Here is a 144,179-nt window from a genome sequence, read left to right on the forward strand (position 1 = left end):
CATAAAAATGGTTATTAAAATAATCAAGGAAAAAAACTAAATTAAAACAAACTTATAATTTTATTGCAAAGACAAATAATTAATAAACTGGTGGCTTGACTCTCTTTTAAAAAATCACAAGTAGAGTCGCCAAGCTGTCGAGACGTTTCTCTGCCCGGCGACGGAGAGTGCAAATAGTACACCCAAGTGTAACTAGTCTTGAAAAAGTGAGTGTTTATCTTCCTTGAATCAGATAAAACACTAAGTTGAGAGTCGCCACCAATCTTTTAATGTGGTGAGTTATCAAATATTATGTTATTTTAATAAAATTCGTATGAATGATATTAAAATAACACAACAGGGGTCTGCTTACCAAAAAAATGAGTTTGGGAGTCTGTTATGTATGGGGAAAGATTAACAGCCCCACAACACCCAAAATTGGTACCGGTATATATTAATTAGTGTCTTTGCAATAAATTAACAAATTTGTATTTAACTTTATTATACAAATAACTAAAAATAAATAACTATTTAATAATATTTAATATAAATATTAATAATCCTATAATAAATTATAAAATTATCCTAATATAAATGTAAATACTAATATTGTAATTAATCCTATAATAATAGTTAATAATTAAAATATTAAAAAAATAAAATTAATTAACAAGATTCGAAAATATTATTATAATTGTGTACTAATGATGTAATTTACCCTAAATTATTATATAGGTCAAAATATAAATTATTAAAAATACTAAAGACTAATTATGATATTTATCCTAAAATATATACATATATACGTCAGTGACCAAAATATAAATAATCAAAATTAAAAGACAAAATTAAAATGAATAAAACCTTATTTCGGTGACTAACTTGCAAGGCTTACAAAACCAAGGGAATCGCGGACGTAATTTGCCTCTGCTAAATTACACAGAAGACCCTCCCCCAAAACGGCATCGTTTGGGAGAGGGTATTTATACCAAAATTTGGCTCGAAGAGGACCAAGCTTCCCCATTTTCCTTTGTTCCCTCTCTCTAAACGAGAGAATTCTCTCGCTTCTCTCTTCAACATTGCACAAGAACGTCATCCGCCACCACCGCCGGCCACCATTCACGGTGGCTGAAAAATATAAAATTACACCAAAATCCTCCTCGACTTTCTCTCAACTCGAATTTGGTCTCCCCTTTTGCTAAAACCCAACAAAACTTCCTAGATCTAAAAGAGTACCTTCAAACAAAGTGTTTTCCAACGATCACGACGCAACTAGGTATATTCCTTCTCCTTCTCTTCTGTTTCATGCTTCGTTGCTGGGTTGTTTGGTTTGTATATGGCTCTCGGTTTGTTTTTCCCATTTGCTTGTTCTCTGTCTCTCTGTCTTTGTTGCTTGCAGGAACGATCCTATTTATAGGACCCGTCGAACCACCCTTCGGACTGGTTAAAGAGGAGTACCCTCGTGAGTCACCAAGTCTATGGCGGTGACTTACCTAGGGGTGGTGAGTTGTACGAATCTCATGCTACTTCTGAAACCTTCCGTCAGAGGCGGCAGCGGCGTGGCAACATACGATTGGAGCACCTGGAGGCGGCGACCAAACATAGTCCTAGGGTTATGATACCCTAGGGTTTTTTACTGGATCGATCTGGGCCATCAGATTTTCTTCATTCGGACGATTGAGGATGCTGGCGGCTGGTGTTGATGAGCATAAAACCCTAATTTGGTTTGGGTCGTATGGCCTTGGATCGATTCTGGGCCTTCGAGTCTTCATTTGCTTGTTTGTTGGGCCTCCGATTTGTAAATCAATTGGGCCTCTAGGTCTTGTATACGATGTAATAATAATAATACTTAATAATATAATATATTATATATAATAATAATAATAGTAATAATAATATAATAATATCAATTCGGACGAGAATGATTGTCGACTCTTATTATTTCAGGCTCGATGAACAAAATATGAGACCATCATTGAATTCCATATTTTCATCACTTCAAGGCAAGTAAGCATCATGCATGCATCTCTCTCGAATTCTCTATCCTTTTTTTAAGTTTATTTTCCTCTATGATTTACTATAACCAATTTATTTTTTTATTCCGAATTCCAATGAAGCATGCAAAACTCTATCAAGGGCTGTTCCCCCCCCCCATTATTTATTGTTAAATCTATTCATGGATTCAAATAGTCCATTTTAATCTTAAATTGAGTTAAATTTGAATAAATTATTATATTTATAAGACCTGTTCAAATTAATATTTTAAATTAAAAATAAATTATAAAAATAGATAAATATTAATATAAAAATATTAATATTCCAACAATCATGTTGTTATAGTTCTTATCATGTTCACTTAGATTTTAGATTCCAATTCATAAATAAATTAAAATGTTAAAAAATTAAATCGTTAAATATGTAATATCAACTGAAATTTATATTCTTGATATGATAACTACATAATATTCATTCATAGCTTTATTTTATACGTTACCTAAAACTGTATCATGATAATTGTAAAAAGATTCAAAGAATTAATATGAAAAGTTGTAAATTAGACATCATTGGATTTAAATACACAAAGACTTTGGATTTGAGTTTTGGACGTCAAAATTCAATCAAAATCCATGCCTGTACCAAAAATAGGCCAAGGAAGGACCACTCAAAGAATTGTAGGTAGCTAACAAAACCAGCAATGTATTACTTGAATCTTCAAAGATTTGAAAGTTGTGGTTGGGTTTATGTATATTGGAAGCAATTTTATTTAGTCCATCCACACCGAATTCCATGGTATTTGCTTGAAATTAGGTACATACACCAACTCTTGCAAAGAATTAGTTGAACCGACGTGAATCGAGTTACCTAAGTGATTAAAGGAATGATTATTATTTTTAGAGGTCCCAAGTTCAAGCATTAGAGACTACAGTATATTTAAGCGTTCATCATCAAATGTGTTGAACCTATTTTGATATAACAAATTTAAGGGCAAGTTGTTCTTAGACTAACTTTAATTTATTCAAAGTTTTCAAAAATAATTCTAAGTCTATAGAACTTGAATTTGAACACAAAAATATTTTTCACGACAAGAAGTATCGATACTATTCTTACAGTATCGATACCAAATAAATAGTATTGATATTGTTCTTGTAGTATCGATACTCTAGTAAGGGAAGTATCAATACTTTCATGGCAGTACCGATACTGCCTATTGGTTTTAAATGTGTTCAGATTCCAGAATGCAATTTTGGTACTGATATTATGCAAGTATCGATACCAGTATCGATACTCAATACCCTAGTATCGATGTTCCCTGTCCAACGGTCATATAATGGCTAGTTTTTATTATAGCAGTACTGATACTACCAGCCTGACTACCGATACTCCTATGTCTAAACAGTTTTATTTTATAGATATTTTATCCCCAATAGCTAGAAAAAGCTCTTTCAAAAGAGTGTTTCCGTGAGCGTAATTTGTAAACACCTACCTTAGAGAGGTTTTCTTGTTTACAATCTTTTATCTTTTTGTAAAGGTGTTTTGGTTATATCTTAGCCATTGAAAAGATAGAAAAATTGTAAAGGTTATTTTTGAATCTAGAAAAAGAAAGAACAAATTAGTGAATTTGTTAAAAATCCTTAGTGTGGAGCTAAGGTAGTAGATATAAACTTGGTTTAGAAGTCGAACAATTATAAATCATTGTGCAAATATTTCTTATCATTTCTCCTTATTTCCCTAAAAATCCAAAAAATCAATTTACCTCTTGGCTCATTTTCGGTTGATCTTTTGAGCTTCATAAATCCCAACAAAATGGTTAAGAGTCTCTAGTACAAATACTATCACTTGTAAATATCCTAGACTAATAAAAAAAATAGTTGAACCGATTGATTTGTTAGGTATATTATTCACGGCCGAAGTACGTTCGAGTGACCTAAAACTTTTATATATATACGAGGCTTCATTAAAAATGAAAAAGTTTGATAACTTAAAAATGTAGTAAATAAATTGGGACCACATGTTTAAAAAGAAAAGAGAGACCCAATATGTCAAAAAATCGCGTATTATATTCAATCCATACATGAAATAAAATTCTCATAATATGACTCGTTTAGTGGCTAATCAAAGTAAAAGATATAAAATTCATTGCACGTCATTTGTCTAAATACAATTAATTGAAGCTCATAAAAGCCCACACACTTTCCCAACTTGTGCAGCCATCACCCCTATCATTTCCCCACCCTTTTTCTTTTTAAATTTGCCATCTTTTTCTTATTTGATTTCCAGGAAAGATACATTGCATGTAGCATACGTGCAGCAGAAGCATTTAAAATATGAAAAATAATACTGATACGAAATTCCTTGAAAAAGGTTTTTTCTTTCTATTTTTTTCCTTTTATCCAACCCAATAAATAGGATTCTCATGGTCTGTTTCAGCGAAGAGCTAACACAGAAGACTCAGTTCTCTACTATTATTCACTCATTTTGTTTTTGCGTGGGGTTCTGGAATTTTTTTCTTCTAAACGACTTCTGATGCATTCTAGCTTTGAAGGGTTATTATAGATCTGTATTTTTCTAGCGTTTTGCGTTTTGGGATTTGAAGCTTTTCAGAAAGGTTTCTTCTTTGAGATTCAACCATGCCTGCTCTGGTTAATCACGGTGGTAAGCTGTTTTCTTTTCATTTTCTTCTTCTCTTTACTGGGTAAAGACTGTCTTTGAATAGTAGATTTGTTTTTAATTCTTAGATTGATGACGTTGTTTGAATATTAACCTTTTACATGGTGATCGCTCGTAAGAATATTTTATGTTGACTCGGATACCGTTTCTGAGTTTCTTAAGTCATGGTTCTATTGGCTTTAGCTAGAAAATTAAAGGATAAATTTTTTTAGTTAGGTGGTGTTTGGGGTTGGGAATGTGAGATTCTCATTGGAATGGAATTCACATTCCACATTCTCTCGTTTGGTTAGTCCGAGAATCTCATTTTCGGTAATGTAAGATTATCAATAGTGAATTTTTGGAGTATATTACCGGGAATGTCATTACCTCCCTTTCCTTAGGTATTGTTGGATTATTGGTGTTTTGAACTAAAATGCCCTTAAATTTTTATTTTTTTTCAAAAATATCATTATTCTGTCATTGAATAATAAAAATTTTACGAATGTTAAATTACAAATTTATCCTAAAATTATTTTATATTTACAAAAAAATTATATAATTAAAATTTTATTTAAAGTTCAGGAGTTAAAATAAAATTTTACCCTTTCATTAAACATTTTTTTATATTTTTAATTTTGTAAAAAAATTATAGAAATATTATGAATTTAAATTTTTAAAGAAAAAATATATATATTTTCCAATTTGTAATATTATAAAAATATATAATAAGGACAATTTGGTCAAATATACATTCCAATAATCTTTTATTCCTTTAATCAAACACGGTAATCTCACAATCCTGTTAAGCTAACCAAACACAAAATACAACATTCCCAGTAATCATATTCTCTGTTAATCTTATATTTACATTGGTAATCTTACATTCCGTAAACCAAACACCCTTAGATTAATATGTATTCTGAAGATTGAATCCTTGAAGATTTGTGTCAAAGTTGAAAGCTTTTACCATGTGATTCGTGTAGTTTTAGCTTATTGTAGTTCTTATTTTTCTGAATTCAGGTGATGATTTCTGTTCTGGCACATCCTTATATACAAATTCCACGGATTTGGGTAGATTGTGTTCAATCAGTTCCCGGGTGGATGCCTATTGCCCTCCGCGTAAGAGATCTCGTATTAGTGCTTCGTTTTCCTTTGGCGAATCCGAGATTGAGAAGAACAAGAAGCCATCGATCGATGTCCTTCCGGATGAATACATTTTGGAGATCTTCAAACGCCTTCCTGGGGGCCGGGAAAGGAGCTCCTGTGCTTGTGTCTCGAAGTACTGGCTCACCCTTCTGACCGGTATTCGTAAGGGTGAATATGTGTCATCAAAGGAGGTCAAGGAGAATGTCGGTTCGGTTTCAGATGATGGGTTTACACGGTGCTTGAAAGGGAAGAAAGCAAGTGACTTGAGACTTGCTGCACTTGCTGTTGGAACAAGTTGTCGTGGTGGGCTGGGAAGCTTTTTATTAAGGGAAGCAGCTCTTCATGTGGAGTAACCGATTTTGGGCTGTCTGCTGTAGCCCGTGGCTGCCCTTCTCTCAAGTCAGTTTCTCTGTGGAACGTCCATCGAGTTGGCGATGAAGGTCTGTCTCAGATTGCTAAAGAATGCCATTTGTTAGAGAAGCTTGACCTTTGTCTGTGCCCTTCAGTTTCAGACAAGGGTTTGATTGCAATCGCCGAGAGCTGTCCTAATTTTACGACTTTGAGCATTGAATGCTGCCCGAAGATTGGTAACGAGGGTCTGCAAGCTATCGCATAGTTTTTCTCCAAGCTGCGGTCTGTCTCTATCAAGGACTGCCCTCTTGTTGGGGATCATGGAGTTTCAAGCCTGTTGTCATCAGCATCTTCTTTCATTTCAAAGGTTAAGCTTCAGGGCTTGAATATCACAGATTTTTCTCTTGCTGTGATCGGGCACTACGGCAAGCCTGTGACAAATCTAATGCTCAGTGGTCTAAATAATGTGAGCGAGAAGGGGTAATGGGTAATGCTCTAGGTTTGCAAAAGTTGGTCTCTTTGATGATCTCTTCATGCCGAGGGCTAACAGATGTAAGTCTTGATGCCATGGGAAAAGGATGCATAAACCTCAAGCAGATGTGCCTTCGCAAATGTTGCTTTGTTTCTGATAATGGATTGTTGGCTTTTGCCAAGTCTGTAGGTTCTCTTGAGTACCTGCAGTTGGAGGAGTGCAACAGGATTACACAATCCGGGATTTTCGGTGTTCTCTCTAATGGTGGATTAAAATCACTTACCCTAGTGAAGTGCATGGGAATTAAGGATATATCCTTGGAAGTTCCTTTGCCGACTCCTTGCAATTTGCTCAAATCATTGTCTGTTAGGAACTGCCCAGGATTCGGGACTCGGAGCCTGGCTATGGTGGGGAAATTGTGCCCTCGGCTTCAGCATCTAGATCTGAGCGGGCTTTATGGCATCACAACTGCAGGTCTCCTGCCTCTTCTCGAGAGTTGTGAGGCAGGGCTTGTGAAGGTGAATCTAAGCAGCTGCTTAAATATGACCGATGAGGTTGTTTTGGCCTTGACCAGGCTGCATGGCGAAACCCTCGAGTTTCTCAATCTCGATGGTTGCAGGAAGATTACTGATGCAAGTTTGGTGTCTATTGCAGATAACTGCATTTTCCTCAGTGATCTGGACATCTCAAGGTGTGCAATCACCGATTCTGGAGTTGCTGCCTTGTCTCGCGTGGAGCAACTCAATATGCAAGTCCTTTCACTTTCGGGTTGTTCCGGAGTGTCGAATAAAATATTGCCTTTGCTGAAAAAATTGGGCAAGACCCTGGTGGGGTTGAATCTCCAGCACTGCAATTCAATCAGCAGTCGAACCATCGAGCTGCTTGTAGAGACCCTGTGGAGATGTGACATTCTTTTCTAATCTAGAAAAGATGGTAGCAATATCGAACTCGTATAGTCACTAACACGGGCAGCAACAATCAGCACGGTTTTTTTGTTCCGACAAATTGGTCATGATGGTTTCTGTCATAACGTCTCCAAGGGATCCATTATACTTAAAAAATTGGTTTTCAGGGAATGTGATGAAATATGATTTGAAAAATAGTTTGATTTTGGAGTCATCACCAATCATTAAGTTTAAGTTAGGTAGGTTGAAAGCCTTAAATGTTAAAAAATGATTTGTGTTTTACCAAAGATTTGTTTTTAAGAGTTCGGGAGTCGGTTACGTGTGGGGAAGGGTGAGCACCCTCACAACGCTTAAACTTTGATACCTAGACGATTATACGGTGTTTAAATATTAGGAATTGCAAATTCGAAAATATATTTAAATTACGATTGAAAACTGTCGTTTCGGTATCAAAATAAATTCCTTATTCTTAATCAATAAATAAAGGAAATACGTAGTAAAGAGAAGTAAAGGTCGATTCCACAGGGACTTAGAAAATTATAAATTTCTGTCTGATTTATTGATATCAAGCGTAAAATAGTAAAAATTGGGGGAATTTTGGTAAAAATATATTAAAATAATAAAAGCGATTAAATAAATAAAAGTAATTAAAGTAAAAATAAGAAGATGAAGATTGTGAATAAATTCGATAAAAGTAGCCTCAAGCTTCACTTTGATTCAATTTCCTTATGATCATCGAATAAGATTTTCTCTTCGGGATTCACGTCGGTTACTTTGTCTACAAGGGCTATCCCCGTGACTCTATCTTGTATACCGAACACCCAAGGCAATCTTTGATTCCGGCTTCGATAATTGATTCTAACGACATCAATTGTCGTTGATCAATTACCGTTTACGTTCGTAGCGTCCGACTCGGATTGCTGCTTCTATAACCGTCAATTCCGATCTCAATTCCCTCTTGGCGAAACTATCTCGCCAAGTGTGTTCCCAGGAAGTCGAATTGCTTTCTATAAGCTGAATCTTCCTCCCACACATCTAATCGCAACAACCTCTTGACCAAAGTCAATCTTTGATTTTGGAAACTGTTTTGATTTTGAAAAATAAGCGCAGAGATTGAGAGAGATATTCCGAAGATATTAAGGGACCGTTTCAATTATCCCGTTGGAATTGAATTATCGCGACAGCTCTCGGCTTTTGAAAAGTTTAGCTAAGCATGACAAAAGTCATCCTTAGCATTTTGAAAACAAAACTTGAAATTAAAAGAAAAAAAGGGGAAAAAACTTGAAAAGTAAAAAGAGAAAACTTTAATAAAACTAGAGAAAAAAGAAGAATGTAATTTGAGTGATGAGTTTAGGCTTACCCCAAGTGGGTATTTATAGTCTCTCAAAGCCTAAAGGATAAGCAAAGAAAATAATAAAATAATACAAAAGATAATTGTTTTTAAATTTAAATTCAAACTTAAACTAGTCTCCTAATGCAACTCTACTCGTCAATCTTCCAGAAGGCGTGCGAATGAAGTCTTCTAGAAACCGCCGCTTACTGAACCTTCTAGAAACTGCCACGTCAGACCGCGTCGTGCCCAGAGTCATGCCCATGTCTCCAGCCGTGACCAAATAATAAAAAAATGCAGAATTCGCCCGTTTTGTCACAAATTCTGGAAAGCAAGAACCTGTATAAAAATAAGTATAACACGACCAATTCAGCAACAATAACTCCACAAAATTGAAGAAATAACGAGCAAAGATTAACGATTTTGAACACTCATCAAATTCCCCCTCACTTATCTCATGCTTGTCCTCAAGTATGATTAATCAAACTAGTGAAAAATTTCATTTACCGTTCTTTGTCAAGTCTCACATTCAAGGAAGCAAGGTAGAGACCACAATAACTATTCAAGTCAAGAAATCAATCAATTGAACATCACAAATTGGAGCAAGTCAAGTGCAATTGTAGTATCCATTCATTCATTAATCTCAATGCTCATAACTAAACACCTTACCGAGATTCACTCAAATCACTCAATGTGTTTGGGGTAAAGAAACTCTCAATGTCAGAATTGACACGGTATTACCATAAGCCTGCAAGTAAATCAAATCTCCACTACTAATAAGAACAAAATGCATAAATCAAAGGATCTTTTATTGGTTGTAACGGGGCTTAGGTAAAGGTGGAGAAAAGGCTAAAAATATGGCTAAAAATTCAAGGCAATGAACTAACAAATAATAATCTCAACTCCATCAAAACATTAAGAACAACAAGATAAAAAGACGACATATCAAACAACAAATTTCTTGTCGAAATGCATTTTTTTTCTTTTTCACACTTTTGTTGTTTTGTTTTCCATTTTTTTCTTTCATGTCTTTTTTTTTCTCTCTTTTTCTTTCGAACAACTTTTTTTTTCTTTTTTTCGAACTGCTTTTTTTTCTTCTTTCTTTCATTCAACATTTGTTTTCGATGGAGAGTACAACGGTAAAATTATTCACTTGCCCTGAAAAAGGTAGAAAAGAGGGATAAAATAAAAAGGCTCGGGTTTATGAATATGGTGAAAACAAAGAAACGGGAATAGACTCAAAAGTGGTTAACTAAGGGGAAAATGTATGGGTAGGAAATTTAGTGGGGAAACGGAATGATTAATCCTAAGGTGCCCAAATCATCTTTAAGCATCATGTTCATGTGTAATCTCGACAGTATTTAACATGCAGGTTCTAGAATACCAATGTCAAATTTGATACACTCAATCCAACAAAATGAGAGCGAAAAATGATATGCTCGTAAAGGCTCAAATATCACCAAATTATTTCATGCATTGAGCTAATCACATTTCAACCAATAAAATCATAGAATATCACTAAAACACCAACTTATCACAATTCATACTATTCACTATCAAGAACATCCTAACCTAAATAATTATGTGTTCCCAAACAAGCATAACATTCCAAAAAATATTCAACAAGACAAAAAAATTCAATGAAATTTCCGACAAATCCAATCAACACATACTAGCATCGAAACATAAAGATAAGCAAGGTGAAATTCAATCCTACACTCTACTCCCCCTCACTTAAAGCGTTTTGCCTCAAAACGAAAACTAAAGTGCAAGAGAAGGAATAGAGTACTCCCCGGATTTCATGTCGATTTTGCTAACGTGCGCCGTTTAATTAAACGGTGCGCACGGCTGGGGTATTATTTTTTTCTGCTTTGTTCGACTGTTCACTGCTCAGTAGTCTCCAAAATTAGCACTGTTCGAATCATAATTTCGTAAATCTTCTTCGTTCAAGTTTGAATAAAAAAAATTTGATTCCTGCAAAATAAAAATAAAATAAAATAAAACATGCTCGATCGAAAAGAAAAAAAATGTAATGGAATTAAAAGCAATGGGTTGCCTCCCATGAAGTGCTTTTGTTTAACGTCGTTAGCTCGACGACCTGATTCAGACTACAGGTTCTTCTATGTTGAGATCTTCAACCAAGCAAACTTCACTATTCACATAATACGGTTTAATCCTGTGTCCATTTGCTTTAAACCGAGTGCCCGAATTGTCTTCAATTTTGACTGCGCTGTGAGGAAATATTCCAATTACCATATAAGGTCCGTTCCATTTTGATCGAAGTTTACCTGCAAAAAGTTTCAATTTTGAGTTAAAAAGAAGAACTTTTTGTCCGATAGAGAAAGATTTAAAAACAATATTTCGATCATGATATTCTTTAGTTTTGTCTTTATATATCTTGGCGTTGTCGTAAGCATCTCTCCGGATTTCCTCAAGCTCTTGTATATTTAGCTTTCGTGTTTCGCCAACCGCTTCTAACTCTATATTGCATTGTTTTACGGCCCAATATGCCTTGTGTTCTAGCTCGACAGGTAAATGGCACGGCTTATCGAACACAAGGCGATATGGTGATATGCCGATAGGTCCTTTATATACGGTCCGATAAGCCCATAAAGCGTCAATTAATTTCAAGCTCCAATCCTTGCGATTTGGCTTAACTATTTTCTCAAGAATCATCTTTATTTCTCAGTTTGAAACATCTTCTTGTCCGTTCGTTTGCGGATGATAGGCCGTGGCAATTCTATGATTCACTCCATGCTTTTTCATAAGCACATCAATCACTCGGTTGATGAAGTGTGTGCCGCGGTCGCTTATTATCGCTCTTGGTGTGCCAAACCTGGAAAAAATACAATTCTTTAGAAATTGAACAATAGTTTTAGCATCGTTGTTTCGAGTTGCTTTATCTTCTACCCACTTTGAAACATAATCAACCGCAAGGATTATATAACAGTTGCCAAAAGAAGAAACAAATGGACCCATATAATCATGTCCCCAAACATCAAATATTTCGCATATATATATAGGATTAAGGGGCATTTCATTTCTTCGACTCAAATTACCTGCACGTTGACAATTATCACAAGATTTGCAAAATAAGTAAGCATCACGGAAAATATGAGGCCAAAAGAATCCGCATTCCAAAATTTTATGAGCGGTTCGCTTCAGTCCAAAGTGACCACCACACGAATATGAATGACAAAAATTCAAAATTGATCTTACCTCGCTTTCGGGAACACACCGTCGAATTACCTGATCTGAACAATGCTTCCAGAGATACGGGTCATCCCAAATGAAGAAGCGAGATTCTATCTTGATGCGGTTTACTTCGGCTCTCGATAAATCAGATGGCAATTTACCTGTAGCTAAGTAATTAACTATATCTGCAAACCAAGGTATTAACTTCTGGGCCATCATCAAGCTTTCCTCCGGGAATTCTTCACGAATGGGAAGATCAACTGTAGTGATTGGAAGCCGGCTTAAGTGATCAGCCACTAAGTTCTCACATCCTTTCTTGTCCTTGATTTCCAAATCAAATTCTTGGAGGAGTAAGATCCAATGGATTAGTCGTGGTTTCGCCTCTTTTTTGCTGAGCAAGTACTTCAAGGCTGCATGATCAGAGAAAACAACAACTTTAGTGCCAATAAGATATGATCTAAATTTATCTAATGCAAAAATAATAACGAATAATTCTTTTTCGGTAGTCAAATAATTTCGTTGTGCGGAATCTAAGGTATGGGACGCATAAGTGATAACGTGAGGTTCTTTCCCGATCTTTTGCCCGAGCACAGCTCCAATACTTCCATCCGAAGCATCACACATAACTTCGAAGGGATAGTCCCAATTTAGCGGTTGGACTATGGGTGCCGAAACCAACTTTTCCTTTAATATGTCGAATGATTCTTGACATTGTTGGTCGAAATTGAAGATTTTATCCTTCTGTAAGAGCTCGCACAATGGTTACGCCACCTTAGAGAAGTCCTTAATGAATCTACGGTAAAAACCTGCATGACCAAGGAAAGAACAAATTTCCCTCACCGTAGTGGGGTAAGGAAGTGAACGTATTATATCGATTTTTGCCTTGTCTACCGCAATTCCTTTAGATGAAACAATATGTCCTAGAATTAAAACTTTATCAACCATAAAGTGACACTTTTCATAATTCAAAACAAAGTTAAATTCTAGGCATCGACGCAACACATTTTTCAAGTTTAATAGACACTCATCAAATGAATTACCGTAAACAGTGAAGTCGTCCATGAAGACTTCAATACCTTTCTCAATAAAATCAGAAAAAATACTAATCATACACCTTTGGAATGTGGCAGGTGCATTGCAGAGTCTGAAAGGCATGCGCCGGTAAGAGAAGGTGTCGAAGAGACATGTAAACGTCGTCTTTTCTTGATCTTCTGGTGCTACTGGAATCTAGAAGAAACCTGAAAATCCATCAAGATAACAATAGTGATATTTACCGGCTAATCGTTCTATCATCTGATCTATGAATGGAAGAGGAAAATGATCTTTTCGAGTTAAAGAATTCAACTTCCTGTAATCGATACAGACTATCCATCCATTCTGAACTCGTGTTGGTACAAGTTCTCAGTCAGAATTTTTTACCACAGTAACTCCTGTTTTTTTAGGAACTACGTGTATCGGACTTACCCATTTGCTATCTGAAATTGGATAAATAATATATGCATCTATGAGTTTTTGTATCTTCTTTTTTACCACTTCCATCATTGGTGGATTTAGCCGGCGTTGACCTTCACGTGTTGGTTTTGTGCCTTCTTCGGTTTTAATTTTATGCATGCAAGTGGATGGACTCACCCCTTTTATATCAGCAATGGTCCATCCTATGGCCCCCTGTATTGGCGCAAAACAGTGATTAAGTCCTTTTCTTCCTCATCGGATAACGTTTTTGATATGATTATTGGTAGAGTGTTATTTTCTTCGAGGAATGAGTATTTCAAATGATCAGGAAATGGTTTTAGTTCAACTTCGGGTGCCTGCAAAATAGAAGGTAAGACTTTGGGCTTAGATGAAATCAAATTCAACTCGTTATGATCGGAACTCATGTTTTCATCATGATCCTCCAGCTCTCTGCATATATCAAAGGAAAAATTAGTCCTTACAAATTCATCAGCCAAAGGATCAATTAAATCGACAGAATTTAAACTTTCCACTTTATCAGGATATCGCATTTCCTTATATACGTCAAATTTAACAACCTCACCGTCGAATTCCATAGTTAAAATTCCGCATCTCACCTCAATTTTTGTATTTGCAGTGCTTAGGAAAAGGCACCCCAAAAGGATATCGGATAATGTGCTCGTGCGATCATTCTCTATGTCGATTATATAAAAATCGGCGAGAAATATCAAGTCGCTTACCTCCACCAATACATTCTCTAAAAGTCCTTCTGGATAGATCACCGACCTGTCAGCAAGTTGTATCGAAATCTTTGTATCCTTCAAAGGATCGTTAGTAACCATTTTATAAACAGATAGAGGCATTACATTAATTGATGCACCAATATCACACATTGCTCGTTTTATCTCAACCTTACCAATTTTACAAGGGATTGCGAACATACCTTGGTCCTTTAATTTAGGTGGTAACTTTCGTTGGAAAACGGCTGAGACGTTTGCTCCTAAGTTCACTTTCTCGACTCCAGTAAGCTTTCTTTTGGTCATGCAGAGATCCTTTAAAAACCGGGCATACCTTGGAACCTTCCGAATAACCTCAAGGAGAGGTATGTTAACTTCTACCTTCCGAAGTACGTCTAATATTTCCTTTTCCTCAGCTTTTTTGTCCTTTTTAACTAACCTTGATGGAAAAGGTGATGGCACGTCGTAGGGGGATGGCGTCGGGTTGTCTATTTGTTCTTCGTTATTCTCTTTATGGGACCCTGAATCATCAGTCTTTTTCTCCTTTTGGGTTGCTTCGTTTGATGGAACAGGTGGTTCCACTATTGTATCACTTCAAAGAGTGATGGCGCTGACGTTCCCCCTCTGGTTTACTTCAGTTTGAGATGGAAGTTTACCTCGTGATTCCAAGCGACCTACGGTTTGAGCCAGTTGGCTCATCTGCTTGTCTATCTCTTGTAAGTGGGCTTCAGTATGATTCTAAAATTTTTCCTGGGATAATACTAACCTCTCGACAATTGACTCTAGTGATTTCTTTTATGGTTGTTGTTATGGTGGAGGTGGTCTTGCTTAACAGCCTTGATTTGGTCTTGAGTTCTGAACATAGCTGAAATTCGGATGATCCATCCATCCTGGGTTGTATGTATTGTCGTAGGGATTATAAGATCTTTGGGGAGGTCCCGAAAAATCCCCGATTGCATTGACTTGAGATGCTGCGTCATCTTGAATCAGTGGACAACCGTCTTTCGGATGATCAGGTAATGCACATATTCCACATAATTGGTTTTTTCCTATCTTTCCTGCAACAAGAGAGTTTACGAATTCAGTTAACTTGTCTATTTTATTTTCTAAGGAAGATGAACTTATCTCATGAACCCTTCGAGAAGGTTCATTATTTGCGCGAAACTGTTGGGAGCATCGTCGATATTAAGTGCCTTGCCTCGGTGGAAGTCATATTCACTAAGGCTCCGCCGCTGGTAGCGTCGATCATCTTCATTTCTAGGGGAGATAATCCTTCATAAAAGTGTTGAAGGAGTGTTTGTTCAGTTAACCCGTGTTGTGGGCAACTAGAACATAACTTTTTAAACCGCTCCCAGTAGTCGTAAAGTGACCCTCCATCAAGCTGCTTGATTCCAAGTATTCTTCTTCATAGTTCACTTACTTTTGTCGCAGGGAAAAACCTGCAAGAAAAAGATGAGTCATATTAGCCCATGTAGTGATAGAATTAGGAGGAAGATAAAATAACCACTCTTTAGCTGAATCGGCTAAAGAAAAAGGAAAAGCTCTAAGTTTTATTTGGTCCTTAGTTACTCCCTGTGGCGTCATGCTGAAGCAGACCATGTGGAATTCCTTGAGATGTTTGTGTGGATCCTCGTTTGGCAATCTGCAGAATATAGGGATGAGATGAATAAGACCAGTTTTTAACTGGTATGGAGTTTCGCCTTGGGGAAAATCAATGCTCAAAGGAACTTGTTCAATAGGTGCCGCGGCTAACTCCCGAATAGTAAGTTTGGCCATCGGATTTGTATTACCTGAATTTGATTCTTCTTCTGGGTTTGTTTGTTGTATCTTTCTTTCCCGAAGTGTCTGTGCGAGGAGTCTCCTAGCTTTAGATTCGATCTCCGGGTCGTACTCCACTAATGTGCCCGGATTAGTCCTGGTCATAAATCAAAAGCAAACAAAAAATAGTAACTTTGGCGAAGTCCCCGGCAACGGCGCCAATTCGACAACTATCGTTTCGGTGTCAAAATAAATTCCTTATTCTCAATCAATAAGTAAAAGAAAAACGTAGTAAAGAGAAGTAAGGGTCGATTCCACAGGGACTTAGAAAATTATAAATTTATGTCTGATTTATTTATGCCAGGCGTGAAACAGTAAAAATGGGGGGGAATTTTGGTAAAAATATATTAAAATAATAAAAGCGATTAAATAAATAAAAGTAATTAAAGTAAAAATAAGAAGATGAAGATTGTGAATAAATTCGATAAAAGTAGCCTCAAGCTTCGCTTTGATTCAATTTCCTTATGATCATCGAATAACATTTTCTCTTCGATATTCACGTCGGTTACTTTGTCTACAAGGGCTATCCCCGTGACTATCTTATATATCGAACACCCAAGGCAATTTTTGATTCCGACTTCGATAATTGATCAGATTGCTGCTTCTATAACCGTCAATTCTGATCTCAATTCCCTCTTTGCGAAACTATCTCGCCAAGTGTGTTCCCAGGAAGTCGAATTGCTTTCTATAAGATGAATCTTCCTCCCACACATTTAATCGCAACAACCTCTTGACCAAAGTCAATCTTTGATTTTGAAAACTGTTTTGATTTTGAAAAATAAGCACAAAGATTGAGAGAGATATTCTAAAGATATTAAGGGACCGTTTCAATTCTCCCGTTGGAATTGAATCATCGCGACAGCTCTAGGCTTTTGAAAATTTTAGCTAAGCATGACAAAAGTCATACTTAGTATTTTGAAAACAAAACTTGAAAATAAAAGAAAAAAAGGGAAAAAAATTTGAAAAGTAAAAATAGAAAACTTTAATAAAACTAGAGAGAAAAGAAGAATGTAATTTGAGTGATGAGTTAAGGCTTACCCCAAGTGGGTATTTATAGCCTCTCAAAGCCTAAAGGATAAGCAAAGAAAATAATAAAATAATACAAAAGATAATTGTTTTTAAATTTAAATTCAAACTTAAACTAGTCTTCTAATGCAACTCTACTCGTCAATCTTCCAGAAGGTGTGCGGATGAAGTCTTCTAGAAACCGCCGCTTACTGAACCTTCTAGAAACTGTCACGTCAGACCGCGTCGTGCCCAGAATCATGCCCATGTCTCCAGCCGTAACCAAATAATAAAAAAATGCAGAATTCGCCCGTTTTGTCACAAATTCTGGAAAGCAAGAACCTGTACAAAAATAAGTATAACACGACCAATTCAGCAGCAATAACTCCACAAAATCGAAGAAATAACGAGCAAAAATTAACAATTTTGAACTCTCATCAACGATTATGTTATTCATTCGAATTTATTCAAAAAGTGTTAATTTTCGGATTACGAATGCCTTTTTTGCGTGAACAATCTTCGAGAAAATACTTCCTTTACAATTAGGAGAATTTCCCATAGATTCCCCTCACACAAGACATTACTCGCAATTTTTGCAAAGTTAAAATAAAACAAATAAAAATGAAAAGCAATGAAAAATACTCAAAATAAATAAGAGAAAATAACTTCAGTGACCGAAAATGCCTTATAATATACGATTTTAACCAACTTCTTTTGGATTTGCGAAAATGACCAACAAATTCGCAACGCGATCTCAAATTTGTAACGCGAAGCCCAATTTTGCAACACAGGTTCCAAAATCGCAACGCGATTTTCCAAATTCGCAATGTGAATAGTTAAATCGCAACGATAATATGTAAATCGCAACGCGAATATGTAAATCGCAACGCGAATTTGTAAATCGCAACACAGAAGTCAAATTCGCAATACGAAATTTCAAATTCGCAACGCGAATTTATTTTTCATAATACAAGTTTCCTTTTCGCAACAAGATTTTCTAAATCGCAACACGAATTTTGATTTTGCAACTCAATTTTTGAATTCGCAACACGAATTTTAATTTCGCAACAGCTTTTATTTTTACAACACAAATGTTTTGAGTATATAAACTACGCAGCAGCAGCAACTCATAACCTAAATCCCTAAATCGCAACTCATTCCATCTCCATCTATCACTCTCTCCGGCGACATCCGTTCCAATATCCAACTACATCCTTCCCCATCTCTATTTTTTTTTACATAATTTTATTTCTATATAATTTTTCAATGATTTCTCTCCCAAATTATCAACTATCAACTTAATAAAGGTATGTTTTTCTCGAAGTTAGTGATGATATCTAGTTTATAGCACGTTTGTTTAGTAAATTAATTTATAATTTGTAGAATGAAATCACCTAATATTGATCATGTTTGGATAGATTTGTGTTTTGGAGGGTCATGAGAGAATGTTCATGGTGTTTTACAATATATGCCTTTACCCATGAATCTTCAACTAAAATATCATTAAAAAAGTTAACTTATGAAACTCTTATGTTACGTGTTGCAAAGAAATTGAATTTAGAGCCTCTAAGTGGATTTAGGCTATCTTATCAGAGAAAAGGTAAAGTTTATTTGTTAACCGACAATGAATATGTTGAATGATTCATTGCTTACATTAGTGTTTCGCAAGATGATGTTACATTGTATGTTGTTGAACCTAGAAGTAGTGAAGTTGGGTCACTAGCGGGTAGTAATCAACTAAGTGCTTCAACCCCAATTTATGGACCTCACAATGTACAATATTGTTATCAACCTCAAAATTTAATAGTTCCACCACAATTTCATCACCAAGAAAATTTTATTTCACCACATTTCCAATACCAAACACAATATCCAACAAAATCTCAAAACCCACAACCTTTCCCTAATCCAAATCCCAATCAACTTTCAGCACCAAATTCCGGTTTTCGTATTGACCAGTTAGACGATGATGAGCCAATAGAAAAAATTGTGAGTACTAGTCAATATTCGAAATTTGATCTTGGTCAATACCCAGACTTTGATCTTGGTCAATACCTGGACTTTGATCTTGGTCAATACTCAGATTTTGATGATGTTTCAGAAGAAGAAACAGACCCTGCGTGTAATGATTTTGATATTGGTCAATACCCGAATTTTGATGATGAAACAGTCACTGCCTCCGAAGATGTTGTTTATGATAATGAGGAGGAAGTTACGACTGTTAATGAACATATTGAACATCCATTCTGTAATTCATAAAACCCTGAAGAAGAAAAAAAAGAAGAAGAAGTCCCAAGAGAAAAGAAAAAGAAGAAAATGCCACGGGAGTATAACTGGAATATGCCAGAATTACTTCAGATACTGGAAGAAGAGTTGGTAAAGATAGCAGTTGATTGTTACACAAAAGTTATTCTATCAAGAAAGATGATTGTTTTGATACAAAGGAAGACTTGAAGATAACTTTGTATACGAAATGTGTGGAAGATGGCTATCAACTAAAAGTTAACAAATCAAGCAAAGATCGTTTCGAAACAAAGTGTATGATTGACAAAAAACTGTACGTGGCGTATGATTGCAGAGAGGATAAAAGATTGTGAAATGTTTCAAGTTAGGACTTTTATTGATAAACATACATGTTCAAGAACCCAAGTTTTTCCTCACCATAGACAGGCAAACAAAAAGGTGTTGGGTAGTTTTCTGGCTGAGTTAATGTTTTTGAATGACAGGGCATATCGGGGACATGAAATTATGACTGACATGAATGCTCGGTTCAAGATTAGTATCTCATATTCTCAAGCTTGGAGAGCCAAATATTATGCCTTGGAATTGTTGAGGGTGTCTCCAGAAGCATCGTTTGCCCAACTGCCGGCTTATTGTCACAATTTAAAGCTGAAAATCCTGGGTCGGTAACTCATATCAAAACACATAGAGATGGATACTTTGAGTTGCTGTTTATCGCCATTGGTGTTGCGGTTAGTAAATCAATATAATTTTATTGACTCATTTTTGTTAGTTACATGCATTTCACATTTAAATGATTATATTTCTTGTGTATATTATTTTATAGATTTGTTCGTTTATTACTTGCATGCGTCTAGTTATTATAGTTGACGGAGTACATTTGAAAGGTCGATACCTTGGAGTAAACTTATTAGCAGTAGCCATGGATGCTAACAATGGGATACTGCCAATAGCTTATGGGGTTGGCAAATCTAAAACCTCTTATTCATGGACATGGTTTATAGTGCATCTTAGGGATTGTATAGGTTCTATTAGCAATCTGAAAATCATATCCGATAGGGAAAACTCAATTGACAACGCTGTTAGAAGGTGTTTCCCAGATTCTTTTCATGGACTTTGTGGTGTTCATTTGTACAGAAATCTAAAATCAAGGTCTGTTGGTATAAAAAAATCATAAATGGACATATTGGAAGGCTGTAAAAGCTTATCGGGAAGTAGATTTTACTAAGCATATAAATTGTTTAAGACGTGTTTTGCCTCAATGTGCTCAAACACTAGAAAATGTTGGGTTTGAAAGATGATCAAGAGTACATTAACTTGGAGCAAGGTATGGTTTCATGACGTCTAATAGTGCAGAATCAATCAACGCTCTAAGTCGTCATTCCCGAAAATTACCCATTACTATGTTAATGGAGTTTTTTCGAGCCTTTATTCAACAGTGGTACTACAAGAAAAGAAACCATGCAGGTATTATTTCTTTAAATTCGTAACTTATCATATTTAATTTAAATATTTTACTAAGTATTATTTATTTAAATTTTCAGGAACATTGGAACGTCGTGTTACACCATGGACTGAAAAAAAGATAACGAAATGTGTTGTGAAGTCAACGTCATGGAGAGTTAAACCATGTTCAAATACTTTGTTTGAAGTATTGGATAATAACTTAAATGGTCTTGTCGATCTAAATGCAAAGACGTGTAGTTGTATGAAATGACAAACATCTGGTTATCCGTGTAGCCATGTTATAAAAGTTGCTCTTCATCTAAACCAAGATGATTCAAGCGCATACGCTATGGATTGCTACACTACAGAAGTATATCGATAGACTTATGTCGAGATTGTCTATCCTATTCCACATCCTTCTGAGTGGGACATACCAGATGACTTACAAACAGTTTTGCCACCAGTCATGGACAGCAGGCTACCTGGCCGACCAAAAAATCACGATCGTATACCGTCTAAGGATGAAGAGAAGAGGATATCAACATATAGTCGGTGCAAGGAAAGTGGTCATACAAGGCCGACCTGTGGATCACCAGTGCCATCACAATCATCTTTTCTTCTAGCAAAATATGGATCCTCATCAAAATCCAAAGCTCATATGGTGCCAAGTAAAAGAAAATCAAAATCGCAATCAAAATCAAAATCAAAATCTCAATCACAACCGACTTCACCTTTTGGGACTTATTAAATTAGGTGATTTTTAAATGCAAATGTTGTATTATGTGTATTTTATGTGTGAATGCATAAATGTTCAGTTAGACGTGCATTAGTAACTTGAGTTTGAACATTGCTATGATCTGTTCAGTTGTTATCACTTATTAGATTATTGTATGTTATCTTTTTGAAGGTGTTTTCCTTGAATTCGCAATGCGAAAGTCAAATTCGCTAAGGTGTTTAATTGATTTGTTGTTTAATTTCACTCTACATTATGTTGAAGGCAAAAAAAGACCAGAAGGTACACTTTCGCAACGAGAAAGACAAAATCGCAACGCGAAAGACAAAATCGCAACGCGAAAGTCAAAATCGCAACACGAAAATCAAAATCGCAACGTGAAAGTCAAAATCGCAACGCGAAAGTCAAAATTGCAACGCGAAAATCACAACGCGAATTTAACTTTCGCGTTGCAATTTTGACTTTCGCGTTGCAAAAGTGTACCTTCTGCTCTTTTTTGCCTTCAACATAATGCAGAGTGAAATTAAACAACAACTCAATTAAACAAAAAAAACAATTCTTATTTACACTTATCAGATTGTTGTCTGTTATCTTTTTGAAGGTGTTTTCCTTGAATTCGCAACGCGAAAGTCAAAATCGCAACGTGAAAGTCAAAATCACAACGCGAAAGTCAAAATCGCAACACGAAAATTGCATCGCGAATATGACTTTCGCGTTGCGATTTTGATTTTCACGTTGCGAAAGTGTACCTTCAACAGGTCTTTTTTGCCTTCAACATAATGCAGATTGAAATTTTCTTAAACAACAAATCAATTAAACAATCAAAAAAAATTCTTATTTACACATCTAAAAAAACAAATCAACAACACATTTAACCCCAGACAACTGGTTTTTTATGCACAAATATATCAATTTTACGCAGCTCACTTCAGGATCAAGATTAACTTGCAGAAACCAAACATTTTCTCAAATAACATTTTCTCAAATAACACTTTCTACACATCTAAAACCAGCAAACAACAAATTATTAAATTCTAGGTACTTAACCAAGCATTTTCAAACCAACAAAGAGTATACATGTTAACAACACTTGCTCAAACTTACCAATTTGTGTTGTTTATGCACACTTTCAGCACGCGGATGCAGGTAGGCAGCGTATCGCATATATCACTCTAGCCATAAAATTTCGAAACTACAAGCCTACTGCATCTCTATCTCTATCTGTGGGAGATAGAAAATGTTTACTTCCTGTCGTCAAACGTTCCAAGCAAATGCATACGAGATGACCACAATCCCCTCTGGCTCCCTGCGTTTGTTGTGGCGCGGTCTCGTCTCTGATCATTGTAACTTTGAACTTCTTTGGCTTCTTGTTTCCAGAATTAGTCCAATAATCAATTGCATCCAAGTATTTTAGCCAAATGAGCACTCCATCCCTTACAAGTAATATTTCTCAAATCAGACAATGGTATGTAATTCAATATGTTGTCATATATCATTGTCTTCAGGGATGGGAGCTGAAGCTCGACGAAAAGCCAATGACGATGTTCCAAAACAGGGATAAACACATGCAATCATAAATAATAATTCAATTGCGCACATCAAATTTTTATTTATGAACACCTTTAAAATATTAAAAAATAAATACTAACCTTATCGACCTCCCACCACGCAAGATAAAGTTTAGCTTTTCCATTACCCAACACATATGAAGTGTCTCTCTGATCCTTCAAGTGAGCTACGTGAAAAGACGTCGGCATAATAGTCCATCGCGTATTTTTTATTTTCTTCAATTTCCTTATTATCAGAAGACGTGACACCCATGCATCAATATGTTGTTTTATAAAAAAAATACATATATTAGTGAATTTCATAAATTTAAATAAAAATTAATCCAAATTCAATATAAGAGCCTTGTGAGGGGGTTTATCAATATGTTGACATATTATGCCATGTGAATCGGGCTCTCGAACGGTGGGAGGGACCTCTTGAACGGTGGGAGGGGCCTCTTGAAGGATGATAGGGGCCTCTTAAATGATAGAAGAGGCCTCTTGAACGATGATAGGTGCTTCGGGCTTCTTCTTATGGATTCTTGGCACTATTAGGGTGAACAGAGACGTAATGGCACGTGCACGACGTCTGATGCATGAACCCCATCGTGCAAGAAAAACCCAACGTAAAGCATCAACCTTATCGGGCCGCTAAAAATAAATTAATACATAAATCAGTAAATAAACAAATAAATAATGCCAAAAAAAGGTTATTTGCATTTTTTAGTATAGTATTAAAAAAACTTACCTCATTGCGTAAAGTATGCACCTCATTCTGTAATGATGCAACAATCTCACGTAGAGCGGTTACCTTATCACATAAAGTAGATACCTCACCACGTAAAGCACCATTGTCATCGCGTAAAACCTCTACCTCACCACGTAAAGATCGTAACTCATCACGCCATGCACCATTATCGTCACGTAAAGTACCGACCTCCTTACGCTAAACATTGACCTCATCACGTAACTCCCCTAACCCATCCCGTGGAGGTGGAGAACATGGAGATAAATGTCGTGGCATCTTTTCCGGTCGCCTATCATGAGGTGATGGTGGAGAAGAGGCTCGATGATGTGATTAAATAGGTGATGGCTCTCGTTGTGGAGGTGATGGCTCTGGGTGTCGAGCTGTAGAATCAGCTCGATCAGGTGATGGCTCTCGAAGTGGGGGGTGCTCATCATCCGTACCATAAAAAATGCTTACTAGCTTGCCACCAATCAGTGGCAAGCTCAGCCTCTGTGGGTGTCAGCCTCTGTAATGGATATTTGGTCTCCTAACAATATAAAAGCTCAAACAAAGTTAAACGTCTACTAGTAATAAGTTGTTTATATATGGTAGTATTTGTGTTAACTTACGTCATTCATTGTCGTATAGGGTAGTAACTCTTCCTAATCCAACCGTCGCATCCTCATCCAAGAAATAGCCCTAGGAATATCATTTTACTTTTTGATTGCATATGTCTGCATGCTGGGAAAAGCCTCAAATATCCAAATCTACAAACAATATAATACACAGACATTAGTAATTGTTAAATAATTAATTATAATTTTGGAAACATTATATAGAAATTCTTACCTTAAAGGCCCAAATAAAGCCTACCAAAGTGTACTTGGAACCATGGCCACGCAAACTTTTTCGATCCTCAAAGGCAGACGACAACTTTTTCCAGGTAGCTTTCAATAGATATGAACCCAACGGAAACACGTTCCATGCATTTAGGTCCTCTACCAATAATATTAGGTCCTCATAAATAGGTTGTCTGGCCTCTTTGCCTAAAAAGCTAACATGCAAAAGTAATAAAAGACATACTCGGACAACATCAAGGTCATCCATTCGAGTGAAACCATCTTTAAGAAGTAATCTTTTCAAGTCGCCGACATGTAAACTGGGCTTCGCCTTTGCCAACTCATGAAAAACCCGATATAACCATGATGGGCGGGCGATATGACTAGTGTACCGACCTACTTCATCGTGTCCGAAGCGTAGACCAGTGATTAAGCAAAACTCCTCCCGCCCAAAACAAATATACGCCGGTGGAAAATGAAACCATATCTCTTCATCACCACATTGTATCCTCTCGGGTAGATCGTTAGTCATGGTCTGAAGAAATAAATGGGTCAACATAGCATCTCCACCTGGATGTTGTCATTTCAGCTATGGCCTGAAGCAAGTATCCTCAAACAATTTTCTTTGTAGAGGTGTAAGTGTCTTAGCAGTTGTAGTGGCTAGGCTTAATTTATTCCTTAGAGTCAATGAAGCTGAAAAAAATTCCTAACAAAAACAATAATAACATACCAAGTTAGATATACCAAAAACATACACTATAAATATACATGATATTAAATAGTGAAACAAAGCCAAATATGTTTCAAACTAGCACGGTATTCACCCAAGTCATTATTCTATCATAGTTCACAAAATGCATCAGATAACATTCCAGAAGTAAGCACTTATATAAACATTTAAAAGGACAAGATATAGGTTTAGTACAGGTTCAAGGACAACATAAAGAGTAGTAGTTTATTATTGAAACTTAAATTCGCAACACTGTGAAGTTAGTATTTGTCTTTGCTTTTGGTTGAAGTAATGCAATTCATTCAAGTTTCAATTTACAGAAGAAGAGTAGTTTCTGAAACTTAAAATTGCAACGCGAAATGAAAATCGCAACGCAAATTTCATTTTCACAACGTTGCGATTTTCATTTTCGCGTTGCGATTTTCATTTTTGTGTTGCGAATTTAAGTTTCAAAAACTATTCTTCTACAAATTGAAACTTGAATGAATTGCATTACTTTAACCAAAAGACAAAACAAAGGCAAATACTAACTTCATAGGGTTAAAGACAAAACAAAGATAAAAACTGAATGAATTTACTAAGCAATCTAAGTGAAATGATTAATCTATTATTGAAATTACCAGTAAATTTATCATCAATTTAAATATGAAAAATCTAATAATAATACAAAAATTTCAAATTAAAAAATAATTAAAAAAACTAATCCTCGGTGGTTGATTTTCCATTTGTGACCATGAATGGTTGTGAGGGTGGCTCTGAGAGATGGAGATAGAGGGGGTCGTCGGATATGTGGATGGATTTCATCGAAGATGGGGACGGATGTCGCCGTAGAGAGTGAGAGATGGAGATGGGACTGAGTTGTGATTTAGGGTTTTAGGTTATGATTTACGATTATACTGTTTACATTTGTATTGCGAAATTAATATTGTGTTTCGAATTCGAAAATAAAATTCGCGTTGCGAAAATAAATGTGCTTTGCGAATTTGAATTATGTGTTGCGATTTACAAATTTGCATTTCGATTTACATATTCGCGTAGCGATTTAAATATTATCGTTGCGATTTAACTATTCGCTTTACGAATTTGGAAAATTGTGTTGCGATTTACCTATTCGCGTTGCGATTTTGGAACCTATGTTGCGAAATTGGACTTCGCGTTGCGAATTTGATATCGCGTTGTGAATTTGTTGGTCTTTTTCGCAAATCCAAAAAAAGTTGGTTAAAATCGTATATTATAAGGCATTTTCGGTCACTGAAGTTATTTTCTTAATAAATAATCGTGGAACAAAGAGAAATATCGAATACATATTAAAGGAGGCTGGTTCTGGGATAACATTCGGGAAATGAAGAACAAGTTGACTGGCATCGACTCATTTGGTTTCCTGCTCATGTTTCAAAGTTCTCTCTAATTATGTGGATGACAATTCTTGACAGGCTGCCTACAAAGGACATACTTGCTCGGTTTGGTATGGTGATTGATAATATCTGTGGGCTTTGTGGTGTTGAGCTGGAATCAAGGAATCACCTTTTCTTGGAATGCTCTTATTCGAGGGCAGTTTGGGGTGTTGTTATGTACTCATGCGGGCTGTAGCAACAAGGGTTGAGTTGCTGGGAAGACTCGCTTTGTTGGATGGATATGAATTTGAAAGGTAAGTCTTTATTAGTTCATGTTCTTAAATTAGCATGGACTGGATTTGTTTACTTCATATAGGAAGAACGTAATCATAGATCTGTTAGAGGACTGATACGTTCGAATGATACAATTGTAAATACTATAAAGGGGGTTGTTAGGATCGAATTGTATAGATATAGCATGAATAGGCTGGATGATGTTAATTGGCAGTTGTGCATAGATTGGGGACAAATCTAGCTGGTTATAATGTCTCTTGTAGCAGCTTGCTGCTTTCTTTTGGATGAATACAAATTTGATTATCCAAAAAAAATATCAAATACATAACAACATTTATGCGAAAAATCTTCGTAAAGACACCTTCCCTTATAGTTGGGAGATGTCTTTGGAGATTCCCTTGTACTATGAAATTTTCCAATTTTTATACATACATACATACATACATGAAATTATAACGATTGATAAAAACAAAGTTACAAATTTGGACCAATATACACATTTACAAACATGACAAATTAAAATATAAATATAAATAAACATGCTTAGTAAAATAAAGGACTAAATAGCAAAAACAAAAAATTTACAGGTGTAACACCCCAACCCGTACCCGACCGGATATGAGTCCGAGATGTCACATTGACTTTTTAAAACAATATTCTTAACAAAATACAGATCATTTGGACTTATATTAAGAAAATATGATAATATATTGTTGAATTGTGTTCGTTATAACCAATTTAAGAAAATATATGTTTTACGAACAGTACTATATGGTATGAATAGTACTATACTGTATGAACAATATTGTTAACATTAATGAACAGTATCGTGAACAATACCGAATGTTAAAATTTTCCAAAATTGAACAATGGTACTTATACCTTGCTACAGTGTACCGATACCTTGCTACAGTGTACCGATATCCTTGCTACAGTAACTTTCGGCAAAACATATAAAACTCACAAAATACTTAAACTTTCAATACTATAAGTTACCATTTACATATATACGTTTAAAACATTACAAAATTTGTTGGAGCATATACCATTTAAAACATTAATTACATACCAACTACTTTCACTATCCAAAATACATATGATTCAAAATTCTTTTCTGATATGATCTTTGGTAAGAAGAAACTGACCTGTCTTGCTCCATATTGCTCTTTATTCTTCTCAAAACCTCCGTGTGAAACAATCACACGCTAAGTCTACGACTTAGTGAGGCATATAAAACATATAATGGAAATCATAAAACATTTCATATAACAAAATGTATACATGCACATATACCATCATTATCATGATCTCTATCATAATCATTAACCCACTTATCATATGATCTTGCACTTATCATTTTTGTATATCATGTATCCTTTCAAATAATCAATTCACACATATACATATATCATTAACATGCTTATCGGAACTTATATTACTCTCATTAATTTCTTTTTATCATATAAGCATATACATCATTTCTCAACATAGTACACATAGTATCACATCAACTAATTTATTTACTCTCTTAAAATCTCATGTATTAACCCATGTATACTTTTGAGAACTTAAGGTATGTGAGTACATTGAGGTTGTGCACTATTATGCTGTCATCAAAGCTCGTATAACTATCCCGAATGACCTATCCAGAGGTCATAAAGAACCTCAGCAACTGTCCATAGGTCTCGAAGAACCTAGGTAAACTGTCCATATGTTCCTTAGAACATAGGTATATTGTCCATATATCCTGAAAGACATAGGTAATTCTATCCATATGTTTTGTAGAACATAGGCAAACCCTCGACTCTTGGCATGCCAACTATACCCCTAGCTCTCATATCACATAACATGGGCATGATCATTTATGACAGTTCACATCACTTGTATCATATAAACATGTAATCTTATATCTCTTTCTCATATAACTTGTATATCATTCTTGTCATATAACCTATATCACATAGGTTCATATCATGTGACTTATATCACATGTGCATGTAATCATGTAGTTTACATTCATGTCACTTTTCATATTATTTCATATTCATATGTTGCATGGCTCGTATCACTTTGCATGGTTTCACATAAACATATATATCATATCTCATTCAAATATTTTTCCCATATAACTTATCTAACATATTCATATAATCACTTATGTCTATGTCTCCTAACTTAAATATTGTTCTCATAGAATTTCACAACCTTTCTCGTGTACTCACTTATACTATATAGTATAAATTATATTGAGTCAACTTATATTCACATGTTCATTTTAATATTCCTTATGCCTTTATTACATAACTTATTTCATATTTTTTTACCATCATATAAATCATTTGTATTGTTTCATATAACTTATCACACTAACATATATTTATACAAATCATATAACATACATAATAATATATTAACACATATACTCAATTATATATATAAATCATGTATCATCTATCGAATCATGTAAACACATATAACTTATGCATGTATTGTAAATCAAATATCATTTTAGGAGTCACTTCTTACCATAGTAACTCTGTCACTGGCTCATAGCAAGCCAATGTTTATTCGATAATATAAGTACAAATTAAATTTGCACTCACTTTAGCCTTGCTTTGATTTGATCCTAATTCTTTGATTGTTTCAAAACTTGTTTAGGCTCAATATCTACATAAACATAATTTCTGAGATGATTATTAGAATTCTAAACCTTATAACTTGATGTTAATAACTTAAACTAGTTTAATGAACCAAAATTCCATTTTTCCTTTGAGGGGTATCGATACCTCCCCCTAGGGTATCGATACCCCTATTGAAATCTATAAATTTTTGCCCAAAAATCACTGTTCAAATACAAAAATTCACTATTTTCAGCTTTCATACTTCATGTTTCATTCCCTTTCATATTATTAACTCAAATACACATACTTAAACCAATTTATATTCATCTATCTTATCTTAAACCTTAAAATCTTCTCATCTTTATGAACTTCAAGAATCATACCCAATTTTCAACATGTTTTAAATCCAATTCTAACATTTCATATCTCTTAATTAGGCTGATGACAAGTCAAATTTAACTTCAAATTCAACTTATCAACTCTATTTCAAGATTTCATTCAAAAACTCCAAATCTTTAATCTTCCCTAACTCCTTTATCTTTGTTTTTAAGATAACTTAAGCTTTCCTTAAGCTTAGTTATTATCTAATGATCAAAACTCATACTTAAAATCAACAAATAATAAAGAAATTAGAAAACTCGCTTTTCTTGGGTGTTTCACGTTGGAGAAGAAGAAAGTTTTCATCTCACTCTCCCCCTACGTGTTTATCTCCTATTAAAGGGGAGAAAAATATATTTCATGTCAAATGACCATTTTACCCTTTAATTCCTTTGATAACTACTAACAACTTTCAGGAAATATTTCCAAATAAATCATTAAACTATTAAACTATTCTACTTTAATCACCAAATTCTGAAATTTTACAATTTGGTCACTAACTCGGTATTGAGGATGTTATAATAGGACTAAAACAACAAAACAGAAACTTAAAAGATTAAAATAGCAAAATACAAAAACTAAATGGACTAAAAACATAAATATCATAAACCATAGCCCAAAACGAAAATACTAAATAGTATAGGTATTAGAAATGTAAATACCCCATAAATCAAGTTTAGGACTAAAATGAACTAACCAGAAACATGCTGGTCTAAACAATAATTAAACCAAAATGCCAAACAATGATTAAAATAAAATATTATGGTGGCCACATTCAAACATAAACAAAATATGGTATAATACATGAGATCAGTGACTAAAATGAACTAACAAGGAAAGTTTTACATAATTATAAATAAACTAAAGTACAATAATCTAGGCTCAAATAAAAACATAAGAGTATTTAAAGGCAAGCTCAATAATAAAAAGAAAAAATCCATTGATAACTGATAATACAACGTTACAACTGTGGAGGGATCTAAACACAGTTATCCCAAAATGTCAGAACATACATACTGAAATTACAAAGCCACAGGGACTAAAACTAATATTATCCCCTAAAGAATTGAAAAAAATGGGTTATATTACAAGGCTACAGGGACCAAATAGGCTATTAACCCAAACTCAAAAACACACTGATCCCTCCTCTTTGAAACGGGGTCGTTTCACCCAAACTATATATATCCAACCCAAGGCCAAAATTTGGCCAACTTCTCTCATTTGCCCAGTTTCTTCAACCAAAGGAAGAGAGAATTTAAAAACTCTCTCAAAGATCCTATCGAGAAAGCTTAAGGTTCGCCGTCATCGGTGGCCTTTAACGGTAGCCCACAGTGGTCGGATGGACCCAAAAGTTTCCCCTCACCCTGAAAATCAAGCCCAAATCCTCTAAAGCACAACCCTTCTAACAAACCAAAACAAAACAACCGACCCCCTTAAAACAAAAAATGGAATTCACCCAAGGTAAGAGATTTACCTTCGAAAATGGGGAAATATAGCACTAGTGAGGCGACGGTGGTGGTGGATGTACCAAAGGTAAGGGTTTTTCTTTGTTTTTTTTTCCAGTTTTTTCTTTTATTTTCCCTCTGTTTTTCTTTTCTTTTTTTCCCCCGAATCCTTCCATCTTCTTTCTCTTTTTTTCTCTCGAAATCCCCCTCTGTAAAATTGCTCTTTCCCCCAATCACTCTCTTTTTTATCTCTATTTTCTTATGTGATTTTCTTATGTTTGATGGATTTGAAAGCCTCTCATAGCCCAATTTTCATCGAGATTTTGTTATCTGCCTTGGGATATCTAAAGTTGTTTTTGAAAATTATTTATCTCTGCTTTTTCTGGCTTGGATTGGATTTCTCTGACTGATTTTTTGATATGTTGTCATTGTGGATGATGTGCTCTGATCGGCTCCGATGACGGCTCGGGAAGCTAGAACATTGGCGTGCGGTGACTACTGAAGTTGGCGGTGGCTGAGATTGATATTTTAGGGTTTTAATACCCTACGTTCTGAGTGGTCTGGACCGTTGATTTGGGTCTAGATCCAACGGCTGGTGAAAGACGGCTGTCAGCTAATGTGGAAACCCTAACGGGTCTTGGTGCTGAGCCGATTCGGGTCAGTTGAACGGGTCGGATCGGGTCTGATATTGGGTTCTGTGTTGTTAAATGTAGTGGGCCTTAGGTATTGTTTGGGTCTTGGGTAGGCTTGAGCTGTAGCTGGGCTGCATCTGCTTTGGACCTCGGTTGGCCTGTAAAACTTGTAATAAGTAATATTAATAAAAGTAAAAATAATAATAATAATAATAAAATATAATTTAATAATATTTTTGTATACCCAGACAAAAACGGGTGCCTACAATTGCCCCTCTTTGCACATTCTTACGTTAACAAGAATAGGTCAAAGATGAAAAAGACAACCAATTTTTGTCCGGTTCTCTTTTTCTTGGTTTTGAGATTTGATGTGTTTGTTGGTGGGGGATGACATAAATCATACGTGATGAAGAGGTCTGGTCGTCTAAGGGTGACACGACTCCTACGTGATGAGGAGATCTGGTCAGTGGATGACAAGGCTCATACGTGATAAAGAGTTATGGCCATCTTTAGGAAAGGTGATAACACGGTTTCTACACGATGAGGACGACTGGTTATCTAGGGGTGACACGGCTCCTACGTGATGAGGAGGTCTAGTCGAGGATGACATGGTTCCAACGCGATAAGGATGACATACCATCTTTAAGGATGATAATACGGATCCTACGTGATGAGGACGACATGCAATCTTTGGGGATTTTGGTTTCAAGGGAAACCGACTCAAAGATGATTTTTCCAAAGAAACTATCTCAAGGGAGACAAAACTTTGTTTCAAGGAAAACAACTCAAAGATAAGAGAAACAAACTCAAAGATGTTTTTGTTTCAAGAAACAGACTTAAAGATTTTGTTTGTTTTGTTTCAAGGGAAATACACGCAATGCTTTTTTTGCAAGAAACTGTCTCAAGAGACAAAATTTTGTTTCCAAAGAAACAAACTCAAAGATAATTGTTTCAAAAATATGTCTCAAGATTTACAAAATTCGTTTCAAGGGAAATGACTCAAATATAATTTTGTTTTAAGAGAAACTGTCTTAAGAGAAAAAATTCGTTTCAATGGAAACAACTCAAAGATGATTTGTTGTTTCATGAGAAAAGGTCTCAAGGAAAATAAGATTTATTTCAAGAGAAACGATCTCAAAGATAGTAAATTTTATTTCAGTGAAACAATTTTAGAATTTGTGTTTAAAGGGGAAACTGTCTCAACTAGACGAATTAGCTTTGAAAATCTCAAGTGAGATTAACTTTGTTTCAAGTAAAACAACTTTGAAATTTGTGTTTCGAGATAAAATATCTCAAGCAAGACAAAATTTATTTTAAGAGAAATTGTCTCAAGCGAGACAATTTTTTTTAATAAAACTGTCTCAAGCGAGACAAAATTTATTTTCAAAAGAAATTGTCTCAAAGGAGATCGATAGTCTGTTTGTTCCTGCATGTGTAGGAAAAGTCTTCAAAGATCTGATTGTTGACTTCAGGAAGTCAAATCATTGTTTCTTCAGGTTAGAGACATCTGGTCATTTCCAATCATTGATTTCCTGAAAGATCGAAATGATGTATTTATGAATTCCTATCTTGTATGTTTACGATGGATGCCTAAGATGAAATTTATTTGAGGTGTTTTATTTGATGAATTATTGAGTTTGTCCTCAAGAGAGGAGAAAAATGTCTTTTTTCCACATGATGATGAATGTAAAGATGCAAATTGTATGTGTCATGTATGTATGTGTATGCATGAATATATGTATGTGTTGATGTATGTTTTGTCGATCTGGAAATAGAATGGTTGCGAGAGCAGTCTTCACTCTATCATTAATTCAATTTTTCTTCATTTCCACCAGGGTGTACTCTTACAAACCTCAACTTGAGAGAATTTACTTTTATTTCCTTACCCCAAAACTTTGTCTTCTCTTGCCCCAACTTTGATCTTGAGCTTCAGAAAGTTATTCGTTGAATTCCAAGATATGCCTCCAGAGAGATTATCTTGCTTGAAAATGTTTTTCTTCTTTTGAAAACAACTTGATGAATAAAGAATATATGAATTTTCATTGTCAAGATAACTAAAATAATGCCCCTTCTTCGGCCTCACAATTGGAGCAAATCAAAAAAATATGAATTCATTGAATATCAAAAATCAACTACTCTTTTAATCTTTGATAGCTGCAAATCTTTGACAAATATCGAGATTGAAAGGTTGGTTTAGAGGTTGGCTACCTAAATTATAACGTTTTTTTCATCAATTCGATCATCGTGAAGATCATAACATGCCCCTCTTTCTTGGTTTGGCATTTTAATTGGAGGCGGACAAAATGATGCAACTAGCATGGTTAATTGTTAGACTCTTTAGAACACTTCTATTTCAGTTACCTGAAATCTTCCATTTGTTCAAGCTTCGTAGACTCATCTAGTCAAGGTAGTGCAGAAATATTGGTCTAAAAATGAGATTTCTGAGTACTCGTGTAAAGTCGACTATAACATGTGTTCCTCAACTCCCTTAGTTCATATTCACCAAAACTCTTTATTTTAGTAAATTTGATTTTAATTTGCCATTGTTGACTAGCTGAATTCAACTTTATTGTACATATTATTATAATTTCTTTTGTTCGGCTAGCTGAAGGATTCATGTCATCACAAAGTCTTCGACTTAACAACCACAGTAGAGCAAACACTGAATTGCAAAGTATCCGATCAATATCAAGGTTTGAATGTAATTTATTCATAAAGTCAGGGCTTTCGAGTTTCCTCTATAACCAATTGTTTAGCTGAATAGCTCAGCTTAATTGTATACATATATATATATATTGGGTTTATGAATTCAATTTCTTAAGCTCACTGAGGAAAACCTGTTATAGTCTCGGTGCTTGTTGAAGGTAAGAAAATCTCGTCGTTCTAGTTTAATTTCCATGCAACTAACATAAACTAGATTCACCTACTTGACTATTCCATATAAGAAGATCATGATCATCATTTAACGTCATCAACGGAAGTAGAAACTAATTAGCTTTTGCAAACTCATGTGCTAGTTGTCTCATTTTGTCTGCTTCTGACACTTACTTGAATGCTAAAACTTTCGATGGACTCTTCATGAGAAGAGAAAATTAGCTAGGTCCCTGCAAGAGAAGGGTATATAGTCTGGTGTAACTTTGGATTAGGATCAAGGGGTCATTGTTTTGTTGGGTTCAATCTTGTTATTTGTAAAAGATTTACAATCTCAATTATTAAAAAACTTTGAATTATAATGAAATTCAAAGAATTTCATGATTGATATTTGCTCATTGTTCATTTCCTAAGAAGGAAGCATTTTATTGAAAATTTTTGAACGTCAAGTGACTTACAAATATTTAAACATAAGAAGAACAAGTTCAAACAAGATGTCATGCATAAGAATGCAATAAAACTTCTGATGGATGCCCCCAACAGACTCTGGATCAGAATGCCCCATCATACATTGAACGTCAATGCCCCTGATCGATCAGATCTTGGACCTTGCGCTTCAATGCCCCACATTTCTCAGTGGTGTGCCCTGAGCTCCCAATGTGATAGTTGCATATGGTGCTAATATCATGGTCTTCAGTATATAGGTCCTCTCTTGGTTTGGATTGAACTGTAGTCACAAGGTTCTTCTCAACTAGCGTTGGGAGCAATTCCTCATTTGTCATTGGTATTGGGTTGATGCGACGAAACACCTTATGAGGTTTGGTTCCTATATTAGCTAGGTAAGATCCCGCTATATTAATCTTAGCTCTTTCCTCAATGTCAGTACTGCTAGTGCTTCTTATCTGGCCATTCTTTACAGCTCTTTCGATCATTTCTCCACACATGACAATGTCAGAGAAACTCTTAGTGGCAGCCCCTATCATGTGATTGATATATAGAAACTTTAATGTATCGATGAATAGAGTGATGAACTCTCTTTTAGTCATTGGTGGATGTACTTGAGATGCAATATCCCTCCATCATTGAGCATATTGTCAGAAGCTCTCACCACTCTTCATCTCCATATTTTGAAGCATTGTTCGATCGGGGGGCATATCAGTCATGTGTTTGTATTGGCTTAGAAGGGCACTAGCCAAATCCTTCCAAGAGCGAATTTGGGCACGCCTCAATTGGTTATACCACCTAGAAGTGGGTCCAGTCAAACTGTCTTGGAAACAGTGGATTAATATCTTATCGTTGTCGGTGTATCCAGTCATTCTTCGAAAAAAACATCGTGAGATGGGCAATAGGGCAACTGGTTCTATTGTATTTTTCAAACTCGGGAATCTTGAATTTGGACGGAAGCACCAAGTCAAGAACTAAGACTAGTTCTTTTGCATCTATTTCATTGTGATAGCTTTATCCTTTTATTCTCTGGAATGTCTCTTTGCACCATTGTTTCAAATTCTCCGAGATCTCATTTTGGGTCCTTTTATCTTATCGGGATTTGACATGTTGTGATCAGTAAAATGATACCAAGGATAAACACAGTTGCTTTATTTTTAGTGGCAGAGAAGCTTGTTGGGTGGCTTGGAAGCTTGTGGGGTGAAATAAGTATCGATGGATTAGCTTGGACCATCACACATTCATATGTTTCACAAGTCGAGGAAATCTTCTCCTTGCATCTTTCTTGGTTGAGCACATTCAATTTTTCTACCATTTGGTCAAGTAGGTCTTTTTGGTTTTGCAAGATACGATCCATGATGGTTTTTTGTATTTGTTCCATTTTATCATCCCACTTTGCTTGCATCTTCTACAAACTCTCTTCCAACTCTTTCTTCAGCTTCTCAAATTTGGCTTCCATTCTCATTACTATGTGAACGAAGTTGAACAGTTAGAAGCACTTCCTCAGAGTCTTCAATGAGATAAACCCATGACTCCATGATTAATACATGTAAAAAATGATTCGATGAATGCCATGCAGAATGTGAATATGCAAATGCAGATGCAAAAAATGTGAAAGTGTTTAAATAAATGCAGTGTAGAATGCAAACCCTCAATCCTGACCCATTACAGGCTCGTTTGGATCGAGTTCAATTCGAGAGGATATATTCCCTTATGTCCATGCAGAGAAATAATTTATCTCACGTAAACATAAGGTATATGAACCCTAAAGGTTACTTGCTAAAACCCATGCAGAGAAACAAATTATCTCACATAGGCTAAACTTTCACCTCAACTTAAAAGGGACAAAGCTCGTAAGTGAGCTTATAATATGTGAATGTACGTGTTGTGTGTGAGGAGAAACTCACAAACCTTTAAAAACACAACAAAAAAACTACTCTCACACTTTCCGAAAATCTGTTCGAATCTGAAAATCACTAAAATCAGAAATCAATTAGTTAAAAATAAACTATGTTGAAACTCACAATAAATAAAAGGATCGTAAATTAAATACAATTTAAATTTGTAATTCCCAAAAATAAAAACAATGTATAGTCGTTTATGGCCTGACTCTCGAGGTCCCCAGAGGAGTCGCCAAGCTGTCATAACGTCTCCCCGGGGGACCCGTTAGACTTAAAAATTGGTTTTCGGGGAATGTGATGAAATATGATTTGGAAAATAGTTTGATTTTGGAGTCGCCAACAACCATTAAGTTACGTAGGTTGGAAACTTTAAATGTTAAAAAATGGTATGTGTTTTACCAAAGATTCGTTTTTAAGAGTTTGAGAGTCGGTTACGTGTGGGGAAGGGCACAACGCCCAAACTTTAGTACCTAGACAATTATATGATGTTTAAATATTGGGAATTGCAAACTCGAAAATATTTTAAATTATGATCTTGTTATTCATTCGAATTTATTCAAAAACTGTTAATTTTCGAATTACGAATGCCTTTTTGTGTGAACAATCTTCGAGAAAATATTACAGTTAGGATAATTTCCCATAGATTACTCTCATAAAAGACATTACTCGCAATTTTCGCAGAGATAAAATAAAATAAAATAAAACAAATAAAAATGAAAAGCAGTGAAAAATACTCGAAATAAATAATCGTGGAACAAAGAGAAATATCGAATACATAACAACATTTATGCTAAAAATCTTCGTAAAGACACCTTTCCTAATAGTTGGGAGATGTCTTCATAGATTCCCCTACACCATGAAATTTTCCAATTTTTATAAATACATACATACATGAAATTATAAAGATTGATAAAAAAAAGTTACAAATTTGGACCAATATACACATTTACAAACATGACAAATAAAAATAAAAATAAACATGCTTAGTAAAATAAAGGACTAAATAGCAAAAACAAAAATTTACAGGACTAAAACAACAAAACAGAAACTTAAAAGATTAAAATAGAAAAATAACTAAAGGGAATAAAAACATAAATATCATAAACCAGAGCCAAAAAACGAAAATACTAAAAAAATATAGGTATTAGAGATGAAAATACACCATAAATCAAGTTTAGGACTAAAATGAACTAACCAGAAACATGTAGGTTTAAACAATGTAGGTCTAAACCATAAATCAAGTTTATGGCCTGACTCTCGAGGTCCCCAACGGAGTCGCCAAACTATCATAACGTCTCCCCGGGGGACCCGTTAGACTTAAAAATTGGTTTTCGGGGAATGTGATGAAATATGATTTGGAAAATAGTTTGATTTTGGAGTCGCCACCAACCATTAAGTTAGGTAGGTTGGAAATTTTAAATGTTAAAAAATGGTATGCTTTTTACCAAAGATTCATTTTTAAGAGTTTGAGAGTCGGTTACGTGTGGGGAAGGGTGAGCACCCCCACAACACCCAAACTTTGGTACCTAGACAATTATACGTTGTTTAAGTATTGGGAATTGCAAACTCAAAAATATATTTAAATTATGATCTTCTTATTCATTCGAATTTATTCAAAAACTGTTATTTTTCAAATTACGAATGCCTTTTTATGTGAACAATCTTCGGGAAAATACTTCTTTACAGTTAGAAGAATTTCCCTTAGATTCCCCTCACAAAAGACATTACTCGCAATTTTCGCAAAGAAAAAATAAAATAAAACAAATAAAAATGAAAAGCAGTGAAAAATACTCAAAATAAATAATCGTGGAACAAAGAGAAATATCAAATACATAACAACATTTATACACATTACAAACATGACAAATTAAAATAAAAATAAAAATAAACATGCTTAGTAAAATAAAGGACTAAATAGCAAAAACAAAAATTTACAGGACTAAAGCAACAAAATAGAAACTTAAAAGATTAAAATAGCAAAATCCATAAACTAAAGGGACTAAAAACATAAATATCATAAACCAAAGGCAAAAAATGAAAATACTAAACAGTATAGGTATTAGAAATGAAAATACACCATAAATCAAGTTTAGGACTAAAATGAACTAACCAGAAACATGTAGGTCTAAACAATAAATAAACAAAAATGCCAAACAGTGATTAAAATAAAATATTATGGTGGCCACATTCAAACATAAACAAAAAACGGTATAATACATGAGATCAGTGACTAAAATGAACTAACAAGGAAAGTTTTACATAATTATAAATAAACTAAAGTACAATAATCTAGGCTCAAATATAAACATAAGAGTATTTAAAGTTAATAAAGGACTAATTTATAACAAATATAAAATATAATCTCAATAATAAAAATAAAATCCATTGATAACTGATAATACAACGTTACAACTATGGAGGGATCTAAACACAATTATCCCCAAAAGATCAGAACACACATGTTGAAATTACAAAGCCACAGGGACTAAAATTGATATTATCCCTAAAGAATTGAACAACATAGATTATATTACAAGGTTACAGGGACCAAACAAACTATTAACCCAAACCCAAAAATATGTTGATCCCTCCTCTTTGAAACGATATCGTTTCACCCAAGGTATATATATCTAACCCAAGGCCAAAATTTGGCCAACTTCTCTCATTTTCCCAGTTCCTTCAACTGAAGGAAGAGGGAGAATTTAAAAACTCTCTCAAAGATCCTATCAGGGAAGCTTAGGGGCCGCCGCCGTTGGTGGCCTTTCACGATGGCTCACGACGACCCACGGTGGTCGGAGGGACCCAAACTTCCCCAAAAGTTTCCCCTCCTTACCCTCACCCCGAAAATCAAGTCCAAATCCCCTAAAGCACAAACCTTCGAACAAACTAAAACAAAACAACCGACCCCCTCAAAATAAAAAACGGAAGTCACCCTAAGGTAAGAGATTTACCTTCGAAAACGGGGAAATATAACACTAGTGAGGTGACGGTGGTGGTGGATGTACCAAAGTTAAGGGTTTTTCTTTGTTTTCTTTCATTTTTTTCCTTTTATTTTCTCTCTAGTTTTTCAGTTCCTTTTTCCCCTTAATCCTTCCCTCTTCTCTCTCTGTTTTTTCACTCGAAATCCCCCTCTGTAAAATTGTTCTTTCCCACAATCACTCTCTTTTTTATCTCCCTTTTCTTATGTGATTTTCTTCTATTTGATGGATTTGAAAGCCTCTCATAGCCCGATTTTCATCGGGATTTTGTGATCTGCCTTGGGATATCTAAAGTTGCTTTTGAAAATTTTTTATCTCTGCTTTTTTCTGGCTTGAATTGGATTTCTTTGACTGATTTGTTGCTATGTTGTCACTATGGATGATGTGTTCTGATCGGCTCGGGAAGCTTGAACGTTGGCGTGCGGCGGCTGCTGAAGTTGGCGGTGGTTGAGGTTGATATTTTAGGGTTTCAACACCCTAGGTTCTAAGTGATATGGACCGTTGATTTGGGTCCAGATCCAACGGCTGGCGAGAAGAGGCTGGCAGCTAATGTGGAAACCCTAATGGGTCTAGGTGTTGGGCTAGTTCGGGTCATTTGAACGGGTCGGATCGGGTCTGATCATGGGTTCTGGGTTACTGAATGTAGTGGGCCTCTAGGTGTTGTTTGGGTCTTGGGTAGGCTTGAGCTGTATTTGGGTTGTATCTGTTTTGGGCCTCGATTGGCCTGCAAAAATTGTAATATGTAATATTAATAAAAGTAAAAATAATAATAATAATAATTATTATAATTTAATAATTTAATAACAGTTTCTCTATGGCACTTTGGGCTGTTTGCCGATGGCTGTCTACTCCTTTTTGTAAGTTTTCTCAACACGAGAAAGTCTGTTGTAGCTATTGAGCTCCCGTGTTTACAGAGGTGGTTTCATAGCCATGGTTTACCTGGAGAACTTCGTCTTCAAGCGCTGGTTTGGAGTTTCAGTCATGATCGGCACTGGTTTCATAGCCATGGTTTACCTGGAGAACTTCGTCTTCAAGCGCTGGTTTGGAGTTTCAGTCATGATCGGCACTGGTTTCATAGCCATGGTTTACCTGGAGAACTTCGTCTTCAAGCGCTGGTTTGGAGTTTCAGTCATGATCGGCACTGGATTCGGTTCCAGTTTGCTGGTTGTGCCCCTATTCGAAATTGTTAACTTTTTTCATTACACATTTCCTCATCGGAACTGCAGGCGCAAGGCCTTATGTAAGTGTTGAAAAAGTTTATGTTTTTCAAGTCGAATATTCAAATATTTTAAGGAAAATGAGATTCAAATGCTTTGGCATGAGATGTAAAGTGAATCCAAACGAATAGCTTAATTGTAATAACATGTTAAAATAGTAAAATTGATTGTCTGAGGTTGTTGTTTTGGAGCAAAACCATCGGTCGTAAAATATCATGAAACAGGGGAAGATAAGGACAGAAGCGTCACAATGTATCACTTAATTATTGCATTGGAAACAAGCACAGGATATGAAAGGAGCAATGTGACCTGCCCAAGATGGGGACTTCGATTGGGAAGCGTGGGTGGGGATAACAACGGGTCAGATTTTGATCTATCCTTAATGACAACGGGCTGAGTTTTTTATTCACTCAATTTAATCTAAAAATATGTATCCTTCATTTAATCCGATAAAATCATGTTTTTTTTTCATCCAATCTGAAAAATATATATTTTCACCTAACTCTGACATAACTCGAATTTAAGAACATAAATTTGACTTGACTTGATTCGATAGTAAAAATTAAGTACTTAATTAAAAAATAATATATTTTTAAAATGAAATTATATTATTATTCTTATGTCGGGTTGGGTTGAATTTTTTTACCCTCTACCTTTACCCGACTCTACTCGACCCAACTTCACCCTTTAAAATTATGATCTGACTCGACCCGAATATTTTTCTTTTAAAAAATCCAACATTATCAAATTAGACTAAAAAACCATCAAATACAGATTAAATTGTCACCCCTAAACATGGGTAGAGCTGCATTAAATGTTGGGTGACACCCTATTTTTTTAGATTTTTTTAATAAATTCCGTATTAAAAATAATTTTAATATTTATTTATTTAATGACATTATATATATGTGCCATGATGAACAAACCCTCTCTATCTTCAATTAAATAATTCATGCAATCTAATTGTTTTTATGGTAGGTATATATAGCTAAGTAGAACTTATATAACTATATTTTAGGGTAAATTACATATTTAGTATCTAAATTATCAGTTTTGATTTATATTAATACCTAAACTTTTAAATTTTCAAAAAGTCATACATAATGTTTAGTTTTTGTTTCATTTTAGTATCATATTGTTAAAAACTTAATGCATTTAGTACTTAAACTATCATTTTGATCCATTTTAGTACCTAAACTTTCAAAACAAAATCCAAAACCTAACGTTAAATTTTTAACGACAGATACTAAAATGAAACAAAAAGTGAACGTTGGTATGATTTTGAAAAAAAAATTAAAAGTTCAGATACTAAAACGAATTAAAACTAATAACTTGGGTATTAAAAACGTAGTTTACCTATATTTTATTATCTTTACTTAAATTATATCATTTGAGGAAAAAGAATAAAAATATATCAAAGAGATAAAATCAATAATTGCGAAGTGAAAAGACAAATTAGCCTAACGAGATCAAGAACCATAAAAAATCTGAGAGGATAGAAAGGGGATCCCATCTTTTAACCCAGGGACGACAGTCCACCTCAAGTAGCCCAGAGACCCATCAGGTCATCACCGATCTTCACCAACCATTGGGTTCCACCACGACCCCACTTTTTAATACTAAAAAAATCAAAATATTCAAATTTAATACATATTATATACGATGTTTTCAAAAAATTTGATTTGGGGACGATCAAAGTAAATTTTATATTAGAGAAAATCGATGTCGCAGCAAAATTATATTTAAAATGGATTTTTTTATTGAATTCAATTTAAATAATCGTTATAATATTTTTAAATATTTAAAAGTAATTATTATAATATATCTGTTCAGTAAATTCCCACGAGTTTTTATCATCACCATGCAAGATTCAATCATTAAAGTCAACGGTCTAGATCGTTTCCGTACATCCACTTATTCTCCCTATAAAAATCCAGCACCGCCTCAACTCTTCTTTCTTTACCTCTCTTAAAACGCTGCAACTGCAGCAGGGAAGTATTAGAGCTAAGATCTTTGGCTTATTTCTGAAATTCACCCTTTAATTTTCTTAAGCATTTCATTTTAGTACAAAATGCTTTTAAGGAGCGCATCGACGCCGTTATTTAATTCACGGATCCTACACGCGAAGGATCCGTCGCCGGAGCCCGAGTCGTCGCCCCTGATTTCACAAACCCGATCTGTTTCGTTCAGATTTTCGTGCTCGAGCGACGACTTGAGCCGGGGGGTGACAAGGGCGTTGTCGGAGACGGATCTGAGGATGACCAGCTCTCCAGTGGTACCTAAGATGGGGAAATTTAAGCAAAATGTCGGGATCCTTAATGGGATCTTTGTTGAGGACGAAGAGGAGGTGGAGAAAAACGAAGCTGGATTTCAGTTGCGGAGAACGGCGTCGCTCGCTGTGGAGAAAGAGTGTGGAATAGGCGGCGGAAACGGCGGTGGATCTAATACTGGTGACAACGAACGGGGCTGGTGGGATTCGAACAGCGGAAATGATGGTACCGAGTTGTATTATCAGAAAATGATCGAAGCTAATCCTAGAAATCCACTTCTCCTCAGCAATTACGCTAAATTCTTAAAAGAGGTAACTTTATATCATCTTTTTCATTCACTTTTTTCTTAAATAAATGAAAGGTAAGATGACTTTTTAGTTTAATCTAACGTCGGAAAACCGGTCAGGTTCGTCGGGATTTGGTGAAAACCGAAGAATACTGTGAGAGGGCGATATTGGCAAATCCAGATGACGGGAATGTTCTATCTATGTATGCCGATTTAATCTGGGAAACTCGCAAAGATAGTTCCCGAGCTGAAACTTACTACGGTCAAGCTGTTAAAGCTGCTCCTGATGACTGGTAAATACCGAAAAAAAAAGAACTATATTCTATACAATTGGTTTCATCGTTTATGTTCAATTACACATTGATTGATGAAAAAGCTTAATCTTTTTTTTCTTGCTGAAATTTGCAGTTATGTGCTAGCATCATATGCACGGTTTCTTTGGGATGCTGAGGAAGAAGATGAAGACGAAGAAGAACAAGTAGTGGAAAATTTGAGTAAAGGATCAGAGCAAAGCTTTATCCATGGAGTTCCTTCAATGCCTCCACCTTTGACTGCTGCTTCTTAAGACTCTTCTGACATAGCTTTCTCTGACTTCTGTTAATATTTACTTTTTCTTTGTTTTGTGTTGAGTAGAAATGATGTGAGTGAGCTTTGTAGTTATTGAGAACTCTGTTTTGGTCTTCTCATCCTTGGGAGTACCATGTAAAAGGAAAAAAAATAAGACATGCAAATGAAATTTTCCATTGAAGTGCTCTTGTTTCTCTCTTGATTTCTCTTTGACAATTCATGATAGTGATGATGTTGCAAGTTAAATTATCCATCTTTTCCCATCAATTAGTGTTAAAAGGATATTAAAGTTTATTCTATTTGGACTTGAAGGTTACTGAAGGTACTGATCCCCAGTTGCTGATCTTATCAGAAAGATTAAAAGACAAAAGATCCACTGTTTTTTTATTTTTACTTTTTCTTTTTGGAGTTTTGTTATTGTCCATTGCTTTTGGAAGATAATAAAGTGTGAGCATGAGAGAATATTCAAATTCTTTTCACATAATCTTTTAGACTTTGGTTGTAAAGAAAGATAAACACCCAGATTTTGATAGATTTTGGCCTTCGTTTTCCTCTGCACAGATTTCATCAAAGTGTTAGCTAGTGGGGAGACAAGGGGAGCTGAGGAAGGGATCAGATGATCCAGAACCAACCTAGAACTGAACCACTGACCAAACCGATTCCCAGGAACACGACCAACACAATCGCAGATAATTCTGCTTCCGACACTGGTACGGTCTTGGGTGCTAGGATCATCAACACGCTTGTTAGGTATCCATTAGTCAGTCCGAGCATAAAGGTTAGCAACACCACCGGTATTTCACCCTTGAGCCATTTTGGTCCGTGAAGGCAAGCGGTGAACAGTGGATAGAATAAAAGCCGGGCTATGCAACCCCATGTAGCTTTCTTAATACTCCGTAGAACATATATTGCAGTCAGAGACTTTCCCATGAAATCTGCCACATTATACGCTGTGATCAGCAAAACAGGATACCAGTCATGGAGAAGCTTCGAGTCTAAATCCTCGGCTATAAATCCAGGGAAAATAGACAGGGTCACTACGTATATCATGAGGATCCCAAGCGCTGGCCGCCAGATCTTCCTCGCCGTGGTCCAAAACTGTGGCCTTGAGCAAAATGGATCATCTCCAAGAATTCTGTAGTACTGTTGCATGACTGGTAACTTGTATAGCAAATTGCAACAAAGAATGCAGCACAACTGGACGGTTGTGCTGACTATAAAGTAAAAGTGAGCGCTAGCACGCAGGCCCTCCGGTGTTTGTGGAAGTGAAGCCTTAGTTACTATGCGTAAGATTGAAACCAGCACACCTGTATATCAGATTTAGTTAGACATTCGAGTCGTACGCAGCAACTGTTCTAGTCTTTCCTACTGGAAATTATGATGATAAATAAAGTTTGCACTTGCATAGAATAAACTCCATATTCTGAGGGATCTTTCTCAAACACACATCGAATGTAAGATATATCTAATAGCATGTTTTATCATATATGGTTTGTGTAAATATAGTTGAAACAATGGAAGTGTTACCTGAAGAGGCAGTTCCAGCAAAAATGGCCTGCATGTACTGTTTCGGAAGCTTTCCAGCAGATCCTATCAAGCATCCTGCTATCAATCCATCTGCCAAACCACATACTAAAACCGCTGCAACCGTCACAAGATAGGCTGCATTCCATTTATCTTCAGACCAACTACGATGCGACACCCAGTCTATAGTCGGAACCACCATCAGGGAGAGAAGAAACATGGAAAACCCCATGTTAAGCCTAAATCTCCGAGTCAACTTAATGCTGCAGCTACCCGAACTCATCATAACGACCAAAACCAGAACCGAGGAGCTCATGTAGGCCACAGAGAAAACCTTTTCAACATGCTTGGCAGGGTAGAGATAAACGAAGTAATCAACGGCTGTGATGAAAGCATTCCACGGAAGCAAATTGCCTGCACCTAGCATGAAATGGATTATATAAGCGACTCTGTAAGTGTCCCTCACCTCAGGCTGATGATCGGTCGTAGCCTTTGGGTTTTCCATCTCTTGCATTGCTTGTAGCTATAAGTTGTGAACACAGTATTTTGGTCGGAATTTAAGCTTGACAACAAGGTGTTCTAGAGGACCATGAATTGACTGGTTGATTAGAAAGGCATAAACAAAGGTAACTGAGGCTGACAGAGAGAAGCTTAGCCAGTTGAGCATGGGATTTGATTGATGGGGTTGGGGATTTGGAACCAATGGGGCTCATAAGGTTGGAGAAAATATGAGCTGTTTGTGGGGACGGCAAGGGGGCAATGAACGGCAGGAGTTTGAAATACCTTTTTCTTTTGTCATTGCTGTACTGCTGCTACCACCCATGGATTAACATGCCATTGGTCTTTTCAAGTTCATAATCAGAATCTTTACCAGAGCGACCCACCGATCATTCGTCGACAGCAAATGACGGCATCCGCAACAAGCACGACGGATAGATGTCAGCTGAGTATGATGATATCAGTCAAGTAAGAGTTATTGATGTTATAATAAGCCACCCATATGCAGAACTTGATTCCATTATCCAATGTGCTGTTTTGAACTATTATTCCTTCATATCTTCTACCCCTTTCCACTCGTATCTTTTTTACCTTTAATTTGTTTAGGGGAGCTGAGAAATGACACTCCATGAACAAATTCACCCCATGATTTGTGTTTTGCGGAAGTCAGACACGTCTATTAGATTGGGGTCGATTAAATGGTTGATCAACAACATATAATCAAAAGCTAAATATGAATGGCTTTCATGAAATAGGGCAATCATATTTAATACTAGCTCTTCCTTTTTGACTTGGGAAGTAATAATGTTGAACTAAATCCATAGCATATTATGTCACATTCGATTATTTGGCTTTGGTATTTTAGTTTTGTTGCAGTGATGAGTGCCGGGCTATATGAAATTATGAACTACCTGTCAACCTACAATAATGGACGTCTAAAATTGTGTTATTAAGAATTTATCGAGGGGTCTCAGAAATAAAATATTACTTATATTTTTTTTAAAAAAAATTGAATTTAAATAATTGTATTTGCGATGTATTGTCAACAAATTAAAAATAATTCAGAGTATATACTATTATATAATCACTTTAGATATTACTAACAATTTATTTGTAATCCATCTGTTTTTCTCCATTGTTGATATAAGTATACTTAACTTTAAATTTTTAAAGAGATACAAAAAATATTTTATAATAAAATTATCAATCATATTATGTTTTAATTGGGATTCAATAGTCTAATTCTACTAACAGATAAATTATTATTAAATTAATTCAAAAAATAAAATATTGCTATTAAATATCATTCAAAGAAGATATAAATAGAAGCTAGGCTCTGAGTTTACTATAGCTATTGGGCTGGTTTGAAAGAGAAGTCCATTTATCCTCTAATAACAACAGCATTCCATAAATAATTCTTTGAATAATTAATTTTTTATGTCTATTTACTAGGTTAGGATTCACGTACATTTAGTGTAAAACTTTTAATTTTATAAATTTTTATAATCGTTGGACGAGGAAAATTAAAAGTTGAAACTAATTTCTTCTTTGTTTTAGTGAATGTCTTTACATTTTCTATTGTTAATTTCAATTTTTTATTTCCTTCACCCAGTGATCATAGTTTAAAATGAAAAACTTTACAATCATACATCTTATTTATTAAATTAGATAAATTATTATGAACAAATTTTTTTATATTCCGCATATAAATAAGATACACTTATTTCTTTTAATGCTTTTTTTTTAAATATAGTATATTTTGAAAATACTTAATACAAAAGTAAATATCCAAATTTTACCAAAAATTATTTTTTTATGTTAAACTTTTTTTCGTTAAAAATAGTGATTTTTATTGTTTTCTCCGCTACAATTTTAGGTATTTACCGTTAAAAAATCGTTAAGTGACACGTGTAGGGATGGACATGATTCGGGTTAGATTTTTAGAAACCAGACCCGACCCGAAAATTATATACCCTCCACCTGAATCCCATCCGATCCTAATTTAGGGGTAACTTTTATTCAATAAAAATAATATCTAATTGAAAAAATATCTGGGTTATTATTATAATTATCCCTAAATATATAAAGTATATTTTATTATTTTTTGGTAGGATTAGGTATTTTCACTCTAAATCCGAACCCTACACGACCCGAACATATTTTCTAGAACACTCGACCCAACCCAACTCGAATCATTTTTTTAAAAAGATCTTGTTGAACTTGTTTTGATATAACAAATTAAGGGCGAAATGTTTTTTGACTTGATTGAATTTATTCAAAGGTTTCAAAAATAATTTCAAAGTCCATTAAAAAAGAATTTGAACACAAAAACAATTTTCTGGGAAAGTAGTATTGATATTGTTCATACAATATTGATATTGCATGAACAATACTGATATTGTTCTTGCAGTTAGAGATGGCAAACAGTTCATTCAGATCGGCTTTGGATTAAGTCATTTCGGGTCGGGTAATTTTGGGTCTAGATTAAATTCGGTTTAATTTTTTCGGATCGGATCGGATATGGTTCGGATCTAGTTCGGGTGTACGATGAATTGGATCGGGTCGGGTCAATTTTTGGGTCGGTGATTATTGGATCAGTTGTTTTTCGGTTCGAATCAATATCAGATCGGTTGATTTTTGGATTGAGTCAATATCGGGTTGGGTCAATACCAGATCGATTGATTTTTGGGCCAGGTTAATACCAGATCGGTTAGATTTCGGGTAGGGTCAATATTGGATAGATTGATTTTCGGTTTAGGTCAACCTTTAGATCAGGTCAATTCGGGTTGAATTAGTTATAAGTCTAATCAAAATCAAGTATATATAGAATAATTGATATATACTTGTAAAAATATGTCTTTTTATTTGTTAATTTTATCATTTAGGTTTAATTTCAATTCTCAATCGTTCAATATTTTGAATTAAACTATCATTTAGAGATGATAGATCAATAATTTGACACTAATACAATCCTATAATACGTGTTATAATTTGTTATCAAAATTTTATATTGATCTAGTATGAAATTTTATAATGAGAACTATTTGATAAAGAGATAATTTTTTTATTAAAAATTGTATTTACAATTATAAATTTAATATTTTTATTAAATTTTAAAAATAATACATAACTTTAAAAAATAATACATAACTTTATTTGTTAAGTTTTAGTCGTAACATAATTAAACTTTATATTATTTTTATTATAAATACAATATTATTTCCTTTGTTTTAGTTGTTTTCTATTATTTTTATTATAAATCTAATATTTTTATAACAAGTAAGATAAGTAAATTTTATTTATTACTATTTTAAATCTTACAATTAGATTCTTACTTTTATATTACTCTTAAACTTTCTATTATTTTATTATAAATATAATATTTTTAATAAATTATTAATTTTATTTAAATTAAATCATTATTGAAAATAACTTTTATCGTTTAATAACTTTTATCAATTTCAATATGTTCATGCTACTTTCGGGTTTAAATTCGATTCGGGTTGCTTTTGGTTTAAGTTAATTTCAATTTCGGTTCGGGTTAATTTCAGTTCTGGTTGATTTCGGTTTCGTTAAATTTTGGATCAGGTATGGTTCGGGTCGAGTATTGGTTGGGTATCGAATCAAATTTGATTATCATGTTTGGGTTAATATTGGGTATTGGGTCGGGTAAATCATTTCAGATAATCGAGTTCGGGTCAAGTTTGCTAAGTCTACTTACAGTATCGATATCAAAGATAGGAGAGGTATCGATTCTCATCTAGTAGTACCAAGACTACTTTTGTTTTCAAAGGTTTTCAGATTCTAGTACGCAAAATTAGTACCAATACTATTGGGGTACCAATACTCTTTACACTACAATATAGATACAATGCACACGAGTATCGATATTTTTCGAGTCCAATGATCTTTAACGACTAGTTTATTTAAATATTACAAAGGTAATACTGATATTCTTAGCCCGAATATTGATACTCTTAGCCCGACTAGTTTAATAATTGTTTATTATATAAGGTAAATTTTTTATTATTTTTCGGGTCGATTCGAGTATTTTTACCCTGAATCTGAACCCGACCTGACCTAAACATATTTTTTACAAAACTCGACCCAACCCAACTTAAATCTTTTTTTTTAAAATAATTTGACCCAATCAGGTTCAGGTCGATTAGGAAATTGTCGACTTCATGTCCCATGTCCATCCTTTAACACGTGTCACATTCATAACTTTTTTTTATTTTTTAAAAAATCTGAAATATGGCATGTGCCCTTAATAATTCTTTTTAACCGTTAATACCTAAAAGTATAATATAAAAACATTATACACCTAATTTTAATTAAAAATTATTTAAGCTTAATTTTATATTAAGCCTTTTAAAAATGATTTATTATATAAGTATTGTATTTTGCATAAAATAATAAGTTTGCTATAAGATATGTTAGGTCACGGGACAGCTGTAAGAAAGAATAGAATTTAGGGAATAAATAAGGGTTAATTACCCCATTCATACATGATCTATACTTGATTATCAGTTTCATACATAAAGTTTAAAAATTTTCGATTAACTACATAATGTTTTCTGTCGTTAAAGATTCACCCACTTCCGTCACGAAAAATGATGTGGAACCCTCTGACCTATAACAAATTGACACGTGGAACTAAATAAACATGTTTTTATATATTTTAGTTAAATTACACCATTCATCATTTAACTATCTTCTCACTCTTATTTTAGTCACTAAAGTTTAAAAGTTTTTAATTTAATTATTAAACTATTTATCCATCAGGGTCGCTCACTTATTTTAGTTCTAACCCGGTGATTTTTTTTTCTACACAGCTTGTTGTTTTGTCATCGTCTTCTCAAAAGCTTCAACCGCAATCGACACTATTTATCCATCAGAGTCGCTCACTGATGTCATGACCTTAGCCTCCAAAGATGGAAGCTTTGCGTTGGGTTTCTTCTCTCTAGGCACTTTCAAGAACCGATACCTGGGAATCTGGTACAACAACATCCCCGTACAAACTGTTGTTTGGGTTGCAAATAGGATAAACCCAATAAAATATTCCACTGCCATTTTGAAGATAGAAACTAGTGGCAGAATTGTGCTTCAAGTTTGGAACACAACAACTGTTTGGTCGACTAATATGACAGCGAGTACTCAGAATTCAGTATTGTAGCTCTTGGATTCCGGTAATCTTGTTGTCAGAGATGGAAATGAAAGTAATCCAGAGAATTGCTAATGGAAAAGCTTTGATTATACATCTTGTTTCCATTGGGAAACCTTCTGCTCTCATCGAGTTATCCATTGTTTCGGGTCGGATGTATGGGTTGTTATCGGTGTCGATCTTGCAATTGAAGGGTCTTCATTTTCTTGCTATAAACAGGAATTTCATCTCCAAGAATATTCCTCTACAACTAAGGCGACTTAAAACTCTTGATCTCAATTACAATCAGCTCACTGGAGGAATCCTTCATCCCCTCCTCCACTATGCACATTGTCCTTACCCTTCATTCTCCCTGCAAATATGATCCCATTAGATGTCCCGATTACTCTAGTCCTATAATCGGACGAAAAATTGATTGGCATAAGAGGAGTAGGAAATTGCATCAAATGGGTAACCTTCATATTACCATAATAAAAACCTTCATATAACCATCCAAACCAATACTCGAAATCTTATCCTCCATCCCCACAATTTCCTTCCTAATTCTTCTTACACAAATCGATGTAACAATTTTATTATGACTTTCCATTGAATGAACCATCCTCCCACCCCAACCAGATCCTATATCTTCATTGAATTCCCACCAGCAGTTGCAATTAGCCCACTATAAGGCAAATAAATCACATCTTTCACTGGTTTTGTAACACCCATCTCCCGTGTACCTTTCTATATATGAGATACAGATGACACATCATCTGTAAAAGTAGTTCTTCATTTGAAAACCCGTAAAATTTTGTTTTTCGATATATTAAAACATAACAATTTTTAATATAAAGAAAAATATTAATTGAAATCTGTTATGAAGTTCTATTTGATTACAATTCAGAGCATTTTTCGTACTTCAATTACATGCCAAATAAGTTTTCTGAAATAAACTGGATTGTTCTATTATTACTGACGAGTCAACCTTAATTGATGATCACTGCTGCTACAGCTGCACTCCTTACTCAGCTAATCTCTGTCTTTACCTACACATGAAATTAACACACGTTAAATATGTACTTAGTGAGACATAATACTGTAAAGAAACAATAATGTATACTTAAGTATATCATAGTTATTTGGTTTTGAAATAATTCGTATCATCCATAAGGATTAGATAATTCCCTATTATTAAAACCAACTTTGTTTCATACTTTCATCATAAACATTTTTAGTATGCCCAACATACTTTTCGTTACGTATATTTTTCCCATTTTTCTTTAGTAATTATTTATTATTTTCATTTATGGCATCCTTTCATGCCTTACTGCACCGTTATGCATTTCATTTATGGCATCATTTCATGCCTTAATGCACCATTATGTATTTCCATTATGGCATCCATTCATGCCATAATGCACCATTCTGCATTTTAGTTATGCCATCCTTTCATGTCTTAATGAACCATTATGCATTTCAGTTATGGCATCCTTTCATGCCTTAATGTACCATTATGCATTTCAGTTATGGCATCCTTTCATGCCTTAATGCACCATTATGCATTTCAATTATGGCATCCTTTCATGCCTTAATGCACCTTTATGCATTTTAGTTATGACATGCTTTAATGCCTTAATGCATCATTATGCATTTTAGTTATGGCATCATTTCATGCCTTAATGCACCATTATGCATTTTAGTTATGGCATCATTTCATGCCTTAATACACCATTATGCATTCCACTTATAAATTCGGTTTAAAGCAGTTCATACTCTAAAACTCATTCATAATATCCTTTCCATACATATACTATAAAACATACATTACTTTAAAACATTCTAATTCGAGTCATTATGAATCTTCTTCATCTCAGATAATTACAATTAATGTACTCACCTGATAATCCCCGCTAATAAGATGTAGAGATGTCTGGCTAATCAGCAACTTTATCTTTCCCATTTTTCTTGCTAGATTCAGGAGATTGGTTATGATCTACAGAAGCATCCATTGAAGACATATATCATACCAAATGTTAGTATATTTCCTAACATTTATACTTTAATAATACTCAAAAGTACCATTATTTCAATTTCTATAACAATTCCAATATATCTTATAGTTCCAGGCTCAATAGTATCGATACCCTTACCATGGTATTGATACTTCTATACTATGGTACCGATACCTTTCTCTCAGTATTGATACTACTACACTATGGTACCGATACTCCCTTTTGGTATCGATGCCATTTTGGCATTCTGTTATCCATGGTATCAATACTTCCCCTTGTTAGTATAGATACCCCATCAGTGTCGATACCACTTACATCGGTATCGATACTATTCGTCACATTTCTACCCATTTACACCTATAATATCAATACTGTTTCATCATTACCGATACCATTGCCCATATTTACCATTTTTCAGCTCGATTTTCACTTAATTTTCCCCTCTAATCTTTTACTTTTACCTCCAAAATAATACAAAATCGATCAGAGCATGTGTAATTAACAACTTGGTTACATGCCAACACACTTAATACAACAAAATACATACTTTACAAATTACTTCTGATCTGATCTGCTAGTAATTGGATGATGTCCTTGCAACTCCTAATTCTGGTCCTCCTGTTTCTTGGTACCTATGTGTAAACCACTTACACGCTAAGTCATAGACTTAGTGAGGTATAAAAGAATATGAAATCATAAGTTTATGAAACATGAACTACTATCAATCAATTATAACATTACAATTTACATGTATCTACTAACTATAACATATGCTCTTATGATATGCACATATGAAACTTAACTTTTAATAAGAGTTTCTATTCAATATATCTTTAGAGGCTCGTGTACATTATTGAGAACAGGAGGTACGTGAGTACACTGAGGTTATGCATAAATACTGTCACTACAACTCAAATAAATTCTCACTTGGGGCACTAAATATTTGTTCTGAATGACCACTATGTCCCGAAGGACCACTGATAATCTCTCTACTCTTGGCATGCCAATTATACCTACAGCTCTCATATTGTATAACATGGGCTTAATTATTGATACATTTCACATTTACATATCTCTTTTATCACTTTTCATATACACATTATGTTGAGTTAATCAATTGACGGAATCGGCCAAGAGGGGGTGAATTGACAATTAAAAATTTGGTGGAAGCTTTTGCAGAAAATTGAAAGTAATTGCACATCGATTTAGAGTGGTTTAACTTTCTCAATCAAAGTCTACGTCCACTACCTTAACTATCCACACTAAGGATTTTCCAACAAATTCACTAATTTGTTCTTTCTTTTGAGGCCAAAGAGACAACCTTAAACACCCTCAAGAATATACCTCAATTCTTGAGAACACTCTTTACCAAAGAGAAGATTACAAATTTGCAAACTTACAAGGAAATCCTCACAAGGTAGATTGTTTGCACAATTCTAGAACAAAGAAAAGAACACTCAAGAATGAATACAATTGAGTACAAGTAGTGTTCTTGAAAGCAAAATGAATATTGAATGAAAATAGGCTTGAAATGCACAAACTTGAGGTTTGATGCTTTCTCTTTGATTCTCTCTTGATTCTAGTTGCTTGTTGTTTCTTGTTATTGATCAATGGCTTCTAAGCTTGTTTAAATACATCTTGAATCACTTCTGAACATTGGGGATCATTAATGAAGTTATTGGAGCCATTTAAGTGTGAAAATAATTAATATTTCTACTTGGAGCGTAGGGGGAATCGGTACCCCCTCATGGGGAATCGGTTCCCTAAGTGTAAAATTTAAATATTTCGACCGTTAAACAGGGGGAATCGGTACACCCTTGGGGGGGAATCGGTTCCCTCCGAGCATTCTGTTTTTCTCGGAGCCAAACCATTCAGGGGGAATTGGTACCCCCTTGGGGGGGAATCCGTTCCCTCTGGACATACTGGAATTTTTGGCTTTGAAATGGTTCGAAATACTTTGTAAAATTGTTTTGAAATTATTTTAAGTTTAAAACTTAATTTTACACTTGAGTAAGGATTAAAAATGTCATTTGAAAGATTTGGAGTAATATTTTGATATTCGAATAATTATATCGAATATACTTAGAAAATCTTTTGAAAAATCTAAAATTCATTTATCTTAATTTGTTATATCGAAATATCAAAATATATTCAACAATCTCCCCCTTTTTGATATAACAAAACATTTTTATTAATTTTAAGATTTTCAAAACAAGTTTTGAAATTACTCCCCCTTACTCTAACACTACTCCTCTTTAAAACGCTTTTAACATTTCTCCCCTTTTTGTTAAATTAAAAAGACTCGTAAAAGATTTTAAACAAGGATTTGAAATCATTCAGGCAACTGATTATATATAGATAAATAGCTTAAGCTGCTAAGATCACAATCAAGAGAAATGTTAGCCATTAGTTTCATAATCAATATTCATAAACAATGTGACATGGCAAAATTGGTCATATATCTAACATGATGTAAATGATGCAATAAAGAATAAATTTATCCACACCAAATATATAGAAATATAATTTCAAACCATCCATAAATCCAAACAAATTCAAAGTCAACCAATCCACAAATTCAAACATTCTAAAATATTCAAAATGTTAAAACAATAAGTTTGAAGTTTTGATCCAATAAAGCTAAGCAAGAACAGGGCCTAATCGTCCATCGGTGCATCAAGAGGAGATAAATGTGACCAAATATTGGTCACATCATATGAAAGAGCATCGACCCTTTCGTCTAACGAATCAAAACGATGATTCATTGTTTCTGTGGTAGCAGTCAGATTGGAATCGATAGATGCAAGCCTCAAATCAATGTTCTCCATAAAAGATCAGAAGTATGGAGGCATTTGATACTCTGGAAGAGGTTGTTCCTCTGGAGGTGCTTGTTCTTCGTGCTGCTCCGGCTCATTGTCGGAGTCGTATTCTTCCGGAGGTTACTCACTGGTACGAACCCCAAGACCAGTTTCTTCATTGATCTTCCATCCCGATTTAGTTAAAGAGAATATATTGATTTGGTTTTTGAGGGGAATGGAAGCATCAAGACCAACTCTTAGCCCAGCCTTCTTAAACAAATTACTAAGAATACAACCGTAAACTAAAGAAGAACATAATTTCTTATTGGGAACAAGATTTACGGTTTCGACAAGTTCAGCAAAAATAATCTGAGAAGGTTAATTTTGTGATTATTTTAGACACAATAAAGCCAAAATAGATCTAAGGCGCGAAGAGTAGAGTAACGGGCCCCGGATGGTTGAAACCACCAAGAGATCATTAGGTGAAAAAAACAATCATGAAGGTTTAGAACACTTGCACTATCCCTTCGCTTATACTGAGATCCTACCGTAAGTTTTTCATTGTCTAACCCTTCATTATCTAATCCTAATGCTTTGGCAATGGATTCCGAGTCAAAATGAAAGAATCGTCCTAGAAGATAGGATCGGATCCCTATGGTTAAGGTTTTCTCTCGATTTTTAATACAAACGGCATTAGAGTAGAAGATACAAACAAGTTGATGATAGACAATTGGTTCAAGCTCGAAGAGTTTTTTAAATTTTCACTCATGAAGAGTAGGAAGATGACGAAAATTGATGTCTAATATGGCTTGAAGAGATGAGATACGTTCTTACCGGATTTTGTAGGACTCAAAGTATTGACAAAACCTATAGTAGAGATTTTGTTTACGACCGGGTTCATTGAAACAAGAATTGCGAATGGTCATGTTTGGATCATCGGGATTAGGAATAGGAATTTGTGGGATAGGTGGAGGATTTGGAGGTGAGTTTGGAGGTTGGATAGAACGACTAGAGGAGGCCCTAGAACGTTTATGAGACATGATTTAAGATAATCAGAATGGAAAGATAACCTGTAATTTTAAAAACATATGTATGCAAAATAATCAATCACAAAACTCAATTGAGTCCTCAATATTTCAAGGTTCGCTACACCAATCCTAATGAGCAAATTTTTTGAAAAAACTTATTGAAAAATAAGGTTTTGAAAATCAATATATGTATGGTTTTCATATCAACAACATAATTCAATTAAAACACAATAATTTTAAAAACAATTTTTTTTTATTTCGAAAATTTCAAAGAATTTTGGAAAATTCTTGTGTTTTTGATGAAATTAGTTGTAAAATCTAGTTTCTAATCACTAAACAATCAATGCACGATCTAAAGTTCAACCTAGAACTAATTAAAACTAGTTCTAAAATCAAAAATTGATGAAATAGAGGTTTTAGAAAAATACCTTGAAGAATTTCGGATTTGAGTGAGATTAGATGAAGTTTGCACGTTTTTGATGATTCCAACAGGTTTAGGAGATGATATTTGAAGAGAATTCCGATTAAAAACAATGTTTTGATGAAATATGGAGATAGGGTGAGTGTAGAGAGGAGAAACGGTGTGAAGAGAAGAGAGGGTTTGAGAGATAAATGAGCATTCTGCCCGTGTTAAAGACAGAACCCCAGGGGGTATCGATTCCCCTACAGGGGGGAGTTGGTTCCCCTTCATAGGGGGAATCGGTTCCCCTTCAAGGGGGGTATCGATTCACTCTGCACTAAAACTGATAAAATCTGATTTTAAACACTCAAAATGCTAAATTAATTTTCTCTAGTGGTATTGACAACTCATATATTGAAAATTAATCATGTTCAAACAAACAAATTTATCATTAAAAAAATACTTGAACATAAAGTTAATTTTCACCAAGAATCATAAACTCCCCCTAACTAAAAGCAATGAATGCAATCAAAAATTACTATTATATGCATTTTTCATTTATTCTTAAAAGTTCTAAAATTATTTTAAACACTAAGCGAAGATAGGTCAATTAAACCTAATTCTCTCCTAAGTGTCCAAAAACGTTCATTGTCTAAAGGTTTTGTAAAGATATCCGCTAATTGATGCAAAGTATCAAACAATTCTAGAACTACATCTTCCTTAGTGACATGGTCTCTAATGAAGTGATGTCTTATTTCAATGTGCTTAGTTCTAGAGTGTTGGATGGGATTTTTAGTGAGATAAATAGCACTAGTATTGTTACACTTGATAGGAATGGTACCTACTTCAATTCCATAATCAAAAAGTTGTTGTTTTATCCATAAAACTTGTGCACAACAACTACCAGCTGAAATGTATTCGGCTTCAGTGGTAAATAATGCAACACAATTTTGTTTCTTTGAAAACCAAGAATCAACATATTTTCAAGGAATTGGCAAGTACCGGAGGTGCTTTTCCTATCTAATTTGCATCCTCCATAATCCATATCAGAAAAGGCATGAAGCTAAAACTAGAGTCTCTAGGATACCAAAGTCCTAAACTAGGAGTGTCCTTAAGGTATCTAAAGATTCTTTTAACAGCTAGTAAATGTGATTCCTTAGGGCATGATTGAAATCTAGCACATAAGCAAACACTAAACATAATGTCCGGTCTACTTGTAGTTAGATAGAGCAAAGAACCAATCATTGACCTATATAATTTAACATACACACATTTACCTTCTTCATCCAAGTCAAGCTTTGTAGAAGAGCTCATTGGACTGTCATGAGGTTTCCCATTTTCCAGTCCAAACTTCTTGAGCATATCTTTGACGTACTTAGCTTGATTGATGAAGATGCCATCTTTTATTTGCTTGATTTGGAGACCCAAGAAAAATGAGAGCTCCCCCATCATGCTCATTTCGAATTCGCTTTGCATTAGCTTAGAAAATTATTGGCAAAAAACATCATTAGTAGAACCAAATATTATATCATCAACATAAATTTGAACTACTAATAAATCTTTACCTTTATGCTTTAAAAACAATGTAGTGTCAACCTTCCCTTTTGAAAAACCTTTTTCAATCAAAAAATTTGGCAATCTTTCATACCAAGCTCTAGGAGCTTGTTTTAAACCATAAAGTGCTTTTGTCAATTTAAGAACATGTTCCGGAAATTTTGAATCTTCAAAACCTGGAGGTTGTTCCACATACACTTCTTCTTTAATAAAACCATTTAAAATGCACTTTTAACATCCATTTGATATAATTTAAATTCATGAAAACATGCAAATGCTAATAACATTCTAATTGTTTCCTTCCTAGCTACGGGAGTGTATGTTTCATCATAGTCTATGCCCTCTTCTTGAGTATACCCTTGAGCAACAAGTCTACCCTTGAGCAACAAGTCTACCCTTGAGCAACAAGTCTAGCCTTGTTTTTCGCTATATTACCACTCTCGTCAAGCTTATTCCTAAATACCCATCTAGTACCTACAGTAGATTTATTACTAGGCCTTTCAACTAGTGTCTAAACTTTACTTCTCTCAAATTGATTTAACTCTTCTTGCATAGCCATAATCCAATGTTCATCATTTAATGCTTCTTTAATATTCTTAGGCTCTATGCATGAGATAAATGCAACATAATTACAAGTATTTCTAAGCGAAGATCGAGTTGTTACCCCTTTGGATGGATCACCAATAATCTCACCATCCTTGACATAGTTGTATTCCCTTGGGTAAGAGACTTCCCTTTCTTCAATGGTTGGATTCTCGAGAGGATCATGAGTTTCCTCATTTTTCGTTTCTTCCTTTGATGATGGTTCTCCATTGTCATGTCAAACGTCATTTGTATTTATAACACCTACATCATCATTCACATAAGAATCATTTATTGGAAGAAGGTTATCATCGAAAACAACATGTATAGACTCTTCTACAACTAAAGTTCTTTTATTAAATACTCGATAATCTTTAGAATTTAAGGAATAATCCACAAAAATTCCTTTATCACTTTTAGCATCAAATTTGCCAAGATTGTCTTTACCATTGTTTAAAACAAAACACTTACATCCAAAAGGATGAAAATAACTAATGTTAGGCTTTTTATTTTTGAAAAGTTCATATGGAGTTTTATTTAAAATAGGCCTAATCATTACTAGATTTATAACATAACAAGCGGTATTTGTAGCTTCCACCCAAAAGTATTTTGGCAAATTGTTTTCACAAAGCATGGTTCTAGCCATTTCTTCTAAAGTTCGATTTTTCCTCTCAACAACTCCATTTTGTTGAGGGGTTCTAGGTGATGAAAAATTATGGCTAATACCATTAGAATTACAAAACTTAGTAAATCCAAGATTTTCAAATTCAGTTCCATGATCACTCCTAACACTAGTTATAGAGTAACCTTTTTCGTTTTAGATTACTTTTCAAAACGTGATGAATTTTTCTAATGCTTCATCTTTAGTACTTAAGAATAGAACCCAAGTATATCTAGAATAGTCATCTACCAAGACAAATGCATATTGTTTTCCACCCAAGCTAGTAGTCCTAGTTGGCCCAAAAAGATCTATATGGATCAATTGTAATACTCTACTAGTTGATACGTCATTAATGGATTTAAAAGAAACTCACTTTTGTTTTCCTTTAGCACAAGCATCACAGATTTTATCATTATCAAATTTCAGTTTAGGCAACCCTCTTACTAAGTCTCCATGAATTAATCGTTGCAAAACACTCATACTAGCATGTCCTAGTCTCCTATGCCATAACCAACTATCATGCTTATCCTTAGAAACTAGGCATAAATTAGTCATATCAATAGAGTCTAAATGCACCATGTATATGTTTCTTATTCTATGACCAACAAGCATAATTTGATTAGATGCAATGTCAATAACTTTACAACTATTGGTTTCAAACATGACATTGAATCCTTTATCACATAATTGACTAATACTCAAAAGATTATGCTTTAATCCATTCACATATAAAACATTCTTAATTTGTATGAAAGAGGTATTACCTATAGTGCTTATACCTTCAATGTGACCTTTTGAGTTATCACCAAAAGTCACTTCTCCTCTATTTTTGGCGTTAAGCTCAATGAACCGGTTTTTATCCCCGGTCATATTTCTCGAGCATCCACTATCAAGGTACCATGAATTTGAATTTGTTTCCCGTGCCTTGTAGCAATGCTCCTTTTCCTACAAACATAGATTAATTTCTAATTTTTGGTACCCAAATTCTTTTGGGTCCATATTCATTAGTTTCCAAAATCCTAGTCCACTTAGGTATCCATTTGTGTAGGATATCTTTATCTTTAGTAGTAATGAGTCCTTTAGGAACCCATATACTTCTAAAGATTTTTCCATTAGAGGTTCTTCGGGGACCTCTATGATTGTAGTTTTTAAAACTTTTTCTAACAAAGTTGGATTTTGAATTTTCTCCTTTTTCAAAACATTTTGTTCAAACTTTATCAAAAGAAGCTTTAAGATCATCAATTTTCTTTTGATGATCCTCATTGACCTTTGAAAGTAAATTTTGCAAATCCGAATTTTTCTTTTTAAACTCTTCTAGTTTGATTTGCAAATCTTTGATTTTACTTTCAAGATCGTTGTTGGTTTTGGATATGAGTTTATTTTCATTTTTCAATTTTGAAACATCATTTTTATATTTTAAAAACAATTTCTCATAACCCGAAGCCAACCCATTAAATTCCTCTAATAGCTCGTCATAAGATAAATCATCAAATTCAGACGACTTAGAGATTACCTTAGAATCTTCCCCGAATGCCATTAAGCACAAGTTTGCTACTTGTTGTTCCTCTTCATCGGAACCTTCTTCATCGCTCCATATAGCCACATGAGCCTTGTGCTTATTCTTTGATTGACTATTTCTCTTCAATTATGGGCAATCATATTTGACATGCCTCAGCTTTTTGCATTCATAGCAAATGATCGGGTCCTTCTCTTTTGGTTCATTTTTGAGGCATTCATTTCATTTGAATTTTCTTCCTTGGTAAGGTCTCATCATTTTTCTGAACCGTTTGGCAAACAATGTCATTTCCTTGTCATCGTCATCTTCATCTGAATTACTCTCATCTTTTGTGAATTTGAGAGCAATTCCAATGTTTTTCTTATTCTCCTTCTCCTTTTGTGTCTCTTCAATCTTATCAAGGTCCACCTCATCTTCAAGTATCATATCATGAGTGAGGAGAGAACCGATTAGCTCTTCAAGAGTTAAGGACTTTAGGTTCTTAGCCTTGATGATTGTTGTCTTCTTGGATTGCCTTGATTTTGGAAGTGAGTAAACTAACTTCCTCACAAGCTTCTCGTTAGGAATGATCTCTCCATATGATTTGAGACCATTGACAATAGTTGAGAATCTATCCGTCATAGCTTTGATATCTTCATTTGGTTTCATCCTGAAATTTTTATAGCTATGTATTAGAAGACTAATTTTAGATTCTTTTACCTCGTCGGTGCCTTCATGAGTGACTTGTAGTTTATCCCATATTTCTTTTGTGGTTGTACAAGATAAAACTCTTCCATACTCATCTGGTCCAAGAGCACAAAATATGATATGGATGGCTTTGGAGTTGAGCTGGAACATTCTTGTCTCTCCTTCACTCCACAATCTTGGATGAGTGAGAGGCTTGATATATCCGTCTTCTACAACATTCCATGCTCCCATGTCACTAGCTTGAATGAAATACATCATCCTATTCTTCCAATAGGCATAGTTAGCTCCATTGAAGAAAGGAGGCTTGTTGACGGGCATCGAATCGAGACCGGAGTCGACGTTTGAAGTGGAGGCCATTGATGACTTTGATTATCGATGTAACCCTTCTCGGATCTACTCAAGAGGCGGTTAAACCTTCAAATGAGTCAAGCTCTGATACCAATTGTTGAGTTAATCGATTGACAGAATCGACCAAAAGGGGGTGAATTGGCAATTAAAAATTTGGTGGAAGCTTTTGCAGAAAATTGAAAGTAATTGCACAACGATTTAGAGTGGTTCGACTTTCTCAATCAAAGTCTACGTCCACTTCCTTAGCTATCCACACTAAGGATTTTCCAACAAATTCACTAATTTGTTCTTTCTTTTGAGGCCAAAGAGATAACCTTACAACACCCTCAAGAATATACCCCAATTCTTGATAACACTCTTTCCCAAAGAGAATATTACAAATTTGCAAACTTACAAGGAAATTCTCACAAGGTAGATTTTTTGCACAATTCTAGAACAAAGAAAAGAACACTCAAGAATGAATACAATTGAGTACAAGTAGTGTTCTTGAAAGAAAAATGAATATTGAATGAAAAATAGGCTTGAAATGCATAAACTTGAGGTTTGATGTTTTCTCTTTGATTCTCTCTTGATTCTAGTTGCTTGTTGTTTCTTATTATTGATCAATGGCTTCTAAGCTTGTTTAAATACATATTGAATCACTTCTGAACATTGGGGATCATTAATGAAGTTATTGTAGCCGTTTAAGTGTGAAAACAATTAATATTTCTGCTTGGAGTGTGGGGGAATCGGTACCCCTCATGGGGAATTGGTTCCCTAAGTGTAAAATTCAAATATTTTGACCGTTAAATAGGGGGAATCGATTCCCTCCGAGTATTCTATTTTTCTCAGAGCCAAACCATTCAGGGGGAATCGGTACCCCCTCGGGGGGGGGGGGAATCCGTTCCCTCTGGACATATTGGAATTTTTGGCTTTGAAATGGTTCGAAATACTTTGTAAAATTGTTTTGAAATTATTTTAAGTTTAAAACTTAATTTTACACTTGAGTAAGGATTAAAAATGTCATTTGGAAGATTTGGAGTAATATTTTGATATTCGAATAATTATATCGAATATACTTAGAAAATCTTTTGGAAAATCTTAAAATTCATATATCTTAATTTGTTATATCGAAATATGAAAATGTATTCAACACATTACTTACTTCATATGCACACATATATGATCACTTGCTTATTACAAACACTTGAATTCATTCTTTTGTAATTGTATACATTGCATATTATATGATATCCAAACATGTATGAGTCATGCATCTACTTATTATAATCATAACAAATGCAGTTACATGAATATGGAACCATGAACTTAAATATAGAAAATAGACTTATCACAAATCTTATTTTCATAAAACCATATTTTATATTAATTATGGTATACACTTACCTTAGCCTCACTTGATTCTAGCACTTTATCTCTCTATCGACCTTTTTTAATTCTTCGATTACTCTGAAACAGGGTTGCGTTCAATATCTACATAATCATACATTGATACATATCAATATTCTAAATGGCATACTCTAATCTTTTATTTCCTAAACTAAAAGAAAAGCAAAACTTCATTTTCTATTAAAACTGGTATCGGTACCCCCTATAGGGTACCGATACATCCCTTAACTGAGGTACCGGTACCATGCCTAGGTATCGATACCCATATTGTATTCTATAATTTTCCGTTCAAATATGGTATCGATACCCTCCTTAAGGTATCTGTAGACATCAATTTTTTCATTTAAAATTATTATTATTAAAATTATTATTATTATTATTATTAGTATTATTATTATTATTAGTATTATTATTATTATAATTATTATTATTATTATTTATTATTATTATTAATATTATATATTATTATTATTTAAATATTACAAAGCCCAAATCACAGCCCAATTACATTCAAATCTCAAACCCAAATGGAAACCCTGAATCAATTTGGGGTTTCAGCTAGGGTTTTCAAACCCTAGCCCCCAGCCGCCATCCACATCATCAGCCGTTGGATCTGGCAAGATCCAACGGCCCAAAAAGGTTCCAGATGGAAAACCCTAGGGTTTCTAACCCTAGCAGCCAGCCGTTTCCAGATGCGGCGCCACCCCTGAAGCCACCCCGACGACCGACTCTCTGATGCCAGATGGTCCAACCAGTTGCTGCCGACGCTGCTGCTTCCACGACGCCGACCTCGTCGAGCTTTCCAGAGGCCAGCTGCCTCACCAAATCAGTGCTCTATGGTGAGTCACCGCCATAGCTTGGTGACTCACCAAAGATGCTAGATCGGACCGGTCCGAGGAGTACACTGTGGTGGCTATAAAAGCCACCACTGAACCTGCAAGAAAAAAAAAAAAAGAGGACAGCCACAACAAAAAACGAGAGAGATGCAGTAACGAGGAACACATCAACAGAAACCAAAACAAAAAAAAAACTAAGAGAAAAGAGAATAGAAGCATTTACCGAGGAAGGAGCATGGCCATCGGAACCTACACGAGCCACTAAAGACGCCGAAATACCGAACGTATTTCCATAGATCTAGGTAATTTTACAGCTTTTTAGAAGAAAAGAAGTTTGGAATCGGTCTTAGGGTATTTATAGCTTTAGTTTGGGGGTATTTGGGAGTTCCGGCCACCGCTCACGGTGGCCGGCGATGGTGGTGGTCAACGGCCGGTTATCTCTCTGTTGAGAGAAACTAGAGAGAAGGGAGAGAGTTATTTTTGAGAGAGAGAAGAAGAGAAACAGAAATGAGAAATTTGGCCCGTAGGGCCGGCCATTTTGAATATTTAAACTCCTCTCCAAACGACGTCGTTTTGGGGAGGGGTATCTGTGTAATTTCCATCATGGGTAAATCATTTCCGCAGTCACTATAGTTTGTAATCCTTACGATTTAGTCACTGAAAGTAGTTTTTGATTATTTTAATTTAGTCTTCTAATTTTATTTTATTTTAATTTAGTCCTTATCAGAATATATATATATATTCTTATATATATATTTAGGTAAATATCAAATTTAGTCCCTCATGGTTTATTAATTATTATTTTAATACCGATTTTATATTTTTTAATTTATTTTAATTTATTATCCGAATTTTATATAGTTTTATTTTAGTCACTAAATTAATAAAATAAGAAAATAACATGTTTAAACCCTATAATTTTGATTAATTATGAATTAGGTTTTTAATTTTAATTTTACTATAATTTAGTCACTAATTTTAAATGTTTTCATTTATTTTATTGCTTTTGAATATATCGTTCTAATTGTATTTTTATTGTTTTAATTGTTTATATATTTAAATATTTTTCTATTATTATATAGTCATAAATATATATGATAAATAATAATTTATATTTTTTAAAATAAATTATTTTAATATTTTTCAATATCGAAGAAAAGGACAGTCTTAATATAACTGGATGTCCTATTCTGGTATTTTAAAATTAAATATTATTAAAAATTATTATTTAATTTTATTTAAAATCAATTTTATTAATATCAAAGAAAAGAGCTGTCTTAAGGCACCTAGAAGTTCTTTTCTAATATTTTTAAATAAATAAATAAATATTATTTATATAATTTTGAAATAATATGATTATAAATTAAATATATTTTTGAATTTTTAATTTTAATACTAGAGACAATTTATAATTAAAAAGTACCAATTTTGGGCGTTGTAGGGGTGCTAATCCTTCCCTAAACGTAACCGACCACGAATCCCTTTTTATTATTAAAAAGAACGAATTTTTAGTTAAAACGCAGATCAGTTTATCTTTTAATTGATGTTTTCTTAAAAACTCTTTTAAAAGATATTTTTTAGGTATTCGACCTACCTGACCCAAAAGGCCGATGGCGACTCCTAAATTATTTTCAAAACCATTTATTCACATCAATTTCACCGCCAAATAAATATTTCGTGCCCGGACGAAAACCGGTTACGACAGCTTGGCGACTCCGCTGGGGACCGGTCAAACTTTTAAATTGTCTCTATTAATTATAAATTAAAAATTCATATATTTAATTTATAATTCTTTCTTTTCAAATTTTTTATATATTTATTATTTTTATAGTTTTTATATATATTCTTATTAATATTTCATTTTATTTGCAAGTATTTTATTTTATTATTTATTTTTCTGTTAGAGGTTTGAACATTTCTCCTCACACACAACACTTGCATTACACAAAGCTCTATAATTGAGTTTGTCCCTTTTAAGTGGGAGTGAAAGCGACGTCTTCGTGAGAATTTATTCTCCGTGTCAGGCCTAGCAAGTAACTTTCGGGGTTCATATGCTCTATGTCTTCGTGAGAATTTATTCTCCGTGTCAGTCATAGAGAAATGTGTCCCCTCGAATTGAACTCGATCCGCTTAAAGTCTGTAATGGACTAGGATTGAGGGTTTTGACAGCCCAAGGGGTTATCAACAAGGACAATTCGAGTACCTTTACTCCTAGAACTGAAACTCTGCATATAATAAACCCTAAAAATTCACCTAATCTAAGACAGTACTGAACCTTTGTTCATAGGTGTACACAAAGGAGAAATAAGCTTTAGCTTTTAATTTATTATTATTTTTTCTCCCTGAATAAATGCATGCGAACTAGAAATCATGCAGTTAGGTTAACTTTTCCAAACAAAGCATGGAATTAGAAAGCATGAGGTTAGGATTTATTATATACCATGATAAATAAATTTTTTCTTTTAATTAGTTGGTTAACCATTTTATTTTTTTCTTATTTTCATATGCATGTTATTTTTGTTCTAATTTGTTTATATTGTTTTCTTTTGTTTGCATTGCATGATCATGAACAAAAGGTGTTAACTGAAAAGACTGTTCATCAAATTAGAAAGAAATCATAAATGGACAAAAAGTTCTATGATCAAACAAAATATGATGCGGCCAAGAAAAAACATCCTCAGGGAACTCCAAGGATAGAGGAGAGCTATGCACCCAAAGATTTTATGCCCATTAAAGATCAAAAGGAGATACGTGAGATAAAAGAGCAGATGTCCAAGATGATGGAAATAATATCTGTTTTGGCCAAAAGAGAAGAGATTCCTGCACAGAAAGAGAGAAAGCTTAATAAAGATAATCCTGCAATTTCAGATATGCAAGGGAATTCTGATCCTAACCAACTTGAGAAATTACAGACAGTCATCATTCCTATTCACAAATCGTCTGGAAATATCAAAGAAATGGTGACCACTGTAAAAGCTCTCAGAGATGAGAAGAAATCATGTGATCAGAAATCATCAAAGTTTGGTCTGCTCCCAATGACTAAAACTCAGGTTCAATCCAAGACAAAAGGTGGTTCTCATGTTGATGCTATACCTATATCATATAAAGAGTTATATGAAAAGTTACTTGAAGCACGAGAAGTGGATCCATATTATATAAAACCGTTCCAACCTCCGTATCCAAATTGGTATGACATCAACGTTCATTGTGAATATCATGCCGGAGCTCAAGGACATACCATCGAGAATTGTCTTGCCTTCAAACGCCGAGTCCAAAGTCTTTTGGATCATGGAACCTTACAATTTATGGTAAATGATCGACCTAGTTTGGTAATTAAGGGTCCTGATAGATTAATACCAAAAGTCTTCAAAGGTAAGAATATCAGTAGGGGCGCCCAGAGAGAAGAAGATTGGCTGAGGTTTGAAGCTCAAATACATCATTTGAAGATTGAAAATGATAAATTGAATACCAAAATGGAAACCATACATGAAGATTTCCAGAAGGTCAGTCAAGCCTTTCAAAATGCTGGTATAGGAAATACCCCAGAAGAATGGATATCAGGGGTTACCAAATTGAAAAAGAGTTGCAACATACATGAAGATCTTCTCCAAAAACTTTTTGAACACAAATGTTCTCTCACAAGGGAAAATGAGCAACTCCGAGAATTGACATAGGAGATGAAATAACACCAGAATGTCATGGAAGAAGCTGCAGTCCAGACAAGTAATATGGCCCATAAGCTGATAAACTAACTAGGTTTTAGGGAAGAAAATAGGAAAGTTATTCCCTATATGTAAAGTTTTGTTGAAGTTAGGACTGAAAGTTGTCCCCTACATGTAAAAGTTTTGTTTGATGTACCGAAACTTTTGTGTTCAATGAAATCTGTTCTAAGATGATCACTCTTAAGTAACACCTTTTCATACATGCATTTACATTTTGTATCTGTGCATTTTCATTTTGTATTTTACTTTTATATCTTTGAATTGCACATTTTGCATTCTTATTTTTCCATTTATGCATTTTTTCACTTTTTTATTTAAGTACTTTCATGTACTTTAATTATAAAAACATGTTAATAATTAATGAAAGGTTTTGTAACAGTAAAACCAAGGTCATTCATTCATATTACTTTACTGTCATCATGAAAACAATGGAGCAATCTTATAAGGGACTACAAGACCAGTGGCCAGAACAATTGAAAGGGTTACCTCCGGATATAAGGAAAGAAACATCAGATTCAGTACCAGATGGATCAAATCAAATTATTCAGTATGTGACATCTGATAAAGAAGATACAACTGCTATAGAGAAATCGTGCTATCAGATTGAAGAGTCGAGAAAGATAACATACCCTGGGGCATCCCACTCAAACTCAAAGAATAGCCTCATTAATTATTCGCAATATGAGGAGAAAGTCAAGAGAACAGAGAAAGCAATCAGAAACATGAAAGATGTTAGTGCCTACCACAAAGAATTAGAAGCAAGAGAGCTCAGCTTGATTCCAGATTTGATTATTCCCCATGAATTCAAAATGCCTGATTTTGAGAAATATGATGGCACCAGTTGTCCCTTAATCCATTTGAGAATGTTTTGCAGAAAAATGGAAGGATATTTGAGTTCTAATGATTTATTAATTCACTCTTTCCATGATAGTCTTGTTGGCCCAACAGTAGTATGGTACAATCAGTTGACCCAAGAACAGATCAAGAGATGGGTAGATCTAGCTGATGCATTTTTGAGACAATATCGATATGTTAAAGGCTTAGCTCCAACACGTATGGATCTTCGAAGAGTAAAGAAGAAAACCAATGAAAGATTTCAAGAATATGCCCTAAGATGGAGAGGAGTGGCAGCACAAGTTCAACCTCCCATGTTAGAAGAAGAGATATCACGTATGTTTCGTGATTCTCTTCCCGCTCCTTTCCGCGAGTTGATGCATGCAAATCCGACAAATGAATTCAAGAATCTTGTGACAAGTGGAGATTTAATTGAGAATGTAATCAATGAAGAAAATTCAAAAGTCACATCCAGGAGCCCGACGGATCAAAAAGCAAAAGCTGATCATGTGAATGAATGTTGCATCCAGAGTCCTCGCAATTGCAAAAGAAAAAGAGCAAATAACTGTTCGGATCGACCAAAGAAAGTCATACGATCAAGAAAAACTTTAGAAGTATTCCAAACTTCTATTTCAGACTTGTATCCTCATTTGGTTAAAGGTCAATACATCACACCAAGACCAACTAAAATGACATCAAACCCTTCTGCTCATAGCTATGATCAAGATAGTGTTTGTAATTTCCACTTGGGGGTAAAAGGGCATTCTACAGGCAATTGTAGGCCATTGTTAAAAGAAATTGAGATGCTTGTTGACAAAGGGGTTTTGACACAAGAAATGATCAAGAAATGGGGGGCAAATGAAGAAAAGAACCCTGATCCTATTACATACCATTATAGTAGTAATGAGGCATAATAAAATAAATAAGTGGAAGTGTTATCTACCACTGTAGTACCTTTCTACTTTCAGCATCTTGTTTGAACTTGTTTTTTGTTCCTTTCTCCGCCTTTTGTATAATAAATAAATTTGTGTTGCTTTTATGGTTATGAGCAAGGAATCAAATTTTAATCTTGAGATTATTGAATATCAAGTAGATTAAATATTCTTTTAATTTTTCAAGAGTTATAGATCTATTGGCAAGTGGTAAAATTATATCTTCAATATCCCATCCAAAACCAATTACTCGACCTTTACCAAAACCAAATCCTGACACTACATTTATCTGAGACTCTGAAGAAATGTCTCTACCTGTTTTTGAGACACAAACTCTAGATGTTTACCTTCTCGGGTAGAGTCGATTGATTGATGATACTACCTTCCACCATATACATGACTTTATAAGTCACACATTTGTCCTTCCAAATACAAAACCATCATAAACCAAAAGACCTCAAAAGAACCAAACTTTCAACTATTCGTGAATTTTACTGCAAGAAGAGACGAGATGAGGCATCATGGACCAACTCATTGATGATAATTTTGAGTGATTAGGGCATACTCAAAGAATAAGGGGAAAGTGATTGATTGAAATAAATATATCATGCATTAATTACATTTTTCATGTAAATAAAGTTAATCTTGAATATTCATCCCTCTGTGGATACCTCTTTTTACAAAGGCTTCTGTGTATGAGATGACGAACGGCATTGTTTCATTTATCATTTTATATCTATAGAAATATATCATTTGTTGTCCCCACTTGAGCCTGAATAATTTTTCTAATTCAACCCTAACCAAGGATCACCCTCTACATTAGGGGGCAAGGTAAAGGATATTGGCTCACAAGAATAAAGATTGTCAATACAGTTTTATTACGAAGACAAGTTTCCATGAAGTCATGAAAGTTTTGAACTACAAAGTATGTCAAATACAGAGTGCTTGAAGATCAATCCAATCAAGAATAATGGAAAACCTCCAAAATGCAAAAGGAAAAAGAGGTGCTCAAAGCAATTGAAGTATTATACTCATCCAACAAAGAAAGAAGAAAAAGAAAAAAAAAAAAGGAAAATTGAATAAAGATGGGTGATTTATTGAGCCTCAAGTTACAAGGTTGATCAAGTACAAACAAGAAGAGCAAGAAATGCTGGAGATATGAGAAAATGGAAATGAATCCAAAATTTGGCACTCTAGAGGGATCCAGTTGATGGAAAATTCCTCAGCAAGGCAGATCCAAGTCAAACAAAACAAGATTGACGGCATCAGAATGAATTGATCCTTGGTTTGATGACCCTTAAACACTTATTTGGGCCTTTTTATCCCTTTCTTTCGTAACCATAAGCAATGGCCTACGTTACGTACCTGAAAAGTCCATTCTAATCATACATGGGTTTCTAAGTAAAAGATGATATCTTTAGAATTCATTCCGCCTTCCAAGATTGATTTTTATTTACAAAAATTAGTTTTTAAAATCTTTAATGCATGATATGAAAAATGATAAAGGTGGGTTCAAGATATAAATTTTTAAATAACATCTTGAAACCAAAGGAGGATTCGAGTTGAAAACCTGAAAAGACGGCTCGAATATTGAATGGTGCAACAACGACATAAGAGACGATCTTAAGCTCTTAATAAAGCACCACACATCTCAAAAACGTTCCTGAGATTCTGGAAACGAGAAGCATCTCTACAAGATGAGCATAACAACCATTTTTTCAAGTTAGTGGAAGCCCGAAGCGACATACTGAACCAACTTGAAAGAACCTACTTTACCAAAATCAACCTACACCTCAAATCAGTCAATAATTTTGACACTTGCCATAGGACTATGATTTTTGAATGATTTAAAAGTGTAATTGATTTATTTGATATTCATTAAACTCCTTGTTTATGATTCGATTATATTGTGAACCTGAAAGGGGTAATACTTTGCAAAATTCTTTCATTCTTCAATAAAGAAAGGAGAAAAAACATTTTCAAACAGTACAGTCTCAAATGAGGAAGGTTCTTGAAGTAAGTTGTTATCTATTCTACCTCTATTGAAGAGAAAGAATAAGTCAGGCCAAAAGGATGAAGCATTCTTGAAAGTAAGTAGTCCAAAAAGCCTGAAAGTTTGGAGAATTGAACTTATGATGCTCTTCCGTGAAATTATCAGCAACTTATCAAGAATGATTACCTTATTCTAAAGGGAGATACTGAAAGCCCATTTCAACTAAACCTTTCTATGGTTCGGGAAGAGTGGGATATGTAGGTGTCTATCTTGAAGCAGCATGAGAGACAGTCACTTTAGTAGCCATTACAAGAAAATGTGCTAAAAAAAAAACTTCTAGTTCATCCTGATGATGTTTATTTCTTCCAGTAAGGTTGTTACGATGGATGCCACTTACAACAAGGTCGAATTCGACAAAACTACTCATCAATTGCTCCAACCGATCATCATTCAGTTCTTGCACATCTGTTTTCAAAAGTATGCCAAGACAGTAAAAGGCAACTTCTGCATCATTGATCCCAGAGAAAAGAGACAGGACATTGATATCACTGGGAAACATATCTCTAAACAGATCCTTATGTATGGTTTTTAAGGAAACCTAGAAGCATTTCCACCTCATCAGGTTCAAATGAAACAACTTTATTCCTTCCAACACATACTAGATTCCATTTTCAGCACTCATCAAGAACATACTTCTGAACACTCGAAGTTGGCTCATTGTCATAAGCTTCAAGAGCTTTACAGATCCTTTCTGTCAATTTGGTACTTCTTGTACATGTTTATAAACGGTTCAACTTTGTTCTTGGATCACATGAAAGCCATCATTTCTTTGTCAATGGAAAAACATCAGCACATGGAGGAAGCAGAATAAGAGAAACTCTGTTCTTAATTGGCAGAATTATGAATATAGTCCTTTTCAGTGTAGTATGATGGAAATGTTTCGAATCTACAAATTCTGGCTCTACATCGAATAAGCATTATGATATCCTAGTCCAAACATTAACTGGAACAAGAATAATGTGCTCAATAGCATCTTCTGGAAGTGTTCTTTGAGTTATCTGATCTGGTTAGACAGAACCAATCATTGAATTTGGAAGATGAATGTGCTCAATAGCATTTTCTGGAAATGTTCTTTGAGTTATCTGATCTGGTTAGACAGAACCAATCATTGAATTTGGAAGAATAATGTGTTCAATAGCATCTTCTGGAAGTGTTCTTTGAGTTATCTGATCTGATTCGGTAGGAACTCCAGAACCGAACATTGGAATTGAAAGATGAACTGCATGATCATCTTCATTAAGAAGCTTCTTTTCAAGCTTCCTCTGCTTCTTCCTTTTCCACAAATCATAGCCCAAGTTTCGCCTTTGCTTGTAATTGGGATCATTGCATAATGACTTCCTATCTTCTACCATAAGAAGTGCATCAGTAACCTTAGCCATTTGATCAGCACATATAAAATCTGTCAATTCTGTAATTGATGAATCTGAACCACATCTCTCCATGGTTATTGAAGTTTCAGCCTCTGAGAATCCCATTTTTGTCAAGTATAACAGTTTACTCTCCTCATCAGAATCAGTATTCATGATTTCCTCGATATCAGAAGAACTATCAATATATGTGAAACCATCCTGAAAGATCGCTTCATAATCAGATGAGTTGTTATCAGAATCAACATGTTGCATGGGTGCGGATTTTTGATGAGCTTGTACCATTGAATATGTAGTCTTGCTACTGCATCAGATTACTGTTTGCATAAATTGGTTTCTCTCCCACAGAAAAGTATATTTAAGATATGGCCTTCACTGAAAGATGATAAGCCACTGTGTCAGCCTGGAACGGATTACCAAGCTATTTTTACTACTCTGTCTGATTAAATCCCTCTATATACAGAAAATGGTCAGTTCATTCAAAAGAGGCACATATCTCAGACGTTTCTGTCAAAATGATTGATTGTTTCTTAAGTCTGTGACAACGTGAAGAGGATTCCTCCAGTTACTTGACAACACTGCTGTTTAGTGACACCATAATGAGAGCCTTTAAGATAAACAAATTTGGGGCACGAATAAATCCACAAGTACCTACAACAGTGCATTGTCAAAATTGGACCTTGTTCAGATAATGATATTCAAGTCAAACAGACATTGAGAGTGAATCAGAAGCAGAATATTGGGGCATCTCGAAAGCCCATTTCAGACAGAAATGTTTCATGTGGGACATCTTGAGGGCCCATTTCAACCAGAAATAGAATATTGGGGCATTTTGAAGGCTCACAGCAATATGAATATTTGGGCATTCTTGGAGGTTCATCTCAATAAGAAGTAACATTGAGCATACTTTTAGCATCTATATCAGCAAATGTTGAGGCATTGTAAAGGTTCCTTCAGACAGATCCATGTGGGGCATTTTGAAGGCTCAGATTAACAAGAAGCAAATGTTGGAGCATGCTGAAAGCCCATTTCCATCGGAATCAGGAATGTTGATGCATTCTGCATGCTTGTATTAGCAAATGTTGGGGCATGTTGAAGGCCCATATCATCATGTGTCAAGATCATTGACTTGAACAAATATTTCCAATGAGACATAAATATATGAAGAATGAAAATGGTGAAACAGTGACAGTCTAGCTGACTATACATAATTGCTTCGTTCATCAGGCAGTTACATTATGATCATGTTGTTGAACAAATGTTTACTCAGCAAGTATGTTTTCAAATACCTAATCTTCTTAACCGTATGTCACATGATAGTATGTTCTTTGTTAAGCTACATTACGGTTGCATGAATAAAGATGGTCCCCAGGTAGACTACTCGTTCCAAGGTTCAGTTCCTCAAGATCTCAGCTTTAAATTTGGCCTTTTGTGTGTCAGTGATAATTGAAAATATTTCTTTGAGGTTCCTGGCAGTTAGTTTCAACCATACTGTTGGGATTATGAAGTTGTTTTTCACATCAGTTTTTACTTGCTTGATGACATTCTTCTGAGACTTGACTCACTTACATTACTGTTATTCCCGTTGTTACTGGGGTCATTATTGCTAGCCAGGCAGAACTGAGTTTTTATCTATTTTGGGTTATCATGTGCGTTTTATCCCCAGCAGCAAGAATTTCATGAACCTCTTTCTGTACATAAATCCTATAGCGGATGTGTTCCTACTTCCTACAAAGATCATTATAGAAGAAAATGTGATCAGTATCACATTTGTCTTTGCCTGAGATGATATCAAGATCAGTTAGTGTCTCCTATTCAATTCAACACTAGCATATCTTAAGAAATTGACCAACTTTTTGGTCATACCAACATCACACTTGAATCCCCATGGAGTTTTGTTCTCAAATGGTCTTGGGACATTATACAAAAGTTTTAAACACTATGCAAAGAAGTTTCTTGACCGGCAATCCAAGCAGAAGCCACATGAGATGATGAATGTGTTGTCAAATGTTTTATGAACCAGTGATTATGGTGTTGAACCAGTGTTGCAATCATATGGTTTCCATTTATTGACCCAAGATGAATTTTGTCTTCTTCAACTTCAAGATTAAAAGTGAGATATAATGAAGACTTCTTTCCACAGAAGGAGAGCTGAAAATTTTGACAACAAGAAACTAGTGGAGCCAACTAAGGTTGAACGACAAGTTGTTGTTAAGCATCTCGACATGATATGGTCCAAGTTGCCTTATTCGAGATCTGATTATATGTGGAGACATGAAAGGAATTGAAAAAAATCTTCCTTGTGATATGTTTCAAGAGTCAAATTAGAACAGGCTCTACTCTCCTAATTAATCCCTGCTGAGTCAGGCATATCTACATCTACATTCTTCAAAGATGATAGATTCTCTTTTTAAAGATGATAGATTCTCTTTTCAAAGATGAAAGCTTTATGGGATTTCTACACAAGTCCAAGCAAATAAAGTTGGTTTTATCCAAGACAAAATGGGGCATCAGGGTCATAATTTTGACTACGACAAGAGTTCCACAAGTGAAACATTTCTTCTAAGACTTTCATGAAGCAAAGAAGACATAAAGATACAAGTTGATCAGATGGTTATTCAGAAATGCAAGCTTGATAGCATAAGTTGCTACACTGATATCCAGAGGTGACCCTGGCAATAAATGATGAAGTGGAGGAAAACCGAGTTCACCATTTTGAAGTTAAACGAAGATCGCATCAACATTCATGCATCATATTTAGACATTTGCAAAATAGGAGTATTTTCATTCATTTTATCCATGTTGAATATTTGACAGGAATTTCAAAGATTTTAGCAAAGTTCAAATCCATCATTTAATGGATCAACATTCCAGGTCGAGTTCATAATGAGAAGAACTCATCTGAAGAAGGAAGAAGAAATTCATAATGAGAAGAATTTGTTCAACCTTTTGCTCAAATCCATCATTCGATGGATTGACATTTCCATAGAAGTTCATAATGAGAAGAACTCATATGAAGAAGGAAGAAGAAGTTCATAATGAGAAGAATTTGTTCAACCTTTTACTTGAATCCATCATTTGATGGATCGTCATTTCCAGAGAAAGTTCATAATGAGAAGAACTTATCTGAAGAAGGAAGAAGAAGTTCATAATGAGAAGAATTTGTTCAACCTTTTACTTGAATCTATTATTTGATGGATCATCATTTCCAGAGAAAGTTCATAATGAGAAGAACTCATCTGAAGAAGGAAGAAGAAGTTCATAATGAGAAGAATTTATTCAACCTTTTGTCTGAATTCATCACTTGATGGATTATTTTTGCCAGAGAAGGTTCATAATGAGAAGAACTCATCTGAAGAAGGAAGGAGAAGTTCATAATAAGAAGAATTTGTTCAACCTTTTGCTCAAATCCATCACTTGATGGAGCAGCTTTTCCAGAGAAGTTCATAATGAGAAGAACTCATCTGAAGAAGGAAGAATAAGTTCATAATAAGAAGAATTTGTTCAACTTTTTGCATAATTCTATCACAGAAGGAGATAGATTAGCATCAGCCTTTCTAGAGAAAGTTCATAATGAGAAGAACTCATCAAGAGCTTATTCAACTTTTTGAATGACTCTATCACAGGAAATAGGTCAACATCATCCCCAGCGGAAAGTTCATAATGAGAAGAACTCTTCTAGAGAAAGAGAAGAATTTATTCAACATCTCCATATTAATCAAGTGAAGAAGAGATGGATGCAATCCACAAGAATGAAAATTATCTTGAAATTGGGGCATGTTACCCAATCAACATGTTATTTTGAAAAATAATGAGAAAACGATTTCCATAGTTTCTCATTCAATCTTTTCTAAAAATGAAATTGTTGAAAAGTAAGAAAACGATTTCCTTAGTTTTTTTACTTAGTAAACTATTTCCCTCATCTGTAAGTCCTTCAGTGCATGATGTTTCCAAAAAGCCTTCGGGAGCTTTTTGATGTTTTTAAAGCCTTCGGGTCATCTGTAAGTCCTTCAGTGCATGATGTTTCCAAAAAGCCTTCGGGAGCTTTTTGATGTTTTTAAAGCCTTCGGGTCATCTGTAAGTCCTTCAGTGCATGATGTTTCCAAAAAGCCTTCGGGAGCTTTTTGATGTTTTCAAAGCCTTCAGGTCATCTGTAAGTCCTTCAGTGCATGATGTTTCCAAAAAGCCTTCGGGAGCTTTTTGATGTTTTCAAAGCCTTCGGGTCATCTGTAAGTCCTTCAGTGCATGATGTTTCCAAAAAGCCTTCGGGAGCTTTTTGATGTTTTCAAAGCCTTCGGGTCATCTGTAAGTCCTTCAGTGCATGATGTTTCCAAAAAGCCTTCGGGAGCTTTTTGATGTTTTCAAAGCCTTCGGGTCATCTGTAAGTCCTTCAGTGCATGATGTTTTCAACATTTCCATCTTGTTCAAACAAAAGCCAAATGAAAAAATTATTGTCTTTTTCGTCTTTGCTCTATTCTTGTTAACACAAGAATGAGCAAAGAGGGGCAGCTGTAGACATCAATTTTTTCATTTAAAATTATTATTATTAAAATTATTATTATTATTATTAGTATTATTATTATTATTAGTATTATTATTATTATTATTATTATTATTATTATTATTATTAATATTATATATTATTATTATTTAAATATTACAAAGCCCAAATCACAGCCCAATTACATTCAAATCTCAAACCCAAATGGAAACCCTGAATCAATTTGGGGTTTCAGCTAGGGTTTTCAAACCCTAGCCCCCAGCCGCCATCCACATCATCAGCCGTTGGATCTGGCAAGATCCAACGGCCCAAAAAGGTTCCAGATGGAAAACCCTAGGGTTTCTAACCCTAGCAGCCAGCCGTTTCCAGATGCGGCGCCACCCCTGAAGCCACCCCGACGACCGACTCTCTGATGCCAGATGGTCCAACCAGTTGCTGCCGACGCTGCTGCTTCCACGACGCCGACCTCGTCGAGCTTTCCAGAGGCCAGCTGCCTCACCAAATCAGTGCTCTATGGTGAGTCACCGCCATAGCTTGGTGACTCACCAAAGATGCTAGATCGGACCGGTCCGAGGAGTACACTGTGGTGGCTATAAAAGCCACCACTGAACCTGCAAGAAAAAAAAAAAAGAGGACAGTCACAACAAAAAACGAGAGAGATGCAGTAACGAGGAACACATCAACAGAAACCAAAACAAAAAAAAAACTAAGAGAAAAGAGAATAGAAGCATTTACCGAGGAAGGAGCATGGCCATCGGAACCTACACGAGCCACTAAAGACGCCGAAATACCGAACGTATTTCCATAGATCTAGGTAATTTTACAGCTTTTTAGAAGAAAAGAAGTTTGGAATCGGTCTTAGGGTATTTATAGCTTTAGTTTGGGGGTATTTGGGAGTTCCGGCCACCGCTCACGGTGGCCGGCGATGGTGGTGGTCAACGGCCGGCTATCTCTCTGTTGAGAGAAACTAGAGAGAAGGGAGAGAGTTATTTTTGAGAGAGAGAAGAAGAGAAACAGAAATGAGAAATTTGGCCCGTAGGGCCGGCCATTTTGAATATTTAAACTCCTCTCCAAACGACGTCGTTTTGGGGAGGGGTATCTGTGTAATTTCCATCATGGGTAAACCATTTCCGCAGTCACTATAGTTTGTAATCCTTACGATTTAGTCACTGAAAGTAGTTTTTGATTATTTTAATTTAGTCTTCTAATTTTATTTTATTTTAATTTAGTCCTTATCAGAATATATATATATATCTTATATATATATTTAGGTAAATATCAAATTTAGTCCCTCATGGTTTATTAATTATTATTTTAATACCGATTTTATATTTTTAATTTATTTTAATTTATTATCCGAATTTATATAGTTTTATTTTAGTCACTAAATTAATAAAATAAGAAAATAACATGTTTAAACCCTATAATTTTGATTAATTATGAATTAGGTTTTTAATTTTAATTTTACTATAATTTAGTCACTAATTTTAAATGTTTTCATTTATTTTATTGCTTTTGAATATATCGTTCTAATTGTATTTTTATTGTTTTAATTGTTTATATATTTAAATATTTTTCTATTATATATAGTCATAAATATATGATAAATAATAATTTATATTTTTTAAAATAAATTATTTTAATATTTTTCAATATCGAAGAAAAGGACAGTCTTAATATAACTGGATGTCCTATTCTGGTATTTTAAAATTAAATATTATTAAAAATTATTATTTAATTTTATTTAAAATCAATTTTATTAATATCAAAGAAAAGAGCTGTCTTAAGGCACCTAGAAGTTCTTTTCTAATATTTTTAAATAAATAAATAAATATTATTTATATAATTTTGAAATAATATGATTATAAATTAAATATATTTTTGAATTTTTAATTTTAATACTAGAGACAATTTATAATTAAAAAGTACCAATTTTGGGCGTTGTAGGGGTGCTAATCCTTCCCTAAACGTAACCGACCACGAATCCCTTTTTATTATTAAAAAGAACGAATTTTTAGTTAAAACGCAGATCAGTTTATCTTTTAATTGATGTTTTCTTAAAAACTCTTTTAAAAGATATTTTTTAGGTATTCGACCTACCTGACCCAAAAGGCCGATGGCGACTCCTAAATTATTTTCAAAACCATTTATTCACATCAATTTCACCGCCAAATAAATATTTCGTGCCCGGACGAAAACCGGTTACGACAGTATCAGTACCCCTTGGTATCGATATTGTTCTTCAAGGTATCGGTACCCCTTGAATTTCTTCCTAAATTTTACTCTTGAAGTATCGGTACCTGTTGAATGTGTACTGATACCCCTAGCCTAGAAATCACATTTTAAGCACGAAAATTACTTCATTCTAACTCAAATACTTCCTAACTTAGCTCCTTTAATACCCTTAACTCAAGGATACATACTCAAACACATTTCTAACCCTTTAACACATCTTTAACATCAGAATCTCATCCTCCATATGAAATTCAAGAATCATACTAAATTTTCAATATGTTCTAAATCTAATTCTAACACTTCATACTTCTTAATTAGGTTGATGACAAGTCAAATTTAGCCTTGAAATCTAATCAATACTTTCCTATCAAGATTTCATTTAAGAACCCCCCATCTTTAATCCTTCCTATACCCTATAGTATCGATACACTGTTCCGGAACTCGTTTAGGCTCGATATCTACATAAACATAATTTTCGAGACAATTATCAAAAACCTAAACCTTATAAGTTGATACTAATAGCTTAAACGACTTAATGAACCAAACTTTAACTTTTCCTTTAGGGGGTATCGATTCCCTCCTTAGGGTATCGGTACCCTTATTACATTCTGGAATTTTTCGTTCAAGAGGGAATTGGAACACATACATAGGGTACCGATACACTCTGCTCAAAACAGGCTTTTTACCCGAAAATTCATCAACTCTTCACTAAATTTCCTCATACAAAGCTCCTTTCATACCACCAAACTCAATTATAACAACTTTTACTAATTCTTACAATTTTAACACTTTATAATCTCCCATATTTCATCCAAATTCTTAAAACTAAGAATCATAACAAATTTTTCATGTAATTGAAACTTATTTCTATCACCTATAACTTATTATTTACATCTATGACAAGTCAAATTTCATCTCAAAGTTCATTTATTAACTCTTTTTCAGAAATTCACTTTGAAACCCATTCTCTTTAATCTTTCATAACTTATTCATCTTTTGATTATAAAGCAACTTAAGCTTTCCTTAAGCTTAAGTATCACCTAAGGATCAAAACCCACTCTTAAATTTTGAGAATTAACCAAAAGAAATTAAACTTACCTTGGCTTGGGTCTTCACGTTGGAGAAGAGAAAAAGATGAATTGTCTGGAAACTATGTTTCCCTAATTATGATTCACATGGGTATTATAATACCCATTAATTATTATTTAATTATTTCCTTGTTCAAAGACCCATTTACCATTTTACTTCTCATTCACTTATTAATTCATCCTACACCAACATCTTTCAATTAATTCCTTCACTTTTCAATTTATTTAATCTTGTAATTGAATCTTAAAATTTCACAATTTGGTCACTAACCCTGTATTAAGGATGTTACACATTATGAGACGCATCACTATAAACTACGAAATTCTTTCTAGACTCAGGTTGAACTAACACTGGAGCTTCTGTAAAAATCTTCTTTAACATTTCAAAACTTTCTTGACATTCCGAAGTCGAAACAAATTTTACTTCTTTCCTCAACAACTTAGTTAGTAGTAAAGCTATCATCGAAATTTTTTTAACAAACCTTCGATAATAACCGACTAACCCCATAAAACTACGCACTTCCGACATATTCTTTGGAACTTCCCACTCTAGAATTGCTTTAATCTTTTAGGGATCCACTCGAATTCCTTCTGTAAAAATTACATGCCCAAGGAATGTCAATTCGTTCAACCATAATTCATATTTCGATAGTTTCGTATATAACTTCTTTTCTCGCAAAATTGTGCGAACTATGCTATTCTTTTGACTTCGAATACACCAAAATATTGTCAATGAACACCACTATGAACTGATCCAAATAAGGTTGGAATATTATGTTCATCAAGTCCATGAAAGCAGCTGGTACATTCGTAACTCCAAACGGCATCACAATAAACTCATAGTGACCATATATTGTTCTGAATGTAGTCTTTGGAATATATTTATCTTGAATCTTCAATTGATAATAACCGGAATAGATCATCAATTCGGGGGAGGGGATATTTGTTCTTGATGATCACCTTATTGAGCTGCCTATAATAAATGCAAAGACGCATTGATCCATCATTCTTCTTAACAAACAAAACTAGAGCTCCCCCACAGTGATACGTTGGGTCTAATAAACCCTTTTTCTAACAGTTCTTGTAATTGAATCTTTAATTCTTTCAACTCTTTTGGGGCCATTCTATATGGTGCCATTATGATGGGCGTTGTTCCTGGCATTATCTTAATTTGAAATTCTACCTCTCTGTTCGGAGGTAAGCCTGGAAACTCTGCAGGGAATACATTGGGAAACTCTCTGACTATAGGAATTTCTTTATATCCTTTCTCTTGGGTTCTAACATCCAGTACATTAGCAATGAACCCTTGACATCCCTGTAGAAGTAACTTCTTTGTTGACATCACTGATATCACATTTGCCAAAGGATTCCATCCTTCACTAAATACAATAACTTCTACACCTTCTGGACTTAACAACATTACTCATTTCAGTCTACAATCAACATTAGCATGATAATGATATAACCAATCCATTCCCAGAATCACTTCAAATTTGTCGAAGGGTAATTCCATTAGATTAGCATGGAAATCAGTTCCCTGAATCCATATGGGACACCCTCGACACACTATATTTACCCGAGCACTGTGCCCTAACGGATTCGTCACTATCACATCATTGCTTGTAGCTTCTAACTGAATGTTTAATTCCTTCACTAACTTACTTTTAATGTAAGAATAAGTAAACCCCGAATCAATCAATACAAAAACATTCTTGTCATACTATTGAAAGATACATGCTATTATCTCTTGGTCATCTCGATCCTCATTGGTCTTGAGATTATACACTCGAGTTGTGGAGTGTATCTCTTGTTGAGCAGAGGACTCTGGCTGACTTCTTCCTCTACCTCTACCTCTACCTCTACCTCTTTGAGTCATAGAAGCAGACCTCTCTGGTTGCGTAAACTCCCCAACTATCATAGGACAATCCCGGATAAAATGTCTGGTGTCCCCACACTTGAAGCAGGCTCCAGAAATCGTTCTGCATATCCCCAGGTGATTCCTTCCATAATGTGGACATTGTCTGACTTGGCTCTGGTTAGATCTCCCAGCTCCAGATCCCACAAACTGAGTTTTTCAGTCCCTAATTAGATTTGATCCTCTAGAGGAGGATGCCACTTACTTCAAACTAGCTTGGGGTCGAGAACCAGCATCTCTGTCCCTTTTTTATGCTGTAAAACTCAAAGAAGCACCCATTCTTTTAGATGTTTGAGCTCTTGGATCTCCAAACCTCTCGTTCTGAGATATTTTTAGAGATTTGGCACGATTGACTACTTCTTAAAAGGAATACAAGTTCAACACAATCAGTATCTCTTTCAACATATGATGCAATCCCTCTACGAACCACTCACAAGCATCCTTCTCTGTAGGAATAAGCTTCGCAGTGAAGTGGCTCAACTTGTTGAATTCACACTCATATTCATACACGGTACGGTCCCGTTGCTTCAAATTCATGAACTCTTATTTTATCTGTCGAATGAACTGATCTCTTATGTATTTATGATTGAATTCCTCTAAAAATAAGGACCAAGTTACTTGATCACCAGACATCCTCAATGTAACGTTGGTCCACCAAATTATGGATTGCCCTCGGAGCAAGAAGACTACTCCATCTTGCTTCTTTGAATCGGAACAATGTAGTCCCTCAAGCATGATTTTCATGTCATTAAGCCAAAGGTCCACAGCAACTGGACCTTCTTCGGCTTCCCCTCTAAACTCTGAAGCTCCCAAACCCTTCAACTCCTTCACAACGTTCATTCACTGAGTTGAAGAGGTAGGAGGTTGAAAACGTATCAATGTCGTGCCCAACGTCCTAAAGAACCCATCTTGATCACTCACAGGCACTCCAGAAGGTGCATGTTCTTCACTTTGCCTGGCCAGGGCAGGTGAATTACTGCTCTCAGTAGCCCTATCGTCTCACGATTCACTTCTAAATCTAACATGTCCGGACATCGATTAAGACATAATATATCGTTCTATTAGCAACACAACATACTCACTATTCTATCATATTAGAAGTTCTTACTTATACGTTGGCATGTACACATTTAAAGACATTTTACCCTTGGTATCGATACTGTTCTTCAAGGTATCGGTACCCCTTGAATTCCTTCCTAAATTTTACTCTTGAAGTATCGGTACCTGTTGAATGCGTACCGGTACCCCTAGCCCAGAAATCACATTTTAAGGATGAAAATTACTTCATTCTAACTCAAATACTTCCTAACTTAGCTCCTTTTAATACCCTTAACTCAATGATACATACTGAAACACATTCCTAACCCTTTAACACATCTTTGACCTCGAAATCTCATCCTCCATATGAAATTCAAGAATCATACTAAATTTTCAACATGTTCTAAATCTAATTCTAACACTTCATACTTCTTAATTAGGATGATGACAAGTCAAATTTAGCCTTGAAATCTAATCAATACTTTCCTATCAATATTTCATTTACGAACCCCCCATCTTAAGTTTAAGTGTCATCTAATAATCAAAACCAAACTTAAATTTCAACTAATAATCAGCTAATGAGAAATATCACCTTTACTTTGGGCCTTCACGTATGAAGAAGAGAGGAGAAGAAGAGAACTCTGGAAGCTTTTGTTTTTCTTCCTCATCATACCACGTGGCTTAATATATACTTAACCAAATTTAATTATTTACTTCCCAATGACCATTTTGTACTTTACTTTCATCTTCTTTGCAATTCAATCCTCTACCAACTTTACAATATAAGCCCCTAAATTATTCAATTATTCTACTTTTGTCACTAAATTATAAAGTTTTACAATTTAATCACTAACCTGGTATTGAAGATGTTACATCAACCCAAAAATCATATAACTTTTTTGAACATGTCTTTAATCATATGCAATGTTTCAAATCTCTTATTCACTCCTTTGACAAGTCAATTATACTAATAAACCTCAATAAAAACTCCATATATCAACATATCATTCAAAAACTCATTTTCTTAAATCTCATATAAAACATCCACCACTTAGTTTTAATCTTCTTTAATCCTTCCTTAGGCTTACATATCACTTAATGTTACAAGAGCAACCCAAAATTTAAAAGAAGAACTAACTAATTGAAGTTTACCTTATGCTATGGAGGAGAGCACTATCCACGTTAAGATGAAGAAGAAGAGAAGAAATATCTTAACTTTCCTCTTTTCCCCATTTAAAATCCCTAATAAGGAATATATTTTAAATTCATTTTCCCTCTTAAAAGACTAAAGTGCCCTCTTAATTTATCTATTGTTACAAATTAGTCTAAACACTATTCCAAATCATTTTCTCATATTTTACCACTTATTCAAATAAATCTTAAATTTTCAAATCTTTTCACTAAATTCACTGACCTGATATTTGGGGTATTACAATTCTCCCCTTAAGAAAATTCATCCTCGAATTTAAATAAATACCTGGAACGAAGAGGTATGGAAATTGTATTCTCATATCCTCCTTTCTTTTCCATATAGCTTCTTCAACCTTATGATTCTGCCAGAGCACTTTAACTAAAGGAATCTTCTTGTTACGCAATTCTTTGTTTTCTCTAGCCAGGATCCACGTTGGTTCTTCTTCATCTGTTAAATTTGATCGGATCTCTATCTTCTCTGGTGTGATAATGTGGGATGGATCTGATCGGTATCTTCTGAGCATTGATACATGAAAAACATTGTGGATCTTATCCATATCTGGAGGTAAAGCTAATTGATATGCTACCAGTCTGACCATTTTCAAGATCTCATAAGGTCCGACCCATCAGAAATACTTTATCTCCCACTTGAAATTCGATTTATTTTCTTTTCAAATCAGCATAAGATTTCTATCGATCGGAGGCTATCTTTAGATTGCCCTGAATAATTTTTACTTTCTCCTCCATTTCTTTAATAAAATTCGGCCCAACTAGGTTTCGATCTTTTAGTTCAAACCAATTTAATGATGTTCGACACCTTCTCCCATACAAAGCTTCATATAGAGTCATCTTAATACTCAATTGGTAACTGTTGAGTTAATCGATCGACGAAATAGCCAAGAGGGGGCGAATTGGCAATAAAATATTTTGGTGAAAGCTTTTGCAGAAAATAGAAAATGATTGCACAGTGATTTAGAGTGGTTCGACTTTCTCAACCAAAGTATACGTCCACTACCTTAGATATCAACACTAAGGATTTTCCACAAATTCACTATTTTGTCTTTCTTTTGAGGACAAAGAGTAACCTTACAAATCCCTCAAGAATTATACCCCAAATTCTTGAGAATACTCTTTCCCAAAGAGAACAATACAAATTTTACAAACTTACAGAAAAACCTCACAAGGCAAGATGTTTTCACAATTCTAGAACAAAGAATGAACACTCAAGAATAATACAATCGAGCACAATAAGTGTTCTTGAAAGCAAAAATGAATATTGAATGAAAAATAGGCTTGAAAATGCTCAAACTTGGGGTTTTATGCTTTCTCTTTGATTCTCTCTCAATTCTTCTTAATTGTTGTTGATCAATGGCTCTTAAGCCTTTATTTTGTGAAAACAATTAAATAAAACAGTTGAGAGCATGGGGGTATCGGTACCCCTTCTATGGGTATCGGTACCTACAGTGTAAAATTTAAATATTTCGACCGTTAAATGACTAGGGGTATCGATACATCCAAGGGGTGGTATCGGTACCCATAGGGCATTCTGTTTTTCTCGGAGCCAAATCTTGCATAGGGGTATCGGTACCCTATGAGAGGTATCAGTACCCTTTGGGTAATATGTTTTCTCGAAGCCCTTCCTATTCAAAAATTATTTTTGGCTTGTTTAAGGCTCGAAATACTTTGTGAAATTGTTTCAAAAAGATTAAAACATAATTTTACACTTAAGTAAGGATTGAAATTGACATTTGAAAAACTTGGAGTAATATGTTAATATTCGAATAGTTTAATCGAATATATTTTCAAAAATGATTATAAAATCTTAAAATCTAATAACACTTAATTTGTTATATCGAAATATCAAAATATTTTCAACAATCTCCCCTTTTTTGATATAACAAAACATTTTAGTAAGTTTAAGATTTTCTTATTGAGAATCATTTTTGAAGTCAATTTTTGAAAAATTAATCCCCCTTACTATAACCACACTTCTTCCCCTTTTTATTAAATCAAAAAGACTCTAAAACGTTTTTAAATAAGATTTTTGAAAAAAAAAAACTTAGCCAATTGATATCTAGAAATTTAAAGCTTAAGCTGCTAAGAACACAGTTAAGAGAAAAAGTTAGCCATTAGTTTCACAAATCAATATTCATAAACAATGTGTAATGGGATTTGGTCATATTCTAATATGATGTAAAACTTAAGATTTAAAAATTCAAACTAATCAAATACATATATATTAAGTTCAAACATCCGTATCATCCATAACAAACAAATCCAAAAATATCAAAATGTTTAACAATAAGTTCAAAATCAAACCAAGAAAACTAAAGCAAGGTAGGGTCTAATCCATAGGAGGATAAGGAGGAGGAAGATAACGTGCTCGCATCTCGAGTGTGAGCGCATCTAAACATTCATTCATCTCCCGTTGTTGAGCCCCTATAGCAGTTAATTGGGACTCTATAGATGCAAACCTAAGATCAAATGTCTCCGAAAATGATCTAAAGTATGGAGGCACTTGATCCTCTTACTATCCCAACACGTCCTTCATCATCAATATCGTCAATATCTTGCATTAGTTGTTGAAGCTCTAGATCATCGTCTGCTGCCAGTACCAAAGGAGGTGGAGCTTGTGAAGAACTAGCTCCCAGAGTTTTCTCAGTTGTTCGAACCCTTTGATTAGTTTCCTTATCCAATGTTCATCCCGATTTCTTTAAAGAAGTCAAGTTGATTTCGTTTTTGAGAGGGATGGCTACATCAAGATGTACTCTAAGTTCGGCTTTGATAAACAAATTACTCAGTAGACAACCGTAAACTAGAGTTTCACAAACTTTCTTATTAGGAACAAGGTTGACAGTTTCAACGAGTTCGGAAAAGATAATTTGAGGTAGGTTTATTTTTCTATTATTATGGATACAATGTATCCACCAAAGGTCTAAGGCTCTAAAAGTGGAGTATTTGCCTCTGGATGGTCTAAACAACCAAGAGATCATCAGATGAAGAAAATGATCTTGGTGATCTAACACACTCACACTAGACTTGACATTGTAAGGAGAACCTACTGTTTCTTTTTCATTAACTAAGCCATCATTATCTAATCCAAATGCGTTAGCAATGTACTGGGAATCAATATAGATGAATCGACCTAGAAGATAGGATCGAATTCCTATTGTTTCGGTTCTAGTTTGGTTTTGAATACAAACGACATTTGAATAGAAAATTCGAACAAGTTGTTGGTAAACTACTGGCTTGAGATGAAAAAGTTTATCAAATTTCCAATCTTGAAAAGTATGAATATATCTAAAGTTTTTTTCTTCCACAGCTAGAAGAGAAGGAATACGTTCTTCCCGAATTTTGTAAGACTAAAAGAGATAGACAAACCTATGGTAAAGATTATCCCTACGGCCAGGTTCGTTAAAGCATGAGTTTTGAATAGTCATTTTGGGATCATCAGGATTAGGAATTTGTTGAATAGTAGATGGATTTGGAGGTGGGTTTGGTGGTCAGTTTGAACGACTAGAGGATGTCCTAGGGCGTTTTTGGGACATGATTCAAGAAATCGGAATAGAATTGTTACCTACAATTTTTAAAAACATATGTATGCAATATAATCAATTCCCAAAACTCAAATGAGTCCTCAATATTTCAAGGTTCTCTAAAATAATACTAATGGGAAAATTTTGAAAACTATGTTTGAAAACAATATCTGAAAATCAATGTGTAGTTTTCAAAACAATATAATTAAATAAAAAACAACAATTTTAAAATCAAAAACAATTTTTTTTATTATTTCGAAAATGAAAAAAATTGATCAAATCCTGTGTTTTGATGAAATTAGTTGTAGATTCTTGTTTTAAATCAAAATCTAAGTAAAGCTCGATCACTATTTCAACCTAGAACTAATCAAAACTAGTCATAAGTTCAAAAATCAATAAAATAGAGTTTTTAGAAAAGTTACCTTGAAAGATGAAGATTGGGTGGATTTTGATGATGTTTGCACGAAATTAATGATGCTAACAGGTTTAGGAGTTGAAAACTGAGTGAAATTCAACTTGAAACCGTTGATTTTGGGCAAAGATGAAAGTTGGGTTTGAGAGAGATAGGCGCACGGTGAGTGTTTAGAGAGATGAAAGTTTTGGCACAAATAGGGTTTTGGTGATTTTAAAACCAGAACTCGAAGTGGGTATCGATACCCTCATGGGGGTATCGATACCCATTCAAAGAGGGTATCGGTACCCATTCAAAGGGGGTATTGATACCTAGCATACAAAAAAGTTAAAAATATATATTTAAACACTCAAAATGCTAAATTAATTTGTTCTAGTGGTATTGGCAACTCATATTAAGAAAATTAACTATGTTGAATCAATCAAATCTATCCTTAAACATAATTTGAACATATAATTAATTTTCACTAAGAATCATAAACTCCCCCTAACTAATAGCAAAGAACACAATAAAAAAAATTATAAGCATTTTTCATTTAAAAGTGCTAAACTTATTTTAAACACTAAGTGAAGAAAGGTCAGTTAAACCTAATTCTCCCCTAAGTGTCCAAAATATTTCTTTATCTAAAGGTTTTGTAAAAATATCTGCTAATTGATGCAAAATATCAACAAATTCTAGAACTATATCTTCTTTAGCGACATGATCTCTAATGAAATGATGTCTAATTTCAATATGCTTAGTTCTAGAGTGTTGGATGGGATTTTTAGTGAGAAAAATAGCACTAATATTGTCACACTTGATAGGTATGGTACCTACTTCAATTCCATAATCTAAAAGTTTTTGTTTCATCCATAAAACTTTTGCACAACAACTACCGGCTGAAATGTATTCCACTTCAGTGGTAGATAATGCAACACAAGTTTTTTTCCTTGAAAACCATGAAATCAACATATTTCCTAAGAATTGGCAAGTACCAGAGGTGTTTTTCCTATCTATTTTGCATCCTCCATAATCCGCATTAGAGAAGGCATGCAAGCTAAAGTTAGAGTCTCTAGGATACCAAAGTCCTAAACTATGAGTGTCCTTAAGGTATCTAAAGATTCTCTTAACAGCTAGTAAATGTGATTCCTTAGGGCATGATTGAAATCTAGCACATAAGAAAACACTAAACATAATGTCCGGTCTACTTGCGGTTAGATAAAGCAAGGAGCCAATCATTGACCTATACAATTTAACATCCACACATTTACCTCATTCATCTTTGTCAAGCTTTGTAGAAGAACTCATTGGAGTGGCATGAGGTTTCCCATTTTCCAGTCCAAACTTCTTGAGCATATCCTTGACGTACTTAGCTTGATTGATGAAGATGTCATTTTTTCTTTGCTTGATTTGGAGTCCCAAGAAATATGAGAGCTCCCCCATCATGCTCATCTCGAATTCACTCTGCATAAACTTAGAAAATTATTGGCAAAGAACATCATTAGTATAACCAATATTATATCATCAACATAAATTTGAACTACTAACAAATCTTTACCTTTATGCTTTAAAAACAATGTAGTGTCAATCTTCCCTTTTGAAAAACCTTTTTCAATCAAAATATTTGACAATCTTTCATACCAAGCTCTAAGAGCTTGTTTTAATCCATAAAGTGCTTTTGTAATTTAAAAACATGATCTGTAAATTTTGAATCTTCAAAACCAGGAGGTTTTCCACATACACTTCTTCTTTTATAAAACCATTTAAAAATGCACTTTTAATATCCATTTGATATAATTTAAATTCATTGAAACATGCAAATGCTAATAACATTCTAATTGCTTCCATCCTAGCTACGGGAGTGTATGTTTCATCATAGTCTATGCCTTCTTCTTGAGTATAGCCTTGAGCAACAAGTCTAGCCTTGTTTCTCACTATATTACTACTTTCATCAAGCTTATTCCTAAATACCCATCTAGTACCTACAGTAGATTATTGCTAGGCCTTTCAACTAATGTTCATACTTTACTTCTCTCAAATTGATTTAACTCTTCTTGCATAACCATAATCCAATGTTCATCATTTAATGCTTCTTTAATATTCTTAGGCTCTATGCACGAGATAAATGTAACATAATTACATATATTTCTAAGAGAAGATCGAGTTGTTACCCCTTTGGATGGATCACTTATTATCTCACCATCTTTGCATAATTGTATTCTCTTGGGTAAGAGACTTCTCTTTCTTCAATGGTTGGATTTCTTGAGAACATCATAAGTTTCCTCATCTTTCGTTTCTTCTTTTGATGATGGTTCTCCAACGTCATGTCTAACGTCATTTGTGTTTACAATACCTACATCATCATTCACACAAGAATCCTTCCTCGGAAGGGGATTATCATCGAAAACAATATGTATAGACTCTTTTACCACAAAAGTTCTTTTATTAAATACTCGATAAGCTTTAGAATTTAAAGAATAACCCAGAAAAATTCCTTCATCACTTTTAGCATCAAATTTGCCAAGATTTTCTTTATCGTTGTTTAAACAAAACATTTACATCCAAAAGGATGAAAATAAATAATGTTAGGCTTTTTATTTTTGAAAAGTTCATATGGAGTTTTCTTCAAAATTGGCCTAATCATTACTCAATTAATAACATAACAAGCGGTATTTGTGGCTTCCGCCCAAAAATATTTTGGCAAATTGTTTTCACAAAGCATGGTTCTAACCATTTATTCCAAAGTTTGATTTTTCCTCTCAACAACACCATTTTGTTGAGGGGTTCTAGGTGCTGAAAAACTATGGCCAATACCATTAGAATTGCAAAAATCAGTAAATCCAAGATTTTCAAATTCAGTACCATGATCACTCCTAACACTAGTTATGGAGTAACCTTTTTCGTTTTGGATTACTTTTGAAAACGTGATGAATTTTTTTCTAATGTTTCATCTTTAGTACTTAAAAATAGAACTCAAGTATATCTAGAATAGTCATCTACCAATACAAAACAATATTGTTTTCCACCCAAGCTAATAGTTCTAATTGGCCCAAAAAGATCTATATGGATCAATTATAATACTCTACTAGTTGATACATCATTAATGGACTTAAAGAAAGTTCTTTGATGTTTTCCTTTAGCACAAGCATCACAGATTTTATCTTTATCAAATTTTAGCTTTGGCAGCCCTAATACTAAATCTCCTTGAATTAGTCTTTGTAAAATACTCATGCTAGTATGTACTAGTCTCCTATGCCATAACCAACTATTATGCTCATCCTTAGCAACTAGGCATAAATTAGTCATATTTATTGTATCTAAATGCACCATGTATATGTTTCCTATTCTATGACCAACAAGCATAATCCAATTAGATGCAATGCCGATTACTTTACAACTATTTGTTTCAAATATGACATTGTATCCTTTATCGCATAATTGACTAATACTCAATAGATTATGCTTTAACCCATTCACATATAGCACATTTTTAATTTGTATGAAAGAGGTATTACCTATAGTACTTATACCTTCAATGTGATCTTTTGAATTATCACCAAAAGTCACTTCCCCTCTATTTTTGTCGTTAAGCTCAATGAATCGGCTCTTGTCTCCGGTCATATGTCTTGAGCATCCACTATCAAGGTACCATGAGTTTTAACTTGTTTCTTGTGCCTTGTAGCAATGCTCCTTTTCCTGAGAGTTTTCTCTGATGGCCATGAAGCACAAGTTTGCCACTTCTTGTTTCTCTTCATCGAAACCTTCATCATCGCTCCATGTAGCCACATGAGCCTTGTGCTTCTTCTTGGATTGACCCTTTTGCTTTAATTGCGGGCAATCGTATTTGAAATGACTCGTCTTTTTGCACTCGTAGCAAATAATAGGGTCTTTCTCCTTCGGTTCATTTTTTAAGCCTTCGTTTCGTTTGAATTTTCTTCCTCGATTGGGCTTCATCAATTTTCTGAACCGTTTAGCAAATAATGCCATTTCCTCGTCATAGTCATCTTAATTTGAATCACTCTCATCTCTTGTGGATTTGAGAGCAACTCCCACGTTCTTCTTTTTCTCTGTCTCCTTCTTTGGCTCGTTAATTTTCTCGAGGTCTACTTCATCTTGAAGCATCACTTCATGAGTGAAGAGTGAACCAATTAACTCTTCAAGAGTTAAAGACTTTAAGTTCTTAGCCTCGATGATTGTCGTTTTATTTGATTGCCAAGCTTTCAGAAGAGAGTAAACTAACTTCCTTACAAACCTCTCGTTTGGAATGATTTATCCATATGATTTGAGACCATTGACAATCGTTGAAAATCTATCCGTCATACCTTTGATATCTTTATCTGGTTTCATCCTGAAATTTTCATAGCTATGAGTTAGGAGACTAATTTTAGATTCTTTTACCTCGTCTGTGCCTTCATGAGTGACTTGTAGTTTATCCCATATCTCTTTGGCGGTTGTAGAAGATGAAACCCTCCCATATTCATCCGGTCCAAGAGCACAAAAAAATAATATGGATAGCATTTGAGTTGAGCTGGAACAATCTTGTCTCTATTTCACTCCACGTTCTTGAATGAGCGAAAGGTATGATGTATCCATCTTCTATGATATTTCATACTCCCATGTCACTTCCTTGAATGAAGTACCTCATTCTATTCTTCCAATAAGCATAATTAGCTACATTGAAGAAAGGAGGCTTGTTGATGGGCATTGAATCAAGACCAAAGTTGAAGTTTGAAGTGGAGGCCATGATGACTTGATTATCGATATAACTCTTCCCAAATCGAATCAAGAGGTGATTAAACCTTCAAATGAGTTCAATCGAGTACTCAATTCCTCATGTAACGACTTCAAGAATCTTTAAGTAAACCTTGGGTCTCGATCAGATATTATTGATATAAGCACTCCCTGCAGTCTGACTATTTCTTTTATATACAACTCCACATACTTATCCATTGAGTAATCTACTCGACCTAGAATAAAATGAGTTATCTTGGTTAATCGATCTACAATTACCCATATGGAGTCTTTTTTACCTAGTGATAAAGGTATCCTTGAAACAAAATCCATTGTAACTCACTCCCACTTCCACTCAGGAATGAATATCGGTTGAAGCAATCTGGAGGGTGTTTGATGTTCAGCTTTCACTTGCTGACATGTCAAACATTTTTCCACAAACTCTGATACAACTCTTTTCATATCAGGCCACCAATAACGACTTTTTAAATCCTGATAAAATTTATTCTCGCCTGGATACATCGTCAAAGGGCTCTAATGTGCCTCATAAAGAATTCTTTCTTCAATTCATCATTATCGTGAATGAAAAGTCTTCCCCGATAATATAAACATCCATTGACTCTTATTTCGAAGTCTTTGGTCTCTTTCTTTTTGACTCGTGCCATTCTCACCAAGCATTTCTCATCTTGACCTTGTAGCTCTTTATCTAATCCAAAAACATTGGCTTTAAATTAAGCTTAGCAATCAAGGTATCATCCTCCTTTAATGACATATGTGCATCCAAAGCCCGGAGAGAGGCAAAAATCTTTTGGATTAGTGCATCCGGCTACCACATTCTCCTTTTCGAGATGATAATCGATAATTAGATCATAATCCTTAAAAAGCTCAATCCATATTCTTTGTCTCAAGTTTAATTCTTTCTAAGTCAACAAGTACTTTAGACTCTTGTAATCCGTATAAATATAGCACCGCTCACCATACAGATAATGACGCCAGATTTTAAATGAAAATACAACTACTGCCAATTCTAAATCGTGCGTCAGATAGTTTTTCTCATGATTCTTCAATTGTCTCGAGACATAAGCCATAACTTTTCCATCTTGCATCAGCACACACCCGAGTCCATTATGGGATGTATCACTCAAAACAACATAGCCTTTACCTTACTCATGTTGTACCACGGGGGCCTCTGTTACTATTCTCTTGAGCCTTTCAAAACTTTTTTGATATTTATCTGTCCAGACAAATGTCATATCCTTTCGTAACAACTTAGTTAGAGGCAACGCTAACATTGAGAAGTTCTTCACAAACCGTCTATAATAACCACCAATCCACTATAGCTTGGATCTTTTTAGGATCTACTATTATGCCTTTTGTGGAGACCATGTGACCAAGGAAAACAACTTCGGCTAACCAAAATTTTCACTTTGAAACTTTGGCATACAACTTCTTCTCGCGAAGTGTCTGAAGAACTACTAGAAGATGAGCATCATGTTCCTTTATTGACTTGGAATATACCAAAATTTCATCTATAAATACCACCATGAATTTATCCAAGTAAGGTTGGAACACTCAGTTCATTAAATCTATAAATGTTGCAGGAGCATTAGTCAAACCAAATGGCATCACCACAAATTCATAGTGCTCATACCGAGTCCGAAAAGTTATCTTTGAAAAATCATCTTCTTTGATCTTTAGCTGATGGTAGGGGTGTATTCGGTTCGGTTCGGTTCGGTTTTTTACCAAAAACTGAACCGAACCGAAATAAACGGTTTTTCAATATTTAAACCGAAACCGAATAGTTAAAAAACCGAAAAAACCGAAACCAGTTTTTTCGGTTCGGTTCGGTTCGGGTTTTTTAACGGTTCGGGTTTTTCGGTTTGGTTCGGTTCGATTTTTCGGTTTTTCAATGAAAAAATCACTTGAAACTATAATTTTTTTTACAAAAATTGCCTATTCGGTTCAATATGGAACAAATGGGTTCCATATGGAAAACCCAAACCGAACCGAATCAAAAAAATGAAGCCTTTAAACCGAACCGAAAACCGAACCGTTTAAAGCCAAACCAAACCGAACTGAACCATTTTACTCGGTTCGTGTCGGTTTTTCGGTTTTCTCGGTTTCGTTGCTCACCCCTAGCTGATGGTACCCTGACCTTAGGTCTATCTTAGAAAACACCGTTGCTCCTTTCAATTGATCAAACAAATCATCAATCCTCATAAGAGGATACTTGTTCTTTATTGTTACTTTATTTAACTGGCGGTAATCGATACATAATCGCATAGACCCGCCATTCTTTTTTACAAACAGCACAGATGCTCCCCAAGGAGAAACACTGGGTCTTACAAATCCCTTATCGAGTAACTCTTGCAGTTAGGCTTTTAGTTGTCTAAATTCATTCGGAGCCATCCTATATGGAGCCATAAAAACAGGTTCCTGTACCCAGGTGAAATCTACCTCACGATCTGAGGGTAATCCCGATAACTCCTTGGGAAAAACGTTCGAAAATTCTCTAACCGTGGGAATATCATTTACTCTAACTTCTGGTATTCGAGTATCTATCACATTGGCTAGAAAAGCTATATATCCTTTTGACATCATTTTCCTTGTAGTCATGGCTGATATCACATTTGATGTCGATTTCTACTTTTCGATGATCACTACGATTTCTGAACCTTATGCATTTTTTAGAAACAAGCGTTTCTTACGACAATCAACCCATCCATAATGTGAAGACAACCAATCCATGCCTAAAATGATTTCAAATTCATCGAAGGGAAACTCCATCAAGTTTGTCGGAAACACAATCCCTTGGATCTTTATAAGGCATTTTCTACAAACTCGACTTACTCTCGCACTGTGACCCATAGGCTTTACCGCTATCATCTCACTAACAATTGGTTATAAAGGAATTCCTATAGCTCTAACCAATTTTGCACTAATATATGAGTGTGTAGAACCAAGATAAAATAAAACAAATACAGGCTCATCAAAAAGATGGAAAATACTTGTTATGATTTCAGGGTCATCTCGATCCTCATTAGTCTTAATATTGTAAATTCTAGCGACTCCCCAAGTCTCTTGTCTCTGTATTGAATCCGATTATCCCCTGGATCTACCCATTCCTCTACTTCGATTTGAGGTTACCTCAAACTCATGTATGGCTCGATCACCTTGCTTCAGATTAAGGAACTTTAACAACATTGCCCATATGAACTGTTCACCCGCATACTTGTTCTTGAATTCTTCAAGAAAGAATTTCCAGGTCACTTGCTCTGGTGGTGCATACATCGTAGTATTTGACCACCATACTCGAACTGATTCTCTAAGTACAGATACATCTCCACCTAACTTTTTCAGATTCGAACAATGAAGACTTTCTAGCATTATTATAACATCATTTAGCCATAAGTCGACCTCCATAGGACCCTCACCTTTTTCTCCCCTTAACTCTGGATCTCTCAAGCTCTTCAGCTCTTTGGGGATCAATATTCTCGGTGCTGGAGGAACAGGGGGAGGTTGAAATCGAGTCCGTATGGCGTCAAAGGCTTGTATGAAAGTTCCAAACTCAGGCACTGAAATCCCCTGCTGTACAAGTGTACTAGCATTTTTAGAGGGGGAGGTTATTCACTATTAGCCTCATAACTTTCACTACCAGTTCCTTTTTGCATCTCTTGTTCCCCAGCTCTCCGCAAATTCGAAGATTCTGACATATATTATGACATACATAATAATAACATTACAATTAGTAAGGAGTGTAATCAATCACACTCCAATGACACCATACCAGTAACATTGACAATCTTTATGGCATGTAATCCCTTTTCTACTTTAAAATAAAACTAGTTTCGGCCGAGAATTGGCTAAACCTGTAGCTCTGATACCAATAAATGTAACACCCATCTCTTGTATACCTTTTTGTATACGAAATATAGATGTCACATCATCTGTAAAAGTAGTTCTTTATTTGAAAACCCGTAAAATTTTGTTTTTCGATCTCTTAAAACCAAACAATTTTTAATATAAAGCAAAATATTAATTGAAATCTGTTATGAAGTTCTATTTGATAACAATTCAGAGCATTTTTTATACTTTAATTACATGCCAAATAAATTTTCCAAAATAAACTGGATTGTCCTATTGTTATTGACGAGTCAACCTTAATTGATGATCACCGCTGTTACAACTGCACTCCTTACTCAGCTAATCCCTGTCTTTACCTACGCGTGAAATCAACACACGTTAAATATGTACTTAGTGAGACATAATATTGTAAAGAAACAATAATGTGTACTTAAGTATATTATAGTTATTTGGTTTCGAAATAGTTCATATCATCTATAAGGCTTAGATAATTCCCTATTATTAAAACCAACTTTGTTTCATACATTCATCATAAAAATTTTTGTATGTCCAACATACTTTTCTTTCTGTATATTTTTCCCATTTTTCTTTAGTAGTTAATTATTATTTTCATTTATGGCATCCTTTCATGCCTTATTGCACCGTTATGCATTTCATTTATGGCACCATTTCATGCCCTAATACACCATTATGCAGTTTAGTTATGGCATCCTTTCATGCCTTAATGCACCATTATGCATTTCAGTTATGGCATCCTTTCATGCCTTAATCCACCATTATGCATTTCAGTTATGGCATCCTTTCATGCCTTAAAATACCATTATGCATTTCAGTTATGTCATCCTTTTATGCCTTAATGCACCATTATGCATTTCAGTTTTGGCATCTTTTCATGCCTTAATGCACCATTATGCATTTCAGTTATGAATTCGGTTTAAAGTAGTTCATACTCTAAAACTCGTTCATAATATCATTTCCATGCATATAATGATAACATATTCAATACTATAAAACATACATTACTTTAAAACATTCTAATTTGAATCATTATGAATCTTCTTCATCTCAGATAATTACAATAAATGTACTCACCTGATAATCTCCGCTAATAAGATGTAGAGATGTCTAGTTAATCAACAACTTTATCTTTCCAATTTTTCTTGCTAGATTCAGGAGCTTGGTCATGATCTACCCAAGCATCCATTGAAGACATATATCATATCAAATGTTAGTATATTCCCTAACATTTATACTTTAATAATACTCAAAAGTACCATTATTTCAATTTTTATAACAATTCCAATCTATCTTATAGTTCTAGGCTCAATAGTATCGATACCCCTATCATGGTATCGATACTTCTATAATATGGTACTGATACCTTTCTCTCAGTATCGATACTACTACACTATGGTACTGATACTCCCTTTTGGTATCGATACCATTTTGGCATTCTGTCCATGGTATCGATACTTCCCCTTGTTAGTATTGATACCCCATCAATATCGATACCACTTACATCGGTATCGATACTGTCGTTACATTTTTACCCATTTACACCTATAGTATCGGTACTGTTCCATAAATACCGATACCATTTCCCAAATTTACCATTTTCAGCTTGATTTTCACTTAATTTTCAATTATTTCAATTTTCAATACCGGTAACATTTATACTTTAATAATACTCAAAAGTACCATTATTTCATTTTTATAACAATTCCAATCTATCTTATAGCTCTAGGCTCAATAGTATCAATACCCCTATCATGGTATCTATACTTCTATACTATGGTACCGATACCTTTCTCTTAGTATCGATACTACTACACTATGGTACCGATACTCCCTTTTGGTATCGATACCATTTTGGCATTCTGTTATCCATGGTATCGATACTTCCCCTTGTTAGTATTGATACCCCATCAGTATCGATACCACTTACATCGTTATCGATAATGTTCGTTACATTTCTACCCATTTACACCTATAGTATCGGTACTTTTCATCAATACCGATACCATTTCCCATATTTACCATTTTTCAGCTCGATTTTCACTTAATTTCCCCTCTAATCTTTTACTTTTACCTCCAAAAACTACTATTAAACCTCTTTACTAACCCAACTAACTTTACTTCATTTAGCTCTTATAACATAAAATCTCCATAGAACATCTCAACAAGAATCATATAACTTTTTTTAACATGTTTTTAATCATATTCAATGTTACAAATCTCTTATTCACTCCTTTGACAAGTTAATTCTACTAATAAACCTCAATAAAAACTCATATATCAACATATTATTCAAAAACCCATTTCTTGAAATCTCATATAAAACATCCACCACTTAGTTTTAATCTTCTTTAATCATTCCTTAAGCTTACATATCACTTAATGTTACAAGAGAAACCCAAAATTTAAAAGAATAACTAACTAAGTGAAGTTTACCATATGCTATGGAGGAGAGCACTACCCACATGAAGAAGAAGAAGAAGAAGAAGAGTAGAAATAGCTTAACTTTCTTCTTTTCCCCATTTAAAATCCCTAATAAGAAATATATTTTAAATTCATTTTCCCACTTAAAAGATCAAAGTACCCTATTAATTTATCTATTGTTACAAATTAGTATAAACACTATTCCAAATCATTTTCTCATATTTTACTACTTATTCAAATAAATCTTAAATTTTCAAACCTTTTTAATAAAGTCTCTAACCTGATATTTGGGGTATTACAGGTTTCCCATGATTCACTTCGAAAACTGACCTCGAATTCTCGACTATGACATCCCATACCTTAATGGTATGATCATAAGAACCGGTAACAAACAAATCGAAACTCATCGAACTACAATCGTCACACCGCACGTAATCCTTATGGCCCATCAAGTCCAAAACCATGCTTTCCCCAGTAACATCCCACATCTGGAGAGCAAATGGAGCTTATCAAGAATCAGAAACTTAACAAATCGAACCAGACGGGTATGAGACAGGAGATGACGAAGTGGGGTATGGGGTTTGACATCGAAGACTTGGATGAGACTAGAAAGATCAGAAGCACCTAAGAGGAGGTAGTCGAAACGGAAGGAAAGAGAAGATGATGGAGGAAGGGGAAACATCACCTTCAGAGAGGGATAGCGAGAAGAAGAGGGAAACAGAGGTGAAGTAGGCAGCGGCAAAATGGTGGGGCGGCGAAGGGAAAAATGAAAGGGAAGAGATGGAGGAGAAGAGGTTAGGGATTTGAGTGGACTTGAAAGAAGATTAGTACTTGGATTCTAGGGTTTGAGGAATGTCTCTCGGCTTGGGCTTTAGCTAGGGTTTGATTAAGAAGGTTCTTGAGATCATTGAGGTTTGTTATTCTGCTATGATTTCTGCCATTTTCCCTTCAGTCCCTCTCACTCTCCTGGAACCTGACCAGCAATTCTATAGTTTAATAATTAAATTAAAAAAATAAACTTTAATGACTAAAATAAGAGTGAGAAGATAGTTGAGTGATGAATAGCATAATATATCTAAACAATTAAAAAACATGTTTTTAATGTGCCACATGTCATGGTTATAGGGTTCTACGTCACTTTCCGTGACGGAAGTGGGTGAATCCGTTAACGGCAGAAAACATTACGTAATTAATCGAGAATTTTTAAATTTTATGTATGAAACTGAGAATAATGTATAGTTCATGTATGAATGAGGTAATTAACCTAATAAATAAAGGAAATAAAAGATAAAGCGACAGCGAATGGAGCTTGTGGCCGTTGATTAATATGCCATTTGGCTTTGTTTTGTTTTATTTATGTCCCCAAACAATTAAGCGAATGAAGTTGACTTGTTTTGTTCGTATGAAATATATAATACAGGCATATAGTTGAATATATATTTAATTGTTGGTAAAATTTTTATGGGAAATTAGTAAGTTGAAAATGGCGAGCTCAGTGGAGGAGAAGGAAATGGTTAGTGGCAAAGGGGAAGATGTTTGCTTGGAACTCCATGCTCCTCCTGGTTGGACCAAAAAGAGGTTTTTTCCCTTTAATAATCTAATCTTCTATTTTACAATGGATTCTTATCATTTGATTTTTTTTCTGGTTTGTATGCTTTACTTCAGTTAACTTACCTGTTAATTTCTCTAGGCTTCATTTAATTTTTTTTTCCATGGGTAGTTTATGGTGGAATTTAGGGAACTACTCATTATTTTAAAAAATAGGGTTAACTTGTTGTTCTTCTAAGATTAATGATGAATTGTGAGTAATTGTTCTAATTTAGGGTTGTTGGGGTGAAATTCCTGGGGTTGTCAATTTCTTGGAAGCCAAGCAGTAGTTATGGTTCTATAGGATTTTTTTGGATTTTTTCTCTCTGTAATTTCTGTTTTAAAATAATTTTAGGGGACGAATAAGTAAACAAATAAGAGAAGTGGGCATCCATGAAAAATTTAGTGATATTAGGTAGATGTGTGTTCATCTGTGAAATACTATGTTCATTATTAGTTCCCATTTTTTACTGTGATATCTAGCTTACGTTTTCATTAGGCATCTAAGGGATTGTTTGTTTACTTCAAAATGATTAAGCGCTGAATGATTCAAATGCTGAATGATTCAGAGGCTCTGTATGAATTAGTTCTAAATATGACATGCTATTTGATAATGGCTCTGAATCATTCAGAATGTACTTCTGTACTGAATCAGTCAACACTGAATCATTCAGAGGTGCGAAACAAACGCGCTAAATTCAGCGTTGAATGATTTCATTCAGAGGCAAACAAACAGCCCCTAAGATTTTCTGGTCTTGTATAAATCTTCTTCGGTCGATGAGCCGGTGCGAAATTAGGGTGTTGTTTTGTCTGCAGTTGATGCCGAAGAAAACCGGGACTCCTAAGAAAAACGAAACCACATTCGTTGCTCCCACAGGAGAGGAAATTAGTAGTAAGAGGCAACTGGAACAGTATCTTAAAGCAAATCCCAATGGTTCTGCTGTATCGGAATTCGATTGGGGTAAAGGCGAGACCCCAAGGAGATCGGCGAGGATTAGTGAGAAGGTAAAAGCAATGCCGACACCGGAAACTACTGAAACTCCAAGGAAATGAGGGAGAAAATCGTCGGCTTCGAAGAAGGATAACGAAGAACCGGAGACTGCCCCTGAAGGAACCAAGAGTAAAGACATTCATATGGAAGAGGCTGAAAATGAGAATAAAGACAAGAAACATGGAGAGGATGTTAATGTATCTACTAATATGAAAGAAGGTATGGAGAATGCTGAAGCAGTATCTGAAATGTTGAAGGACCCCCAAGATGGAGTTGATGTCGATGCTTTGGGTAAAGGATTCGAGGATGCAACCTCTGAGGTAAAGCTTCAACAACCAGTGGATGAAGCATAGAAAGGGCTTGGACCCGAGCAACATGACAGACCCGGCATAGACTTTATTACTGAGGAAATAAAAAACGAGGTAGTACGAGAAGACAAAGTGAAACACGAAAGTAACACCGTTGAATCCGGAGGAGCAATCAAGGAGACAGAATTGATAAAGTGCAACGAGGTACAAAACATAACGGGTGTCGACGGAAATAGCAAGAAAGCAGAAGAAGCAATTGGGAACGGTAGTAACGAAAGTAATGAGGTGGGCATGGTCAAGCCTGGAGTTTGATGGAGGATTGTTTAACTGATTGATCATTGAGACAACTTTCTATGCATTGTATGTGTCTGTAGATCAAATGTGTAGTTTCCAGTGATAGTGCAAATGGATGTGCATGTTTATGCTTGTGAACTATAAGGAATTATCTGATAGTCTTGCATATTGGCATGATCATCCCAATTGAATGATTCGCTTACTGTGCCACAACCTTTTTCTGTCTAACTTTTTTTTCTCACTAAACAGTGGAGATGGATGCAAAACGTGATTGCTTCTTCTTTTTAACTTTTCTAACTAAACAAATAGATGGGAAAAGTGATTACCTTACGTTGACCACTGCATTTTGTTCAACAAAAACAACCAATTCCTCCGTAATTAAATCTTGTTACTTTCATTTAGGGTTTAGGGCATTTTTCTCCGGCCAAAAGCTCAAAGTTGACCGCACCAGCACTGCTACCACGGCCCACCACTGTTGGAACCGCAAGCGCCACCGCACCTGGAACTTCAGGCTCCACTCCAGCACTCCTGGGACTTCAAGTCCTCCCTCGGCCAACTCAGCTTCATCCGTTGTTGCTTGTATTCATCACGTCCATTGCCTTGGCTTTCTTGTTCTGGTTATTCTAAACAAATTTGTTTGCATTAGTTTATTTGATATTTGAATAAACTACGTATTTAGTACATAAACTATCAGTTTTAATCTATTTTAGTATTTAAACTTTTAATTTTTCAAAATGTATATAACGTTTAGCTTTTATTTTGTTTTAATATCTTTCTGTTAAAAATTTAAAACGGGTGGTTTGCACGTGACACATTTTTTATGGGTAAATTGCACCAGTCATCACTTAACTATCTTCTCACTCTTATTTTTTTCACTAAAGTTTATTTTTTTAATTTAATTACTTAGCTTTCAAATTACTCTTAATTTAATCACTTTAATTTCAAATTTAATTTTCTTTATTTTTAATTATATATTAATAAAATAGTTAAAAATATAATGTCACAAAAATTATTAATAAAATAAATTAGAGTGATTAAAATAGGAGTAATTTGAAAGTTGAGTAGTTAAATTGAAAATTTTTAAACTTTAGTATTAAAATAAGAGTGAGAAAATAGTTGAGTGATGAATGATGTAATTTACTCAAAAGATGTAATGAGTTAAATTCTTAATGATGAGGTATTAACATGAAAAAAAATCTAAATGTTAGGTATGTTTTAAAAAAATTGAAAGTTGAGATGTTAAAACAAATTAAAATTGATAGTTTAAATATTAGACATGTAATTTAATTTTAATATTTTGTATTTAATAAATCGAGATGTTTTCCTGAGTATATGGATGCTATTTATCAAATTATAGGCTACTAATATGTTATCTTTTACTGTTGTTCAGCACCCCACAGTATCATTTTGATTGTAGTACTTTTTATCTTTTGCAAAAGAGTAAATGCAACCAACCTTAATTTTTGTTTTGTGGGGTTTAAGTATCGTATCCTTGAAAATTTTAAAATATATATATATATATATATATATATATATATATATATATATTCTCTTCTAAAACATCACGCACACCAATCAAAATATAATAGGTTGAGGCGGGACATCACGGGGTCAGAGGGAGCCTTGGTTTCAGTTAATTATTTTTTAAGTATTAATTAATATTAAAAAAATATTTTTAAAAAATAAATAATAAAAAATTATCAGGTCCCTTCAATAAAAATTATATTTATAAAAAATAAAAAATATTTTGACCCGCTATATTAAATTTCTAATTCCACCCTTGATAATGGAATAATCTGTTTTTCTTTTCCCCCTTTTAGGGTAATATTTTCTAAAATTCCTATTGTAAAATGAAAGACCTTTATATATAATTGTTGGCATCTAAATTTGAATCGGATATCATAGATGTCCGTTACGAGAACAATACTGTTTCCAATTAAACTTTTCTTCACTCATAATATAATAATTTAAACTTTTAATCTCTTTTAAGAAATCTAGCATTTCTTGTATTCTATTTTCCCCATTTTGATAATTTCTTCAATCTTTGATGTCGGAGTGCTATAAAGAAAGTAGTGGGAAGGGGGCCATTGTTCAACAAAACCCAGTCGGTTCCCGTGTTGAAAGTCCAAGCATTCAAGGATGGTTAACTGAGCAACTCTTTTTCCTTTGTTTTTACTTTGGTTCAATTTTGATGTTAATCCCTTTACTTTACTAAAATTTATATTTTTATTTGATCATTCACTTTTTTATAACGTTATCTATAGGTCCAAAATAATATGCTTATTAGTTGTTTTCATTAAAGTGATGTCATGAACTTTATTTTAAAAACACATTTGGGTAAATTATGCATTCAATACCTAAACTATCAATTTTGGTCCATTTTAGTATCTAAACTTTTATTTTTTAAAAAAAATCAATTATAACGTTTAGTTTTCATTTCATTTTAGTACACCGCTGTTAAAAACTTAACGTATTTAGTACTTAAACTATTAGTTTTAGTCCATTTTAGTACCTAAAATTTCAATTCTTTTTAAAACTTAACGTTTAATTTTGACTGGAGTATTAAAATGAGACAAAAACTAAAGTTTTTAATGGCAGGTACTAAAATGAAACAAAAACTAAGCTTTATGTATATTTTTTTAAAAGTATAGGTACTAAAACATACCAAAATTGATAATTTAAGTACTAAATGTGTAATTTACCCAAAAATGTTATACATTAAGTTAATTTATAAATTTATTTCTAAAATATATGTTTCATTTTTAGCGTTCCATTGACCTGTTTTTAAAATTGTATACCTATAATCACGGGTTCAAGCACTAGTGACTGTAATAGGATGATTGAGTGTTTATTGTCAAATGGTTAAGATTATTTAGAACATATACTAATTCGTAATCACCTTAGCTTAATAAAAAAAATTGTATGACCTATTTGTAATATAATAAATAATTGAGTCTTATGATGCAATTTACCCTTAAATATATTGGTAAAGCATGTGACTGACTCTTCGTAATTAACACAGTCCGGATTTGTACCTATGCCAATGTGGATGCCATTAAACAACCACCCCACCCATACCCTAAATCAGTAAACTATTGATAGTCATCCGTCACACATGGGAAATGACCTTTAATAATTGACCCTTTCTTTTCTCCATCATCTTCCTACAAACTTCGTTATTCTCTATATATACAATCTATTAGGGAAGACGAGGACTCACAATTACAGCTCAAACTGAGAGATCTACTGGGGGTGACTGTAGCAAGAGGACACAGCAAAATATTCAGATAAAAAAAATGGGTGAGAAAATCAGCATGGCTGCATTTCTTCTACTTTTGGCTGCAAATCTGTTGCAGAGTACGTATGGTACAACTTATACGGTGGGGAGACTCCACTGGTTGGGTCATCCCTTCCAGTAATTCAGATTTCTATGATAATTGGGCCGACAATAAGAGATTCGTTGTTGGTGATGTTCTTGGTGAGTTTCTTAGCTCAAGATTCGTTTTTTAATGGAAGATTTTAACTGGATTTTGATCATTAGAGTACATGTTGCTTACTGTTTTTTTTTTTTTTGCTTTTTTTTTCGCAGTGTTTAATTTTACTACCGGAACACATAATGTTGCCGAGGTGACCGAAGCTGCTTACGACTCTTGCAACGCTGCTAATCCTATATCTACGTTGAGCACCGGACCGGCGAGAATTACCCTCAACAGGACCGGTGATCACTACTTCATTTGTGCTGTCCCCGGTCATTGTTCCGCCGGCCAAAAGCTCAGCGTTGAAGTCAGAAATGGCACCCGCAACACCACTGCTCCCACAACTAGTCCTAGACCCGCTCCCACCATTCCTGGAGCTCCGAGCCCCACAACCACCACCACTCCTGCAACTCCAAGCCCCACCGCCACACCTACAACTCCGACAGCCGCCGGACCTGGGCCGTCGGGAACTCCTGGGTCCAACTCAGCTTCATCCATTGCTGCTACTCTGCCTCCTTTCTTATTCCTGTCCGTTGCCTTGGTTTTGTCGTACTGAATATGTTGACCATTTTGCCCTTGTTTTGTTTGTGTCATGTTATGTCAGTTTAGAGTTGATTCGTTTAATTATGAGAGTGATCATATTTGTAGTGTTAATTCGTATCTGAATAAAATCTCTTGATTCATTTTCTGGATACGTCACTTCGTTTTACTGTTGTTTAACAACAAACTCAACCTAATATCACTAAATCATTTACCAAAGAAATAACAAACTGGTAGTTGTTTTTCTGGGTTTCAACAAGACAAGTATAGATATAACAAACATGCAATTTCTTGGTTAATTGGTTCAGTAAATCTGTGTTGAACTAGTATACATTTGAAGGGTGACGTCAAGTTTTAGTAATGCTGAGCTTTCTGAATGGAGCCGTGGTGGGTGAAGATGTGCAACAAAGTCCTTTAATGGAGGAATTAATGCAAATAAAAACAAAACAAACCCCATTCGAGCCGGATCAATATATTTTTAAATTCAAATCTAATTTGATTTAAAATGTTCATATCAAGGGTCTCCAAATTGACTTACCGAAAGTTCTGATGCAATTCGTGTTTGAACCTTGACAACTAACTATTTATGATGAAATTGGACTTTTGTAATTTCTAACCACACCAAACCCCAAGATTTGCGCACAAATTTTAACAATGAATTTTTTAAAAATTGGATAGAAGATGGAATTAGCTTTGGTTATCGATTCACTTGATTAAATTAATTTAAATACAATTATGAAGTGTGATAAGATCATATTTTATTGAGATCATATTTCTTAATCACGTTATTAAGAATTATTCTAAAAAATAAGGGTAAATTTTGTGTTTAGTATTTAAATTATTAGTTGTGGTCCATTTTAATATTTAAACTTTCAAAAATTTTAAAGCCATACCTAAAGTTTAATTTTTATTTCATTTTAGTACTCTGTCGTTAAAAACTTTAGTTTTTGTTTTATTTTAGAACGCCGTTTAAAATTTAACATTATATTTTAAAAGAATTGAAAGTTTGGTAGACAAAAACTGATATCTTAGGTACTAAACGTATTAAGTTTTTAACGGTGGGTATTAAAATGAAATTAGGTATAATATTTTAAAAAATTAAAAGTTTATATATTAAAATAGACCAAAAAGTCTATGTACTAAATATGAGTTTACCCAAAGAATAAAGGTTCGATCGTCCATTTATACGCGTGAATGAAGTTTATTATTAGTCGTTTATTTATTAGACTATATAACTTCTATTATAAAATTAATAGAAAAAAAGATCAAATGTTTTAGTTAGACCTTAATTTCATTTTGAAATTTGTACCAGCTTTTTCTCACCCAAAGGACTCTTAACCTGTTCAATAGATTTCTAGAACAATTGTTATTAAATTTTAATTTATTCGATTTAGTTAATTAATGAATATAAAAGAAATCAAAACAAATCGAAAAGTAAACAAGAATGTAGAAAATGTGTAGTTTCCGTAGTAGTCAAGTCCATTACGCACATTCGCCGCTGGTCAACGGTCGAATTTTTCTCATTTTCAACTTCTAATACCAACCAATAATCACTCAACCTTCCTCCAAAAACCTATTGTCCTTCTCTTCGCCTCTTCTTTGCTTTTACCAAGGGACATTTTATGACGTTTGTTAAGAATTTGAAACTAAATAAATATTTAATGTGATATTAATATAAAATAAGATATAAGTCAAATATAAGATTTAATTTTATTTATCTTCACATATAAGAGAAATAAATATTTTATTATAAACTTAGAGATCATTAAGAATATAAATACACGATATCTCATGTATCTATAACTCGATATATATATATTCAAAAATTCGATATATCTCAAAATACTCTTTCAACACCCTACAGAATCATCCCTTCTACAAGTGACACCCCAAAATTACATAAATCTAAAAAGGATTACATATTTTGAAAATAATTTTCTCATCATTTTAAAAGTTAAGATTTAGTCCATATTTATAAAGTTCAATACTTAATCATCAAAAAATTTAATTCAATAATATTTTTTTTGTTTAAAATAATAATTTACTTATTATTTTATCGAATTGCTGAGTAATCTTTAACCACTAAAATTTTAATAAACTCTAACTTAAGTACAAACTAAATTTAAATGGATATCTAACAATATCAATAATTTGATCGATCAATGTCTCCTTGATAATATGATTGATTTTTGAAATACAAAATCAATATTAATATCAGTCTGAATTTTTTTTATCTAAATTCATATATTAATAAGATTTAAAAAATCACATTATGTACTGGTCACGGGTATGAAATTATTACCTTTTTGAATTGAGCTTCTTAATTACTACTCCATTATACGACTTAATCCTTATAACACTGCATCTTACCTGTTCTTCCAAATAAGTTGACTTATTCCATCATAATTATTATTTATTAATAAAAAATTATACATTTCTCTTTTTAAGAAAAATATATCTTATTCGAACGCAATTATAAAAATATGTATGAATATTAATTTAAAAAAATATTATTTCTCATTTTTAACATTTAAATTTTTCTCTCTTTTAAATTTCCATACAAAAGTCTACATATTTGGTCCACTCTATTACCAAAAGAATATTATTTAATTCTTTTTTAGCTAATAATAATAGTAAATTACTTTATGTACAAAGTATAAAACCTTTCATAGACTTCAACAAATCAAACTAACAAGACAAAAAATAAAATAAAAAGTCTTCGGCTTTAGCTATAATTCCACGCGGCCAAAAGTCCCAAAACTCGGCGAGTTTGCACTACTTCCCAACTAAAATTCTATGCGTTGATCTTGTAGACCGGCATATACACGTGTCATCCATCCAACGCTTAACATCCCTCCCCGTTACGTAAGCCTTCTTGCCTATTAATGTGAGGCCAGGAAGAACAATTAAAGCAAAAAATAGTCTCTCTGAAACAGAGTAAGAACAGGGACGACCTGAATATTTAGAACACAGAGGGAAAGATGGAAAAAAGATTAAATATAGTGTTTATTGCAACCTTGGCCATTGCAGCTTTGTTCCAGAGCTCGTTGGCACAAAGAGATTACGTTGTTGGCGATGCTTTAGGCTGGGTTATTCCTCCAGGTTCCTCTACTTATCCCACATGGGCAGCAAACAGGACTTTCGCAGTCGGCGATACACTCGGTAAGTTATTAGGAAAAAGAAGAGAGTCTTTTTGCTTGATTTCGTCTGTTTTTTGGGAGTTGGTTGATGGTGTATTGTGTTGTTTTTGGCAGTGTTTAATTTCATTAATGGAGCGCACGATGTCACGAAGGTGACGAGGGCTAACTATGATTCTTGCAATGGTGGGAATCCTCTTCTTATGTTTTCGAATAGCCCTGCGAATGTTACCCTCAACGAAACCGGTAGTCATTACTTCATCTGCGCGTTTTCCGGCCATTGCAGTGCCGGTCAGAAACTGGCGATCAACGTTAGTGCTTCTGGTTCGTCTCCGGCTCCTCAGCCGTCAACCGCCGCTCCTCAGCCTTCTCCGCGTCCTCAACCTACCATTCCACCAGCTCCTAGTCCTAGTCCTATGCCGTCTACCCCTGCTCCAGCGCCTCAAGGTGTTTCGCCGGCACCTGTATCTGGTCCGACGACTTACACTGTTGGAGATACCTCGGGATGGGTTGTACCAACTAACGGTTCTTCGATGTACCAAACATGGGCTAATGACAAGAACTTCATGGTCGGAGACATTCTAGGTATGAATTTGAAAGAGTTGAAAACACCTGTGATGAACTTGGATTTTGCATACTCTTTTACGTGATTTAATCCAAAGTCAATTTTGGGTTTTGATTATTAATATCAATTATGCAGTTTTCAACTATGTTACTGGTACCCATGATGTGCTCGAGGTATCGAGAGCAGCTTATCAGCCATGCAATGTAACCAATCCAATTTCAAACTGGACCACCGGACCAACAAGAGTCACTCTCAGGACGCCCGGCGACCACTACTACATCTGCGGCGTCCCCGGCCACTGCTCTGCCGGGCAACGGCTGGCTATCAATGTCTCCACCAGCTCCACAGCAACCCCGCCATCCTCTTCCTCGCCTTCACCATCACCATCCATGGCAACACCGCCATCCTCTTCCTCACCATCACCGTCATCGGCTACACCACCATCCTCCACCAACGGCCCCTCTTCTCCCACCAATCCTTCATCTCCCGCCGGAGATAATAATGCCACTCCACCGGCGCCGGGCACCTCAGCAGCATCTCTGGCTTCTGCGAGTCTCTCAGCTACTTTCGTGTCTCTGATTGTAGTTTTCTTCATGTAATTTAAATATAGTGTTAGCTAGTAAGTAAATTAGAATTAACGTGTGAGCCTTCATTGTTTTTGCCTTATAGATTTGAGATTTTGAAATGACGATAAAGAGTTTGTTTTCCTTTTACAGATCATCAGTTACGATTTTAATGTTATGCACATTTTCCCGATAATTTATCAGGTTTATGAATAATTCTTTTAATTTTCTTTTTCTTGGTCCTCGCTACTCCTAGCATTATAGGATTGATGGTAAGTGTTGAAAATAATGCCAATTTGGTCCCAAAAATATTACGTCTTTATTTGGTTACCTAATTCAAAAAAAAAAGAAAAAAAAGGGAAAAAAAGAAAAAAAAAGGGAAAAAAAAGAATCGTGATTAAAGTTAATGTATACTCTTTTGAAATATTGATGTAAAATTTGAGTTTTTATATATTTATATATGTTTGTATTTTTCCTTTTGTCTAATTCAATCTGTTTATTATTGAATTTTTTATTTTTTTTAATTTTGATTCATTATTATTTAAAATTTTTTATGGATAAAAATATAAAAAATTATTTTAAAATCCTTCAAGAAAATAATTTTTAAACATATATTTTATAAAATTTAATTATTTAAAATGTAAAAAAATAATCATGGTTAAAAGTTTAAAAGTTTTAACTTTTCAAAAGTCAATAACAGACCGAATTAGTGAGACATAAGGAGTATATTTTTATATTTTAAGAATAATGTTAAATTAAGGATATGTAATTTGTATTAATTTTCTCTCCAAAATAGATTTTAGTGTATCTCTTATAGTGATGTCTTATCCAATGATTTCTTGTTGTCTTCTCTTGATTTTCTCTCAGAATAAATGTATAACGTTTCTTTTTTGTTTGCTTTTATGATACACATTTTTTTATGGTATGATTTTTTCAATTGTTATGATAATTTGATATTTTGTATTATATTCATCAAGTTGTATCTCTTGATTAGGAAAGATTCACGATCTTTTTGTAGTAAGATCTCATTTTATGACATTTTATCGATGCATTTAGAATTGACAGTTTATCGATGCATTTAGAATCGTTTGTGGAATAATCTATCATATTGGTTCTCAAACTTTCAGATTGAGTCTCAATCTCCTCGCCTATATCAATGAAAAAACATTTTATATAAAAGGCTAAACTACATATTTAGTTATCTAACTATCTATTTAGTTATCCAACTGTCATTTTGATTTCATTTTGATCATCCAACCTTTTTTTTAATCATCACTGACATTATATTTCGTTTTATTTTGATCACATGCAATTAAAAAAAATTAACGTTGATGTTGATGTGTCATCATAAGATAATATCATCATTAAAAAAGATTTATGTCACATCAACAATTATTTTAGTCTTTTAACAACAAATGACCAAAATAAAATCAAAACATAACTTTAGAAATAATTTTAAAAAAATAGTTAGATAACCAGAATATAACTAAAGTAATAATAGGGTGACTAAATTTGTGTTTTATCCTATATAAAACTAAGATAAAACAATTAAATCTAAGGGTGTTCTTCTTTATTTAATTTTTTATTTGCTTATTTATGCATTACATGTGACATAAACATTCTTCGACACCTTAGACTATACTTGAATATCGATGTGTTGTCATCCACTTGTATACTATATGATATTCAAGTATAACCTATGAAATCACATCTTTACTTAGTTTAATTCATGCAATTGTTATGTTTCTCATTGTTAAAGTAAGTCTGCATATCATTAGCATTCAATAGTTAAGCGTGTAGCATGTTACTATTGCATTTTTAGTTCATTATATCTCTAAACATATGTTTCCATGCTTTACATAGGTATATTGGAAGCTAAAGCAACTTATGGTAGCTCATGAACATAGAATACGAGCTTTGGCAGTTCATGTTAGCTCGTGAACATGTTATGCTAACTCACTTAGCTTAAGGAAGCTCAAAGGAGATTAATGGAGCTTAAAGGTTAGCTAAAGGAAATAGAGGGGAGCTGAACCTAGTTGGAGTGCAGTTGAGGACTTAAGTAACTAAGCTGAAGACTAAAAGCAGCTGGAGTGACATTAGCTACCTAAAACTCACCTAGCTAGCTACCTAAGTACTTACCTTGGTGCTATGCACGAATCACATACTGTTGCGTGTGTGATGTACTATGTTATGGAACGCAAATATGTGTAAGTATACACAATCGAACAAGTAATATAGTAGTGAGTGAGTATCATCTCCACAGACATTGGAGGGACTTCGAGTAAAGCTTAGGCACTATTCTAGATTAACTAAATACAGATAGTATACACAATTGATTAAAAAAGCTGTAGCAAATGGTATGTATAAGGAGTATGAAAATGATGTTGCAAGAATTAAAATGAAATGATATGACAAATAGTGGCGAGTATTGTGGCAATTAAGTAAAGAATGTTGTGGCAATTAAGTAAAGAATGCTACGGCAAAAATAAATTGATCTTTGGAGAATGAAATAAAACTTGACAACCTCACACAATCAAGCTTTCATAGGGGTAATTGGCTGGATTTGCTATGGCAATTAATAATTTGTGTCCAGAATGGTCTTTGTATTTTATGAACATAATGCTCGACAGGGTTTCTATTAGTGCTCCTTGGCTATCTCTAGTGAGGAACTTGACAGAAAAATGCTACGACAATACCTCTCAATGTAAACTGTAGCACACTCCTATCGAATGCGCTCTACCCTTTTAGTCATTGAAGCCCTCTCCATATCTCTATGGCGGATTAGAACCTCACCATCGCGGTTTAGTTCCATTGCTCATGTTAGTCTAGCCTAACTATGATATTAAGCATATATACTTAGCAATTGGCTAACTTTTGAAAGCTCTTACAATAGTAAGCGTTTAAAATGTAAACAATGAGTAAAGCAACAATTAAACATAAAACATTCAACCATTCATTAACACAAAATAAAAATTATCCAAGAAAACCCTTGCCTTATAAATTAGTTCATGGCGGGCTAAGGTCAACCATCATCATTGTTTAAGTACAAACCCACTCAGGATATTCAAATGAAGGAAAAAGGAAAAAAAGAAGACTCCCAATATGAGCTACTGTTGTAACTTAGGCCTACTGCCTCGAATCACCTTAACAAGCTAGTCTCTCTCAAAGTCCTAGATATTAACCCTTAGAATCTCAACTATGGAGGACACCACAAAAAAGATGAAAAAGGAAGAAAAATGGAAGCTTTGGTGTAGTCGTCTTTTACTCTTCTCTCTTAGGCCACTTCTCAAAAGCTCTCCAATGTAGGGTATCTTTAGGTATTTATACCAGGGATTTTTTTAGAATTTTAGGCCCTAAATTCATTTTGTACCCTATAATTCATACCTTTCACGTGAAAATAGGGCAGGCTAGCGTGTGGTCACAAAAGTACAGCATGGCAGTGCATAACGTGTGACTGGACAACATTGCAACTTGATATTTTTACTCTTTTATCCTTTTTTGTACCCATAATTGCTATCCAAAATTATTGTTGCACTTTTCATCTTCATAGCTTCAACAATCCTTTAGATCTCCTTATCTAGAATGTTACAATAATCTATTACTTATTTTTTGCTTTTTTTACTTGCACAATACCAACAAAACAAGACATTTCCCTTTAGCAGCATCAGTTTTGGCATTAAAAATATGTTGCAGCAAAACATTTCCACCATATGCAATTGTATGACCTAAATGCAACTAAATTCTATGACATGAACTTTTAGACAACAAATAACCTAAGTGAAATGATAAAAAATACAACCTTGTTATGGGGTTTCACACCCCCAAACATAAGCTATTACTTGTCCTCAAGCAAAAAATAGTAATCAGCAGAAAAGAACGTTATGGAAAAAGTTGAATCAAGGCAGTGATATAGGATAAAATTTCAGCTCTAAAAAACAATTGACTTCAACATGCTAGACAGGTCAAGACATCAAGAACTTTACCCTAGAACAAGATCCTTTGCACCATTCTATGCTTAACAAAGTTAGAATTTTTTTAAAGCAATCCTCTATTCTGCTTTAGCATTTCTTTAACCTTTAAGCACACAATTACTCCCATTTCTTTAAAGTAAATTTTTTCACTGCTAAGAGGGTAGTCAACCTATCACAACTACTTTCCTATACTTGAAAATTAAGTGGAGCAAACACCCCATTCCCTAGCCTATTAAATAGAGTCATCTCGTGACTACTTTCAGTCACTCATATGCTATAGCTGCCATTTATTAGAAAGGGGTTTACAGGTAATGCTATAGAAAAGATGAGTGCCCCTCTACAGTTATACCGATTATTTACAATGCAACACAATTCACAAACATAAGGGAGTTTAATTAAGCCTTTCAAGCATCATTTATTAATTAAGTTCATTATTCATCAAGTTATGCTGCAGTATGCAAAAGTTTTTTCATGAAGAATTTGAAGTTCCTTAAACATAGAAAATATGCAATCGTGTATCATTGAATCATAAAGAATCAAGTCCTAAAGTTGGTTCTATCAATCTTAATAGTCATATATATTCAATCACAACCATAACAAAAATTCATCATCATCGGGCATCATAAATTTATTAAAAAAAATAATTCAACATAACTAATGCCATAGCAAAATTCTGCTACATTATCAATGCAAATTCTTAAGTATGAACAATACCTCCCCTAAACTTGAAGGAATCATTGTCCTCAATGTATGAAAAATAGATTAACTAAACTAGACTACATGGATGCAAATGCAAGGGAGGTACCTCACTGTGGTGGTGTCGTCTAGCTCGTAGAACGCCTCGTGCACTTGTTTTTTGGGGTGGGTTCTTCATGGTCAGGCTCCTGTGTGGTCCTTGAAGGCGTAGTGACATCAGATATCATGACAGGGAAAGTGAATACACGTTAATATGATCGTTTCATGCGGTGTCTGATTATGGGCGGGTTTACTGGATGTGGTAAATCAGGTGATGACGAATGTTCCTTGGCTTGATAGGTGGGTTCAAGTTCCACTTCCTCTGATGGGTCAGTTTCATCCTAGTGATCCAGGGCCTGCTACTCCATTGATTGATCTTTCTTATCCTCTGTCTCCGTTAAGGGAAGATTGTGATAGGCTCAACTGTGAGAGGCTCTATAGGCTATGTCTCAGTAGGTTGATCAGCTGCATCATGCTGGCCTTCCTCAATATATTGGGTTTTGTTAGCATGTTGGTCCCTCTTGATGAACGTTGCAACATCTTTCGTTATTGCCAAGATCTCATCAAGAAAGGGAGGAAGATCCACGGTGGTCAAGTGTAATATTTTCTTGAAGAAGAATGATAAAACCTCATCTCTGTTCTTCACATAGATGAAGAAAGTGTGCAGATTGACATTCAAATGCCCAACTTGTTCCTTAGTTTGTCCGAAAGATGCCACTACAATCATCAGTCACATCATGGTAATTATTTTCTCTCCCCTCTCTAGTGTCTCATTAGGGCATATTCATTAAAACACATAAGTTCAAGGATCTTTTCCCTGACTATTCCAATATTTCTTAGGATGATCTCTTTAAAAGGCTCCTCGATCATCTTCTTTTTTATGGCACATGGCATTGATCAAGTACCCATTCTATTTGACATACTCGTAAACTTGATTTAAAATGACCTCACTAATGTTGATTGAACGCCCCACAATAATAGAGTAAAGGAGAAGCATTTGCTGTAGTGAAATGGTTATGTGGTACGAAGTTAGCGTTAATCTAGTTTTGAGAAAATGGTTCCATACACCTTTGCCTTAGGCTTTAGGCAGCACCACTCTACACTCATCTTACTCAGTGTATCATCATTCCTTTGAGACCTTTGGAAGAATAGGTCCTCCAAGATTTTATCGTACGTTTCAGGGTCAGCATTAATAACAAACTTTGCATGGTGATTGGTAACATTCTCGAGCTTCAAGAACCAGTTTATAGCAGATGAGGTGAAATGGATATTCTCACTATGCACTAAAATTGCATGCTTTGACGTATCCGTGATATGAACATAGAACTCTCTCACAAGTTCCAGAGCAACTTCACTTGGATCTTTGGCAAACCTTTGCCATTTTTGTTTTTTCCACGACATCCATAACATTGGGGCCAAATCTGTTTTTATCATCGGTCGAAAAAACAAAACCCTACGCCAAATAGACTTTCCAGCTTTTGATACTTTGGAACATCTTCCTCGCCACATCATCTTCAAACTTCTCTATGATGAGTTGCCTTGGATTTTGGGAGGAAGATGGATCACGTATAACATTCTTGCACCATGCCATGTCTTCTATAACAACAAAAGAAAATAAAATAATGAAATGAAGCTTTGAGATGGTGGATGTGACAAATTTACAGTGGAGAAGAGAAATTTTAAGAGAAAAGGCTAAATAAAAGTAAATGAAAAGTGAATAAAGGAAGAATAGGGGATGGTTATGTACAAAAGATAGAGAGAGAAAGGTGGCGTGATTGAGAGGTTTTCAAAAGAGGGAAAGTAATGGAGAGTTAATGAAAAAATTAAAAAAAGGTGCGAGAGAGAAAGGAATAAAATAATGAGAAAATATTTGATTGGATGGTTTAAAAAGAAAATAAAATAAAAAATTGTACCTTTTTCTGATTTTGCCGCCTAAACTCATAAACAATTAGGGTTTATTTTTCAACTTTTCATGCTTTCCCCCCAAATCGCGACATGTCTAAAGGAAAACTAAGGAAAATTGTTAAAATAAAAAAAAACTAAAAACTGATAAGTAAAATGGTTAAAATAAAATAAATTGTTTATGTAAAAAGGTGCGAGAGAGAAAGGAAAAAAATAATGATAAAATATTTGATTTGATGGTTTGAAAATAAAATAAAATAAAATAATTGTACCTTCTTATCCTTTTGTCGCCTAAACCCATAAATAATTAGGGTTTGTTTTTCAACTTTTCATGTTTTCCCTCCAAAACGCCACATGTCCAAAGGAAAACAAAGAAAATTATTAAAATAAAAGCTAAAGAAATGATAATTAAAATGGTTAAAATAAAATAACTTGTTTATGTACAAACTATGGAATGAAAGTGCTATAGCAAAAAGAAAAGATAGATAGTGCAAACTCTCAAGCATCGTGGAGGAGAAATGCTGACTTGTCTCGTAGAATGAGGGTTCTAGTGTATGCCTTCGGGCGTTGGCCATTTACTTTAAAGATTGTACCACCATCTAGGTTCTTTATATCCACAGCTTCATGGGGGTATACATGATGCACTTGGAAGGGTCCAAACCATTGGGACTTTAGTTGCATGGGAGGAGCTTCAACCTATAGTTGTATAGGAGGACTTGTTAGCCTTTGTGAAAATACCACGGTAAAAGATTTTTATCATGCCACCTTTTTGTTGTACAAGCGAGCATTTTCGTAGGCTTGAGCATGAAATTCCTCAATCTTGTTTACCTCTAGCAATATTCTTTCACCATCTAGCTGAGCATCTATTTTGATCTTTTTGATTGCCCAATAAGCTTTATGCTCCAGCTCAACGGGAAGATGGTATGTCTTAACATAGACAATCTTGGAAGTTAACATCCCAAGTTGTGTTTAAATGTTGTACGGAGAAGTCATCCATAAAGATCTCCAAAAAGTCTTCCACTATAAAGTAGTTGGAGCATTACAAAGTCTGAATGCCATCCTTCTAACGACATAAGTACCATATAGGCAAGTGAAGGTTGTCTTCTATTGATCCTCTGATGCTATAGCAATTTGATTATACCCTGAGTATCCAAAAAGAAAGCAATAAAAATATTTGCTCGCCAATCGATCTAACACTTAATCGATAAATGAGATGGAGAAATGGTCTTTCTTAGTTGCCTTGTTGATCTTTCGGTAGTCCATACAAATCCTCCAACCTATAACGGTCCTTGTAAGTAAGATTTCATTATCCTCGTTGCTCACGACGGTCACACCTCCTTTCTTGGGCACACATTGCACCGGGCTGACCCATGAACTATTAGATATAGGATTGATTGCCCCAACATCAAGCCACTTTATGATTTCCTTCATCATAATTTTCTTCATGACTAAGTTAAGTCTTATTTAGGGTTCAATATAATTATTGTTTCATTCATCAACCATGTTCTTGTGCATGCATATGGTAGGGTTTATTCCCTTCAAATCCAACCTAGAGCTTTCTTATGATGTGCTAAGACATTTATCAAACTACGTTCTTGCTCAAGTGTAAGCCTAGTAGATATTATTATACGTAAGGTTTCATTACTACCTAGATAAGCATATTTAAGATGTGATGGAAAAGGCTTTAATTCTAAGATAAGTGCATAATGTTGCGAAAGTTTTGGAGTAATAAATTTATCAACGTCTAGAGGTTAATTGCGTACTGGCCTAGCTACTAGTAAAATAGACTATTGTAACTCTATTGAAAAGTTCTTGAGCTCCTCAATACCTTCCTCTTCATTGAACCTCTCATAGTCTTCAGGCTTTAAAAAATTACTGCAGCAAAATTATGTAGTTTCCTCATCTACCGTCGAGTCTATATCCAACACACATTGGCACTTCTTCGTATCATCCACACATTTGAGTGTGTTAAAGACATTGATGGTAATAATCTGATCAACCACTCGCATGGTGAACTCTCATTTCTCTTAATTAATAAGAATACGACTGGTGCTAAAAATGGATGCCCTAAAATAATAGATGCATTGTCGTCGGCCTCACAATCAAGGATGAGAAAATCAGCTGGGAACACAAACTTGACCACCTTACTATGACATATTCAATCCTTCACGGGACGAATATGTGATCAGTTAGCTAGTTGTAAGATTACAATAGTCTATATTGCATTACCCCAAGCTTCAAAAACACTTACTTGGCATCAAAGTTTTACTCGACACAAGATCACATAGGGCTCTTCCATATAGTTATCGCCTATAGAGCATATAATAATGAAGCTTCCAGAATCATTTTGCTTTGGCGGCAGTTTACTCAGCGCAAAGTAATATTCTTTTGATGTAGCAACTGTTTCATCAACTTTCATATTCTTTGTGATAATCTCCTTGATAAACTTAACATATGTAGGCATCTGATCAATGACTTCCAAGAGTGGGATATTAATATATTACTAGTCAAGGATGTCAATAAACTTTTTGAATTATGCTTCTTCAGTCTTTGAGGGAAGGGTGGTTGGGGTCTGACTTCTTCTACTACAGGTGGGGGAACAAATTTTGTTGTATCATTTTTCCTCTCTTACTAGATTCACTTGTTGAACCCTCATCTTTGTCCTTCTCTATATGTTTTTTTCTCGTACCTCAAGATCTTCTTGTACAATGTTGGGGGTGGGAATCGTCTACCTTTCTCCCCCCCAAACTTTCTCATTGGTTTAGTTGGGTACTACTCCTCAGTGTGAGCGCACTGCATTACTTATTTCCATGAGACTTAGTGACTTCAGTATCACTTAGGAGACTGGCTTGTGGGCGAGCATGTAATGCTATAGCAATTTGACCCACTTGGTTCTCCAATGCTCTCAAAGACGAGCTATGAGTTTGCAACAATGTTGTTTAGTTTTGTAATAATATTCCTTGGCTCTTAATAGTTGTCGAGTGATCTTGCAGTAAGGCCTTCATGGTAGCCATGAAATCATGAAGAGTAGCTTCAAGAGAGTTAGCACTTGATGAAGATGTTGAACCTTTGTTGGCATTTTGCCACGACATATGTCGTTACTGAAAGCCTGGAGGTTCAGTCAGATTTTGTTGCGGTCGATTTTAGCTATTGGCATTGGTTGCTCCTTGATTATCCCATGAAAATTTAGGATAATGATGTCATCCTAAGTTGTAGGTGTTCGAGTAGGGGTTGTTATTGCCTTAATTGAAATTTCCCACAAAATTGATAGACTTCTAATTGTCAGGGCATTCACTCTCATGGTGATTGCCACGAAATAAAACACATGCTGAGCTGGCCACCTTTACTTCTTTCACTTCGCTGGAATGTTGCAAGTTTTTCAACATATTTGTGATAGCAGAGAGTTGAGTGAACACTGAATCTTTAGCATATAATTCAAACGTCCTTAGTTTCTTTCTCCCTATTCCTAGCCTTGAAGAGGGAAACGGGTAATCATTGTTTGTTATCCTATCAAGGATGTCAAAAGCCTCTTCAGGTGACTTTTCCAATAAAATTCTGTTTGCTGAAGGATCTAACATCATTCATGTGGAAGAATTCACTCCATTATAAAACATCACAACTTGTGTCTAATCGTAGAATCCATGGTTAGTGCATTTGCGAAGCAATCCTTTGTATCGATCCCAACACTCACACATTGATTCGTCATTAGCTTGACGAAAAAATGATATGTCATTTCTCAATTGAGTGTTCATGTTGGGTAGTTTATACCGCAACAAAAAACCTTTACATAGATCAACCCAAGACTTCAACATGCCGGATGGAACTCCACTAAGCCAAGCCTTTTCTTGGTCACACAAAGAATAAGAGAACAACTTAAGTTTCAACACTTCTTTATGCACTCCTTGTTTCCTGAAAGAGTCGTAAACCTCCAAGAAAGCATGAATGTGTTCCTTTGCATCTTCGTGAGGCATGCTACTAAACTGTCATATTGAGTTTAACATATTAAACATGAATATTTTCAACTCAAAGTGGGCAAACTGGATCTCATGAGCTACAATCCCAGCGTTGAGATCATCCAAGATAGGATCTAAGTGATCTCGAATAGCTCTTGGTCAAGGTAATAATCCATTATTTCAATTTATTACAGCATCTAGATATGCATGATCTTGATCTAACTATACTCCTTGGTTTGGAACCCCGAATATAGCTTTATGAGCACGTTGAGCACATCGTCTCTGACGGAATAAATGTTTGATCTCCGGTACTATATGATACAATGGTTCCTCGACAGTTCTTTGGGTCATGCAACATCAAAACCTAAAAAAGATAAACATAAATAACAAATAAAACTATACAAAGACAAAAAAATGCTATAGCTAAACCTAAATCTCTAATTGATAATCCTCGAAAATAGTGCCAAAACTTTGTTGCAAGTGTGATGTACTATGTTATGGCACGTAAATATGTGCAAGCGTACACAATCAAACAAGTAATATAGTAGTGAGTGAGTATCATATCCATAGGGATTGAAGGGACTTTGATTAGAGCTTAGGCGTTATTCTAGACTAATTAAGTATATATGCTATGCATAATTGATTAAGAAAGTTGTGGCAAATGGTATGCATAAGGAGTATGAAAATGTTGTGGTAAGAGTTAAAGTGAAATGATTTGACAAATAGTGGCGAGTGCTATGACAATTAAGTAAACAATGGTATGGTAAAAAATAAATTGAACTGTGGAGAATGAAATAAGACTTGAAAACCTCACACAATCAAGACTCTATAGGGGTAATTGGCTGGATTTTCTATGGCAATTAATAATCTATATCTAGAATGTTCTATTTATTCTATGAACATGCTGCTCGATAGGTTTTTTATTAGTGCTCCTATGCTATATCTAGTAAGGAACCTAACAGAAAAATGCTACAACAATACCTCTCAGTGTAAGCTACAACACAGTCCTATTGAATATGCTCCACCCCTTTTAATCATTGAAACCATCTCCTTATCTCTAAGGAGGATTAGAACATCACCATCCTAGTTTAGTTTCATTGCTCACATTGATCTAGCCTAACTCTCTCGATATTAAGCATCTATGCTTAGTAATTGGAAACTTCTCGAAAGCTCTTACAATACTAAGCGTTTAAAATGTAAACAATGAGCAAAGCAAAAATTAAACATAAAAACATTCAACCATTCATTAGCACAAAATAAAAATCATCCAAACAAACCCTTTCCAAATAAATTAGTTCATGGTAGGGCTATGTTCAACTATCATCATTCTTTAAGTAAAAATCTACTTAAGATATTAAAATGAAGGCAAAAGAAAGAAGAAAACTCCCAACATGAGCTGCTTCCATGACTTAGACCCGCTGCCTCGAATCGCCTTAGCATGCTAGCCTTGAATCGCTTTAGCATGCTAGCCTCTCTCAAGGTCCTAACTACTACCCCTTCAAAGCTCGGATACAGAGGACACCAGGAAAATGATGAAAAAAATAAGAAAAATTGAATCTTTGGTGCAGTCTCCTTTCACTTTTCTATATTAAGTCACCTCACAAAAGCTCTCTTAAATATAGGTTATCTTTAGGTATTTATACTAGGAAATTTCTAGGATTTTATGCCCTAAATTCCCTTTTTACCATATGATTCACATCATTCACATGAAAAATAGGGCAGACTGACTTATGGTCCCAAAAGTGGCAATATGGAAGTGCATCACAAGTGGTTGGATAGCATGGCAACTTGATATTTTTTGTTCTTTTGTCCTTTTCTAATCCAAGAATTGCTATCCAAAATTGATGTGACATTTTTCATCTTCATCAACTTCAGAAATCCTTTAGATCTCCTTATTCAAAATGCTACACTAATTCATTATTTCTCCTTTTCTTTCTTTACCTGCACAATACTAACAAAGCAAGATCTTTCCCTTTAGCAACATTGGTTTTGGCATTAAAAATATGTTGCGACAAAGCATTTCCACCACATGCAAATATATGACCTAAATGCAACTAAATGCTATAACATGAGCTTTTAGACAACCAATAACCTAAGTGAAAAGACAAAAAAATACATCCTTTTAACGGGGTTATCACATACCTAGTATGCTTCCAAGATCGAACCTTCATCACCTTTGGACATGAGAAGCTAAGAACATTCAAGGAACATACTTACTCCATTGTGAACACATTAAGGCAACAACAACCAAGGGGGACTTCACCATTTGGCTATGCATTATATCCATGCAATTTGAAACATCATATTCGACCAATTAAGGTGCATATTAATTGAAAGCAGCCCAAGAGTCTTACATATGCCTAAGAGAGATGAATGTAATCATTCTTGAATTAATATTCAAGAACCAAACATGAATGACATGTACATTCAAAGAACAAAGGATGATGAGTTCATTTAATTCAAGAACATACATCAAGCACGTATATTCATCCAATAGTGTGGATTCAATGTATGAAAGAAATTGAGCCATCATGTTCACACAAAAGAGCCAAGTACATGCAAGAAGTTGACCATCATGTTCAAACATAGGATACAAGTTCATAAAAGGAAGGTGAACCATCTTGATCATACAAGGGGAATGGTTTCGGCCAAAAGACGCATTTCCCATTAAAGATGAATATTCATTCATCAAATTTTATATACATTTATCCTCTCATCGTGTATTGTACTTCATTAAGGGATGAACATTCAACCATGAGAATTCATTTATCCTTTAAGTTCACACTGTGCATCTAATGTATTTTAGGCATTCTTAGCCTTATAAATAGCTAATCCTTGATTTGTAAATCAATCAACTTTGTTTAATAAAAAACTTGTGAGAATTTTCTCTTTTTTAGTTCTTAAGTGAACTTTATCAACTTATTGAGCTTTGTCTGTGGCGTCAACCTTTTATTCCACCTTAATACTTATGGTTCATATCTCTTTATAAATAGTGGGTCAGAGTCCTTAAATATCACCCTTCAAGGATATCCTATAAGGTTTAGGGTTAAGCTTTAATATAACATTGTTTCTTAATTGATACTTTGCAATAATATCAACCATATTCACCCTTATTTTTTTCTACTTTCTTCCATCCCCATCAACCATACAATCATAAAACTATACAATACATTTTCATATCCTTTCAAACATATTATCGTCTTTGTCTATATCTTTCGCAGCCAACTTCATCTTCCTATTTCATTTACTTTCACTATAATCATTCTTTTTTAGCCATATTGCTTGGGTTTCCTTGTTGTCTTGTTAGATCAAAAGAATCAAATGACAACCTTATCTTCATCAACTATCCAAGTGAAGGTAAGGTTACCTATCTTATGTGGTATCAAAGCTTTGGTAAAATGCAACGATGAAAGGCATCCTTGAAGCAACATCCATTCAACAAGAAGAAATTAAAAAAAAATCAAAAACAAAAAAGTAAACAAAAGGAAAAAGTGAAGAAAATCAGCAAGCAAAATTCCATTCACCAAAAGAGATTCAAAGTGAAGAACAGTGAAGAAAGAAAACGAAATAAAGAAAGTGTAAAGAATTGATAAATATTATCATTATTCCAACTGAGCTAGTGATCGTGAGGTTTTTGTTGTGTGAATTTGTTAAGTTTATATTTCACATTTCAATCTCTTTATTCATTAACAATGTTTGATCTTTCATCTTCTCAAATAATGGAGGATGGACAAGAAAGGAAAAGTGCATTACATACCAAATGCCTTGTAAATGATAAAGTATAATATGTCATCATTAATAGTGGGAGTTGCACTAACCTTGCAAGCACACTTATAGTAAACAAATTGGGCTTGAAGACAACATAACATCTAGATCCTTACGAGATTCAATGGCTTAATGATGACGAGATCACCATCACTCAACAAGTGGTCATCCTATTTTTCATTTGCAAGTACCAAGATAAGGTGCTTTGTGATGTAGTCCCAATGCACATAAGATATTTGTTTCTTGTAAGTCCATCACCATTTCTTAAAAGGGTGACTCATTATGGATTCTTAAACTGATACTTATTCATCCATGAAGGAAGAAGAATCACTTTGATGCCTCAAAGTTCAAGTCAAGTGATGGAAGATCAATTACTTTTGAAAAAAAGCACTAAAACCATGAAGAAGCAATTAGAAGGAAATGCTATGAAAGAATAACATTCTGAGGAAACAAAAGCATTCAGAGTTGAAAATGAGAGAATTCAAAAGAAGGTTGTGAATAAAGTTGAAAATGAATATGTTGAAAAACAAGTGTTAGAGTGAAGAGGGAATTAAAAAAGAACATGAGAGTGAATAAATAATTCAAAAAGAGCATGAAAGTGAGAAAAATGATATAAAGAGAAGGAATTCTCGTTTTCCACTAACCAATCTTTTCCTCTTATTCTTTTCTTTGATTTGTAGGATATTCCAAGAGGCATACCTTTGGAAAATGATGATTTGGGAAACATGTCCTTTGAATTCCAAAAGGTGTGACACTTGAAACTCCAAGAAAAGTGTTAGTTGACATCCAAAGTACATTCCATCCATATCCAAGATTCGATGAACCTTATGCAAGGGAAGTTTAAATGAAATTGACTCTAGAGAACCTCAAGGTTCAAAATTCATTCACTAATGGGTTTGATATTTTTCAATTTCTTTGATTTTGAATTATCTACTTAAACTTTAATTTATTTTTCAGATGCATCATTAAAAAATGAAAGGTTTAGTTCATAAAGATTGTCGAGCATAAATAATGGTGAAAGATGAAAGTCAATGAGTTCCTTGCCCAAAGAAAATCAAAGTTGTTACCTTTTATTTAGCAAATATCAATTTAGGGATAAATCGGCTTATAGAAGGGGATGATGTGATCCTCCCGAGCACCAAATTTTTTCAGAACATACTCACAACTTTTAAGTTCTACAAAGTTCAATATGAGGGAGTTCTTCCTTATTTAATTGTTTATTTTCTTATTTATGAATTACATGTGACATGAACATGCTTTGACTGTAATACCCTAAATTTTGGGTAGTGACTAAAATGCAAGTTTTGGAACTTTTATAACCAAAGTATAATTTTTTAGAAAAATTTAGGGACCAAAATATAATTTTTGAAATTTATATATTTTTTCCCGTAAATGAATAGTTTGTTTCGAAATAAATGTTTTTGTGGGAATTAGAATTTTGATTCAGGAATTGTATTAAAAGTTATAAAGTAGTAAAGTCCAGTAAGAAATTGGATCGAACCAGAATGTCACGAAAAATTGAAGGATGATAGATAAAGATTAGAAATATTAATTCCATAATTTAGAAAAGTGAAATTTAGCATGGATCAACGGGATTGAAGTTAATTTTCCCTATTTAGGCTAATTGAGAAAATTTAGTAACTAAATTGTAATTTTTGAAAATTAAATGGTGAAAGTAGAAAGTCAACTTCAAGTTGGTCCATCTTTAACTATAGAATATTATAATGGAAGATATTTGTAACACCCATCTCCCGTATACCTTTCCGTATACGAGCTACAAATGTCACATCATATTTTTTAAATAGTTCCTCATTTGAAAACCAGTACTATTTTGTTTCGTTTATAAAACATTTTAATTTACTTAAAATAAAACATACATTTAATAAGATAAACAACAAAAAGAGAGGTTCAATGTTTCACTGTTTACAGAAGTTTAATTCAAAATATTTTCAAAGCATTTCTTTCTCTAAACCTATTACATGCCAACTAAAATACAACAAAAGTAGACATGTAAGTCGTACTGTTACTGTTACTGACGAGCATTTCTACCTACGCATGAAATAAACACACGTTAAGTATTACTTAGTGAATCATATTTAATCATAAGTAAAATTCTAAACATAATTTATTTAATTAAAATTCACATTTCAAAAGATTCTTTCAATTCTAATTTACATCGGTAGTGCTAATACCGTTATTTCTCAACCATTACTATAATCTATGTGGTTTGCATACCCATTACCAATATAAAAATCCATTTCCTTATTATAAATTTCTTATGTTTATACACATATTTCCCATATGGAAATTCATACATTTAGTATGAATCTCTTAACGGTTGGCTTACAAAGTGCCTAATACAGAATTTCATAACTTAGTATGAATTTCTTAACTTTTTGCACACGAAGTGCCTAATACGGAAATTCATACACTTAGTATGAATTTCTTAACTTTTTGCACACGAAGTACCCAATACGAAAATTCATACACTTATTATGAATTACTTAACTTTTTGCACATGAAGTGCCTAATACGAAAATTCATACACTTAGTATGAATTTCTTAACTTTTTGCACACGAAGTGCCCAATATGAAAATTCATACACTTAGTATAAATTTCTCACACGGTCCAATAAATCTCTAACTCATCTTTCATTTTCGCCCAAAATGTAATACCTTCTTCCAAGGCGATACTCTCAAAAATACTTTGTCTCCCACTTGATATTCTATTTATTTCCTCTTCAAAACTGCATAGGACTTCTGACGATTTGAGGCTATCTTTAGATTGCTCTGGATAATTTTCACTTTATCCTCCATATCTTTCATCAAATCTGGGCCGACCAGGTCTCGATCTTTCAATTCAAACCAACTTAATGGTGTTCTGCATTTTCTCCCATACAGAGCTTCGTACAGGACCATCTTAATACTTGATTGATAATTATTATCATACGCGAATTCCACTAACGACAAATACTTATCCCTTGATCTGTTAAATTCAATCACACATGCCCTTAACATATCTTTCAATATCTTAATAGTTCATTCTGATTTCCCATATGTTTACGGATGAAAAGTTGTACTGAAGTTCAATCGAGTACCCAATGACTCACGTAAAGACTTTCAGAATCTTGAAGTAAACCTTAGGTCTTGATCGGTCACTATTGATACGTGCGTCTATAGTTTTCCCGAATGATAGTCGATAATCAAATCATAATATTTCAAGAGCTCGATCAATCTTCTCTGCCTTAAGTTCAGCTCTTTTTGAGTCAACATATACTTTAGACTTTTATGATCTATGTAAACATAGCAGCACTCACCGTACAAATAATGGCGCCAGATTTTTAAAGCGAAAACCACTACGGCCAATTCTAAATCATACATTAGGTAATTTCTCTCGTGATTCTTCAATTGTCTTGTGGCCTAAGCCACAACGTTCTCTTCTTGCATCAACACATCCTAACCCATTATGGGATGCATCACTGTAAATGACATATTCTTTACCCGACTCAGGTTGCACAAGCATTGGAGCCTCAGTTACAATTCTCTTTAGCATTTTAAAACTTTATTGGCACTTTTCTGTCCAAACAAAAGGCACATCTTTTCGCAACATCTTAGTTAACGGCATAGCTAACATTGAAAAGTTCTTCACGAATTGCCTATAATAACCAACAAGTCCCAAGAAACTCTGAACTTCAATAATATTCTTTGGGGATTGCCAATCTACTATGGCTTGATTCTTCTTGAGATCCACTCTAATGCCCTCTGTCGACACTATATGACTAAGAAGAAATCTCAGATAACCAAAATTCACATTTGGACAATTTAGCGTATAACTTCTTATCACGAAGTATCTGAAGGACCACTAAAAAATGAACATCATGATCCTCATTTGACTTGGAATAAACTAGGATATCATCTATAAACACTACCACAAATTGATTCAAATACGATTGAAATAATCTATTCATTAAATCCACAAATGTTGTAGGAGCATTATTTAATCCAAATGGCATTACCACAAATTCATAATGTTCGTACTGAGTTTGAAAAGCTATCTTGGAGATATCCTCCCTTTCGATCTTTAACTGATGGTACCCCAACCTCAGATCTATCTTAGAGAACACTGATCCACCATTCAATTGATCAAACATGTCATTAATCCTTGGAAAAGGATACTTGTTCTTTATTGTTACCTTATTTAGTTGACGATAGTAAATATATAACCACATAAACCCGTCATTCTTTTTCACAAATAGCTCAGGCGCTCCCCACAGAGAAACACTGGGTCGATAAATCCTTTATCGAGTAGTTCTTGTAACTAAGCCTTTAATTCCCTTAACTCCGTTGGAGCCATAGAAACAGGTTCGATACCCAGATAAACATCAATTCTAAATTCAACTTCACGATCTAGAGGTAAACCCGATAACTCTTCAGGAAAAACTTTTGGAAACTCTCTAACTATGGGGATATCATGTAATCGCACTTCTGGCACTCGAGTGTCTATCACATTAGCTAAAAAAGCAACGCATCCTTTTGACATCATTTTCTTTGCGGTCATGGCTGGTATCACATTAGACAGGGATATCACCTTCTGACCTATCACCATAATTTCAGAGCCTTCCGCATCTTTTAAGAATAATAGTTTACGGTGACAATCTACCCATCCATGATGTAGAGACAACCAATCCATGCCCAAAATGATTTTAAACTCATCAAAGGGAAATTCTATCAAGTTTGCCAAAAATATTACCCCTTGAATCTTAATTGGACATTTTCTACACACCCTAGACACCCTTGCACTTTGACCCATAGGATTTATCACTATCATTTCACTAGAAATTGGTTCTAAAGGAATTCTTCTAGTTCTAATCAACTTGGTACTGATATACGAATTTGTAGAACCTGGTTCAACCAGAACAAAAACAGGTTTATCAAAAAGGTGAAATATACCTGTTATGATCTTCGAATCATCCCTATCTTCACTGGTCTTTATGTTATAAACTCGGGCCATACCCCGAATCTCTTATCTCTGGCTAGACTCATTTTGACCACCTGATCTTCCTCTACCTCTACTTCTACTTGGTGCAGCGACTTATCTCTCTGATTGTGCGGATCTATCTCTTGATTTCTTTAGGCAACTCCGAGCAAAGTGACCAGATTCACCACAATGGAAACAAACATCAGAAAGTAACCTACATACTCACCCGTCTAACTTGTCGTACGTCTGACATAGAGGTTTCTCTCCATTAGCTCTACCCGAGCTAGCAGCATAGGAATGAGACTGCTTTGTTTTCTGTGAAGCTGTAGAATGATCAGTTCTATCAGTGAATCGAGAACCCGAGCCCTTTCCCTTTTTTACATAATGTGTAGAGGAAGATGTTCCAATTATTTTTCCCATCTGAATACTCTGTTATGCTACTAACGTCTCCTTCTGAGCTCTTTCAATAGCCTTCGCTCTATTAATAACTTCTTGTAGACTAGACAAGTTTAAGGAAAACATCATTTCTTTCAACTTTGGCCTCAAACCCTCAATAAACCAATCCCGATGAGTTTTTTCATTAGGCACTACCTCGGTAGCATTTCAGCTAAGTTTGTTGTATTCAACCTCATACTCGTGCATTGCTCGATCACCTTGCTTCAAGTTCAGAAATTTCAGCAGCATGGATCTCATAAACTGTTCCCCGATATACTTGTTCTTGAACTCATATTGGAAAAATTACCAATTCACTTGTTCCGGTGATAAATACATTGTCGTATTTGTCCACCACACCCTAGCTGATCCTCGGAGTAATGATACCGCTCCACCCAACTTTTCATGATCCGAGCACTGTAAACTTTCCAACATTGCCTTAACATCATTCAACCATAAGTCTACGTCTATCGAACCTTCACTTTCTTCTCCCCTAAACTCATAAGCTCCCAAACTTTTTAACTCATTTGGGATTAGCATTCGTGGTACTGGAGGAGCAGAGGGAGGCGGATGAGGTTGAAACCTTGTCAAAATAGCATCTAGAGCTTGTATAAAAGCTCTGAACTCCGGAACAGGTATACCTTGAGGTACTGGTGCGCTGACGTTTTCTAACGGAATCGAATGCTTGCTATTTTCCTCATAACTTTCACTTCCTGATCCATCTCTACTTTCTTAACCAGTCGCTCTTCTTGAATTCGTAGAATTCAACATCTATCATAACATTAATAAAAATGATAATTAAGTTAGTAAGGAGAGACATCTTTCATATTCATTCTATACCCTATCAGTAACCTTGACATCTTAGTGGCACTGTAAACCATTTTTATATCAAAATACACTCGTTTTCTGCCGAGAATCGGCTAAATCTGTAGCTCTGATATCAATAAATGTAACACCTATCTCCTGTATACCTTTCCGTATACAATCTATAGATGTTACATCATATATATTTTTAAACAGTTCCTCATTTGAAAACCAATACTTTTTTGTTTCGTTTATAAAACATTTTAATTTACTTAAAATAAAACATACATTTAATAAGATAAACAACAAAAAGAGAGGTTCAACGTTTCACCATTTACAAAAGTTTAGTTCAAAAGATTTTCAAAGCATTTATTTCTCTAAACCTATTACATGCCAACTAAAATACATTAAAATTAGACATGTAAGTCGTACTATTACTGACGAGGCGATTATGGCTTGGTTGTATATTGATCTCCTTACTCAGCGGGTATTCTACCTACGCATGAAATAAACACACGTTAAGTATTACTTAGTGAGACATACTTAATCATAAGTAAAATTCTAAACACAATTTATTTAATTACAATTCACATTTCAAGAGATTCTTTCAATTTAATAAACACTCTATGATTTACATCGGTAGTGCTGATACCGTCATTTCTCAACCATTACTATAATCTATGTGGTTTGCATACCCATTACCAATACAAAAATCTATTTCCTTATTATAAATTTCTTATGTTTATGCACATATTTCCCATATGGAAATTCATAAACTTAGTATGAATCTCTTAACGGTTGGCACACAAAGTGCCTAATACGGAAATTCATACACTTAGTATGAATTTCTTAACCTTTTGCACATGAAGTGCCCAATATGGAAATTCATACACTTAGTATGAATTTCTTAACTTTTTGCACACGAAGTGCCCAATATGGAAATTCAAACACTTAGTATGAATTTATTAAATTTTTGCACACGAAGTGCCCAATACGAAAATTCATACACTTAGTATAAATTTATTAACTTTTTGCACACGAAGTGCCCAATACGGAAATTCATACACTTAGTATGAATTTCTTAACTTTTTGCACACGAAGTACCCAATACGGAAATTCATACACTTAGTATGAATTACTTAACTTTTTGCACATGAAGTGTCCAATACGAAAATTCATACACTTAGTATGAATTTTTTAACTTTTTGCACACGAAGTGCCCAATACGGAAATTCATAGACTTAGTATAAATTTCTTAACTTTTTGCACACGAAGTGCCATTTGGTAATCACCATATATACATCAATAAGTCCTACAACTATGACTATTATAGCATATACGTATATAATTAAATGCACTCACCTAGCTCGCCTTGCTTAGATATCTAAAAATAGAAAGATGATTACTCCGGGACTTGGCCTCTACCTTTTACTTTACTCGACTCAAGAGCTTGATTACGATATATTCCATATTCATTAAATACATGTATAATATCAATTGTTAGTATATTTCCTAACAATTATACTTAACACAATAATCAAAAGTACATATTATTAACCTTTCTACAACAATAATAGCCTATTTTAACATTTCTGGCTCTTCAGTATCGATACCCCTACCATGGTATCGATACCCCTACCATGGTATCGATACTACCATACTATGGTATTGATACCCCCTTTCGGTATCAATACCAATTTTAGATTCGACATGGCCTGGTATCGATACCCTTACCATGGTATCGATACTACCATGATATGGTACCGATACCCCCTTTCGGTATCGATACCAATTTTAAATTCAATGTTGCCTAGTATTGATACCCTTACCATGATATTGATACTACCTTGTGGTATCGATACTGATTGAATTAGTATCGATACTACTAAGCTAATTCATCCCATTTTAGCCTATAGTATCGGCACTGTTCTATCAGTATTAATACCCGTGCCTAGATTTTCTAGTTTTCAACCTGAGACATACCTAAATTTGGCCAATTTTCCTCACATTTACCCCTAACAATACTATGTAACTCTTCTGTGCTTAACCATACTAACTTTGCTTCGTTTCGATACTTAAAACATCTAGTATCCCTCAATAGCATTTGATTCTAAGAATCACACCAAAATTTCTAACTTGTTTTTACACTCATCCAATGCTTCTAATCTTTCATTTACCTCCTTGACAAGTCAATACTACCAATAAACCTCAATAAACACTCATATATTAACATATCACTATAAAACCCATTTTCTAAAATCTCTTTTATTTCCCCTAATCTCATTATTTTGATCTCATCTAAACCTTCCTTAAGCTTCCATCACACACAAGGCTTCAATAACCAACCAAAAACGAAGAATTAAACTAGTAAATTGAAAACTCACATTTGAGCTATGGAAGAGCTTTGCTACAGGGAAAAAGGAAGAAAGGAAATAAGACTTTTGGCTAACATAATTCCCTTTTTCCCCTATTCTTTAATACCAATTTAAAATACATTTTAATTTCTCTTTCATTTAAAGGACCAAAATGCCTTCTTAATAATCCATTGTCACAATTTAGTCTAAACCATTAATCCCAATCATTCTCATCTTTTATCATTTAATTGAATAAATCCCCTTATTTTTAAACCCTTTCAATAAAGTCCTTAATTCAATATTTGGGGCATTACAATATTTTAATGGAATATGATAATTATCAAGATTCATTAATGATAAAATGGTAAACTAGAATTAAATGAATTTCAAATTCATTTAGGCGTGTTTGGCAAACAACTGATAGTTGAAAGTTGGTAGCTGATTCTAGTAGCTGGTTTGACCAACTAATTTTATTAGCTGATCTGAGAAATTGATTTGATTAATTGTTTATATAGAAGTGTTTGGTAAAATTTAACTAATAGGTACTGATAAGGGTAAAATGACAAATAAGGGTATACATTTAGTTGTTAAGTACATATATGTTTAATAATACTTTAGTCTTTATTGAGGTGAAATTATTCGGATAAAATGCTTTTGACAATGAATTAAAAATCCCTTAAGAAAATCAGTGAATATTTTTCAAAATTTTGAATATATTTTTAAATTTAATATTTACAAAATATTAACCTTGTGAGATTGATACATAATATTAACCTTGTATAAAATATCAACACTACATTTTTTTTACTTTCATGTTTTGCTATATTTTCTTAACTAAAATATATTTGAGATTCTACAACAAAAAATAGAATAATAAAATAAAATTTCACTAATTCATCATTAGATCAAGTGGATTAGGATGGAGGCTATTTCATTAGATTATGTTTTATGGCAAGGATGTAATTATTGAAATAATAAGCTCAAATATGTAATTTAACATCTTATTTTACAATCAACTCTCCCAAACCGCTGGATTTTCCAGTGTTTTCATCTTCAGCTTGTCACAACGGTCCTTCGAGTGGTCTCGGGTTCGCGCTTCGACTTGGAATCATGGAGTCGCCACCGATCATTTCGAATGAGGTAGACCGAACACCTTGATTTTGCCCATTCACCAGATCTGCATCTTACATGAGAAATATCGGATTTGGGAGTCATTTACGATCAAAAAACGAAGAGCACCCTCAAATCTCCCTTTTGATATTAATCGATTACCCGGTAGTCTTAATTGCGAAAATTAATAAATTTAAATAAAAATTTAAAATCGATTTGAGTTATTCACCTCTGACAATCTTTTGATTTAGATTAGATTCCCTTTTATAGAAAATAAAATTAAGGTTGAAATAAAATAAAAATATAATAAAATTAATAATGAAAATTAATAAAAAAGTAAATAAAATACTGCAAAGAAATAAATTTAGAATACCAATTTATATAAAAAAGGTAAAAATATTAAAAGGACTAAATTGAATTAAACTGAAATTCAGAGGCTGAATTACATATAGTGACCAATTCGAATTACACATCAAACCTCTAGGGGACACGGAAATAATTTTAAAAACTTGTATTTGCAAAGTTGTCCTCCATATATAAATGCCTAAAACCCCTCCATTCATTTCATTTCTTCATTTCTCTCAAAACAACACTCCTCTCTCCCTCTCTCAAACTCTCTCACCCTGTCCGCCCATTCTCTCCCCGAGCCACCATCTGCGTCCCGTCCGGCCACCGCTCCTTAAACGTACCCCCTTTCAGTTCCGTCTCTCTCCCCGAAGCCAAAACTAAGCCCTATCAACGAACATAAGCTTTCAACGGTGTAGATCAAGGCATGCAAGCCTCGGGTTTTACCTCTCCGACGGAGACGCTTCGAGTTCCCGGCGACTTTTCGTACTGCGGTGAGTGTCTCCGACGGCAGCCTTCTCTACTCTAAAAGCTAAGTATCATCCATCTCTTTTTCTTTTCGGTGTTTTTTGGGGTTTCGAAAAACTGCTCATGCTCCCCCTTTTCTTCGTTTTGCAGGCCCTTTTATAACCATGGGGTGAGATTTGTTTCCTCCAAAACGAGACCTTATTTGTTTCCAGAATCATCGGGATTTCCCCTTTTTCTTCTCTGATTCGGTCTGCATGTTGACCGATTTGTTTGCCCCTTGGTTTGGTTTTGTTTCCTCGTTTATGGTGATTCGATTTAGTTGTCATCTTTGAGTTGATTCTGTCGATTTTCTTGCCGTAATCGTCTGTAATGGCTCTGTTCTGTGCGTTTGGTGCTGCTCTCGCCGGCGCATGGTCTTTACGCACCGCATTCGGTGATTTGCTTTTGACCTTCTGTGTATATGAACCGTTGGATCAATTGTTCAGATCCAAGGGACACCGTTTGGCTGCTCATGCTGATTTGTCCTCCTTAGGGTTTTGAAACCCTTAATCTACTTCGATTTTGTCCATTTATTTGAACCTTGATCCAAAGGTTCTGGTTTGGGCGGCTCAAATTGCTAAAGTGTGAAACCCTGATGCTCCTAATGGACCTCAACTGGGCTGTGCTTGCTGGGTCAGGCTGTAGGCTCAGTTGGGCTTGGACTGGACTTGGACCACTTGACTCCACCTAGACCGAACTTGGAATAAAATAAAAACAAAATAGATAAATAATTGTTTTAAAAACTAAATATACTATATATAAATGTTTTTAAAACTATATGTATTTTGAAAAAATTAATATAATATATTATATTTAAAAACAATATGTTTTCATATATATATATATATATATATATATATTGTACACGTTTTCAAAAATTATATTTTCAAAAACTATTTATATTATATATTTATTTTAACAACTATATATATATATATATATTATAAATATTATATAATATAAATATAAAAGCCTTGGGAACAATTTTAGACGAAAATGGATGTTTATAGTTGTTCCTCTTTGTTTGTTGTTATGTAACGACAATATGATAGAGAAAAAAAGACAAGTTTTCGTTTGGATCTCAAAATAAACAGATCCCTGACGTAAGGTTACTCCTAAAATGTTGAGTCATTCAACCTTTCTTTAAGGATCAAATTGAATTTCTGTAAATGATCATTTTTTTAGTTTAGGGTTGATTAAAGTATGATGGTTTCAGCTAGATACTAGCTCCTCGTTGCTAAAATGCAGTTTATCTTAAAATCTCGATCGAAAGATAATTCTTTGTTGTTAACACGACGACCAATGTGCTTTTTAGTTGAATAAAAACAAACTCAAAGGTTTTGATTGACTTGAACTTTGATGGAATCTGGGCTGGGAGGTAACTCCTCGTTGCTACCATACGATCAATGTGCTTTCAAGCTAAATGGAGTCAAACTCTAATTCTTGGTCCTTTTCTCGACCTAAAGACCTCGGTTTGATGTTTGACCGAAAAGTAGTTATTCGCTACAACCATGCGGCCAGTGCACTATCAAGCTGAGTGAAATTATACTCGAAAGCCTTGGTCTTCTTTTCAAATTAAAGACCTTGACTTGCTTGACCAAAGGATAATTCCTTATTGTTACCATGCGACCAATGTACTCTTCAAGCTGAGTGCAATTGAGCTTGAGAGCTTTTGTCTGACGAATAGCTCTCCTCGCCTTGAGCTATGTCAATATTCATTTAGGTCTTCTCCTAGACTTGAAGACCTTTTTTTGGGTTTTGACCGGCAGTAGTTATTCGTTGCTACGAAACGATCATTATGCCCTCGAGTTGAATGAAATTGAACTCCAAAGCTTTTGCTCGATAAACAACTCTTATCGCCTTAAGTTGTGTCAAATTTTGACTGGGAAATAGTTGCTTGTTGTCAAATCACAATCAACCTTGGTATTCTTCTTGGCTTAAAGGCCTCGATTTGAAATTTAACCGGAAGGTAGTTCCTTACTACTAACATACGGTCACTGATAACTCCGTAAAATGGCTAATTTTAAGTCATTTTCACTTAAATTATTGGTTGTCTAAGGGTTCATTTAGGTCATTTTAGATGCATGTAGCTGCATATAATTGCATTTGTGGTGGTTGTGTTATTTTATTTTGTTAAGGTGCTGTATGAGGAGGAAAGTGTGGTTTTTAGTGATGTGCAGAAAATAACAAGAAAAGGGCAAGCTGGGAAAGAATGTCATGGCATCACACGTTGCTGAACCAGAATGAAATGCCTTGATATTTCTGGAACAAAAAAGGACAAAAATATATTTTTATAAAAGGACAATTGGCAAGGTACAAGTCTGATGGTTGCAACTGCTTGCAGGGGATCACTGCCACATGTGGAGATAGGCCTCACACACAAGGAGTGACTCTAGGGGTATGATGGGTATTTTGAATGGAAAAACCCAAGAATACCCTTAGATATTTTTTATTATTTAAAGACATCACATAGGAGAAAGAGAGATAGGTTACACACCAGCTGGAAATCTTCATTTTCTTTATCTTATCCATCATTTTCTTCCTTCTATTTTTTAGTGGTATTCCTCCATTAACGAGCTCTAAGGAGTGGCGAGCTAAGCGTCTGAGAGGAGTTAGTTAGCTAAAGTGGTTCGTGGTTGCCGAGGAGAGCTTCGACAGTGCAAGTCGAAGGCCTTTTCCTCTTTCTTATTTGCTGTTATTTCTCATTTGATTTGGGTTGTAAGGAATGGATGGATTTTATGATTTATTTCATGGATTATTCGAACCCCACCATAAACTAGCTTTATTTGGTGGGAGTTCACTATGGATGTTTAAGTTTTTTCCCTTTAATGTATGATTGTTCTTCTATGATTTTATTTGTTTTGTTTATGGTGCTTAATGTCTTAAGGTTGTATGAGCTATGAGAGTAGTCATTCCTTAGGAAAATACTCAGTGTTCGAGAGAAACTAAGTAGTCCATCTTTAGTGTTCGAGAAAAACTAAGGAGGATCAACATAAGCAAAGGGTTTTAGATAGTAACTAAGCCTAACCCACCCTTAAACATAAGTTTAGGATTTCAATCGACTAAAAGGAGTAGTGCTCGGTCGAGAGGGTAGATGTTAGTGTGAATACTTAATGGCATTCCCGTGACATGTTATGTTGCATTGATGGGATCTTTGCACCTGCTAACGCCAATAGGTATTGCCATGGCATTCTCAACCTGTCGAGTCCCTTGAGTAGAGATAGCATAGGGAACCTTTAGTAAACTCTGTCAGGCAAGTAAAACATAAAAGTGAGATCATCATGAGAAGTTAGACTTAAGTTTCCTAAGTGATTCCTATAATTCATTCCCATAGTAGCTTGTTGTGTGAAGATTATCAAGTCATCTTATTCAATTTCAAATATCTACATTTTGTTTTGCCTTTACATTTTTCATTTGATTACAGTACACACAATTTATTTTTCCACAACATTTCCATTTGCTGTCATATCACATTATCATTCCACCCCCATCAACATATATTGCCTCAACATTTTTCATTGGTACATATCACCACACTAACTATACTTAGATTAAGTAGTTCTTTGCTTTCGTTAAATTCGTAAATTTCCACCAATCCATGTGGAGACGATATTCACTCATCATTATATTACTTGTTTGATTGTGTATACTTGCACATATTTTTCATTCATATTTAGTACTCACAAAACGCGAACAAGTTTTTGGCGCCATTACCGGGGTTTGACAACGTGAAGTTAATCAGTTTTGCTAGAGCATTTTATTTTTGCTTATTTATTTTTGTACAGTTTACTTGATATTTTATTTTATTCTTTTTTAGGCTTATTTTGTTTATGCCTAGAAGACATTCTGATGAGCCATTAGAACTAATTGAACCTGAGATTGAAAGACTTTTTAGGAAAAGGACATGTTATCAACGTGCTCGAGAAAACATGTATCAAATTTGAAACCACTGCATTGATTAAAATTATGGCAATCAGAATGCCGAGGCATGCCTCGTGCTATTCGTGATCATTTGAATCCTATACTGGATGATCTGAATCCTAGAATTGTGGCACCCAAAATTTAAGCAACCCATTTTGAGCTCAAACCAGTCATGTTTAATTTACTGAATTCCATATGGTAGTTTGGAGGCATGCCAACTGAAGATGCCAGACATCATATTCACAAGTTTTTGGAGGTTTTTTATTCTTTGGATGCTAAATTAAGGATCCAACATCAAACTCTTCATTTCATTTTGCCTCAAAATAAAACCAAGATTCAAAACGTAATCCAACATCAAACTCTTCATTTTATTATTCATTCAAGAGTCAAAAAATAATATAAGTTATTATAGGTGACTTATAAGTCATTATAGGTCACTTATGCATTAACAAAGGTCACAAGAACAAATCAACATAAAGCTTTATTAAGGATCCCATAATGCCTCAAAATAAAACCAAGATTCAGAATTACTTTACAAAATCTCCCTTGCTTTGATCACCACCAAGTGCATTGTCCCTGAGCTCTCGAGTCGAAAAGTAAAAATCTGAAAAGTATTAAACAACGAGTGTGAGCAAAAAAGCTCAGTGAAGGACTAAACATTCAAATATGATGTACATGACAAGGCTAAAAGAAAGCATACCTAAATGCCATGCAACCTTACTTTTTTTACCTCAATGATCATACCTTAATGCCATGCTACAATGTTCACTTAATGCATCATAAATGCACACAAAATCCATGTTATAATCATGCTTTACATAATCATATACCTTGCAGCAAAACACATGCACTCATGCACAATTACCTTTTCGGTGAAGTCACATATTCCACATACATTGTTTCAATTAAAGATCAATGGCCTTTGTTCAAAATACAACTCACTCATTGCATAAACGGGCTCCATGCAACTCTTATTTTATTTTCAAACTCACATAGGTCCAAAACCATGAAATTATAGAGCAAAGCTCAACGTCCAACCTTACCCTGTATCTTCTCAGAGCATAGCTCAACGTACCAACCGAACCCCGTATAACCCGATCACACACATATATTAAACACATATAGTGCTCTTTCCTAGGCATGCCTTTCATATCCAAAGGTCCCATTAAGAACAAATAGCCAATTAATCCGATTCACCAAGAGTGGTTGTCAATGATGCATAGTTTTTACATATTGGTTCAAATACATTTTGAAACACACTTAAGGATAGTTGTCATGATCACCCACATATATGGACAATGAGAAAGTTCAGTTTGTCCAATCACATATTCACATGATACACTTTCGCTTTAAGCACACATCGTAATTGGTGATCATGACCAACTCACATATTCAGAATATATATAGATTTTCGGAAATCGCTTTCAAAATCCTATGCATCATATGCAACACAACACATTCACATTTCACTTTTACATTCCACAATTCTGATATATGAGGCATCATACGCAAGTAGACATAATTCACATTTCATATCAATTGCGCATTTCCAATTCACATCCATTGAATCACAATATTTCAATACACCATAACTCAAAGTCACCATGTCATAACATATATACACTATCAATGATCACATGCTTCCATTACATCTTAGGTCATATTCGACATTCTTTAATTATCATGCTTCCATATAACACTTTTTTCCACTGCATCTTGATTCATAGTTAATGCATCACAACTCAAATGATTATCTCAATCATGTTCTTTCAATATACTATTAACTCATAATCAGCATAGTTTACTACACATGCTCATAATGATTGTTCACTTACGATGTTCCATAAACCATGTCACAAGATATGTGTTAATGTTGTTCACATACTCTAGTCTATACATCTTGAATCCACTCAATCAATTTTCAACAACAAGTATACAAAATTTAGAACCTAAAAATTCAGAGTTCACATATAGCTAAACATTTATTCAACATTGAACAAGTTCATCATAAGTGAATGGACAACCACTTACCTTGATGGCACAACCACACGATTCGACCCCAAATGTTAACCAAATGACCACCAACAATTAATGAACCATTTTACCCCAAGCATACACACTTTAGGCACATTAGAAATCAATTCAGCACGTCACAAAAATATCTAAAGCGGAGAAAAAGAAATCTGCTTCTTAAATAGAAAAAAAATCAACCGAAAGATCGGCAAATCTTACTGAAATAACTCTCCAAGCATCCGATCCAATTGACACTACTTTTTCCCAACAAGAAATTATCAAGAACAACTAATATCATCATCTAAACTCATCTAGAAACCCCTCAATTGACATCAATTAACTCTAATTCTTGGATTTCCAATAAAATCAAAATCAAGATTGTTTTGAAGAATTATTTATCCAAATTAAATGAGATTAAAAAACTGATTTAGTATGATAATAACGTCATCAAAAACACCGTAATCAACACAATAAAAACTTGAAAAGTGATATAAAATAACACATTAAATACCTCCGAAAATCACTTTTAATTGACAACTTCTCTTTAAAACAATTGTTCAATCGAGATCATCAA

The 144,179-nt window shown here is 34.4% G+C and overlaps 3 protein-coding genes and 4 pseudogenes across 3 annotated transcripts; 5 read left to right on the forward strand and 2 right to left on the reverse strand.

The window, feature by feature from the left end:
- Positions 1–4,532: 4,532 nt before the first annotated feature.
- LOC120169316 lies at positions 4,533–7,683 on the forward strand (annotated as a pseudogene).
- A 35,675-nt stretch (positions 7,684–43,358) lies between these two features.
- On the forward strand, positions 43,359–44,719 carry LOC120169315. Its single transcript, XM_039177495.1, has 3 exons — positions 43,359–43,996; positions 44,092–44,264; positions 44,380–44,719. Exons 1-3 carry the CDS (start codon positions 43,487–43,489, stop codon positions 44,534–44,536), a joined length of 840 nt encoding a protein of 279 aa, XP_039033426.1. The 5' UTR covers positions 43,359–43,486; the 3' UTR covers positions 44,537–44,719.
- Positions 44,720–44,997: 278 nt separating this feature from the next.
- LOC120169314 (equilibrative nucleotide transporter 8-like) lies at positions 44,998–46,719 on the reverse strand. Its single transcript, XM_039177494.1, has 2 exons — positions 46,066–46,719; positions 44,998–45,845 (listed from the first exon to the last, which is right to left on the reverse strand). The coding sequence occupies exons 1-2, from the start codon at positions 46,574–46,576 to the stop codon at positions 45,151–45,153; spliced, it is 1,206 nt and encodes a 401-aa protein (XP_039033425.1). The 5' UTR covers positions 46,577–46,719; the 3' UTR covers positions 44,998–45,150.
- A 5,295-nt stretch (positions 46,720–52,014) lies between these two features.
- LOC120169331 lies at positions 52,015–102,295 on the reverse strand (annotated as a pseudogene).
- A 542-nt stretch (positions 102,296–102,837) lies between these two features.
- On the forward strand, positions 102,838–104,552 carry LOC120169332 (annotated as a pseudogene).
- Positions 104,553–107,746: 3,194 nt separating this feature from the next.
- Positions 107,747–108,702, forward strand: LOC120169375 (annotated as a pseudogene).
- Positions 108,703–111,479: 2,777 nt separating this feature from the next.
- Positions 111,480–112,866, forward strand: LOC120169231 (blue copper protein-like). Its single transcript, XM_039177428.1, has 4 exons — positions 111,480–111,712; positions 111,805–112,272; positions 112,388–112,605; positions 112,690–112,866. The coding sequence occupies exons 1-4, from the start codon at positions 111,532–111,534 to the stop codon at positions 112,849–112,851; spliced, it is 1,029 nt and encodes a 342-aa protein (XP_039033359.1). The 5' UTR covers positions 111,480–111,531; the 3' UTR covers positions 112,852–112,866.
- Positions 112,867–144,179: the final 31,313 nt, after the last annotated feature.

The sequence above is a fragment of the Hibiscus syriacus genome, unplaced genomic scaffold (assembly GCF_006381635.1).
Source record: "Hibiscus syriacus cultivar Baekdansim isolate YM2019G1 unplaced genomic scaffold, ASM638163v2 tig00111758_pilon, whole genome shotgun sequence".
Classification (NCBI taxonomy): Eukaryota; Viridiplantae; Streptophyta; class Magnoliopsida; order Malvales; family Malvaceae; genus Hibiscus; species Hibiscus syriacus.

Coding starts and splice junctions, on each gene's coding strand:
- LOC120169231 (XM_039177428.1), top strand. CDS start 111,532: ATGGAAAAAAGATTAAATATAGTGTTTATTGCAACCTTGGCCATTGCA. Junction 112,273..112,387: donor CATGGTCGGAGACATTCTAG/GTATGAATTTGA, acceptor TCAATTATGCAG/TTTTCAACTATGTTACTGGT. Junction 112,606..112,689: donor CCACCAGCTCCACAGCAACC/CCGCCATCCTCT, acceptor TCATCGGCTACA/CCACCATCCTCCACCAACGG.
- LOC120169314 (XM_039177494.1), bottom strand. CDS start 46,576: ATGCAAGAGATGGAAAACCCAAAGGCTACGACCGATCATCAGCCTGAG. Junction 45,846..46,065: donor TGCTGGAACTGCCTCTTCAG/GTAACACTTCCA, acceptor TCTGATATACAG/GTGTGCTGGTTTCAATCTTA.
- LOC120169315 (XM_039177495.1), top strand. CDS start 43,487: ATGCTTTTAAGGAGCGCATCGACGCCGTTATTTAATTCACGGATCCTA. Junction 43,997..44,091: donor ACGCTAAATTCTTAAAAGAG/GTAACTTTATAT, acceptor AAAACCGGTCAG/GTTCGTCGGGATTTGGTGAA. Junction 44,265..44,379: donor AAAGCTGCTCCTGATGACTG/GTAAATACCGAA, acceptor TGAAATTTGCAG/TTATGTGCTAGCATCATATG.